Source organism: Helianthus annuus, chromosome 2 (assembly GCF_002127325.2).
Source record: "Helianthus annuus cultivar XRQ/B chromosome 2, HanXRQr2.0-SUNRISE, whole genome shotgun sequence".
Classification (NCBI taxonomy): Eukaryota; Viridiplantae; Streptophyta; class Magnoliopsida; order Asterales; family Asteraceae; genus Helianthus; species Helianthus annuus.
The window spans coordinates 13,190,484-13,307,310 of record NC_035434.2 but is presented as its reverse complement, the minus strand read 5'-3'; the positions used below and the strand labels follow the sequence as shown (position 1 = coordinate 13,307,310).

The window sequence follows — 116,827 nt, the reverse complement described above, 5'->3', positions numbered from 1 at the left end:
AATCTCATGAATTTCTTTAATCAATGAAATTTGTGACTATTTCAACATTCCTTAGAAATCCTTCACTCAAATGAAGGAATGGAATGGAATGTTGAAATAGTCACAAATTTCATTGATTAAAGAAATTCATGGGATTTCAAATTCCTCCCTCCCCCAACCAAGATCAATTTTACAAAGAAAAACTTCCTAATTCCATTCCATTCCATTCCATGAAACGAACGCTACCTAAAACTCATATTTATGCTAACTGTCAAAGAGATAAATATGGAAATAAAAATTCAAATAAATATTAAAATAATATTCGTAGATATCTTTGCTACAAAAGGTGGTGCTACAGTGACCACTAACGGCGATATTGTGGCTAACAGTGGTCAACCACTTTCCTTGGATGACCCAAAGATCTCACAAGTTAGTTTGGGAGGTTTGAATTTTACCGATTACATGGCGGAACTAGCTCAAAAAGTTAGGGGTATCCTAACCTTTTTTTTAGGCTCAGGGGTATCCTTTATATAATGGAAACGGAGTTGAGAGATAATTTTACACTACGAAAATGGAGTTAAGGAGTATTTTTACACTACGGAGACGGGGTTGAGGGGTAGCCCGTGCTACCCCTACTTTCACTCTAAGTCCGCCTCTCACATTACCATATCTCCTTCAAATTTGCAATTTGAAAATATGGAAAAGAATAAAATTTCGATTGTACAAGATATATCTTACGTGAAAAAAGATGAAGATCCACGTGAACAAAAATTAATTTTGAAAAATCAAATGGTGGGGTCCAATAGAAAAATTGATGGTGAGAAATTCATGGCATCTCAAGATAAGTTGAAAATTCAAAGAGAAGAGTCTATGGGTAATACTACTGAAAATAACACAACTCAGTTGCCCATTTCATATTTTATTACTAGTGGGCCATGTGGAAAAGGAGGTGAGTTGATTAGTGGGGATGTTTTAAAAATTAGTGGGCGTAATCCTTGATTGTAGTCCGTTTAGTCGGAATCCAAAGATTAAAAGGTTACCGGAGACAAGTCCATCAAAGCCCGACAATATAGCGATTGCAAAAGCAAATGACGTGTGCTCATTCTGGGTGGCCAAATTAAATGTGAACAAATCACGACAAGATGTTCCGTTCGATCCGGGTGGGTTTGGTTCGGAGACAAAACTCGAGGACGAGTTTTTTTCAAAAAAGGGGAGTATGATGCAAAGATATCTACGAATATTATTTTAATATTTATTTGAATTTGAATTTCCATATTTATCTCTTTGACAGTTAGCATAAATATGAGTTTTAGGGTTTATTGTTAGTTAGTTTTTAGTTTGATTATTGTAAAGAAAACCTTTAGGTTTCTTTGAACCATTCGGTTCCAAGTCTTTGAATGAATCATTGTGTTTGAGCCATTTGATTGCACGCGAAACTGCATCACTTTCAGTTTGTGGATGCGTCAAAGGCGTACCGCCCGACAAAGGATATGAAAGTTAAGACCGTGGGGTATGGTGGGGCAGGGGTTTGGGGCATGGATTGACACGTGGACTTCGAGGGGCATCGCTGGTGAGTGACGTATTGGGTCGGGTATGGCAGGGCGTGGCTAGCCTGCGTGGGTTGGCCAGTGTTACAAAAATTAAAAAAAAAAGTATAAATTAAAAAATACACACAAAATTAAAAAAAAAAAAGCCTAAAATTATTATTAAAATTTCCTAAAAATTACAAAATCCTAAAAAAAGGATTACAAAATAAAAAAAAGCCTAATTAAGCGTTAGGTAGATTTCGAACAGGGCGAGCTTGTCAAAAGGCTTCCGCTCCTTGCTCCGAAACTCGATGTTGTCCACTGCCACCCGGTCTTTGTGACTTATATCACCGCTCGGGACGCTGTCGTAGTAGGCTTTAAAACGGTTGAGCTTCGGTCGTAGTTCGCGCCACTTGTGTTGGCACGCGTTTAGATTGTGCCGGTCGTTCCCAACGTTGACCCGAATCGATAGCTGACTCGACCTGAAACATAACGATAAAAAAAATTGGGTCCCATCACTTTACGCCCCCTCAAAACTTTTGGTCAAGCTCCGGCACTGATGCTCAGCCTTTGTCTGTTGATTTTAATCTAAAGCGCCCCGCTTTGGCCAAAGCGGGGTGTTTGAGTGTGTGAATAGTCGGGGCATTTATTACATTGTTTTCTTTATGCTTTTACTAGGTTATAACACATGGGTCATGCTAATTACCCATGCAGAAAATAATTTTCACATCCCTAAGCGCCGCGCTATGGCCAAAGCGGGGCGCTTAGGTCGACAAAAGGTGATACGAGGCTTGACTGACTGACTGACATTGCAGAGACATAAAGGTGATACGAGGTTTCAGTGGTCTCGTGAACCCTAAGCGTCGCGCTATGGCCAAAGCGCGGCGCTTCGACCCCAAATGTTCAATTTAAAACCCTGCTCAGACTCAACATTCATCATTCGGTGATTTGTTTTTTGTCGATTTTCTTTGCTCTATTAGTTACATGTCTTGAAAAAACGATGTCGTGGTTAAGCAACTATCTTTTCGGTCAATATTCTGACGAGTCAGTTGTTCCTGATTCTTACGAGGGGACCGTTATTTCTGACTCGTATGAGAAACCGATCTCGTCCAACTTGAGGGAGACAGAGGTTGTATCTGGCATTCGTTATCGTGATAACACGGTGAAGCTGGATTTGAATACCCCTGTGGAGGACCCTTACGCACAACAAGGTTATTTGAATTTCGGTTACGGTGGCGAGTATAGCTTTGTACAGCAGGAGTGTTATCCAAACGACAGTTACGGTTGTCAACAGAGCTTACAAGGTTATTCGAATTTCGGTTACAGTGGCGAGCAAAGCTTTGTACAGCAGGAGTGTTATCCAAACTAGAGTTACGGTTGTGAACAGAGCTTTGAACATCAAGTCTATTCGAACCTCGGTGACGATGGTGAGCCGGAGGATGTGTCTATTGACGAGGAAGGTTGTTACCCGGTTACATTTTCGTTTGATACAACACAGACCTTTTCGTCACGTAAAGAGTTGGTGCGTTGGGTACAAGACACGGCAAAAGACAATGGTTACCTCATTGTGACTAAGAGGTCGAATAAAAGAGGAGAGAATTACAAGATTTGGTTTCAATGTACTTTTGGTGGGGAGCATAAGAGTATAGCTACACAGAGGAAAACGGGTAGCAAGAAAATAGGCTGCACGTTCGAGATGATCGGGTTTGCAGAATCATCCGGAAGTGTTTGGAGGATCGAGGTGACGAAGGCGAAGCATAACCACACTCCTATTGAAAACTTCGAGGGTCACGCGTATGCGAGAAGGCTTTCTTCGGAGGATAAAAAACTGGTTAAGGAGTTGGCAGAGCAAGATATTCCCAACCAAAGTATCTGGCGAACGCTGACAAAAAACAATCCGGCTAGAAAGCTTATTCCGAAAGATATACACAACGCTGTTCAGAAGATCAACGCCGAAAAAAATGTCGGTAAGTCTCCGAAGCAAAAACTTGAAAACATTCTTATCGAAAAAAATTACACTTATTACATGCGCACGAATGAGATATCGAATGAAGTTGAAGATGTCTTCTTTGTTCACGAAAAATCATTCACTATGTGGTGTGCCTTCCCGCATGTGCTAATGATTGACGCCACCTACAAAACGAACATGTACAACCTGCCATTTGTTCATGTCGTAGGCATGACGTCGACAAACAAATCGTTTACGGCTGCTTGTGCGGTAATTTCCACTGAGAAGTCAGAGAACTACCTATGGGTGTTGCAGAGGATCAAGTCTATGCTGGTAGGATGTATGGAACCGCGCATGATTTTAACTGACAGGGATTTTGCGCTAATGAACGCGTGTGAATAAGTTTTTCCAAAAGCGCATAGGTATCTTTGTCGGTTCCATATTCAACAAAATATTAATAAGAACAACAAGAAGAAATTCTCTGACAAGGAGTGGAAAGAATTCGTACGTACATGTTGGACATTGTGCGAGTCTACGACCGAGGAAATATACAGGTATAACTTGGAAAACCTTGAAGCACAGCTGAAAGAAGATGACCGTGAACGTGGGTATTTCTTACATAATTATGTTCAAATTTTATATAATAACAAAAATTGACTATTTACGTTTTTTAATTTTAGAGGTTTTTGATTATGTGAAGAAACCCTGGTTGGATCCGTACCGTGAAAAGTTTGTATCTTGCTGGATTAACAAAACTATCAACTTTCACCAAACTACGACCAACAGGGTTGAGGGCATGCATGCAACATTAAAAAGTCACTTTCCAAGTCATCGCAACACACTGGATAAACTTGTACTGTATGTTGATCATGTTGTTGATAGACAATACGCCGAGATTAGAAGTAGCTTTGAAACAAGCCTCCGAAAAGTGATGACGCACCACAAGAATCAGCCCATACTTGCATATATTCTCATAAAGGTTTCAATATATGCGATTGAGCTTTTGAGTATGGAACTAAAACGTAAGGAAGACGGGTTGAGAGCCTACGGTGCAAGCTGTGGTTGCCAACTTTTTACTAGCTGTGGTTTGCCATGTGCCTGTCGTTTGGAAAAGATGGAAAATAACGGTAATTAATATTTTTGACCTTTCTCGGTATGATTTTGCCACCTAATTTGTTTTCATCCACAGGTCAGCAAATCCGGATCACACACATAGACGTGTTCTGGAAGAAGCTTGACTTCAAGCCAGCAAGGAATAACATAGAGGATATCGATGTAGACGCGGAATTTGAAAAATTGAAACAACAGATCGATCTAACACCCCCTCAAGTGAAAAGGAGCTTCTTTGAAAAGTTTCAGCAAATCCTCAATCCAGGGAACAATAACAAAAAACCTCCTGCTGTTCTGAAGAAAACTCGTGGTCGCCCAACATTGAAAACGCAGGAAGAAAGAAAGGTTGAAACCGCTAGAAAAAGCTCTTACATTCCGTCAGAAGAAACTTGGGTCGAGGCCTCAGACGATCTTCCCCGTCACAGCTCGTACATATCACCCGAAGATTCTAGAAGAGAAAAGGATACCAAACCGCTCAACCTACACCCTGATTTCCCGATGATCAAGCTCGGTCCTAAGACGGATATAGCGATCCGCAACTACGCATCTCAGATTCCCAAAGTGATCCATCCATACATCGTTAGAATAAAGGACGTGAAACCAGATGGTCATTGTGGGTTTCGATCGGTGGTTGTTGGGTTAGGAGTGAAACAAAATTCATAATTGATGATCCGGAAACAACTTCTAAAGGAGTTACGTATGAACGAATCGCTTTGGAGGCAGGTTTTCGATCCGGAAAACATAGGACATTATGATGCACTGGTTACACGGATCGATTTCAAGGGGGTGGGACGAGCAGGTATCGAAAATTACATGACGATGCCTGAGACGGGCTTTCTTATTGCCCAACGATACGGTGTGATTGTTCACACCTTCGACATTCGTGGGAGCGATACAATTTTCCCTCTGCTGGGCGGGCCAAACGAAGCTGAGCAACCTCCCCTGGTGGTTGCGGTTGTGTTCGTCGACGATGGGCATTTCATACATGTAGAGCTTGGAGGTTGTTATCCAATGCCTCCCCCAAACCTACTCTGGAGAGCGAACAGAACAGAGCGCGCAACAGCCTGGCATACATTATACAGGGATCAGATCAACGCGTACGAAATGCTTACGTATCGTCCCTCTGACCTTAATGTAACCCCATATGTTCACGATGTATCTTAAATGTGTTTAATAATAATCACGTTTGTGTTTGTTCAATATATGCGTTACATCACGTTAAAAACCGAATGTCACCGACACGACCCAATCAGATTCAATACGCACTTGTACGACCCAAAATAACAATATACATCATAATACTACAATTAATGAAAAAATACTGTAAGTCCCGTATAACCGGATCTTTCAATGATATCAAACGACACCAAGTTTGTGCGGAATCCAAACTTGATGTGATTCAAGAACAAATCGGAAAATATGAAAATACGAACCGAAAAATATGGAAACGAAGAACAAACCGAATCACCTTTAAACCACTTGCACACGATTCTATTACTTGAATAAGCAAAACCGTCTAGTACAAATGATCACCACCAACTCGAATCCTCTAGCTCTCTCTCTAGGAATTGTGTAACTATGAAGTTCCAACCCTAAAACAAGTAGAAATCTTGTTTATATACCTAGGCAAGCCCACTTCCCACATGGGCTCCCCTTAGGCCTGCTTGGCCCACATGGCCTAAAGCTTGGCCCAAGTGACCTGTAAAGGTCCAAAACCTAATACTAACTAACCCGGTACGACCCAGTTCGTAACCATAGCCCGTTGTGCTAATTTGATGCGTCAGTCTCACACTTTAGGGCCTAACAATCTCCCCCTAGACTGATGCCATCAAATTGTCTTCATAACTTGAATTCAGCAACGTCTTCAACGAAATCTATGGTTGTCTCTAAGCTGCAGATGTGTGGAAGTTCTTGACTTCTGAACTCTCAGCACTGAGTCTCTTTCTTCAGATTCTGTGGTTAGCTTCATATCAGGATCTCGATCAGCATTTGCTTGAAAATCTTGTCAAAAGAATGTGAGAGGAGGATTCTCAGCAGCTCTTTTCTTCTTCAGACTTTGTCTTTCAAGCAGGTTCACGGTACTTCTTCAAATGTACTTTCACTGTCAGACGGCGTCTCGTATCCGGGTTCTTCTGACTCAGGTACATCTTGTTGTTGTGATTCTGTAGGCTTCTTCAGCAACTAACAGCATCTCAGTCTTCATCAACCCCTGTTCTTGATTGAAATCAAGTTCTGCACATGCTCACAAACTCATAAGCAAACATTTCTTATGCAACAGGGAGAGTACCACATGAACACTAGGTACATCCAAGTAATTGTACTCGGATTTCACAATTTAAACTCTTTCAACTTTTGATGATCAGTCAAATCTTCAAGAACGGTTACATTTTTAATTTTTTTTTAATTTTGAGAAACAAATAAGCACTCTATTTTTGTATTTTTGAATTTTTTTTAAGAACTAAAAACAAATAAAAAAACTCGAAATATAAACAACTACCATAATATACAATTACAATTGCAATGGGATCAAAATTCGTTCTCAGACAGACTAAGGAACACTTTTCAGTACGAGCCTAATCAAACTGGTCTATGCGATTGCCAATATGTTTGTCCACTTTAAACTTTAACGCTCAACTTTAAATTTTTCAACTTCGTGATATGCTTAAGGTAATATTATACTATTATACCCGTGTGTCCCATTCCAAGACATACCCTCGCGATCAAGGTAAGCACAACTATTCATCGTAGCAGGTGAGTATATTGATGACATCCTTTAAGATATCCTGACTGTGTCTAGGTCTGCATATAATCTGTTTATCATGTTTTGATTTCTTAACAATAAACACCCAAACAAATACTAATCAAATCCCGGAAATATAAGCAGCACACTCTATCATGCAAGTATCTTCCCTACCACATATTTAACAAGTCCAATCCAGATTTCTGAAATCTTAACTGGGAGTAGGTTGAGAAGAGAACAGAATAGATCTTTTGCAGAGATGATATAATATACAGATCAAATGAGTTTTTTCTCAATTTGATATAGGTTTATTGGGGTTTCTTTTGGGCACTAGAGGGCCTCTTTCGGGTGTTTAGATCTACAGCGCGACAACGTACAGCTAGGTCAGCATGTATCTGGATGCAGCAGAAGCTGTCGTTGCCTAGCACCTCCAGGTCAGCATGTATCTGGATGCAGCAGAGGAGGTACACGACTTTTTTCAGAGAAGATTTCAGAATCAGATCAAAATTGTGTGTATCGGGAAAACATACAGACATTCAAATAGAAATGAGCTAATTCCAAGTGACTTTCTGTTACGCCCAAATTACACATTCCAAAATGTAATATTATCATACTATTATTTAACAAAATTCGGGCATGACCCGTTCGTAATAAGAACAATTCCCTGTAAGACTAACGCGTAATAACTTAAAATACGACGCAGCGGAAAACAAGAGCCCAAAAATTTCGTTCTTTAATAGACATATCAAACACATGAAAGTTCAAATGCGAAATGCCATATATTCATTAAAACGGATTTATAACGTTTTATAACATTAATACTTCAAAACCTATATGAGTTACACTATGTGACCATTCTAGCCCGTACAATCCTTGCTCTCAACTCGAACTAAGTCCGCTTCACTTCAATAAAAGTAGAGAAAACCCAAGCGATACCTGTGGACACCACGTACAACCAAACCATTAGTTATCAACATACCATTCAACATTAAACTATATAATAAAATTTCGTAGAGCATTCTATAAAGTAGTCGTGGAATTGTCCAAGCGCTTTCTTAAATACTCTTATCCAAATCCAGCTCCATTTCTTCATGAAGCCAACGACCCCATACCTACATTACATTCCAACTCAACGCACATCATTAGTATCCATAAATACTCGAACCCTTTGATACGTTCATGCATATGTCTTAAGCATTGAACATTCATTCACACATACATTCACACCTACGTACTTATTATCATACATACATACATATATATATATACACTTATATATATATGTGCGTACCTTCATTCATGCCAATGTTCCTTCCTTCGCACAATCAATTAATCACGAATATATACACAAGCTTCTTTTACATGTAGGTTTATGCCGGAATGTCACATTCAAAACTTTACATAGTATAGACAATCTACGATTCAACCCACGTGGCCTTTGGATTCCTATACACATATACTTATAAAATTTCCTACACTAAAACGAAACAATCCGTTCATTCATTGACCGACAACCGAATCATATAAAACTTGTACCTAATGGTCCGGGAAATGTTCCCCTTACATAATGACTAAAATTCTTACCCAAGGTCTTAACCATAACGAATTTCATTTCATTACGCAACATATGCACATAAAATTCGACCCGTTTAAACCCACCAATTTACTTTCGGCTTAAATACAACCTTCTTCAATAATGAGGCATTATTGGCTTTGTACTTCTGATTATTACATGTTCTTTCATGATGTTTCGTAAACATAAGTATTAAATTCTATTAAACCTACTAAAAAGTGAATCGAAATTCACTTACCTCGAGTACTCCAATAAGTGTATTTGTCATCTTGCCTTATCTTGACCCGTTATCCTCCTATGCTTGACCTCTCCTTGACACGTTCCTATTATCTCATTCCATTACATCCATTCAATAGTTAGTATACATAATCATACGCATCACTAATCACACTTCTATTCACGTGTCAATCGCTTAACGAGTTCAACATGTATCATAATACTACAATGCTAATCAATCTAACAATTTATCATTCCATCATCACAACAGTCATACATGAGCTTCTAGCATGCATAATTATGTATTTACATCATGTTCGTTATTCTTTCAAAATTCCATACTTAGAATGATAACCTTTTCTAAGTTAGGCAACTTGCTTCATATGTTAAACATTTCATACCATTCTACTATTTTCTATCAACAACCCGTTTCGACCCGTTGGTGCAATTATATGCATAAACTAGTTGGTAAGTGTTTTAGACACTTAAAACAATCAAATAACTTACTAATAATTTATTAAAATCAGTAGTTCATGATTCATACAAGTGTGCATAACAATACAACTATTTTTACTAAATGTTTATACTAAAATTTGTGCAGCAACTTTCTGCGCAGCAGCTGTTCACGGCACATTTTAACCCATTTATCTTCTGATTCAGTTCTTCATGTTCAAATATGATATGATCTACACTCAGAGATCTTTCTAAGCATATAAAGATCGTAACAATCGGACATTCCTATGATTTTATATGATTTTTACAAAATCAGCACAGAAGCTGAAATGCTTCCAAACAGCTTGCTGTCAAAACGAATTTACTAACTTTTCATGCTGTTTTGACCCACTAAATCTCATAACCAGCCTCTTATGACCAAATATGAAATATAATATGCGAAACAACCTTTTCAACGATATATCATATGCCTTAAACCGAGCTACGGTTGATTTTATACGAATTTTTCAAAACAGGTGCGCAACAATAATTACTTCCAATCAGCTTTGTAAATCTTTGGAATTATGAACTAAATCTCGACTTTAAATCATCAATTCATGTTCACAATTTATGCTAAGCATCATAAACTTGTTAAAGACCATATGATACAATAATTCTCACAAATTCTTACATAGAACATGAACCACATTGAAACTACACATGCGTGAATGTATGTGTGCATTAGCTAATGATTCAAGCATTTCATCAAACGCTTGGTGTGCATACAACATTATAAACACATTGTACAAGCTCTTAATACATGAATTCAACCAATTCACATAATCATCTTCAACCAACATACATTCATACTTCAACTTCACATAAATTTCACTAACATAAAATTATTAGATTCCACCATACAACTAGCACAAATGGGTTTCACTATAATTCTTCATTATTACATTCTATACTTTTTCCCATCCATCATTATACATAATTCATCTAAAATCGTCACTTAGGCATTTCATCATACACTTGGTGGGCGTACCGTTAATTAAGCATAGTGTACAAGTATTTATAGCATAACTCTTCTTATTCACCTTCTAATCTAACAAGAATCAATCAAGTTCATAGCTTTCTTCCATCCTACACCATCTTAACTAATTTTTCTATCTCTATTCAAGATCATAGCATACATGCAAAACATTGGGTTTATGATTTCTTCACAACAATTGGGTAATATACTTAAATCATTCAATCAATCAGAAATCAAGCAAAGATTTCGAACCATTATGAAACCCTAACCCTCTATTACATATAATTTCCACATAATTTCATGATTGGGTGTAAACCCACTTCCTACAATTCATTCAAAACAGAAAATTCGACTTACCGCTTGTTGTACAAGCTTAGATGATTGAGGTTTCGAGTTCATGCATTAGTTTGGGCTCCTAATCTCTTTCAATTCTTGAGAATTTCATGAAGTTAGGGTTTGTCTTCTCCCCCCTTTGCTCTGATCGATCCACGCCATCACACCCGGGTGTGTGTTTTTTATTTTTTTCTTTTATTTATTAAACTTTCAACCTTTTAACAAGTTTAGTCCTCCTATTTACTTAGATATTTTATTTGTCATATAACCTTCCTTCTAATCAAGTTACTAACATATACATACTTAACTAGGTAAAATAATACATGACTAGACATCTTAAGTAACATAATTAATTTGCATAATTTTGGGGCGTTACAAGTCTACCCCCCTTAAAAGAGGTTTCGTCCCCGAAACCTTTCTCATTCAAACTAGACCATTCTACTCTTACCTCTTTCAAGTTGTTCATCCACTATACTTACTACAACCTAAACGCATTTGGGATCTTGGCAAATGTTTAATTCATGTATGTACGTAATCGTACACATCGTTCCTATGCCCTTATAATAAGTAAGTTACTTTCATAACTATACTTATGTTAGATTCTGCTCCAGAGCTCTTATTAGTGTCCTTCATTTCATATTGCTAGTTTCTAGCACATATCATCCCTTGCATTTCATTCATTGAATCTATTCCAATTGTATACAATTATTATTCATACAAACTTAAGTCTACGGCTTGTTTCTAATTTCCTATTTAAGCATATTACATTCATACATTTACTAATCGAAATAAATCGATTTATTTCAATCTACTCATACATCATATATGTACTTACATACTCATATATTTATACATCTACATACGTACACACATTTCCTATATTTTTCGCATACATGCATACGCTCATACATATCATCATGCATACATACGTACACATTTTCATATTCATTCGCATGATGCTTGTGCTCTTATATAAATACTTGCGTACCTACATAAACCGATATCTATACATACACATTTATACATACATAACTAGTACTTGTTCCCACACTATAAACTTACATACTTTCGCGCATACCTACTTGCATAAGTTCTACGTACATATACGGTTACATATAAACATACTTACACGCTTATCTACTTATGTACATCCCTATATGCTCATAAGAAACTTTACGAATCATCGGAATGCGTTACGGATCATTTGGAAATGCGAAATTAAGCAAAACGGAGAAGTGGGCTAGACAGCCCGTCGGCGACGGGGTGGGCACCCGTCGGCGACGGCCTCTTAAAATGCCCGTCGTCCAATTTAACCCGTAACCAGTCGGTTAGGCCGTCGGCCTCTTTCACACTTTTGGGAGCCCGTCGGCGACGGGGTGGGAACCCGTCGGCGACGGCCTCTAGAAAAGTCCCTTTACTGCAGATCCGTTTCGTCGTCCGAACGCACTAAAACGCGCGTGTCTTTTGAACCGTTTACCCGTTTAACCTCCCGTTTCTTCCTACACGCTTGTAAATTCACATTCTATCATATGAACTTAAAATCCCACATCCGCCTTAAGGAAAAATCTTAACTTACACACTATCGGCTTCAAACATATCATTCGTACCTTTTCTTTCTTACATGTGCTCTAGCAAAAACTTAAAGTTTTACCTACCTTCGCCAACAAGATTTTAAAGTTAGTCATCTCAGTTGTCGAATCATAATCACTTCATTTTAGTTCCATCCACATATGAGCTTTCTTCTTTCTTACACATTCGACTACCCAAGTAATTGGGTTTGGCATAAACACTCTCAAAGAGAGTTAAGCATACACATTCGACTACCCAAATAATTGGGTTTCGGCTAAAACACTCTCAAGGAGAGTTAAGCATACACATTCCACTACCCAAATAATTGGGTTTGGCATAAACACTCTCAACGAGAGTTAAGCATACACATTCCACTACCCAAATAATTGGGTTTGGCATAAACACTCTCAACGAGAGTTAAGCATACACATTTTCCACTACCCAAATAATTGGGTTTGGCATAAACACTCTCAACGAGAGTTAAGCATACATATTTTCCACTACCCAAATAATTGGGTTTTTCACATTTAATCATAACTTCTTCTTTCAATCCGTATAACGGATTAAGCTTCTAGCATTCATTAGAGCATTCAAAATCACCCGTTCAAAACGGATGGTAGCTTATTCTTATTCGACTTGTTCGCTAGAACCGGTCGACTCGCATAACTTTTCATAACCTTCGTTAGCATAACCAAATCCGCAATGGATTTGCTATTTCGGATTCGCTACAACATAGCGCCCACCTGCTACCCAGTTCTACCGGACATACCTGCAATAATTGCCACGGTCTCACGAACGTCATATGCTTCTTGCGTACTGGCCAGGTGCGCAATTCACACACTAGTTTCGTGCCTTCGTGTAATCATCGCCTTATGCCCGAGAAATGGGTTTCAGTTTCGTGCACATTTCTAAAACTTCCCCAAGACCACATCATTGTCTTTCGTTTAATAATTTCCCTCCCAAGGAGACCCCTTCCTTTTTCTTTTGACATCGGTACTCATACATATTAGTAATGTGTACCTGGGGTTAATTTGCCTATTTGCACCTTTGCCCGCCTTAGCGTTCATCCCATTCTGTATTCACGGATCATCCTCTTCAAGATCTTAAGCTTACCTTGCACATAACACACTATTAGTTTCTTTCAAATACATAATCTAATACATACTTACACATTTTCGTTCCATTTCTACCTTTAGATCTTGATCGAGTCATGGATTGTACGGGTTCCTTATCACAAGAGCACACAGGTTTGAGTTCAAGTACTTATACTCTCGTACTTAATTCTCTCAAACCAGGGCTCTGATACCAACTTGTTACGCCCAAATTACACATTCCAAAATGTAATATTATCATACTATTATTTAACAAAATTCGGGCATGACCCGTTCGTAATAAGAACAATTCCCTGTAAGACTAACGCGTAATAACTTAAAATACGACGCAGCGGAAAACAAGAGCCCAAAAATTTCGTTCTTTAATAGACATATCAAACACATGAAAGTTCAAATGCGAAATGCCATATATTCATTAAAACGGATTTATAACGTTTTATAACATTAATACTTCAAAACCTATATGAGTTACACTATGTGACCATTCTAGCCCGTACAATCCTTGCTCTCAACTCGAACTAAGTCCGCTTCACTTCAATAAAAGTAGAGAAAACCCAAGCGATACCTGTGGACACCACGTACAACCAAACCATTAGTTATCAACATACCATTCAACATTAAACTATATAATAAAATTTCGTAGAGCATTCTATAAAGTAGTCGTGGAATTGTCCAAGCGCTTTCTTAAATACTCTTATCCAAATCCAGCTCCATTTCTTCATGAAGCCAACGACCCCATACCTACATTACATTCCAACTCAACGCACATCATTAGTATCCATAAATACTCGAACCCTTTGATACGTTCATGCATATGTCTTAAGCATTGAACATTCATTCACACATACATTCACACCTACGTACTTATTATCATACATACATACATATATATATATATATACACTTATATATATATGTGCGTACCTTCATTCATGCCAATGTTCCTTCCTTCGCACAATCAATTAATCACGAATATATACACAAGCTTCTTTTACATGTAGGTTTATGCCGGAATGTCACATTCAAAACTTTACATAGTATAGACAATCTACGATTCAACCCACGTGGCCTTTGGATTCCTATACACATATACTTATAAAATTTCCTACACTAAAACGAAACAATCCGTTCATTCATTGACCGACAACCGAATCATATAAAACTTGTACCTAATGGTCCGGGAAATGTTCCCCTTACATAATGACTAAAATTCTTACCCAAGGTCTTAACCATAACGAATTTCATTTCATTACGCAACATATGCACATAAAATTCGACCCGTTTAAACCCACCAATTTACTTTCGGCTTAAATACAACCTTCTTCAATAATGAGGCATTATTGGCTTTGTACTTCTGATTATTACATGTTCTTTCATGATGTTTCGTAAACATAAGTATTAAATTCTATTAAACCTACTAAAAAGTGAATCGAAATTCACTTACCTCGAGTACTCCAATAAGTGTATTTGTCATCTTGCCTTATCTTGACCCGTTATCCTCCTATGCTTGACCTCTCCTTGACACGTTCCTATTATCTCATTCCATTACATCCATTCAATAGTTAGTATACATAATCATACGCATCACTAATCACACTTCTATTCACGTGTCAATCGCTTAACGAGTTCAACATGTATCATAATACTACAATGCTAATCAATCTAACAATTTATCATTCCATCATCACAACAGTCATACATGAGCTTCTAGCATGCATAATTATGTATTTACATCATGTTCGTTATTCTTTCAAAATTCCATACTTAGAATGATAACCTTTTCTAAGTTAGGCAACTTGCTTCATATGTTAAACATTTCATACCATTCTACTATTTTCTATCAACAACCCGTTTCGACCCGTTGGTGCAATTATATGCATAAACTAGTTGGTAAGTGTTTTAGACACTTAAAACAATCAAATAACTTACTAATAATTTATTAAAATCAGTAGTTCATGATTCATACAAGTGTGCATAACAATACAACTATTTTTACTAAATGTTTATACTAAAATTTGTGCAGCAACTTTCTGCGCAGCAGCTGTTCACGGCACATTTTAACCCATTTATCTTCTGATTCAGTTCTTCATGTTCAAATATGATATGATCTACACTCAGAGATCTTTCTAAGCATATAAAGATCGTAACAATCGGACATTCCTATGATTTTATATGATTTTTACAAAATCAGCACAGAAGCTGAAATGCTTCCAAACAGCTTGCTGTCAAAACGAATTTACTAACTTTTCATGCTGTTTTGACCCACTAAATCTCATAACCAGCCTCTTATGACCAAATATGAAATATAATATGCGAAACAACCTTTTCAACGATATATCATATGCCTTAAACCGAGCTACGGTTGATTTTATACGAATTTTTCAAAACAGGTGCGCAACAATAATTACTTCCAATCAGCTTTGTAAATCTTTGGAATTATGAACTAAATCTCGACTTTAAATCATCAATTCATGTTCACAATTTATGCTAAGCATCATAAACTTGTTAAAGACCATATGATACAATAATTCTCACAAATTCTTACATAGAACATGAACCACATTGAAACTACACATGCGTGAATGTATGTGTGCATTAGCTAATGATTCAAGCATTTCATCAAACGCTTGGTGTGCATACAACATTATAAACACATTGTACAAGCTCTTAATACATGAATTCAACCAATTCACATAATCATCTTCAACCAACATACATTCATACTTCAACTTCACATAAATTTCACTAACATAAAATTATTAGATTCCACCATACAACTAGCACAAATGGGTTTCACTATAATTCTTCATTATTACATTCTATACTTTTTCCCATCCATCATTATACATAATTCATCTAAAATCGTCACTTAGGCATTTCATCATACACTTGGTGGGCGTACCGTTAATTAAGCATAGTGTACAAGTATTTATAGCATAACTCTTCTTATTCACCTTCTAATCTAACAAGAATCAATCAAGTTCATAGCTTTCTTCCATCCTACACCATCTTAACTAATTTTTCTATCTCTATTCAAGATCATAGCATACATGCAAAACATTGGGTTTATGATTTCTTCACAACAATTGGGTAATATACTTAAATCATTCAATCAATCAGAAATCAAGCAAAGATTTCGAACCATTATGAAACCCTAACCCTCTATTACATATAATTTCCACATAATTTCATGATTGGGTGTAAACCCACTTCCTACAATTCATTCAAAACAGAAAATTCGACTTACCGCTTGTTGTACAAGCTTAGATGATTGAGGTTTCGAGTTCATGCATTAGTTTGGGCTCCTAATCTCTTTCAATTCTTGAGAATTTCATGAAGTTAGGGTTTGTCTTCTCCCCCCTTTGCTCTGATCGATCCACGCCATCACACCCGGGTGTGTGTTTTTTATTTTTTTCTTTTATTTATTAAACTTTCAACCTTTTAACAAGTTTAGTCCTCCTATTTACTTAGATATTTTATTTGTCATATAACCTTCCTTCTAATCAAGTTACTAACATATACATACTTAACTAGGTAAAATAATACATGACTAGACATCTTAAGTAACATAATTAATTTGCATAATTTTGGGGCGTTACAAGTCTACCCCCCTTAAAAGAGGTTTCGTCCCCGAAACCTTTCTCATTCAAACTAGACCATTCTACTCTTACCTCTTTCAAGTTGTTCATCCACTATACTTACTACAACCTAAACGCATTTGGGATCTTGGCAAATGTTTAATTCATGTATGTACGTAATCGTACACATCGTTCCTATGCCCTTATAATAAGTAAGTTACTTTCATAACTATACTTATGTTAGATTCTGCTCCAGAGCTCTTATTAGTGTCCTTCATTTCATATTGCTAGTTTCTAGCACATATCATCCCTTGCATTTCATTCATTGAATCTATTCCAATTGTATACAATTATTATTCATACAAACTTAAGTCTACGGCTTGTTTCTAATTTCCTATTTAAGCATATTACATTCATACATTTACTAATCGAAATAAATCGATTTATTTCAATCTACTCATACATCATATATGTACTTACATACTCATATATTTATACATCTACATACGTACACACATTTCCTATATTTTTCGCATACATGCATACGCTCATACATATCATCATGCATACATACGTACACATTTTCATATTCATTCGCATGATGCTTGTGCTCTTATATAAATACTTGCGTACCTACATAAACCGATATCTATACATACACATTTATACATACATAACTAGTACTTGTTCCCACACTATAAACTTACATACTTTCGCGCATACCTACTTGCATAAGTTCTACGTACATATACGGTTACATATAAACATACTTACACGCTTATCTACTTATGTACATCCCTATATGCTCATAAGAAACTTTACGAATCATCGGAATGCGTTACGGATCATTTGGAAATGCGAAATTAAGCAAAACGGAGAAGTGGGCTAGACAGCCCGTCGGCGACGGGGTGGGCACCCGTCGGCGACGGCCTCTTAAAATGCCCGTCGTCCAATTTAACCCGTAACCAGTCGGTTAGGCCGTCGGCCTCTTTCACACTTTTGGGAGCCCGTCGGCGACGGGGTGGGAACCCGTCGGCGACGGCCTCTAGAAAAGTCCCTTTACTGCAGATCCGTTTCGTCGTCCGAACGCACTAAAACGCGCGTGTCTTTTGAACCGTTTACCCGTTTAACCTCCCGTTTCTTCCTACACGCTTGTAAATTCACATTCTATCATATGAACTTAAAATCCCACATCCGCCTTAAGGAAAAATCTTAACTTACACACTATCGGCTTCAAACATATCATTCGTACCTTTTCTTTCTTACATGTGCTCTAGCAAAAACTTAAAGTTTTACCTACCTTCGCCAACAAGATTTTAAAGTTAGTCATCTCAGTTGTCGAATCATAATCACTTCATTTTAGTTCCATCCACATATGAGCTTTCTTCTTTCTTACACATTCGACTACCCAAGTAATTGGGTTTGGCATAAACACTCTCAAAGAGAGTTAAGCATACACATTCGACTACCCAAATAATTGGGTTTCGGCTAAAACACTCTCAAGGAGAGTTAAGCATACACATTCCACTACCCAAATAATTGGGTTTGGCATAAACACTCTCAACGAGAGTTAAGCATACACATTCCACTACCCAAATAATTGGGTTTGGCATAAACACTCTCAACGAGAGTTAAGCATACACATTTTCCACTACCCAAATAATTGGGTTTGGCATAAACACTCTCAACGAGAGTTAAGCATACATATTTTCCACTACCCAAATAATTGGGTTTTTCACATTTAATCATAACTTCTTCTTTCAATCCGTATAACGGATTAAGCTTCTAGCATTCATTAGAGCATTCAAAATCACCCGTTCAAAACGGATGGTAGCTTATTCTTATTCGACTTGTTCGCTAGAACCGGTCGACTCGCATAACTTTTCATAACCTTCGTTAGCATAACCAAATCCGCAATGGATTTGCTATTTCGGATTCGCTACAACATAGCGCCCACCTGCTACCCAGTTCTACCGGACATACCTGCAATAATTGCCACGGTCTCACGAACGTCATATGCTTCTTGCGTACTGGCCAGGTGCGCAATTCACACACTAGTTTCGTGCCTTCGTGTAATCATCGCCTTATGCCCGAGAAATGGGTTTCAGTTTCGTGCACATTTCTAAAACTTCCCCAAGACCACATCATTGTCTTTCGTTTAATAATTTCCCTCCCAAGGAGACCCCTTCCTTTTTCTTTTGACATCGGTACTCATACATATTAGTAATGTGTACCTGGGGTTAATTTGCCTATTTGCACCTTTGCCCGCCTTAGCGTTCATCCCATTCTGTATTCACGGATCATCCTCTTCAAGATCTTAAGCTTACCTTGCACATAACACACTATTAGTTTCTTTCAAATACATAATCTAATACATACTTACACATTTTCGTTCCATTTCTACCTTTAGATCTTGATCGAGTCATGGATTGTACGGGTTCCTTATCACAAGAGCACACAGGTTTGAGTTCAAGTACTTATACTCTCGTACTTAATTCTCTCAAACCAGGGCTCTGATACCAACTTGTTACGCCCAAATTACACATTCCAAAATGTAATATTATCATACTATTATTTAACAAAATTCGGGCATGACCCGTTCGTAATAAGAACAATTCCCTGTAAGACTAACGCGTAATAACTTAAAATACGACGCAGCGGAAAACAAGAGCCCAAAAATTTCGTTCTTTAATAGACATATCAAACACATGAAAGTTCAAATGCGAAATGCCATATATTCATTAAAACGGATTTATAACGTTTTATAACATTAATACTTCAAAACCTATATGAGTTACACTATGTGACCATTCTAGCCCGTACAATCCTTGCTCTCAACTCGAACTAAGTCCGCTTCACTTCAATAAAAGTAGAGAAAACCCAAGCGATACCTGTGGACACCACGTACAACCAAACCATTAGTTATCAACATACCATTCAACATTAAACTATATAATAAAATTTCGTAGAGCATTCTATAAAGTAGTCGTGGAATTGTCCAAGCGCTTTCTTAAATACTCTTATCCAAATCCAGCTCCATTTCTTCATGAAGCCAACGACCCCATACCTACATTACATTCCAACTCAACGCACATCATTAGTATCCATAAATACTCGAACCCTTTGATACGTTCATGCATATGTCTTAAGCATTGAACATTCATTCACACATACATTCACACCTACGTACTTATTATCATACATACATATATATATATATATATACACTTATATATATATGTGCGTACCTTCATTCATGCCAATGTTCCTTCCTTCGCACAATCAATTAATCACGAATATATACACAAGCTTCTTTTACATGTAGGTTTATGCCGGAATGTCACATTCAAAACTTTACATAGTATAGACAATCTACGATTCAACCCACGTGGCCTTTGGATTCCTATACACATATACTTATAAAATTTCCTACACTAAAACGAAACAATCCGTTCATTCATTGACCGACAACCGAATCATATAAAACTTGTACCTAATGGTCCGGGAAATGTTCCCCTTACATAATGACTAAAATTCTTACCCAAGGTCTTAACCATAACGAATTTCATTTCATTACGCAACATATGCACATAAAATTCGACCCGTTTAAACCCACCAATTTACTTTCGGCTTAAATACAACCTTCTTCAATAATGAGGCATTATTGGCTTTGTACTTCTGATTATTACATGTTCTTTCATGATGTTTCGTAAACATAAGTATTAAATTCTATTAAACCTACTAAAAAGTGAATCGAAATTCACTTACCTCGAGTACTCCAATAAGTGTATTTGTCATCTTGCCTTATCTTGACCCGTTATCCTCCTATGCTTGACCTCTCCTTGACACGTTCCTATTATCTCATTCCATTACATCCATTCAATAGTTAGTATACATAATCATACGCATCACTAATCACACTTCTATTCACGTGTCAATCGCTTAACGAGTTCAACATGTATCATAATACTACAATGCTAATCAATCTAACAATTTATCATTCCATCATCACAACAGTCATACATGAGCTTCTAGCATGCATAATTATGTATTTACATCATGTTCGTTATTCTTTCAAAATTCCATACTTAGAATGATAACCTTTTCTAAGTTAGGCAACTTGCTTCATATGTTAAACATTTCATACCATTCTACTATTTTCTATCAACAACCCGTTTCGACCCGTTGGTGCAATTATATGCATAAACTAGTTGGTAAGTGTTTTAGACACTTAAAACAATCAAATAACTTACTAATAATTTATTAAAATCAGTAGTTCATGATTCATACAAGTGTGCATAACAATACAACTATTTTTACTAAATGTTTATACTAAAATTTGTGCAGCAACTTTCTGCGCAGCAGCTGTTCACGGCACATTTTAACCCATTTATCTTCTGATTCAGTTCTTCATGTTCAAATATGATATGATCTACACTCAGAGATCTTTCTAAGCATATAAAGATCGTAACAATCGGACATTCCTATGATTTTATATGATTTTTACAAAATCAGCACAGAAGCTGAAATGCTTCCAAACAGCTTGCTGTCAAAACGAATTTACTAACTTTTCATGCTGTTTTGACCCACTAAATCTCATAACCAGCCTCTTATGACCAAATATGAAATATAATATGCGAAACAACCTTTTCAACGATATATCATATGCCTTAAACCGAGCTACGGTTGATTTTATACGAATTTTTCAAAACAGGTGCGCAACAATAATTACTTCCAATCAGCTTTGTAAATCTTTGGAATTATGAACTAAATCTCGACTTTAAATCATCAATTCATGTTCACAATTTATGCTAAGCATCATAAACTTGTTAAAGACCATATGATACAATAATTCTCACAAATTCTTACATAGAACATGAACCACATTGAAACTACACATGCGTGAATGTATGTGTGCATTAGCTAATGATTCAAGCATTTCATCAAACGCTTGGTGTGCATACAACATTATAAACACATTGTACAAGCTCTTAATACATGAATTCAACCAATTCACATAATCATCTTCAACCAACATACATTCATACTTCAACTTCACATAAATTTCACTAACATAAAATTATTAGATTCCACCATACAACTAGCACAAATGGGTTTCACTATAATTCTTCATTATTACATTCTATACTTTTTCCCATCCATCATTATACATAATTCATCTAAAATCGTCACTTAGGCATTTCATCATACACTTGGTGGGCGTACCGTTAATTAAGCATAGTGTACAAGTATTTATAGCATAACTCTTCTTATTCACCTTCTAATCTAACAAGAATCAATCAAGTTCATAGCTTTCTTCCATCCTACACCATCTTAACTAATTTTTCTATCTCTATTCAAGATCATAGCATACATGCAAAACATTGGGTTTATGATTTCTTCACAACAATTGGGTAATATACTTAAATCATTCAATCAATCAGAAATCAAGCAAAGATTTCGAACCATTATGAAACCCTAACCCTCTATTACATATAATTTCCACATAATTTCATGATTGGGTGTAAACCCACTTCCTACAATTCATTCAAAACAGAAAATTCGACTTACCGCTTGTTGTACAAGCTTAGATGATTGAGGTTTCGAGTTCATGCATTAGTTTGGGCTCCTAATCTCTTTCAATTCTTGAGAATTTCATGAAGTTAGGGTTTGTCTTCTCCCCCTTTGCTCTGATCGATCCACGCCATCACACCCGGGTGTGTGTTTTTTATTTTTTTCTTTTATTTATTAAACTTTCAACCTTTTAACAAGTTTAGTCCTCCTATTTACTTAGATATTTTATTTGTCATATAACCTTCCTTCTAATCAAGTTACTAACATATACATACTTAACTAGGTAAAATAATACATGACTAGACATCTTAAGTAACATAATTAATTTGCATGATTTTGGGGCGTTACACTTTCTTTCCTGGGGTCATGTACAATTTTAGTTCTAAGCAGAAGAACAGCCAAGATATCCCCGGATGATTCAACAGTATAAAGACCCGAAACCTCAGATGTTGGCTATCTATCAACGCAAGATTTAAGACCATGAAATCATACGCCGTTGGTATGTTACCCACATGGTACATAGTTCGTTATGTTTATATCACTCAGTATCTTTTATCATGTTGAGCGTCAAGCCTATCGACATATCGCAGTAGATCCTAGTCTTTTCAGCTATGGCACCTTACATGTGTTAGTCAAACCCTTTAACACGAACATTTATTTCACTTCCCATATCATGCAATTTTTCTTTTTGGCTTTTTCATTTTTTTTAATGTTTTTGTATTTTTCTCATTTTCTCCCCCTAAACACTATATATGTCTCTCTCTCCCCCTAAATTTGTGCATAAATCTTGGATTTTTGCGCAAATTTACCATTTACTAGAGAAAGGACACTTTATATACAAAGTTATAAACTAAGAAAAAGAAAGAAAAATATTTTTGCTTAACCGTTCTGTCATCAGATTGAAGACTAATCAAATGCAAATCAAAGTTCTGAATTTAAACGGTACCTTTTGCTGATCATTTCTTACTTCTTTTATCTCCTCCAAAGGGAACATATCATCTGTAAAAAAATTTGAAATTTTTGCAACAGTGAAATGTTACCCGTTTTTATCTCTGGAACAACCGCTGTCAACATTCCAGAGATTGTCAACAGCTCCTCCTTGGTTGTTCCTGAAAAGTAAGGAGATTAGTAAGACATGGGTACCCAGGCCATCGTGGTCCTGGGTTTACCTGAAGCATCAAAGTAAGACACTTCCTTTAAACATAAGTCCCCTTTTGTCTCAAGGATTGGAGACGTTGCTGCTTTAGATTTGGGTTTCCAAATCTGTTTTGGTTTAACAAACTTTTTTGTTGCCTTCGGTTGAGCAACTTTAACTGGTTCAGGTTTGTGAGTTTTAGAAAAACGTTTTTGTTCCTGAAAAGCTTTGCGTTTGTTTTTGGCAGCGTTCCAATCCCCATCAGAAGGTTTAACCTTGGGATTCACATTCTTCATTGCCTTAGGTGAAGATACCTTCATCGGCTTAGAATGGTAGTTATCCTTTGATGTAACCCTCTGATTTTGCATATAGTAGGGTACATAGGGACGATGTGTGCAATTTCGAGCAATGTGACCAGCAATGCCGCAATTGAAGCATGTTTGTCTCTTTACGTAGAATGCATTCTGATCAGCTGGATTTGCTCTTGAAGACCCTGAAGGACGAACCGGTCCTTTCTGTGCTTGATTTTGTTGCACATTTCTTGCAGACGACGATGAATTTGGATGCCTATACTTGTCGTTTGCAGGGGCCTTCTGTGGTGGAGATTTCTTCTGAGTTTTCTTGTTTTGAGTAGACTGCACGTCATGTTCAGAAATCTCACCAGTCTTTCCGAAAGCTTTGTTAGCACAGTCAAATGCATATTTTTCACATTTGCCATTACTGACTGGCTTAACAAAGGAATTTTTCACATCACGGGCCTTTTGATGACTATTGCTGCCCGTTGAGGACTGTGGAGAGCCTGCTTGTCTTTGATGTTTAGGCTTCTTATTTCCGCGTCCTTTTCCTGCTTGCTTTGGCTCTTGTTGCTTAATCTGAACCTTTTCACCACTAACCGAAGGTTCAGATTGTTCAACTTGCGTATTTGGAGCCTTTTTCACGTCTGTCTTCTCTTCATCCTTCATGTCATCAGCTTTGACAGAATCGGAGAGTTCTGATTTGTCGGAAGAACTACCAGAAACTTTAGTAGAGACTTCAACTGAATCATTAGACGAGTTATCAGCACAAGACGGTTCTGCACATGACACCCTTGAGCTGAATTCACTAGAATCAACTGATTCCGATTTCTCAGAAATAGCTGCTTCAGGTGATTCGCAATTGGAATCAGATGGTTCAGCTGGCTCATTCGCTCTATTTGCCGATTCAGTCTCTCTGACACAAGCATCAACATTTTCGCCCAAACCATCAGGCCTGACATTCTTCAACATAGATTGTAAAAATGAGCCAAAAATGTCACACACATTAGAACTTGACGCTTGTTCATTTTCAACGACACCTTCAACTTTAACTTCATCTGCAAGAGAAGACGAAGCATTAGGATCGAAAATACCCTTGGAAACAAGATTTATTGGAGGAGTCGCTTGTTTATCAACAGGTCTGCTGTTGATTGATGACTTATCAGTTTTAGGACCGTAAGTCATTTTACTTTCATTCATCAGCTCCTCCTCAGTCATGGGTAAATAAGTATAATTATCATTGTAGGGAGGAGGAGTCTGATTATAACCCAAACCACGTCCTTTCTTTTCCTTGTACGCAAGCTGTTGATCACACAAATTTTTGACTAATTTACTGGAAGAATCAAATTTCTTAATGTTGAGCTCATTAATTTGATATCTCTCTCTGATATCCTCCAGTTCCTTAGTCACATTGCATAGTTTTTCTTGAACCATGAAGAGTTGGGCTGTTTTTACACTAACATCATCCTTAAGTTTGATGATGTCTTTTCGCTGAGCTTCAATTTTATCTTTATAAAGCTTTTCATTCTTTGATAAAGTAAAATTTTTATTTTTTATGTCGTTGTAGTCTTGAACCAACTCAGCGTTGTGTAATCGATATGCCTCATTTCTTTTTCTACACTCAGGAGTGCAAAATACAGAAAGTATCTCTTCACGATCACGAGTAACTTCTTGAGCCATGGGTTTGTTAAACATAGATGCTGAATTTTGTGGTGAGTCAGCATTGCCATAGGATTTGATAAGAGAGATCAGCTCATCTGACTTCATTTTGTAACAGTTGCCGTCGGTTGTCACTATTATCTGATTAACATTCATAAACCAACTACAGTTCGCCTGATTTGGAATCCCTTTTATAGCCTCCAGAAGCTTTCTGTTGATTATGCGAGGAGACACCACCATTTCTGCCTTCTCCATTTCAGAAAGCAGTTCAACAAACCGGCCAATCACTGCATCTATAGATTCACCGTATGAGTAACTGAATCCTTCGAATTTCTGCTCAAGCATCTCTCTTTTAGAAGACATTGTAAGATTTGATCTCCCAAAATGTGCGCTTTTTACTATTTCCTCAACACAAGCTCAAAACGAGAACCCGTGTACTCGCTAACTCAAACCCGTTGAACACGAAGGAACGAACCCGCTTTCGAAATCACACCTCAAAAACCTGTCAAAAACCGTTATCACAAACAAACAAACTTTTTTTTATTATTATTTTTATGTTTATTATTATAATAACCACCGAACTGTCTTCTTCGTTCAAATCCGTCCAAAACCCTAATTCACTTGTAAAACAAATCCCGCCAAGATAAGATGAAACGGATTATATCCGACAATGATCGGAGATACGTTGAAGAACGATGATCGGAGGACGATGAAGGTGGTTACCGGAGTGTAGAAAGATTCGAATCAGAGATCGGTGAAGGTGACCGGAGGTTGCGTCGGAGATCGGAACGAGGTTGCGAGTCGAGACCGGCTGACTCGAGACCTCTGATGATTGCGACTCGAAAACAAAACACGATGAGTAGAGATATCGGTTGCGACTCGAACAGAACGACTCGAGACGATGGTTGCGAGTCGGAACGGTGAGTCGAGACCGTGAAACAAGATGAATCGAGACCAAGTGAGGTTGCGACTCGAGAACTCGGTTGCTACTCGGACCGTAGCGAAGTGGTTGCGACTGTGGATGAACTTGATGACACGAGACTGTTAAGAATGCAGGAGATTGCAACTTGAACAGCTTTTGCAGAGGTTGCGACTCAAACGTGATGAACCGAAATCGTGTAGGTGGTTGCGAGTGGGACAAGTCGAAACGGTGGAAGATGAATATTGCAACTGGATTCCAATAATTTTGGAAGATATTTTCAAATTTGAAAAAAAATTTTTGACACGTGAACTTTCCAAAGTCAAATATCAGTTTCGAAAATTTGGGATTTTGATAAAGCTTTGAAAAATAATACAGAATATTTAAAAGATTTAAAACAATAAATTATCTAGTAACAACTTTCAAAACAAATCAAAATCCAAAATATAGGAATTTTCACTAAAATTCGGATGAACACAATGAAGAACACCGAAGAACGCGAAGAACACCAAACCAAAAACAACGAATATCTTGAATATTTTGATATCACACCGAGCCTAGAAATAGGTTCTAAAGGCTCTGATACCACTTGTAAGTCCCGTATAACCGGATCTTTCAATGATATCAAACAACACCAAGTTTGTGCGGAATCCAAACTTGATGTGATTCAAGAACAAATCGGAAAATATGAAAATACGAACTGAAAAATATGGAAACGAAGAACAAACCGAATCACCTTTAAACCACTTGCACACGATTCTATTACTTGAATAAGCAAAACCGTCTAGTACAAATGATCACCACCAACTCGAATCCTCTAGCTCTCTCTCTAGGAATTGTGTAACTATGAAGTTCCAACCCTAAAACAAGTAGAAATCTTGTTTATATACCTAGGCAAGCCCACTTCCCACATGGGCTCCCCTTGGGCCTGCTTGGCCCACATGGCCTAAAGCTTGGCCCAAGTGACCTGTAAAGGTCCAAAACCTAATACTAACTAACCCGGTACGATGTTCGTAACCATAGCCCGTTGTGCTAATTTGATGCGTCAGTCTCACACTTTAGGGCCTAACAAATACGTCATGTTCATGTACGGTAGGCGGCTGATACACATAAAACTACTCATAGGAGTCCTTGTGCTTTCAAACCAAAATGATACGATATAATGGAATATGACATCACACGTAACCGATTTGATCCGAAACTTTCCGTATAGTCCATATATATTAAAAAATGATGTTTAGTGTAAAAACCGTAAATTTTAGACTATTATCGACGCGTTTGTGAATTAAAAACATTTTTTAAAAAATAAAAAAAGGGCCTAAGCGCCGCGCTTTGAGCTAAACGAGGCGCTTTGGATATCAAAGCGCCGCGCTATGGCCATAGCGGGGCGCTTCGGTCCATCGTTTAAGGTAAAGCGGGGCAGCTTCTCCCCCATTTCAACCACAAACACAAAAAACACACACAACGGTGCGATTTCACACACTTGAGCCGATCTTCGTTTTCAAGCTTTCAAACCGCTAAAAGGTAAGATCGACCACCCTTAATCGTTTTGCTTAAATGTACATGTTGAATTTTGTGTTGATTGGGGCGGGTTTTGATCGATCTGTGTTCTGTTCTTCAAAATGAAGAACCAAAGCGCCGCGCTGTGACACCTGTGTCACTTCAACCATCAAACAAATGCCAAACCAAGGAAATATTGTATTTCATACTTGGGATTTGTATAAATATGTGTATGCTTTGCACATATCAATCCTTGTTCAATTTCATACTCTACAACGCTTTCTGGAGAATTATACGCAAACTGGTGCATAAACGTACTCAGTTTAATGCGACAAATACTCCGGGAGACCATCATACACTTAACATACCTTAAATAACCTTTGCATAACTTAGAAATAAGTTTTGAAGGCTTTGGTATGGCAAAAACAAGTTAATTCGCTTACAGGGACTAAACTTGACAAACTGCGAAAGTATGCCAATTTGAACTGTAACGAACATTTCGGAACATGTCCATAAGTTAAACATACCATATATATCCTTTACATAGCTTAGAAATAGGCTTTGATGGGTTTGGTATGCTAAAACAAACTTTTGGATCATTCAGGGACTAAAAGTGTCAAAAAGTGCATAAGTTTGCACTTTCGCGCATAACTCACGTTCTGAATACATCCGGACATCCAAAAATTTATGTAAGCATCCTTATATTATGCCTTAGTGTTTGGCATGAGAAAAAAAATCCATTTGTCGCGTCATTTGGATCGTCTTTCACGCTTATGCGCATTCCGTCGTAATTAAGCGAACATCGCGATCGTACGGCCAAACGAACCGACATCCGACATATTTTTGGGCATGTTTCATGTCCACAATGTTTAGGCATCATTTTAGGGCCTTAAAGATGGCTTTACAGGTCTTGAAAGGGCTGGAAATGGCTTAAAAACGCAACAGGGGTCAAATATGTAAATTCTGCAAGTGGTGCAGATCAGAGGGGCCAGGCGGCCCGCGTAAGGTTTGCCCAAATGTGTAGGCGGGCCGCGTAAGGATGTCTGACAGAAGATTTTGCATTTAATGCAGAATCTGGCCTTTCGTTCGATCAAGGGGCAATGCCTTTTCACCCAAATGAAGGGCCAAGGGCCAAGTTCAGTGTATTTAACCCCTGGACACATGTACGCACGAGATCAAGGCACGATATTCGATAAAACGATCCTAACGGTTCCACTTTTCCTATAAATACCCCCCCCCTTTAGTGTAAAAATCACAAAATCAGATCTTAAGGCTCTAAGTTGGAACCGTTGTTTCATACCTGAGCTATTTGATCTTGATTAGCACTCGGGGACCCTCCGTAAGTCTTCTTTCGTTCTTTTATTCGCTTTTCGAGTCCGAAAGTCAACGTTTTGTTGACTTTCTGCATTGACCAGCTTTTGGTCAATGTGAAGTTCATGGAACTTCATAACCTGAGCGTGATCACGATGGTTATGGTCCATAGTGACCATACCTACTGATTACCACGTTATCTAGGCTCAGTGACGAGTCGTAGTTTCGGCCAAAATGCGCATTCTTGCGTATTTTGTAACCAAACTACTCGTGGGCATCAAAGCCGTTTGTTTTGATGCCAAACCTGTTTCTAAACTTAGTTAAGCATGTTCTAACATGCTTAGCTCGTCACTTTTAGTTTAGTGCTTATATAGGGTCGTAAGGTAAGCGATTTAAACCATCGCTTATACTTTCGAACCCGACCCATTTGGTCGGTCATTAGGACCCGACCAAACACATTAGGTGACCATAGCTATAACCTTCTGAGGTTATACCGTGTGGTCGCAATGTTAGGCGTTCCGAACGCGTTCTACGCGAACGACGCGTTAGGGTAGCATAAGCTACCTAAACGGGTCGTGATGGACCGTAAGCACTTAGATTAGGTTTCATTTTAGTATGTAGGCTTTGCTAAGCCATATTACACGAGTCTCCATACTCGTTTGGTTTACGAACCCGCGTACTGTCCGATCCTTCCGATTTGGTCCGGTATATTAACATAAGCTACCTATTAGGTGCCGTTGATATTCCGTGATCTTTAGCATTATCCGGTTATTATACAAGGAATCCAAAGCAATCTCAGGTGAGTACATAGTTCCCCTCTTTTACTGTTTCAACTGTTTTGGGGTGAAGTATGTGTACCTATCTGTTATTTTCATGATTTCAAAGTATAATTGATTATGCATGTTAGTATTTATCTTTTGACAAACTAAATGACTATCTATGGTTTAAACGCTGATTTCTCAAAGATTACAAAAGAAATTGTTGGAATAGTACTTATTTTGTTCAACAGACCGATTGGTAGTATGATATAGCGCTATAGGACTAGACACCCCATTCCTGTTGTCATGGAATGTCTGAAACCAATTCGTTTCTCCATCCAAATAGGGATTTCCTTTGTGGTATCCCTATAGTCTCAAAGGTGTAGTTTGATGCACCAGGTCTGAATGAATTCTTAAATCGCACCTTTAAAGTATATTCTGATATACTCCCAAAAAGTATAGTTTGATATACTCTCATGTGTGGTGTTGTACAAGAACCAACATATATTTTGTAATCATCCAAAGCATATTTTGAAAACATAGTTTAATGTGGTATTTATAAATCCAAGGTGTACTTGTAATATACTACTGAAAACTATTATTTTGAACAACCAAAGTATATTTAATATACTATCTATCAAACGATTTGGTTTTGGTTAGTGTTTGGATAACGGAACGAGTGTAATGTGATGAAAACATGGTAGATACGCCGCTGGTACTTCTTATATATAAGTGTTTTCATTGCATTACATACCGTGGCGTTATTTAGTACACTTGAGTTAACAATATTGGAACTGAAATATATTTTAATATATTACTTATTCAACTTTCTTAAAACCAAGGTATATTTTATATATACCATAAACGTTTTATCAAAACATTGTTTTTCAAACAACTTAGCTTATACAAACCCATTTTACATGGTTATTCAGTTAACCATACATTACTCTCTTAATTATACATATCATCTGATCCTATCGTTTTTCAAATGATTTACAAGACAAAGCAAGTTACAAGGTTCATGACTAAACATTTTCTTAAACATAAGTCATGAATCCCGTTTTTTTTACAAAACCTATGTATCTCACATGCATTTTTATGCTGACGTACCTATTTTTACACATGTTTCAGGTGCTGTCTTGAGATGATTGTTGATACATGCTACATTTAGGATGGACTCGTGCCTTAGCAACTTTAAAACTTGGAAGTTCATAGTAGTACTTATGTGATTGTAATAGAACAACGAGTTCATTTAATCAATAAAACAATATTTAAATTTCCATGTGTTATCAAACAATGATTCTGTTACAACACTCCCCGACGTATCCGCCACGTTTTGTTGTTACACGTGGTCGGGGTGTGATACGCGCCGAGGCCAAAGCGGGGCGCTTTGGTTCATGTTTATTTTATTTTTTTATTTATTATTTGTTTAATTATTATTATTTGTTTATTATTGTTTATTTAATATTATTATTTGTTTAATATTATTTGTTTAATATTGTTTGTTTATTTAATATTATTTGTTTATTATTATTTGTTTAATATTATTATTTGTTTAATATTATTTGTTTATTTAATATTATTATTTGTTTAATATTATTTGTTTAATATTATTTGTTTATTTAATATTATTATTTGTTTATTTAATATTATTATTTGTTTATTTAATATTATTTTCAACGTGCAGGGATGGATTCCTCCGATGACGAGATTGAGCATATGGAGGCTGAGGGAGAGGTGGGGGACGAGGGAGAGCCGTCATGTCCGTACCTGCAGTTTCCGCAGGGGTCACGGGCGAGGGGGAGATGCGCTAGGTTGCGCACCATAGAGATGGGGGGGCATGTAGGGATAGACTGGGAGCTGCTGACTACCGTGGGAGAGGTAGAGCGGGCGTGTGATATAGTTGGACTAGATACTCCTTGGTCCCGCCTATTTGAGTTAGCAATGGAGGACTTGTACCCTGAGCTTACGGTCGAGTTTCTTTCTACGTTTACATACGCTCCGCATCCGGCGGATTACGTGGAGGACCCGGATTTTCCAGTCCACGAGGTTACATTCCGTCTCGCCGGTCAGGAGTTTCAGATGAGTGTGCGGCAGTTTGCTGTCCTTACAAGTTTGTACACAGAGCCTGAGCTTGATACTGATTTATATACGCAGGCGGTTACGATGATGGACAGGCAGACGCTTATCAGTTTCTGGAGGGCCATTTCCAGGGTTCCTTTTGGGAAATCCTGGCAAAAGGCCACCACCATTAGAGACCCCTTGTACCGATACCTGCACCATGTTATCGCGTCATCTATCGCACCGCGGGGTTCCAGCAGGGAGAAGGTCAACCTCAGTGACCTTTTCTTTCTATACTGCCTCATTCGCCGCCAGCCCTACGATCTAGCAGCCTGCCTGGCAGATTACTTTGCCACAGCATACCACCGGCAGCTCCGCGGGCAGCTGCACACTGGCTCATGCATCACCGCCATTGCACGCTCGCTAGGGATCGTGCCCGAGCATGATCCGCTGCTGTCCGATCCGATCCCGTCATCCAGGTTGGGCCGCGCGTCAGTATCTAGCATGCAGATCACCCGTACCTTTGATGTTGGTCTGAGGTTCAAGGGTCGTGACGGGCTGATTTGGCAGCCGGAGGTGTTGCCGGAGGTCATCCCGGTTGTTATTGAGGTGAGGCCTGGAGTGTTAGCCCCTCCTGATGTTCAGCAGGCCGCTCGGCAGGCTCAGCTACAGGCTCTGGGCCTCGATCAGCCTCAGGACGAGCCTCAGGCTCAGCCTCAGGATCCGGCTCAGGAGGAGCAGGTCGAGGATATCCCGTTACCACCAGTTCAGCCAGCTCCTGAGCCGCCACAGTACCCGCAACACGTTTACGCTGACCTGCCTCCAGCAGCGCGTGAGGTGGCTCGTGACTTCGACCGGCGCCTCAAACGTCAGGGCGCACGCATTGACTGGATCGTCGAGACGCTCGTTGATCTACGAGAGCTCGCTGGGTTGCCTCCACTTCCTCTCCCACCGTCCCCACCGCACGAGGATTAGTACCTTACTTTGTTTGTTTAGTGTTTTGTTATGTATTATGTACTCAGTTGTACCTTTTTGTTTTGTATTGTATGTACAAACTGATATACATATATATATTGCAGTTAATCTTCTATTTACATCTCGTTGGTTTTGGATTGTTTACGTTTAATTCTTATTGCTTTCTGTACATTTTATTTAACGTGTTCGTTTAATTTAACAAAATAAACAACGTTAAGAACTTATATTATACACATTCTATAAAAATAATGACGTAATGACGTAATTATAAAACAACTATGAATTATATGTAATAAAACTAAAATAAAAATTTTTCCTCCAAAAATCTCTACCAAACTAATTCAACCAAAAATCCCTACCAAACTAACCCACATCAACCCACATTCCATCTGTTTAAGAAAAACATCCAAAGCGCCGCGCTATGGAATAGACCAGGCCATAACACATATGTTGCTAAGGAAAGATCTTGGCTTTTAACTTGAGCAGTGTAGGAACTCGTCAAACGGCTCCTGGTAAGAGTTCACATGTCTATTTTTGAAAATTTTCGGCTATTTTGAAGATTTTCCCTAAAAAAAATGTAAAACGTCTGACACATGCTCTCTTTTCAGCCTTTCATGGTGTAACTTTTTTGGGTTTATGTGAGAAGTCACTCATCTGATTGGACAACACCAAGCCAAAATAAATTCCATTGATTCGTTGTCAACTCTCTCTCTCTCTCTCTCTCGTTCAAAATTACAAGTGAAATTTAAATTAGAGAAAATTACGTTTTTGGCCCCTGTGGTTATATCAGTTTTACTATATTGGCCCAAAATAAGATTTTTTAACAGATTTGCCCAAAATTACATTTTACCTCCCTCTATAAATAAAACCCTAAACCCCTCTTCATCTTCTTCAATAAATCATTTTCTTCTCCACCACCACCCCATGAAAATCAAAATATAATATATTCATCTCTCTCACTCATAGTTTCTTCATCATAAATTAAATTAAATTATGCCCATTTCATCCTGAATCATTCTTCAAATGGTTTCTCTTCAACAATCCGACTCTTCTAGTCCGGGTCGGTTTCAAATAACCCGACCCTACTACACTCCTCCTCCATCCTCAGCTGCTTCTTCTTCATCCAGCTTCCAGAAACATCTTGGCCGTTCAACGTACCGTGCGTTCCAGTTTCTCACACTCAGGATACACAAACAACAGCTGTTCCTCCTTCGCCGCCTCTGCAGAACAGGAACAAACCCTCCCACCCTCTGTCGAATTAGACAACGTCACTGATTCCTTCATAGACACGCATTTGCAACAGCTTGCCACTGCTAAGTTATCCAACTCATCCTCTTCTGTGACGTCATCAGATGGATATTACGGACTCTCGCAAGTGTTCAGTGATTTCTCCGCCTGTAGTAGTGACATATCTGGAGAGCTACAGCGTCTGGCTTCAACATCAGAGGAGGTAAAGAAATTGACTGAAACTGATCGAAAGAATTTACAGGAGCCGGAGCCCTGCTTAGGGTTTCTCCAGCGCGAGAATTTCTCTACTGAGATAATTGAAAACATTCCACCTGAAGATTTACAACCCACGGTTAAGATCTGTGTGGTAGTCTAAGTTCGAGTTCGATTGCTGTCAAGAGATCAGCAGCTGCCAAAATTCGGTTGCTACCGAAAAACCGAGTGGATAATCGAGCGTTAATCGGTGAATCGGGTGCTGTACCCGCGTTGATTCCGCTGCTTCGGTGTGTTGATCCTTGCACTCAAGAACACGTTGTCACTGCGTTATTGAATTTATCTTTGTTAGATGATAATAAACCGTTAATTGCTGGTGCTGGTTTAGTGAAATCTTTAATTTATGTGTTGAAAACTGGCACAGAGGTGTCGAAACAGAACGCAGCGTGTGCGTTATTAAGTTTAGCAATGGTGGAGAGAGTATTTATTGAAGAAGATGAAGTGAAAAAACAGGGGTTTAGGGTTTTATTTATAGAGGGAGATAAAATGACCAAATTAGACATCATGTGCTAGACATATGACCAATAAATTAACTTGAGTTGGGGTTTGGTTAGATTTAGGGGCCAAAAAGGTTAGTTATAGGGACCATGAGGGCAAATCTGTTAAAAAAATCTTATTTTGGGCCAATATAGTAAAACTGATATAACCACAGGGGCCAAAAACGTAATTTACTCTTTAAATTAAAACACCAATAAATTTTTGAAAATTGCTACTTACACTGCCGGGAAGTGTACGAACTACCACCGAGATGGCGTCACCGCCAAGCGGAATCGCTGAAGCTATTGATATCATCAGTGAAGACCTCCGGCAGTGCAGAATCGCTGCACCTATTGACGTCATCAGCGAAGACCTTCTTCAGAACATCGTCTCTAGACTTCCGGCAGTCTCCTTCGCCTCCGCCGCTTGCGTCAGCCGCTCTTGGAACGTCGTTTGCGATCGCGTCCTTTCTCGTCCGAAGCTCGCCTCTGCATGCTCCTTCAATCACACTCTCCAGGTTACTTTTATTCAAACCCTAACTTTTACGTTAATCACAAATTATTCCCGAAATCGTGTTATTATACATTTGTATGCCCTAATTATGATTAGGATGCTGTAGAAGAGGTGGTTAATAAAGTATTATCGGAGCCGATTCGTCCTCACTTTGCCATTGCTTCGTTTGGTGGTTATCATGAGGAGAGTTGTTTGGGAGAGGCTCACCAACTCGTATGTTATTTCTACTTCAAAATTGATACATACAGCTTTATAATTATGAATAAGGTCATGTTAGTTGTTAGTAATCGATGGAACAATAAGTTGCTTATATATATATTATATATATATATATATAGGGAGGGGCTCATGCGAGAACCACCTTCATTTCATTGTGAGAGAACCAATGTGAACACAACCTAAAATAGCTAGAAAAACATCACCCCCAAAGCTAAATGCTAAAAACTAAAACCCCAAAAAAACCTAAAAAAAACCTAACCCCACCCCCCAAAAACCTAAACCCCCCCCCCCCCCCCCCCCACACACCCCACAAGCTAAACCCCCAAAAAATCTAAAAAATAAAAAAAAATCTAATTTTTTTTTTAATATTTTTTATGCTCAAATCGCTACTTTTAGTGGCCAAAAATTTTTTTTTTTTTAATTTTTTTTGGCTTCGAAAAGTAGCGATTTTTATATTAAAAAAATAAAAAAAAATTGTGTGATTTTTAGCTATTTTTAGGCATTTTTGGTTGTGTTCACATTGGTTCTCGCGGTTCTCGCAATAAGAGGTGGTTCTCGCATGATCTTCTCCCTATATATATATTGAGCTGTAATCGAGCCGAGCCGGTTTTAGCTTGAGCTCAAACATAAACGAGCCAGCTCAGCTTGGCTCGTTTATTTAATCGAGCTGAAAAGTCGAGCTCGAGCCACTTAGAGCCGGCTGATAGTTTTTATTTTTTACAAATATTGATAACATAAAATATATATATATATATATATATATATAGGGTCGGGTTCGGCTACAAAGTCCATTTTTCCTACAAAGTGTACAAAGTCATAAAACACCACAATTTCAGTCATAAAACACAGTTAAAACCCACAAATAACAGAGTGAAGATCACTAAAACACACTATCCAAACCCTAAAAGTCCATAAAAACTTCAAACACACAGTCGTAGAACTACGGATATAAAACACAACATGATAATCAACATAAAACACACTAATATTAGTCATTCGATAATCAAATCCTTATCATCCAAAACACAACTCAAAACCCACAAATATGGCAATTTAGTAATCTTCACTTTGTTATTTGTGGGTTTTGAGTGTGTTTTATGGTTGACATTATGGTGTTTTATAACTTTTTACACTTTGTAGGAAAAATGGACTTTGTATCCAACTCCCACCCTATATATATATATATATATATATATATATAAATTACACATATATTTATATATACTATTTTTATTTTTCTAATATTGTAAAGACCGAAAGACATATTAAAAAGTATAATATGTATATTTTTTTGTTTCTTTTTTCATATTTCTATATGCTATTGATTAATTAAACTTTAAACTTAAAATGTTAACACTTGACCCATCTTCCACATATTTTTTTCTTTTAATACATTTATAATTAATTTTAATCTATATAAAATAAAATAATTCGAGCTGGCTCGCGAGCTTACGAACCGAACCATGACTAGCTTGAGCTCGGCTCGTTTACAATTCGAGCAGAGCCTTGCCGGCTCGTTTACAACCGAGCTCTTTCCGAGCGAGTTTCGAGCGAACCACGAGCTGCGAGCATTTTGAACACCCCTATATATATTACACTGGCTTCGAATATATTACAAATGTATGAATGACTTGCAGATTACTGCAGCACTAGGCGCTCATGTTCCAGTCATTAGTAATCATCCCGACGGAATAATTGGAAAGGGTGCAATCTCTGATAAAGTCTATGAGGTTAATTCTCTTATTTTGATTGATAATTTTGCCTTCTTTGGCGTTTGTTAAGAAAATAACGTATTAAATAATCTGCTGCAGGTTGAGTGGTATTTTCGTCCAGACGAGGTTGATTCAGTAATGTTGATTGTTGGATTTCTACCAGGGTTGAAAGTCACAATAATCCCGCTTTTAAAGCAAATTCAGGTTATAAATCTCATCTTTTTTTTTTTTTTTTTTCCTATAGTGGTTTAATTGGTCTTTTTAAGTTTATGTACTGATGCATCAGGAACCAGAAACTGTCATGATTGACGAATTTGTAACAGACATCAGGGAGTTCTCAACTTCGGTTTCAGGGTGTGACTCCCCTGCTGCCATAATAATGTTCGCTGTAAGTCTTTCCTCATGTTCTTTGTGCATATATACTACTAACGTTAACCTTTCTCGTATTTTTAACAAGATCAAATTCTTGTTGCAGGACCATTATTATGCAGACATGAGAGAGGTTATAGAGCACTTAGGTTAGTGTTGCTTCAGTAACAACATGTCACTTTGTTTTGCTGACTTATGTAATTCATACCATGTATTGTAGATTATGCCATGTCACCAGAAACCGTCATTGTTGGTGATGCTTTATCTAAGTTCCGATTTACCAATGATGCTCAATTTGGTAGTTCTGCTGCTGTTTCCTTGGTATTTGCAGTGGAAATGAATAAACCTCCTGGTAACATCAAAATCCACACTGGTGGATATGTATAGTTTTATGTTCTTATCGTATCCTTAGGGGGCGTTTGGTTCGCGGAATGATTTGGAATTGGAATTGGAATTTGTATAGGAATTAGAATTTGAAGGAATTGGATTTGGAATCTAAACATTCCAATTGGAATTGGAATCTCAATTCCATTCTTGTTGTGTTTGGTTGTCAAATGAATTGAATTCCATCACCCCAGCACCCACAACCACCAGTTCGGGTCAAAACGGTAAGGGTCGAAACGGTTCGCGTCGAAACGGTTTGGGTCGAAGCGGTTCGATTCGAAACGGTATTGGTCGAAACGGTACGGTCGAAATGGTTCGCGTCGAAACGGTACGCGCCGAAGCGGTTCGATTCGAAACGGTGCAGGTCAAAACGGTTCGCGTCGAAACGGTACGGGTCGAAATTGTTCGCGTCGAAACAGTACGAGTCGAAACGGTCGAAGATTCCAACGAATTTACTTTAATTCCTTCATATATAGGAAGGAATTTGAAGGAATTCATGCCGAATTCCAATTCCAATTCCATTGTAAACCAAACACATGAAGATTGGAATTGAGATTCCAATTCCATCAAATCCTGTGAACCAAACATCTTAAGTGACGGAATTCAAATTCCAATTCCCTTAATTTCCATTGAATTCATGTGAACCAAACGCCCCCTTAGTTTTTTTTTCCGTCTCTGTTGATCTGATACCTTCTTTTTGTTTCTTATTTTATGTTGCTATTTTAATTTTTAAATGTTGCATTTAAAGGTTTGTTCCATCAATTATGAGAAGTTGTTAATATGTTTTTGAGCAGGTATAGGAGAAACTCAATTTCATGCTGTATTATCAAGCGGATTGTCACCAGTAGGCCCCACATACACCACATCTGTTATTGAGAAAACTGGTGTTTTTACTGATATTGCTGCAAGAAGAGAAGGGTCGGTTGATAATATTGATGGCGAAACTCTTTTGAATCAAGTTAAAGATGAAGTATGTTAATCTTTTTCTTTAGTTAACTCAAGCTTTACATCATTATAATTAGAGTGAATTTCAAGGATTGTCCTTTGTCTTTATACCCATTTTCAGACGCTGTCCTTTATGTTTTCATATCATACACGTTTTGTCCTTTAGGCCTAACCCAGTTAGTTTTTTCAGTTAAATTTGGTCATGTGCTTTGTACATGAGGGCATTTTTGTCAATTCAAAGGTAAGTTCAATGGCAGATTTACAGCTCAAAGCTTCTGCAACCTTTGAATTGACAAAAATGCCCTCATGTACAAAGCACATGACCAAATTTAACTGAAAAAACTAACTGGGTTAGGCCTAACGGACAAAACGTGTATGATATGAAAACATAAAGGACAAAACTCGTCAATTTTGAACATAAAGGACAGCGCCTGAAAATAGGTATAAAGATAAAGGACAATCCTTGAAATTCACTCTTATAATTAATATATTAGCCTATTAGGCATATGTTCATATAAATCATTCTAAAAGTTTAAAGTTTCATATTTACTCTTATCAGAGTGCCAAACATATTATATTTACATATTCCACATTAAATTAAACAAAATTAGACTTATAAGTTATAATAATATTAGTTATAAGCCTGTTTCACTATATAAACAAAGAGAACATATTATTCAATGAAACAAATTGTTGTAACTTACAAGTGATTTTTTTATATACTATATGGAATGGGTAAATATGATAGTTATAGAGTTTTGTAAACATGATGTTGTGAATTGTTGAACTTTCTCACTGATTGGCTTTGGCGTGTTTTTTTTTTTTTTTTATATATATATATATAAAGAGAATATTATATTTTTCCCCAGTATTATCGAGTTTTGATTGTTCATAAATAATGACAGTTAGGAGGTGAAGATAAGTTTTGGGATCTCTTCATTGGGGTAACAAAGAAAAGAAAATACTCCATTCGTCAAGAAAAGGTTGGAAGTATGACGTCTCTTGCATTCCATCTCGTTCTTGGGTAAGATACTATATTTTTTTTTCTTGTTTCTTCATATCGTCTTTTTCTTTAAGCGACTACAGGTATCAATCATCATGCATAACATAGAAGTCAACTTGCAGGCGTTCCCCGCGGGGTTTTTATGTTCATGGTGGGGGCCTCAAAACCGACGACACATTCCGTTTTTACTACTCAAATCCTACCACTGCGCTATCTTCTACTGCGGCTGTCTCTAGCCATCTGAGATCTTTCAATCAAGGGAGGAACGACACCACTGTCGTTGATAAGGTGGAGGTGTTCGGTGGTCTTATATTCGCTTGTCCTGATACTTTTGACAAACCAAACATTAAGAGCTCGCCATTTTTGGACAACTTTCCCGGTGTGACTCTTGGCGGGAGTTTTTGTAGCAGCATGATTGGACGTCGTGTTTTAACCAAGTATGTTAAAGAATCTCAAGAACAAAAAGAGGTGCAATGTTGCGTGCACGTTAACGGTAGTGTCTATTTGATCATGTCATACACTCCTAGTTTAAATTAATTAGAGTAGTTAATGTGGTTTTTGTATTGGGATTTAACGGCAGAAAATGTTTATCCTTTTGTGAACTTAGTGATACTGAGTGTATTTTTGCAAGTTCTTTGTAAATGTCAACTTCAAATTTCATACTCAATCTACCCTGGCTTAATGATTAAACTGTATTAACTAGTGAATACACATTCTTAATTATATCACACATTAGTTAACTGTCATAATTAGCAATTACAGTCTTGGATATTTATTTTACAATGGTAAATAGATATTTGATTATTATATAATACGCACCTCCATGGGGACTTAATCGGGTACATGAATTCTAGGAGATGTTAGATTTATGTTAGATTGAGTTATTGGGGTTATTTTAGAGAAGTGTATAGGGTACGTTGAAGGGGGTAAGCGATACTTTTTCTTGTCTCTGAGTAAATTGCCATTTTAGTCCCCGAGTAAATTGCCATTTTAGTCCCTGAGTTTTTGTCTAAATTGCCATTTTAGTCTAAATAGTTTTTTTTCTCCTCTGGGTCTCTGATTTTTTTTTTTTTTTTCTTGTCATTTTGATAACATTGCCTAACTTAGTCTAAAAACCAGATTATAATCAGGGGTATTTTTGACACTAAATTATTATGAGGTTTATAAATTATGTTGTAAACTACCCCTGGTTATCACTACACAACAGTTATGCCAAAAATACCCCTGGTTATAACCTGATTTTTAGACTGAGTTAGGCAATGAATGCGATCAAAATGACAAGAAAATGGAAAAGTCAGGGACTCAGAGGAGAAAAAAAACTATTTAGACTAAAATGGTAATTTGGACCAAACCTCAGGGACTAAAATGGCAATTTACTCTTTATTATAGTTCGCATATAGATTTTTAGTGGAGTGTATAGGTATTTTCAAGGGGGTTAGTGATACTTTCTCTTGTGTCTTTGATCTTGTTTGATGTGTGATCACACAAGGATAAATTTTGGGGTAGACTAAATGTACCTTCTCTTGTTACTTTTTATACCCCCTTCCATAAAATCACATTAAAACTTGTAATATTTACCCCCTATACAAATTATCATTCTAAAAAATATTCTTTTTGTTACAAAACAAATTCAAAAGTGTAAAAAAAGATTACATACTTTTTTTTCAAAAAAAAAAAAATATTGTCTTTTAATTTTTATTTAAAAAACATATTTTTTTTAAAGTTCTTGGATATTATTTTTAAAGACACTTTCTCAGATAGTATTTTGATTATGTTTTTTTATCGAACATCTTTACAATTAAATAATAACATTTTTTATAAAAAAAAAGTTTTGAACTCTCCTTTTAAAAAAAGGTTAAAGGTCTTACACTCTTACTTTTATAATTTTTAATACTTTAAATGTGTTTATAAAATAATTAACAATTTTTATTTATTAAAGAGTAATAAAGTTTTTCTTTTAAAATAATGTTTATAGCCCTAACACATATTAATCATTCAAACCATCTATGTAAGTGAACAAATAAACAATAGGTACTAAAATAATTTTATCAAACTATAAATTAACAATCTATATAAGTTCAAATTTAGTTACTGTAAGGAGTATGTTATAAACAAGTTAAAACCAGTTTATGACTTTCGATCGAAGTGAACACTTTAAAATATGTTTTTTTTTAAATTAATATAAAAACAAACAAAAAATTTGGAAAAAAAACAGCTACAACAATTGTTTACACTTTTGAATTTGTTTTGTAACAAAAAAAATACTTATAAAAAATGATGACATGTATAGTGGGTAAGTATGATAAGTTTAAATGTAATTTTATAAAAAGGGGGTATGAAAAGTAACAAGAGGGGGTACGTTTAGTAGCCCCCTAAATTTTCCATGAAAATTGGGGCATGTAATTGGACAAGATAAAGAAGGGACGATTGAGATGGCTCATGAGAATCATGCGAAGTGACAGATGTTGGCTTTGGTGAGAATCACGGAAACTCTTACAGTGGAGACGAGGAGGAGCTCAAAGCGACCCAAATTAAATTAACATAAGATTAGCGGATTAGGCAAGATTTGCTAGACCAGCACCTCTTTGAGGACATAATCCGGGACATAAATTCTTGGAAACGTCGGATTAAGGATACGGACTTCTAGAGGATATGGACTTTTAGTTAAGTATATAGATTTGTCTCACGGCCTTAGATCTTCCTATACTTTTGTTTGTCCTAGCCTTAGCATTCCCTTAACGTTGTCTTAGTATTGAGGAACTAGTTATGGAATCGACCCTACCTCGGGTTGTAACCCTATACTTTGAAGCCGGTTCCAACCCAGTAATACCCACACCCAACCGGTTAAAACCCGACAAAAAAAACCCGAAACCAAACTAATCACTTACCTCTCCCATAACCCGGTTCCACAAGTATTACCTCGGTTTTACACAAAACATTCTAGCTAAACATCATCATAAACTACTAGATCCTCGTCATTACATTCCTAGGTCAACAATCTTTGCAAGCGGTCAACGCTCTATCTGTGTGCCCCCAACAAACGAGTAATAAGAGGAAACGCGCATAAAAGGCTGTGAATGCATGTATGTCGGCCCACTGTAAGAAGAAGATGGAGTTAAACCATAGAGAGATGTTGGTGCAGTGTAAGGGTTGTGACCATGACTCCTATCAATATGGTTCGTAACGGTTGGTATGGCTAAACCATTATATCCACCATTAAGGCCAACTGTTGGATCACGAGGATACACCGCAGGGATTGTCAAATGCCTGTAAAAGAATTTTAGAAAGATGAGTTAAATTAAATATAGGGTCGACAATTCGTGACAGACAAGAAACAAACAAGAATTCGGCACGGTTTTTATTAGTTTTTTTTTTTTTTGGGGGGGGTAAAGTGACCCGCCCGGTAAATTTTTTTATAAACATGTCATGTTTAGGTTGACCAATCTAAAATAGGTCATGCTTAGGTTGACTCGTCAACCCGTTAAAATTTGGTATAGTAAAGTAAAAGATAATTTATAAAGTTAAATATGCCGACCCAAGGTTTGTTTTTCCGCATCTGGATCCAAAAGGTTTGAAATCTTGTCATTTTCATCCAACTCGTAAACTCCATCCAATTTTTATCCGTTAAATGAGGGGCAATTTAGGCATTTTGATTAAAAAAACACTATAAGAAATAAAGATCCACATCTGTTGACTTTCCCCCCACCCAAACCCTTAATCATCACAAAAAAATGTCTAAAAAGACGAAAATACCCCTGACTTAACGTTAAAAAATGGATGGAGTTAACGAGTTGGATGAAAATGACAAGATTTCAAACCTTTTGGATCCAGACGCGGAAAAACAAACCTTTGGGCGAAAGTCGTAAAATAACCAAACCTCAGGGGCGAAAACGGCATTTTACTCTATTGAATTACAACCAAAGAAGCCAAATTCCGTACCTTGGATACGCTTCTTGCAGATTTTCGGGATGTTCGTTAGAGAAGTATGGTGGTTGATTCTCTACAAACCGATGGAGATTAACATGAGCGCGTGGGGCTTGATGGGTGACAGATAGATGGTGATGATACGGATACGGGTTTAACCCGTCTTTATGAACGAACTGAGGCTCGCTTGTTTGCTGTGAATGATTATGCAATGGTCCGGCCATGTAAGGTTGATAGCGGTTCTGTAACGGTGGGTTTGATGATGATGGATTAAGCCAACCGTTTATCGCTGCAGGTGTTCGGGACATGGGTGGAGCACTAGGTATTGGTGGTTGGACACGTGGTCCATATGCACCATCGGGTACTGGTAGGTGGAGTGGAGCGGGTGATGGTGCGATAATTGGTTTAAACAACAATAGAAGGTCTCTTACCTGCAGATTATTGATCAAATGTCTAAATCGAGGTTTAACGTTGACTTGATTTCCAGTGACGATTATTGAGGGGCAAATTAGTAAATTTGGTTAAAGAAATTGTTTAAAAAGTTAGTTCTCGTTATATTAAGAAATTATTAACGGGAAAGTAAACTTTATTTTTATTAGAGTAAAATACGATTTCCGAGTTCCGACCCTGATGTTTGGCCAGTATCTGTATCCAAAAAGTTTGAAATCTTGCCATTTTCATCCGCCTCGTTAACTCCATCCATTTTTCTTGGTTAAGTCAGGGGAATGTCTTTTTTGTTAACTTAAAGGGCAATTCGGTCTTTTTCACTTTATGTACAAGTATTCAAAATACCCTTACTAAATAAAAAAAGACCAAAATACCCCTGACTTAACGGAGAAAAATGGATGGAGTTAACGAGCCGGATGAAAATGGCAAGATTTCAAACTTTTTGGGTACAGATAAGGAAAAACAAACATTTGGACGAAATTCACAAAACTAGCCAAACCTGAGATCGAAAATGACATTTTACTCTTTTCATTATATGAAAATAACTATATTATTACAAATGCATACTATTATTAACCTTTGAGTTAATTACTGTTTTCGTCCCTGTGGTTTGTCAAAAATCACTATTTCAGTCCATTAGTTTAAAAATTGCGATTTCAGTCCTTGTGGTTTCACTTTCATAACCATTTCAGTCCCTGTGGTTTCACTTTCGTAACCGTTTCAATCCATTATTATGTTAAGTACAGGGACTGAAATGGTTACGAGGTGGACTGAAATGGTTACGAAAGTGAAACCACAGGGACTAAAATCGCAATTTTTAAACTAATGGACTGAAATAGTGATTTTTGACAAACCACAGGGACGAAAACAGTAATTAACTCTTAACATTTTACATTAAAATGAAAAAAAAAAGAGAAGGTCGTCAAAATGGTAGCGTGCGCAAAAAAGGTGCAAAGTTTGTTGCGGTATGCAATTAGCGTGTTTTAAAAAAAAAAGCAAGTCTTATTACATAGAGTAAATTACAAAAATCGTCCTTTATGTATGTCACTTATTGCAAACTGTGTCCTTTGTCTTCAATAATTACAGAAAACGTACTCGATATTTGCAAACCCTTGCAAGTTATGTCCTTTAGCCCTAACTCGGTTAATTTTTGTGGTTAAATATGACCAAATGGATCCCACATGAGGGTATTTTGGTCATTTTACTCTCATGTGGGGTCTATTGTCAGATTTAACCACAAAAATATCCTCATGTGGGGTCCATTTGGTCAGATTTAACCACAAAAATTAACTGAGTTAGGGCTAAAGGACATAACTTGCAAGGGTTTGCAAACATTGAGTACGTTTTCTGTAATTATTGAAGGCAAAGGACACAGTTTGAAATAAGTGACATACATTTAGGACGATTTTTGTAATTTACTCTATTACATATTTACCACTGAAAATGCGTAATGTTTTAGAGAAAAAAAAATGTCTTTACCTGGTGATCATTAAGTTCTTGTGCAAACTTGGAGCCTTGAAAGTTGTCTTTGATAGCACTTCTAAAAGAATTTAACGGCAGTGGAAGGCAATCCTTCCAGATTTTGAACTGGACCTGCATATAATTATTAAAGTAAATGATATGAAGCCGTTTTAAATTACATTTTTTCTCTAAAACTAAAATGATTTAAGTGATGACATAATAACATAAAAACAGCATCAATCAATTAAATTAGGACGACAGCAAAGTGTGGGCTTCACTAATTGTAAGAGTAATTCTATCCATAGTTGTCAATAGCGAATAGCGGACGATAGCGACAAGCTACCTATAGTCCTATACGCTTAGGGGTTAGGGGTGCAAACGAGCCGAGCCGAGCCCAATCTCGACCAGGCTCGAGCTCGAGCTCGATTAACTTATGAGAGCTCGGGCTCAATTCGAGCTTTGTTTTCAAAGCTCGAGCTCGGCTCGTTTGTATTTTCTCAAGCTCGAGCTCGGCTCGAGCTCGGCTCGGGCTCGGCTCGTTTATCATCTATTAATTAGTATATTAAATAAAAATAATATAAATCATAGACTTTTTAAGCTCGCAAGCTCGATAAGTGAAGCTCGGGCTCGGGCTCGTTTACTAAATAAGCTTATTTTTAGGTTCGAGGTCGGCTTGTAAACAAGTTTACATAAGCTCGGCTCGATTCAGCTCGTTTACACTAAAGCTCGATAAGGCTCGACGAGCCTAACGAGCTTCACATGCGAGGCTCGAGCTCGGGCTCGATAAACAAACGAGCTTTGTTTTTAGGCTCAAGCTCGGCCCGGGCTCGATAACGCTCGGCTCGTTTCGAGCTTTTTCTCGAGCCGATCTCGAGTAGCTCGCGAGCCGCTCGGCTCGTTAATACGCTACATAGCGATAGCGATGAAATAGCGGGCGCTATTTCATGTTTAGCGATACACTAGAAGAAAATTTTAGAAATATTTTATACGTATATTTCTAAAATTTTGATGTAAATCTAATTCAATAACGAGGCGTACCTGTGCCGGAAACCTTCCCCCAAAAGCAGTCGGTTGTAGGTTCATGCCGCCAGTGGAGACCGCCTCATACACACCATAAAGAAGCTTCACATCAAAATCAAAAAGAAAAAGCTTTGTACCAGGTTTTATCTTCTCCACAACTTCCCTTCTTCCAGCAGGAAGCCCGAAAACACGGTTTACATAACACTCGGGTTTTGTATTCCCGTTACACATGAATATATAACCCGATAATTCACCTGTTTCCAGGGTCGCAGTTTCATTGGAATTAACAACAGGAAGATGATTAACAACTTCCGTAGATATATTGTTTGTCGGTTTCTTAAAAGAGTTTCGTCTGATCCTTTTGCCTTTTACTTTGCCCATGAGGAAAACTGAAAATCCAAAACAATAGCTTAAAGCATTTTTCAGATGATATCAATTCAATACACTAGGATGATGATCATTACAAAACACTAATTATTGCGAGCAGGGGCGCAGGATAGTGTATCTCCGGGGGGGCGCCTGCCCCCCCCCCCCCCGAACTTTTTGATGCGTAGTGTTATGAATAGTACTTTCGTATAGGTATATACGTTGCCGCCCCCCAGTTTCGGGAAAATTGGGTTTGTGGGGGGGGGGGGGGGGGCGTGGCTTCGCCAATGATTGCGAGGACAAAAGGAACAACTCTAAATCACTAAATTTTGGGATTTAATGTTCATATTTTATAAATTTTATGTTTCTTACATTCATATGTGTATTATATATACAAAAAAAAACCATATATTTTTACCGACACATAGCCTACATACATGTAGGTAATTTAACCTAACCTACACATAACCTGTATGGCTGTATATGTGTAGGTTATATAAAAACTGAAAATTTTCCATATTTTGTTTTGAATTCTAGTGTGAGAAACATAAATCTTACATTTGTAACGTTATCATTTACTTTTTAGGTTTTTCGGATTGAGAAAATGGGAAATTCATTTTGTTCTGCTTGTTCTCGCGATACTTAGTGTTCTGCATAGAACCTACCCCCAATGCACTAAAGGCATTGCACATTTTCTGTTAGAAATAATGCATGTAAAACATATAAAAGAACCTAAAATCACATTATTGAAAAGTTCCTATAACTGAACTATTGTTCCTTCTATGATCCCCTAAGATGATATTTCTTCTATCACCAGATGTGGGTGTGTTAAACACCGAAACACACTAGTGACAGGGGCGCCATTTATGAGGCGTTACTCCTTAACGCCCTTTAGACTATACGGTGTGGAGGGGCTTGAAAAGGGGGCGTTACGTTATGCGACATGTGGACGCCACATCAGCACGCGTCAAAAAAGTGGCATGGTGCAAAAATGGGAGGAGTGGGATGAGGCGTGGAAAGTAGCGTTTTTATAAATTAAAAAAAGTAACCAATCAAAACCAACCCAAAATCCACCCACCAATGAAACACCGCCACTTCACCCACACATTTTTCCCCCACACCGGTGGAGATCCTCAAGCCCCAATCACAACGCCGTGCTCCACGCCGGAGATGGGGTGGTTAGCTTGGCGTGCACGCCGGATTTCCACTCCCACATCACAATTTGTTTTGGGTTTTTTTTTTTTTTTGAGTAAATTGCCAAAATCGTCCAGGTTTGGAAATGTTCGACATTTTTCATCCAAAACAACTTTTTCGTACAATATAGTCCTTCACTTTTGGGATTTTTTGCCATTTTCACCCAAACATCTAGTTTGCTTTATTTTTTCTATCAAACATTTGGATGAAAATGGCAAAAAGTCCCAAATCTCAGGAATAATTTTGGCAAAAAAGTCAGACCGTTTGGATGAAAATGGCAAAAAAATCCCAAAAGTGAAGAACTATACGGTAAAAAAAAAATTGTTTTAGATGAAAATGGCAAACATCCCTAACCCTCATAGACGATTTTGGCAATTTACTCTTTTTTCTTCTAAAATATTTAGTTAACCGAGTTAATTACTGTTTTCGTCCCTGTGGTTTGTCAAAAATCACTATTTCAGTCTTAAAAAGTACGATTTCAGTCCCTGTGGTATCATTTTCGTAACTATTTCCGTCCACCTCGTAACCATTTCAGTCCCTGTACCAACAGAATAAATGGATTGAAATGGTTACGAAAGTGAAACCACAGGGACTGAAATGGTTACGAAAGTGAAACCACAGGGACTGAAATCGCAATTTTTAAAATAGTGATTTTTGAGAAACCACATGGAACAGGGACGAAAACAGTAATTAACTCTTAGTTAACCCATAGTTGAAGGGGGTGTCAGTTAAAGTCCATTGTGATGTGTCAGAGAGATGCACTTTTTAATCAAACGGCAACCGGTGGTACATGATCAAATAGGTTAGCATCTTTCATTTAGGTTAGATTATGAACAACTCTTACTACAATTTCATCATTCAAAGACTATCAAATTGAGTCGCATAAACATAACTAAATCAACAACAAAACGAACAAATTTGTATAAAATCAATGGAAATTTTCGAAATTACAATCAAGAAAACGAAGAGGAAGATGAACAAAAGATGAGAAATTACCAGAAAGATCAAAGGCTCCAAGAATTCGAGAATTGCAGAGGGCGAGAGTGATTCTAGGGTTTAAAATAATTATATAAATTTTGGGGAAACAATACTATTTATAACGCACGTTCCCTGCGTGTGATGTTTTTGTGTTGTTACCCATTATATAAAATTAACCCACTCTTTGACTAAGTTGAGGCTATTTAATTACACACATCCCATTTTATATTATTTGCACATCCCTTAAATTTTGTAGAAAGTGTAGAGGGTAAAACGGTTTCTCTGAGTTCAAACGTATTGAGCAATACACTTCATATTCATATATCTGTACTTAAAGTATAAACTTTTCAGAAGATGGTTAGCTAATGGTTAGGAAACCAGGGAAATCATATAGATTCATACGCTCTCTAAAGGGATTTTTTTTTCAAGAGACGAGGGGAATCATATAGGGCCATACGTTCCTTGGAGAATTTTTTTGTTGTCCTGAACTGCGTGCATGTCAGAAAATATTTGGGTCAGGAATCGTATTGCCTAATATGCTTCCTATTGGTGTCGCATTTAATGTTTTAAATCCAATTGGAAGTGTATTGGGCTATACGTTTTCTATTGGGGGATGTACAAAAATTTTGAGGGATGTATAGATACGATTACCCTTTAACTAAAGCTAACTAGAAAGATATGGCTAACCCTTGTTTAGTACCCCCTTTAATTAGCCTGGGACGGTGTCTAGGATGTTAACAAGGCGATGTGGCTAGGGCCGCTACTTCACACGTAGCGTTTTTTATAAATGTAAGGGTAGAATATAGGACTTAATATATGAACAGTATGAATGAATTTAAAGTAATTATTATTATGCTATTTTAAAATTGTAGCATGATTATAATTATAATTATTCTGGTTAAAGCATAATTAATCCGGTTATTTGTATCATTTGCATGTTAAAAGTTGCTTATATAAGTATTATATAGTTATTTTTTTATCATCATCCATGTAATAGTGTTATTTATGTAATATACATTTATTTGATTATTTTATTTTATTCTATTCAGATAAATAGTATGTTTGTTTAAACTTTCGAACTTTGCAACTAAAAAAGGCGTGCGACGGACAGAAAAAGGCGGGGAAGAATGAAGACCATTTATTTTTATGTTTTTACTTTTCAAACAACTTCGCTACCATACTTAGTTTATGGGGGAGTTAGACATAAATGTAATAGCGTATTAGCGTAGGGTTATGAGTATAACATTGTGGTCTACAAATACCACATGTTGTGTAACCCTAACTACACAATAAAAAACTATCACAATATCATTGTCTAAGTTCATGTCACTTGTAGTTCACTTATTATATAATACCAATCACAATTACAATGTAAGAACGTCATGAACAACTACTACAAAGATCAAGCCCCTATTTCAAAGATTGTATATATCTTTCAAAGTAACTAAATACAAACTGATAATAACTTGATTTACAATCCCAATCTTTAATAATGGCATCCTGTCTAATGTTCTTAAAGAATGATTGAGAATCCGTTTCAATCAACGCATGCATCTTTTGATACAAATCTTCGGGATCAAGAACCCTTGACAACCAAGATCGTGATTTGATGAGCAAAAATCACCAAAATACTTCGATATCTCACCAACAAGTGATTAGTCGAACTGAAGAATAACGGGTCAAATTGATTTGATCGACCTTGTGAGTCAACCAATCACGATTAAAAGTTTCAAGTTTATGAATTTTGAGAAATCCAACTACGGAATATTCTTCTTCCAGATTGTAATAAGAACTGACGAAAGATAAAAATTCTTCCAAAAACCCCATTGGATGTGTAGATTCATTCACAAATCGAGTATGCAACTTATAGGGAAAAAAGAGTGTATATTGATATATTGATACCATCATTGTTCACATATCTCTTACATTCTCTATGTAAGGAATAGTGAAAACTTGCTATTGGAGGGAATGGTTATGAAATTGTTTCCTAAGAAATAATCGGCTTAGCGTCTAGCAACACGGACGGGGCATTACACTAGTTAAATATATTAAACATATGGTTGTTGGTCGTTGTAAATGTAGGTGTGTGTATAAATCAGAATTAATGGTTTTGTATATTTTTCACACACGCTATCATTTAGCTTACATCTTTCTTCTGTGTCTATTATCAAGATAGCACTTCAGTCCCTACACTTGTGCAAATATTCTTTAAGATCCTCCTATAGTAAAATGCTTAATGTATTGTCTCATTTTGAAGGATATTAACTAGGCCTGTCTGGATGCCGTCATTTCGAAACCGAGCTGAACCGGGTTTTACCCAATGGTAAAATGCTTAATGTATTGTCTCATTTTGAAGGATATTAACTAGGCCTGTCTGGATGCCGTCATTTCGAAACCGAGCTGAACCGGGTTTTACCCAATGGGCATTCGGGCGGGCGGGTTTTCCCCAGAACTGATGGCTTGGTGGCTCGGGTATGCATCCAACACTGACCATTATGGAGGAGGGATGCATTGCTCGATTGATGACATCCCAAGATGCTTATCCGGTGATTTAGTTGGTCGCTTAAAAAAAACATGCTCGTAAGCACTCAAGATCAACTCGTTAAAGCTAAGTAAGTTTATATTAGAGCTTGTGAAATAAACAAGGTAGAGATGAGCTTCATATGTCGATCTAACCTAAACAAGTCTCTCTTACATACCATTAAACTTTTACTTAGTATATGAAATATTACACACACTAACTATTACAGTGTAAAAGATTATACGTATACAAACAAAATCATTAATTGATTAATAAGTGATAAAAGAGTCGAGCCTAAGCTGAACCCGAGCTTAAAATTACTCACAACCAGGGATAAAAATACATTCCTTAGACCTCAAAACCTTTGAGGGATTTAATCTTATAGCAGCCTTATTCTTGGTGTTTATAACATATGAAGTAAACTTACTAGTAAACAGAGTTGTAAAAATAATTACTGATTTCCGACTATCGGGCTATCACGACCCTTTTTGAAATCGTCCCATCCTCTGACCCATGGTTGCCCGGGTGTGGCCCGTGTCTGTTCCGAAGCATAGTTGTCGAGGTTGTACATTACCTTACCACGCACCTCGGTGAATACCTGATCATACAAAATAGTATTAACAAGGGTTATAACGAGGAAAACGAGTACATGATTTCACGTTTGGTTAATGTGCAACTCACGGGATTTGTGTTGATTGGTTCAGGCGGTTGTTCCTGCCCGGTTAGCCATTTCCATAAATCAGGATTTTCCTGCAGGTAACAAAGTAATATGAAAAAATTTAGGGGGTGTTTGGTATTGCGTTTTGAAAGTGATTATGTGATATGAAATAATCAGATAATCAGTTGTAACAAAATGGGTTGTAGAAGACGGTTTTGGATGTGCAAATGTTTTGAGTGTAATTATTTCAGATACCGAAAGTGATCGGTTTTGTTGCAAGCCATGGTTGTAAAACAAGGTTTCTAAGGCCGAGTACTCCCTGAGTAGTCGCTACAAGGTAGGTTGCCGAGGCGACTTTCTCTAACTCCGCCTAATTACTCGGAATCGATCAAACGTGATAAAACTCGGCCAAAATCGGATCTAGTAGGTCAATTCGAGCCGAGTTTGACTTAAAAAATAGAGTAAAGTGCCATTTTAGTCCCTGAGGTTTGGTCCAAATTGCTATTTTAGTCCAAATAGTTTATTTTTCTCTTCTGGGTCCCTGACTTTTCCATTTTCTTGTCATTTTGATCACATTGCCTAACTCAGTCTAAAAATCTGGTTATAACCAGGGGTATTTTTGGCATAACTGTTGTGTAGTGATAACCAGGGGTAGTTTACAACATAATTTATAAACCTCATAATAATTTAATGCCAAAAATACCCCTGATTATAACCTGGTTTTTAGACTAAGTTATGCAATGTGATCAAAATGACAAGAAAAAGGAAAAGTCAGGGACCCAGAGGAGGAAAAAAAAACTATTTGAACTAAAATGGCAATTTGGACAAAAACTCAGGGACTAAAATGACAATTTACTCTAAAAAATAATAAAACATAATTTATATGACTATCATATTAAATAATGAATATCATTTTCACGTATTTTGTTATAAATATTAGTAAATTTATGTTATTAGACATATATTTAATTTCCAAAAACTAATTTCGTTATAATTTAACATGTTCGAGTACTCCCAGAGTACTCTCCGCCTATGCCGAGTACTCTCAACTCCCTGGTCGACCGACTAGGGAGCGCCTATGCCGAGTACTCCTAAACTGATTATCTAATTATTCTAACCCATAAAACATCAGATAATCAGAATTAGTTTCACTATACCCAAACACTGAAACACTTGAAATTGATTATCGGTGATTTAAACCCAATAATCAGATAATCACTTTAAAAACCTAAAGAGAAACTACTCCTTAATGACATGTACAATTCGTTTCATTATATGACGAATAGTACATTCAAGTGACTGAGATCAAAACATTCACGCGGTTCACATTGTTCTATACTTCAAATTGTTTATGTATAAAAAGCTCCTATGTATAGAGAACAGAATCAACTTTAGATAGAGAATATGATGCACATGTACATACATAGTGTTTGGCAGACATAACGAGATGAACACATCATATATATATACATAACTCACATAAACACATCAACATGTACCTATGCCTTAAAATTTATTACTCTACAATATCAAGTGCATAAACATGTCTACCATAGTTATTAAAGGCGCTAGGCGCACTCAAGGTGCATATGCCTCGCCTGGGGCCTAAGCGCAAGGCGCAAAAAAAACGAGGGCCTGAGAAAATAAAAGCGCACAATGAAAAAAATAAAAATATATTATGTACTAGAAAAATAATAATATTCTACAAAGAAAATAAACCAAAACCTATTATATAACATTTAACATCATCTGTTTGGTACCAAAAGTTCTAAAATATTATTGTATTGGTGTAGAAAAGTGGTTTTCATTAGATAACAATAGAAATTTGGCTGGAATCGTGCCAGAATTTAAAGAATTTGGCCCGGAAACTCTTAGGATTCTAGGAATAACATCGGAATCTACTCCGGAATCATCACTTGGAGAATTAAAGCGCAATTGTCTTGACTCAAGGCGCAATTGCCTCGCCTCGCCTGAAAAATGGGCCTAGGCGCAAGAGGCGATGGCTTTTAACAACTATGATGTTTACATAACAAAAACATATCAAGTGCATTATGATATTCTCATATTTTTTAATTAAAATTTATTCACCACTCCCTATATATACATAACTCGCATAAACACATCATGCGTACGGATATTGGGTAGTGCAGTATGCAGAAGTATATATTATGTTGTCGTTCTCTGTTTAAACATAGTTATGTATTAAACCCCTATATGTATATATATGTATATTTGTGTATTAACAAAAGCATAATCTTATAATCAAACAACAAAAATAGCAAAACTTACAAGGTTAAGAACATCAACAAGTGCTCTGATCCCATTCTCATCCAAAGATCCAATGTGATTCTCCACCCAACTTCCTAAAACCAGGTCCAGCTCAAGAAACCCCCTTTGTTTACTCCTATACACCAACCTATCCATTTCATTAAAAAATTAGGGTTTCTAAAACCAAAGTCCATCATTAATCACATTAATCACACTTACAAGTTACAACATCATACATAAAGAATTATGGATGAGATCGGTACCGGTTCCAGACCAAACCAGTACCATACCGAATAGTACCGATACCAAAATTTCCTAAAACCAAAACTGAATACCGTACCAATGTACCATATATGATCCGCCGGTACCGGTATGGCACGGTAAAAGTCCCCGTTATCACATATAGGGATTAGACCAGTAATGGTACTGGACTGAAAACCAGTACCGTACTGAATATTACCGACATTGTTTTAAAAAACGGTTGAGGCGTGCGCCTCGCTTGGTTTTAAAAAGCGAGAGACGTACACAAGCGACGAGGTCTAAAACCGAGGCGCGAATTGCAAAGCGCAAAAGCGGTGGGCTTTTCGTACCCGAGGCGCAAGCTAATTATATATATTTTTCTATATATCCCATACGTTTTTAGCTTTCCCTACCCAAAATATAGCTACAAGTGGGGTTTTTGTATGATTTTAGGTGCATGTACAAGCCAAAAAACCCAGGGTACAACTGTTAGATGCATAAAAACACCTTGGGTACAAGAGGCGCGCGCCTCAGGCCAAAAAAGCCCAGAAAAATCCCAAAAAAGCGCGCTTTTTGTAATTACTCTAGGCGCTGAGCGAAAAATCCCCAGAGTGTGCGCCTTGTTGCGCCTCAGGCGCGCTTTTTAAAACCAAGGCGCCTCAAGGCGAAACGCCCAAAAAACGATTCTGAGGCACACCTCATGGGGTTTCTATTGTATGTGCGCCTCAGAGGGGCTGGGCTGAGGCGCTGAAAAGGCTGCGCCTCAGGGGTTTCTATTGTTTGTTTTTGATGTTTTTGACTTTTTGTGTCAATTTAAGGCAATTTATGTCTTTTTTATGAGTGTTCGGGCTTACGCCTCGGTTCGCCTCGAGCCGCCTCATGAGGCGCAGGGAAAACGCCTCGAAACTCGTTTCCGTTTTTTTAAACCTTGATTACCGATACCAAAATTTACCTAAAAGTAAAACCAAAACCGAGTATATGATCGGCAAGTACCATGGTTGTAAAAATTCTGACTAGTCTCCGATTAATCACTAATCGGAGGTTCACCGATTAACGGCCGATGAATCACTAGGCGGTCAATGGCGGTCCTATTCTAGCCAAATTCCAAAACCGTATACGTTAGAAAACCGTACCTGTTCACTAATCGCCGCTTGCTTTCTTCATCAGACAAATCAAAATCCAACAATTCAACACCAGAGTTTGAACAATAGAATCTAGAAAACGAATTAACAAACGGCCTGAAAACGAATTAAACCATACAACAACATCAACTGTCAATCAAAATCATGCTAAACACACAAATACGTACGGAATCCATAACTTTGTTTCACCTGTGAACAGATTGATACCGCACGATTTCGTGCGACGATACGACGCCGTGGATGCGCGGCGGAGCTACGGCGGAATTGATGAGGCGAGAAATGTTGGATAATACGGCTCTTCTTAAAGTCGCCATGATTTGGTTTGTTGTTGTGATCTGTTGAACTGTGAGTTTAGAATTAGGGTTTCGGTGTTTATGTGTTGGATTTTCAGAGATTTGTGAGGTGGCGTGGCGGAGGGGGAACGGCGGTTGTTTTTGTGAACGGCCGCAACGCACCGTGGCAATTTTGTAGCTTCTAACCACAACGTACAAGTGGTTAATGCGTTGAGGAGGGCACGTGGCATATGTTGTTTGCACATTTTGTATTCTCTAATTTAAAAGGGAAAATAACGAAAATAACCGTTGACTGGTCAAATTTAAAAAAAAAGCCGGTTGAAACCTCACCACGAGCCTTCTCACGGAAATCAATGTTCCTGAAGCGTCTTTAAAAATCCTTTCAACAAACACACCCAATATGCAACACGCATAAAAAAAAGCCTGTAGTACAGGTTTTTTTACACATGTCGCATATTGGTTAGTGTTCGCTGAAAGGATTTTTAAACACGTTTTAGCAACATTCATTTCCTTAAGAATGCTCGTGGTGCTTGGTTTTAAATTGCGTGATTCGCTCCGATGCGTTTAGTCCAAAAATCTGATGCGTGATGCGCGATGCGAGCGCATCACGTATGTGATGTGTTCTTTATGAAAAAAATAGTTAAAAATTATTTATACATAAAACTTATAAAAACATACTTAAAGTAAAACAATTGACGTAATTAGAAGGTAAGAGTTATGTTTTTTGGTTCAAATCAAGCATACTAAGATGTTAATTATGGAAAAAACCGAACACAGTTCATAAAAATCTGGAAAAAAAAGCATAAGAAACAATGTTGCGTGCATCAGAGCGCATTATGCGATGAGCGTATTATGCGAAATGCGCGCAATATTCTCGCATCACGTAAACGCCTCGCATCAGCTGTTGCGATGCGGTCTCATTAGCGCATTGGGCGCATCACGCATTATGCGCGCATAATGCGCGCATTTTAAAACCAAGTCGTGGTGGGGTTTCAACCGGCTATTTTTTAAATTTTGACCGGTCAACGGCTATTTTTGTTATTTTCCCATTTTAAAATCGTGTGTGGTGGTTTAGTTAGTTTGTTATTTTCCCATTTTAAAATCGTGTGTAGTGGTTTAGTTAGCAAGTGAAAAAGAGGGCTCGCTAATTAAACTATTAGGGATGTGTAATGGTGTTCGACTCTTTGAAACCCCCTATCCTTAGAACCACTAGCATTCAACATAACCATGTGTGTTATATAACCTTGGTTCACACCCATTAGTGAGTTCACGCCCCTCGCAATGGTGTCCCCGTTTTGGTGTTTCACGCCCCTAGGTGGTGAGTTGGCAAGTGGGTAACGCCTATTACACATGGTCTAAAGTTTCTTTTTTCTTGGATTTTCTCACATTGTGATCTATCTTTAAAACTTTTTCTAAAAAAAATTTGATAGTGTGAGAAATCATTTGTATATATAACATACACGTTTCCTTTTTAAATAAACTACCATGTTATTCGACTCAAAATTAAACGGCTTTATTAACCGAAATGAGTATCAGTGAACTTAGGCCAATACTATGGTTAACTGAAAAAACCAAACCGTTTGGATCTTAGTCAATTATAAAAACCCAACATTGATATAACTAACATTTATAGGATCTCAGACAGTTTTAAGAACCTAACACTAATATAATTTATATGTTTAGTTTTGACTCATATACAAACATAGTGACCCAGCCCATGCTCATTACTGGTATCTATTAACATCTCTTAGCATACGAGAAATTATTTTTATTTTTAACGACAGACACACACACTAAAATTCACCTATTACCCATTTTGTGAACTCAACCCGCACCATTTTGGTGACATAAACACATTTTTTTGGAAGGAGACTTTCTCTGTACAAGACCGAATTGGTCTCCGGGGTCATGTCAAAGACATTCCCCCGTCAGCCCCGCTCTTACGGACGTGATCTTCGATCGGGCCCCGGCCGTTGCGCAAGCTGACTTCCGCCCGGAAATCATACTGCCCCCACACGAAAGACTCGCTGGGGTAACAGCCGGGTAAAACCGGGTTGCCCTCAGGACCGCACCATGCCTCAGTAGGAACGATCCATCATTGGGACTCCCACCCCCCGTATGCCGCAGCCGGGAGTCAAACCGGCAACCTCCAAGGAGGAAGCCGGCCCAACTTAACCCAAGTGAGAATACCCAACTGGACTAGGAGGCGGGATTGGTGACATAAACACATGATGCCACTAATTACAAGATAGAGTAATATGATCCACCAATATCTTGCTAGCTAAAGAGAAGGACCATGTGCAACACAGACAAATCAAGATGATTTTTGTTATTTTGCAAAACTATTAACAACTTTCTTTTAACACAAGTGTCAGAAATGAAACCAAATTTATGTCTAGATGGTTTGTAATATTATTTTGATGTTAGAAACAAATGCTAACTTACATTATATTTCATTTCACATTAAACAAAACACACTTTATTTCCAAACATTTATAATTGTGACAACCCTCAAAATTCCATGTATTCCGTACAATTTATTATTGATAATTAAAGTGCTTGACGACTGTGTGGAATTACTTAACTGCTTTCTGATATCTGTGTTATGCTTACATGTGCTTGTTAACATACTATTAGTATGCAGAAAAGTCACTAAATAGTCCGTTATGATTTTCTAAGTGTTAGAAATTAAAAGTGTTACAAAAATATACATAAAAGACACTTTACGGATTAATTAAGCACTTTAACGGAACAGTGTCAAACCGAACAACCAGACTTTACCCGGAACACTAAAATATTGTCAAAGACATTGTTTTTACCTTTCTGAGCTAGTTAGGGTCCCCGAACATCCTAACACCCGTTATAATACACTACACACTATTACACTTATTTAAATACCTAACTAAACTAACTAATCACTAACTATTTGGTTGAAAACAAACCATAAACCCCCCCTAACCGAACGGTTCCCCATGTGGGGACACCCTCCACCAATCTTGATTATTTTATTTGTTGATGTTTAATATCTTGTAGACACATTACACGATGGTTAATTAAGTTGGATGGTCTATAAGTATGTACAAGAGGTCACACTTTCATTCACTAGCCACAACAAAAAATTGCTCTCATCTTCTTCCTCCCATTTTCCTTGCCTTCGGCAGCCACACCACACCACCATACAACCACCTTCAAGTGCTCCTTCAAGCATTCTATACATACCCAAGGGTGTAAGTGACCATACAACGAAGCTTGGTGCTCTCGGAAGTTGAAGGACCTTCTCCATTCGCTATTAACCACCACATTTCTTCACCCGAACTTCCCTAGCCTTGAGCTAGTGGTAAGAACTTAGATCCGTTCATTTTGCATGTTATTTAAGTAGTTAATAGTTATTGGGTGATGAGAATCCATGAAACTCTAAAGAACCTTAAACAAGTCTTGAACATAAACTAGTCTAGTGATGAAATGATGTTAGAATGATGTTGTTATGATTCTTGCTGATTTATTGCCGAGTTACTTGTTAATATTGATGTTCGATGTTGTTGTAATCGCTAAACATGTTAACGGAATCAATCGAACATGCACTAGAAAGTTAAAAGCTGAAACAGAATGCTGGTTGGTTTTTACAGCCAACTTCAGTTGGCTGTAACCAGACCATAACCTAACAAAAAATGTATTTTCTGGAGCCTAGACTTATGTATTATGAAATACGGTTCTAATGGCACCGGAATCGTAATTTTTGGACTTCGTTTGCTATTTTTAAAGACCCGATTTGTAACAGCAGCTAGGGCTGCATTTTTACTGCAGAAAATGAGCGATATGTTTTTAGTCATAACTTGAGTTCTGTGTCGAATCAGCCCATGAAATCTGTACAATAGATGGACACTGATGTCGTAGTATTTTCCTACTGGAATTTTGTCAATCCGACTTACAATGAATTTTTAATGAATTATTCCGTAGACTGCAGTCAGAAAAAGATAAATCTGAGTGCAGTCCGGAAAATGATTTTTAATAAAATATTGGTAATGAATCGGATCCCGAGATTTTTACACAATAATATTTGGATCGTTTAGCATCTTCTGTAAAAAGTTGGGAATTTTTGAAATAAGATAACTATTTTATTAAAATGCTCGAAAACAGCCCAGTTTTAGATATTTAAGTTGAAATGACATAAGAAGTAATTTGCGTGTCTAAATGTCGAGTATGCTACCTGTGAATGATCCAACATGCTATGTGTCAATAAAAGTGTTATGTGCAATATCGTATGTTTATTTATGAGCGGGAATGGATGGGGAGTTTATATGGGCATAAACCGTTAAAGTAATGCATGTTATGTGATAGATACGTGTAGAAACTTTGTGCTATATTTGAAAACCACTAAATGATTAACTGGTAATTATATTAGGACGTGATTTACCGACCTCGACTGTTAGCTATATTTGAGAATCTAACCGAGCAAACCAAGGTGAGTTCACACACTTTCTAAGGCATGGGGTTCCCAGTGGTTTGGGAATGGGTTAAAGAATTAAAAACGGAATCTACATATCTTACTTAGGTAGGATATGTACGGCCATCCTCCTCGGGTAGGATGCCAGTATTAATCCTGCGTATTCTCTTCGGGAGAACTACGTACGTTCGTCCTCCTTGGGTAGGACAACAACCTTAAAACTTACTAGACAAAACTCTATCATAAGTCCCTCATTTTATATCGACTTAATCGCTGAGGCCAATGGCGAGCGGGTTATTAGTTAATAGCGCTATTAGGTTTAACAAACCTCACACCGTCCCAGTCGGACGGGCGTGTACTAATGGACTATGGCAAACCATCAGTGATGATAGACACTGATGTGGGGCACAACTTACTTGCGTAGTAGTCGATATCATACGGTCTAGTAGTTCACATGGGGAAGCCCCCACTAATCATGGACAGGGTATGGGTAATAAAGAATGAACTGGTTAAATTTTCTTTCAACTACGGGGTAACCCCCACGGCAATTACGCCAACGAAAGACAAACCACGTTTTCAGAAACAACTTAAAACTAAACATCCAACCGTGAACTCACTCAACTTTGTTGTTGACTCGTTGTTACATGCCTTACATGTCGCTAAATGCTTGGAGCTTGCACGAGGAAGGAGTCGCTGTGGTGTACGGACTGTTATGTTCCGTGCTTAATATCTAAACCTTTATGAACTTATTAAACTTGCGTTTTGAACTTAAACTTATAAACTATGGACTATGTTTTGGACTTTACGTTTATGCTTCCGTTGTTTAAATTAAAACTTGGTTAACTAGCTTTTGGTCACCAATCGTATTATGGTTGGCTTTATTTACTTAAATACGTTGTTCAGTATGATTGGTGGCTCGATCCTGGTCATGTCACGCCTCCAAGCGGTGGTACTCCGCATGGTGAATTTTTGGGGGTGTGACAGATTGGTATCAGAGCCATTGGTTATAGTGAACTTGGTTTTAAAAAGGGAAAAGCTTTTTGATAAAACCAGACTATAACCTGTACAGTTCTCAACGATCCACAACGACGCTTCGCTCCACGTGCAAGACTCGACACAATAGGTGGTATGATCTATGTTAAATTGTCGGTTAGATAGTTCACATTGTGTATTAGTTAACGTGATAATTGCTATTTGAACCTTGTGTGCTTACTCTCTCCTGTCGTCCCACACTTACGCACTTTCGTGACACTTTCCTCACTTATATTGCTTCGTTATGAAGATCATGAACGGACGCGGAGGACGTATCAACCTAACTCAAGCCCAGCTGACGGCTTTGATCAACGAACGAGTTGCTGAGGCACTCGCAGTTGTTCCTGCATGAGGTCAACATGCTCAGCCTCCTGTGTGCACATTCAAAACCTTCATGGATTGCCGACCTAGCACTTTCAGCGGCACAGAAGGAGCTGTAGGTCTTCTTCACTGGTTCGAGAAGCTCAAGTCTGTGTTCAAGATGTGTGAATGCCCTGAAAATCGTAGGGTGAAGTATGCTACTGGAACACTCGAAGGTGCTGCGTTAACCTGGTGGAAGGCACAGGTTCAACTGCTTGGGTTGGCGGTTGCTAATGCCACCTAGTGGAACGGTTTCAAAGAGCTGATTAAGGAAGAGTACTGTAGTCGTGACGACATCCACAAGCTGGAGGTGGAATTTTTCAATTTGAAGATGACGGGGTCTGAGATCGAGGCATACACGAAGAGGTCAAATGAGCTAGCCATCCTGTGTCCCACTATGGTGGATCCTCCCATCAAACGTATTGAGCTGTACCTCAAAGGTCTTGTACCAGAGATTCAAAGCCATGTAACCTCGGCTAATCTTGGCACCATTCAGTAAATCGTCAAGTTGGCCCATCGTCTCACCGATCAGGCAGTTGAGCAGAACAGGCTGCCCAAGCGTATTAGCGCTACTACTTCTGATGCTCCCAATGATAATAAGCGCAAGTGGGATGGAAATTTGGGCAAGGGTTCTACTTCAGCTCAATCCCAGCAGCGAAAGACAGACGAGTACAGGAGCCCCAGTCTGCAGTCTTCTGGGAATCAAGGTCAGGGTGGGTACAAGGGAAATCACCCTAAGTGCAATCGGTGTAATCTGCATCACAGCGGGCAGTGCAACAAGGGCCGTTGTCAGAGATGTCACAAGCTGGGCCATGAAGCCAAAGATTGCAGGAGCCCACGTCCTGTGAATCAGAATCGCCAACAACAGCAAGCTCCACAGAACCACCAGCAGCAGCATCAGCAGGGCAATAAAGGATGCTTTCAGTGTGGCGCTGAAGGCCACTTTAAGAGGAACTGCCCCCAGCTGAACCAAAACCAGAACAACAACCAAAGAAACGGGAACCACAATGGAAACAACAACGGAGGCAACAACGGAGGTAACAATAATGGCAATGGCGCCCAAGGTCGTGCCTTCGTGATTGGTCAGGGTGATGCAAGGAACGATCCCAACGTTGTGATGGGTAGGTTTCTTCTGGACGACTTCTTTGTTACTGTGTTATTTGATTCGGGTGCCGATACTAGTTATGTGTCCTTAAAAGTTAGCCAAATGCTTAAGCGCACTCCAACACTTTTGAACACCAAACACACGGTAGAAATAGCAAACGGTAAAAGTCTTGAAGCCACACATATAGTTAAGGGTTGCAAGCTTGTCCTTGCCGATCAGACCTTTTCTATCGACCCCATCCCTATCGTTCTGGGTAGTTTTGACGTTGTCATTGGGATGGATTGGTTATCTCAACACCAAGCAGAGATTATTTGCAAGGAGAAAATCGTCCGTATCCCTCGTTTTGATAAAGAACCCCTCGTGATTCGTGGCGACAAGAGTGGTGCTGTTGTAGGCATCATCTCTTTCCTTAAGGCCTAGAAGTGTTTGCGAAAGGGCCACACTACTATTTTAGCCCTCGTTTCTGATGCATCCTCGGAAGAAAGGAAGATAGAAGACATTCCTATTGTACGCGACTTTCCTGAGGTATTCCCTGAGGAATTACCTGGTCTTCCGCCTCATCGCCAAGTTGAGTTTCAAATCGAGCTAGCTCCCGGAGCAGCGCCCATAGCTCGAGCACCTTATCGTCTAGCTCCATCAGAGCTTGAAGAACTGTCCACGCAACTACAAGAACTCTTGGAAAAGGGTTTCATACGTCCTAGCTCTTCGCCATGGGGAGCTCCAGTATTATTTGTGAAGAAGAAAGACGGTACCTTCAGGATGTGTATTGACTACCGCGAACTCAACAAGGTGACTGTGAAGAATCGTTATCCTCTTCCACGCATTGGTGACTTATTCGACCAGTTGCAAGGGTTGAGTTATTACTCTAAGATTGATTTGAGATCAGGCTACCATCAGTTGAGAGTCCGAGAGGAGGACGTCTCCAAAACAGCATTCAGAACTCGTTACGGCCATTACGAGTTTCTGGTTATGCCTTTCGGATTAACGAATGCACCTGCGATCTTCATGGACCTCATGAACCGAGTGTGTAAGCCTTACCTAGATAAATTTGTCATAGTCTTCATCGACAACATTCTGATCTATTCTAAGAGTCAGGAGGAACACGAGCAACACCTGAGGCTTATTCTGGAACTACTTCGTAAAGAGCAGTTGTATGCCAAGTTTCGAAATGTGACTTCTGGCTTCGCGAAGTCCACTTTCTAGGCCATGTGGTAAACAAAGATGGAATTCATGTAGATCCATCCAAGGTTGACTCGATCAAGAACTGGCCTGCACCCCGCACACCAACAGAAATCCGCCAATTCTTGGATTTGGCAGGATATTACAGAAGGTTTATCAAGGATTTCTCCAAGATTGCACAACCTCTCACTTCACTGACTCAGAAAGGTGTCACCTATCGTTGGGGTGATGCACAGGAGTCCGCATTTCAGCACTTAAAGGAGAGACTTTGTAGCGCACCTATCCTCTCATTGCCTGAAGGCACAGATGATTTTGTGGTTTACTGCGACGCTTCCATCCAAGGATTTGGTTGTGTGTTGATGCAACGTGACAAGGTCATTGCCTACGCATCACGTCAACTTAAGGTTCACGAAAGGAACTACACTACACATGACTTGGAATTGGGAGCAGTTGTTTTCACGCTTAAGATATGGAGACATTACCTGTACGGTACCAAGTGCACCATTTATACCGATCACAGGAGTCTCGAGCATATCTTCAAGCAAAAGGAATTGAATATGTGACAACGCCGATGGGTAGAACTCTTGAATGATTATGAATGCGCTATCAAGTACCATCCGGGCAAGACCAATGTTGTGGCTGACGCCCTCAGCCGAAAGGATACTATACCTAAGCGTGTATGTGCGTTACAGCTTACCATCCAATCTAACCTTCCTGCTCAGATTCGCGATGCTCAGGTTGAAGCATTGAAGGCAAAGAACATCATGGCTGAGTCCTTACGAGGATCGAGGCAACGGCTAGAACAAAAGGAAAACGGCGCCTACTATGTTAACGGACGCACCTGGGTTCCACTTTATGGAGACCTGCGCGAGCTTGTGATGGATAAAGCACATAAGTCTCGTTATTCAGTACATCCTGGTTCGGATAAGATGTACCATGATCTCAAGACTACATACTGGTGGCCTGGTATGAAAGCCAGCATAGCGACCTACGTCAGTAAATGCTTGACTTGTGCTAGGGTCAAGGTCGAATACCAGAAACCATCAGGCCCACTTCAACAACCAGAGATACCTAAATGGAAATGGGAGCAAATTTCCATGGATTTCGTTACTGGCCTGCCCAGATCTCAACGCGAAAACGATACTATTTGGGTGATCGTGGATCGACTGACCAAGTCTGCACATTTTCTGGCCATCAAGGAAACGGATAAGTTTTCTACTCTAGCAGACATCTACCTAAAGGAAGTGGTATCAAGGCACGGAGTGCCAACCTCCATCATTTCTGATCGTGACGCGCGTTTTACCTCTGAACTATGGCAAGCTATGCATAAGTCTTTTGGCTCACGTTTAGATATGAGCACCGCTTACCACCCACAGACGGATGGGCAATCTGAACGCACCATCCAAACCCTTGAAGACATGCTTAGGGCATGTGTAATCGATTTTGGTAACGGCTGGGAAAAGCATCTCCCGTTAGTGGAGTTTTCATACAACAACAGTTACCACACCAGCATCCAGGCCGCTCCGTTCGAGGCATTGTACGGACGGAAGTGTCGATCACCTCTTTGTTGGGCAGAAGTTGGTGACAGTCAAATCACTAGCCCAGAACTCGTAGTAGACACAATCGAGAAGATTGCTCAGATACGACAACGAATGGCGGCAGCTCGTGACCGTCAGAAAAGCTATGCTGATGAGCGAAGAAAGCCACTCGAGTTCCAGGTTGGGGATCGAGTGCTACTCAAAGTCTCACCTTGGAAAGGTGTAGTACGTTTTGGCAAACGAGGCAAACTCAACCCGCGATACGTTGGACCCTTTGAAATCATCGAGAAGATTGGCAAGGTGACCTACAGGTTGAATCTACCTGAAGAACTCAGTGGAGTTCACAACGTGTTCCACGTGTCAAATCTGATGAAGTGTCTGTCAGATGAGACCCTCATAGTTCCCCTCAAGGAACTCACTATCGACGACATGCTGCGATTCGTCGAAGAACCAGTAGAGATTACTGACCGAGACGTTAAGATTCTCAAGCGCACCAGAATACCTCTTGTCCGAGTTCGTTGGGATTCCCGTCGTGGCCCAGAGTACACCTGGGAACGTGAAGACCAAATGAAACTCAAGTATCCCCAACTGTTTAAGAAAAACACAACCACCACTGAGGCTGAAGCTACTGCAGAATTTCGGGACGAAATTCCAAATCAACGGGGGGATGATGTGACACCCCAGGAAAACCAGGAAACCAACGCAACATAACTAGCTTCCTCAGTAACCACGTGCTAAATTTCGTGATGAAATTTTCTTAACAGGGGGAGAATGTGACAACCCTCAAAATTCCATGTATTCCGTACAATTTATTATTGATAATTTAAGTGCTTGACGACTGTGTGGAATTACTTAACTGCTTTCTGATATCTGTGTTATGCTTACATGTGCTTGTTAACATACTAGTAGTATGCAGAAAAGTCACTAAATAGTCCGTTATAATTTCCTAAGTGTTAGAAATTAAAAGTGTTACAAAAATATACATAAAAGACACTTTACGGATTAATTAAGCACTTTAACGGAACAGTGTCAAACCGAACAACCAGACTTTACCCGGAACACTAAAATATTGTCAAAGACATTGTTTTTACCTTTCTAAGCTAGTTAGGGTCCCCGAACATCCTAACACCCGTTATAATACACTACACACTATTACACTTATTTAAATACTTAACTAAACTAACTAATCACTAACTATTTGGTTGAAAACAAACCATAACCCCCCCCCCCCAACCGAACGGTTCCCCATGTGGGGACACCCTCCACCAATCTTGATTATTTTATTTGTTGATGTTTAATATCTTGTAGACACATTACACCATGGTTAATTAAGTTGGATGGTCTATAAGTATGTACAAGAGATCACACTTTCATTCACTAGCCACAACACAAAATTGCTCTCATCTTCTTCCTCCCCTTCTCCTTGCCTTCGGCAGCCACACCACACCACCATACAACCACCTTCAAGTGCTCCTTCAAGCATTCTATACATACCCAAGGGTGTAAGTGACCATACAACGAAGCTTGGTGCTCTCGGAAGTTGAAGGACCTTCTCCATTCGCTATTAACCACCACATTTCTTCACCCGAACTTCCCTAGCCTTGAGCTAGTGGTAAGAACTTAGATCCGTTCATTTTGCATGTTATTTAAGTGGTTAATAGTTATTGGGTGATGAGAATCCATGAAACTCTAAAGAACCTTAAACAAGTCTTGAACATAAACTAGTCTAGTGATGAAATGATGTTAGAATGATGTTGTTATGATTCTTGCTGAGTTTCTTGTTAATATTGATGTTTGATGTTGTTGTAATCGCTAAACATGTTAACGGAATCAATCGAACATGCACTAGAAAGTTAAAAGCTGAAACAGAATGCTGGTTGGTTTTGACAACCAACTTCAGTTGGCTGTAACCAGACCATAACCTAACAAAAAATGTATTTTCTGAAGCCTAGACTTATGTATTATGAAATACGGTTCTAATGGCACCGGAATCGTAATTTTTGGACTTCGTTTGCTATTTTTAAAGACCCGATTTGTAACAGCAGCTAGGGCTGCATTTTTACTACAGAAAATTAGCGATATGTTTTTAGTCATAACTTGAGTTCTGTGTCGAATCAGCCCATGAAATCTGTACAATAGATGGACACTGATGTCGTAGTAATTGTCCCACTGGAATTTTGTCAATCCGACTTACAATGAATTTTTAATGAATTATTCCGTAGACTGCAGTCAGAAAAAGATAAATTTGAGTGCAGTCCGGAAAATGATTTTTAATAAAATATTGGTAATGAATCGGATACCGAGATTTTTACACAATAATATTTGGATCGTTTAGCATCTTCTGTAAAAAGTTGGGAATTTTTGAAATAAGATAACTATTTTATTAAAATGCTCGAAAACAGCCCAGTTTTAGATATTTAAGTTGAAATGACAGAAGAAGTAATTTGCGTGTCTAAATGTCGAGTATGCTACCTGTATTTGATCCAACATGCTATGTGTCAATAAAAGTGTTATGTGCAATATCGTATGTTTATTTGTGAGCGGGAATGGATGGGGAGTTTATATGGGCATAAACCGTTAAAGTAATGCATGTTATGTGATAGATACGTGTAGAAACTTTGTGCTATATTTGAAAACCACTAAATGATTAACTGGTAATTATATTAGGACGTGATTGACCGACATCGACTGTTAGCTATATTTGAGAATCTAACCGAGCAAACCAAGGTGAGTTCACACACTTTCTAAGGCATGGGATTCCCGGTGGTTTGGGAATGGGTTAAAGAATTAAAAACGGAATCTACATATCTTACTTAAGTAGGATATGTACGGCCATCCTCCTCGGGTAGGATGCCAGTATTAATCCTGCGTATTCTCTTCGGGAGAACTACATACGTTCGTCCTCCTTGGGTAGGACAACAACCTTAAAACTTACTAGACAAAACTCTATCATATGTCCCTCATTTTATATCGACTTAATCGCCGAGGCCAATGGCGAGCGGGTCATCAGTTAATAGCGCTATTAGGTTTAACAAACCTCACACCGTGCCAGTCGGACGGGCGTGTACTAATGGACTATGGCAAACCATCAGTGATGATAGACACTGATGTAGGGCACAACTTACTTGCGTAGTAGTCGATATCATACGGTCTAGTAGTTCACATGGGGAAGCCCCCACTAATCATGGACAGGGTATGGGTAATAAAGAATGAACTGGTTAAATTTTCTTTCAACTACGGGGTAACCCCCACGGCAATTACGCCAACGAAAGACAAATCACGTTTTCAGAAACAACTTAAAACTAAACATCCAACCGTGAACTCACTCAACTTTGTTGTTGACTCGTTGTTACATGCCTTACAGGTCGCTAAATGCTTGGAGCTTGCACGAGGAAGGAGTCGCTGTGGTGTACGGACTGTTATGTTCCGTGCTTAATATCTAAACCTTTATGAACTTATTAAACTTGCGTTTTGAACTTAAACTTATAAACTATGGACTATGTTTTGGACTTTACGTTTATGCTTCCGTTGTTTAAATTAAAACTTGGTTAACTAGCTTTTGGTCACCAATCGTATTATGGTTGGCTTTATTTACTTAAATACGTTGTTCAGTATGATTGGGGGCTCGATCCTGGTCATGTCACGCCTCAAGCGGTAGTACTCCGCATGGTGGATTTTTGGGGTTGTGACAATAATGACTTTGGTAATTTCCATTGTTGTACAATATTATAATATAATTTTACCATCATGCAAATTGCAAGGGTTTAGCCTTCACATAAATGGACTTGAATTTGGTCAAAATTCAAATAAAACATATAAATAAATAAAAAATTATACAAATAGTCAATGAGAACAAGTTTAAACAAATTTAACATGTAACTAGTTTAACTAATTAACACAAAGTAAATTACTTTTAAAAGTTTATCTCGCGTCTCTCAGCAAAGAATTTACCACTAACAGATTGGCCCGGTAGCAATGCAAGCCATACGGGTGTATCAGCTCCTTCCTCAGGTGGAGTTATCCCGGCCCAGCCCGTCATAGCCGTTTTGACCCAACCCGGGCAGCAGCAGTTAACATAAATCTTCTGACCTTCAGGCCGTTCTGAAAGTATCCGGGCCATAAGCCTCGTATAGGCGTTGACCGCAAGCTTTGACAACGAATAATCTGTATTATTTTGAGGCCATCCTCCAATGACCCAACTCCCATCTTTCACTTGTTCTAGAAACTTGTTCATAGTGAAGTCAATTATATCTTCTGATTCAACTTCTTCTAACTGTCGTCTTAAATCCACATCGGCAATCCTCTGAAATTTTAGAAAGAGTTAAATGTCATTTTAGTCCCTGTGGTTTGGGTCATTTTGTCAGTTTAGTCCAAATGTTTCATTTTTCACCTGTGGGTCCAAAAAGGTTTCGCAGTTGCCATTTTAGTCCATTGGGTTAACTTCATCCATTTTTTTGTTAACGAGAAGGGCAATTCGGTCATTTTATATGGCCGAATTGCCCTTCTAGTTAACAGAATTACAAATAAAATGATCGAATTGCCCTTGTCGTTAACAGAAAAAATGGATGAAGTTAACCCAGTGGACTAAAGTGGCAACGGTGAAACTTTTTTGGATCCGCAGGTGAAAAATGAAACCTTTGGACTAAACTGGCAAAATGGTCCAAACCACAGGGACTAAAATGGCATTTAACTCTTTTAGAAATAAAAAAAAGAGTTAATTGCCATTTTAGTCCCTGTGGTTTGGGCCATTTTGCCAGTTTAGTCCAAAGATTTCATTTTTAACATCTGGATCCAAAAAGGTTTCATCGTTGCCATTTTGGTCCAACTGACTTAACTCCATCCATATCTGTTAAGTCTGGCAAGGGCATTTTTGTCATTTCATTTAAAAGAAAAAGCAATAAAGAAAAAAGGGTTAATAAAAAGAAAAATGAAATGACAAAAATGCCCTTGGCAGACTTAACAGATATGGATGGAGTTAAGTCAGTTGGACCAAAATGGCAACGATGAAACCTTTTTGGATCCAGATGTTAAAAATAAAACCTTTGGACTAAACTGGCAAAATGGCCCAAACCACAGGGACTAAAATGGCAATTAACTCAATAAAAAAAGAGTTAATTACTGTTTTCGTCCCTGTGGTTTGTCAAAAATCACTATTTCAGTCCATTAGTTTAAAATTTGCGATTTCAGTCCCTGTGATTTCACTTTCGTAACCATTTCAGTCCCTGTGGTTTCACTTTCGTAACCATTTCAATCCATTTATTCTGTTAGTACAGGGACTGAAATGGTTACGAGATGGACTGAAATGGTTACGAGATGGACTGAAATGGTTACGAAAGTGAAACCACAGGGACTGAAATCGCAATTTTTAAACTAATGGACTGAAATAGTGATTTTTGACAAACCACGGGGACAAAAACAGTAATTAACTCAAAAAAAATGAAGATAATCTCTACTGTTGTTTCAAGTTAATGTAAACCTAACGAGACAATGTAGAAGAACGAATATATAAACATAAGAAGATCATACATACGTTTCTCCTGCCATTAAGTCGTCCCAACCGTGAGCTCACCATAACAACCCGTGCACCTTCAGCGGAGGATCGCATCAGTGGGATCACAGCTTTAGTCATATTTTTAGTGGCGTAATAGTTGGTGTTTATCACCTTTTCAGCACATTCAACAGAATTCTCCGATCCGGTATTATGACTTACTCCTGCATTATTTATCTGTACACATTTACATCAATAAATAAATAAGAGTAAATTGTCAGTTTAGTCCCTGAGGTTTGGTCCAAACTGCCATTTTAGTCCAAATAGTTTTTTTTCTCCTCTGGGTCCCTGACTTTTCCATTTTCTTGCCATTTTGATCACATTGGCTAACTCAGTCTAAAAATCTGGTTATAACCAGGAGTATTTTTGGCATAACTGTTGTGTAGTGATAACCAGGGGTAGTTTACAACATAATTTATAAACCTCATAATAATTTAATGCCAAAAATACCCCTGATTATAACCTGGTTTTTAGACTAAGTTAGGCAATGTGATCAAAATGGCAAGAAAAAGGAAAAGTCCGAGAAAAAAAATATTTGGACTAAAATGGCAATTTGGACCAAACCTCGGGGACTAAACTGACAATTTACTCAATAAATAAATAAAATACAAATTATCAAGTAAATACACCGTAAATAACATTTTGAAAACAACATTTAATTAAAATGCACTCGAGTAAATTGCAAAGGGCGGCATTGTCATTTTACCAGGATGTCGATACCACCATACTTCTCCTTCACCCAAGCACAAAATATATCGATAGATTTATGGTCTACGATATCAAGTTGATGAAAGACAACTTTCAAGCCTTGTTCTAGTAGAATTTTAGTTGCTTCTTCTCCTGCAACTGTGTCTCGTGAAGTAAGAATAACCGTCAATCCATGTAATGCAAGTTGGCGTGTAATCTCAAACCCGATTCCTCTATTGCCGCCAGTCACCACGGCTATTGTTTCTGCAGACCACCACCTAAAAGATTCAACCGTAAAACTAATTGGACCCAAAAAGTTTAAATGATGAACAAAAAGTATACAAAATTGCATAATCATGAGAGGAAGGTTGCCTAAAATGATGATTAAACTAACCCTCAAATACAATTGTATATCAAATCAAATATATTAAACTATTCCTCTTAGGGGCTGTTTGGCAACTTCTGAATGGTTAAGTGCTGAACCAGTAAGTGTTGAACCAGTAAGAGGTCTGAACCATTAAGAGTCAGTATAATGCTTAAACATTCAGAGGCAAATGTCTGACCAATTCAAATTAGATGTCTTAACCATTCAGACTCGGTATAATGCTTAACCATTCAGAGGCAAATGTCTGAACCATTCAGACATCTGCTCGCGAAACAAACAGTCTGAACCATTAAGTGCTGAACCAGTAAGAGGTCTGAACCATTAAGAGACTCATTAAGAGGTAAACAAACGGCCCCTTAATCGCTGACAATAATACTCTCTAGTCTCTAATCATGGACTTGATGTGGTTATTATAATTTTCTGATGCTATCCTCATATATGGTGACTGATGTTGTTGTTTTTGGCATGTATGCATCTAGCAACAACATAGCCTATGGTGATGACCCGCCTAAATTGTGATCGCTATGCCCGTATGTATTCTATAAAATAGTGTAGAAACTTAAGTCCTGAGAAACATGTGCATTCGCCTAAATTGTAATCGCTAAGCCTATATTCTTGAATATTCAAGACTAGGGATGAGATTATTTCCTGAATACCGGCACCGATATTGGTATTAGGCTTTCTTGATTTCAGTATTCGGTAAAATCTTGGTTTAAAAAAGCGCGCCATAAGCGCGCTTACGCACAAAGTGACCCTAGGCGCAAAGAGTTGCGCTTTGTGTGACAAAAGGCGAGCTCTGTACAAAAAGAGCACAAAAAGCGAGCTTTTTTGGAAAAAAAATCCCACTGAGGCGCGCGCTTTTCGTACAGAAGGTGTTTTGTGCTTTAAAGTGTTATACATGTAGCTAAAATGGTTGTACATTAAGTGATTTATACATTAAATCATATATAAACCTTATTTATCACTATATTTTGGGTAAGGGATGCTAAAAGTCCTATAGGATATATATAAAAAAAAATATATAAGCACCTTGCGCCTCACGTACGAAAAGCCTGCCGCTTTTGCGATTTGCGCTTTGATTTTAGACCTTGTCGCTTTCGTGCGCTTCACGCTTTTTTAAACCAAGTGTAAAATGCGATATCAGCATTGGTAATTGTTTTTTTTTTTTTTGTATATTTTGAACCGATTTAGAATGTGAAGTTTGTTTTTGGGAAAATTTCATAAATACCGTATTCGGGTTTTACCGGCCTTTATCGTACCGGACTCGTGTCCGATATCCGGTTTAACCGGTATAACCGGCCGGTTCATACCTGTATTTAAAACATTGGTCCCAACAAATTACTCTGGGAACATAATATTTGCTCATTTCATTATAATCTTTTTCCATTTCTTTCACTATTCGCCTAAAGCTTAAAATTCAACATAACCGAGTAAGTAAATGCAAATATACTATCAGACATACCACTCCGATTTGCAAACTCTTTTATGCTAACATTTTCAAAACCAAAAGCCTCTAATATGAAACTAAAACACCAATTCTTTAGAAATCTTATACTATGTCAAATAAAAGTAGCCCACAAATTTGATCACACACTTGTACTCAATTGATATTAGATATATTCAACTATTCAAGTGGTACCAAAGCGGTTAAGTACCAAAAATCCGGAACCAGTACCGAACCGATACATTCGGTACCCACTTCTCTATTTCGGTTCTGGTACCGGTCTCATCCCTATTCTAGACCACACTTGAAGGATCATGACAGAAATCTAGAACATGGGCGAAGCTTTTAAGGGGCGGGAGGGGGCGGCCGACCCCCCGAAAGTTTCGCTCAGTAGTGGAGAGTGTGTAGTCTTCGTATAGAAATTTTGGGTATATACGTTCTCGACCCCCCCGGTTTTATAGAAATTTTTAGGTTCGGTGACTTCTAGGGGTGTAAACAAGCCCAGAGGCTCAAGAGCTACTCGTTATCGGCTCGGTTAAAAACTCGAACGAGCCGAGCTTTAACGAGCTTGAGCCTGAAATAGAGCTCGTTTAGTTATTGAACCCGAGCCCGAGCCTGAAATACAAAGCTCGTTTAGGCTCGCGAGCCTAAATGAGCCCAAACAAAAATTTATTTATTTTATATATAATATAATAAATAATGATGATAACATTGGCGAGCCGAGCTCAAGCCAAGCTTTGGCACGTTTAAGCAATACTGAAGCGAGCTCGAGCCGAGTTTTTAGCTCGTCTGAGTTTGTTCTTAAAATAGAACGAGGGGCTTTACTCGCGAGCCGAGTTCGAGCTCAAATAAGTAGGCTCGAACCGAGCCGAGCTCGAGCTCGAGCTTCAAAAAAACATGACGGGCCGAGCTCGAGCTCGGCCCGGCTCGTTTACACCCCTAGTGACTTCCGCCCCCGGTCGGAAATCTCAAGCTTCGCCACTGGTTAGAAGTCTTCGAAAGCTATGAAAATATTGTGCAATCTTCCTTAAAAATCCCTAAAAACAAACATCTACATAGACATTTATATAAAATGTTGTAGAATATACACATTCTTAATCAATCAAGTAATCACAACCATAAATAGTTAGCCACCATTTTCATAACTCACTTGTAAAGTGTTCTCAAAGCAAAGCAATACAAATCATTCTTTGTTTACATAAACTGAAACCCTAGTAATACCAACAACTTTTGATTTAAAAATTAGGGTTCTCCAATGAACAATACTAAACATATAACAAGTATTAACAACTAACATATTAATACCTCTGGTGATCGGAATAAGGAATGGTGCGGAGACGAGAGATCTCTTCGTGACGTTTCTCTCTGCGCTCCTTGGCTCGCTCCTTCTTGTTCATACGTTTTCCGGTAACATCCATCGCATAATCGGATCAGTGCTGCAACTTTCGATTCTCTCAGCCGGAAATAGACGAACGACGGCGTTATTTTCCGGTGAAGTCAAAGGGGGATTTTTCAGTATTTTGAACTGGTGGTTTGATTTTGATAACCAAATGTTTTGGTTCGGTTTCGGTTATTATCAGTACTAGTATTAGTATTAAAGTCCGCGCTAAGTAATCGGGATTGTAGTAAACGTGTCTAGAGTTAAAAATTAGTTTTAACTATAGTTAAATATTAGTTTTAACTATATGATCGTATATTAAAGAGTTAATATAGATTATGTGTGTCACTAAAAATAAGCAAGCAATACTATTGGATAAATATGTCTAGAGTTGGAAGTTGTCTTTAATTATAATAAGTTAAATAAATAATAAGTAAAACAAAAAAGAATTAAACTTATAAAAAAATTAAAAAAAAATAACTTTATCTAAACTTAAAGAGCTGTATGATAATTCGATTAAAGTTTGGGGATCAAATCGTAAATGTTTAACTTTTAACTTGTTCATCAGAAATTAGTTACTCATATTTCTTGTCTAACTAAGAAACCCCCCTCCTCCTCAATTCACGCCGGAGAAATCCCCAATCGTCACTGGAAATTCAAATTTATCGTCGTCGAAATTCTAATTCTCGTTCGTCGAAAATTCTAATTCTCAAAGTTTAACTTCAAGTGCGATTCGAATAACATTTGGTGTTTTACTCGAACAAATCTTGATTTTCTGGACATTGGCGAGTTTCTTACTCTTTTTAGTTATTTTTTGTTTATTTTCTTTTTGTTTTTTAATAATAACTAGCGAGACCCGATTAAACTTGTGTTAATAACTTTTGCCAAACTCAAACATCAAAATTATGTGTCAGTTTTAACTTACCAAACCATGTAACAATTAAATTTAATTCAAGATTTTTGGTGAATTCTGATGCATAATTTCACCTCGGTAGAATGTATACTCATTTATGAGTTTTTAATAATATCGTGGTTTTTTATTTTTTATTATTTGGTTTCTTTATGTAATGCAATTATGTATACTGCAATACTTTATATGTTTTGTGTTATAGGTTGAAGGTGACTACACTTCATTAGAGTATATTGGGATTGTTACACGCTACCCGCTTTATGATGGAATTTTGATGGCAAGTACATTAGAGGAATTCCACGTGGTTCTTGGCTTGATTGTCTCGGTCTCGGTCTCAGTTTGAAGGTGATATGTGTCAATATTTCATATAATCTTTCGTATTTTTAGCTAGGGTTATTAAGGGTTGTTTGGTTTAATTTTATTTATTCATTCATGTAATTGATTTAGTGGATATATGTTTAATGCGGTCTTTTGGCTACCCACTGAAATCGTGAAGTGGGTTAATAGCTTGGAAAAAACGTAAAGGGACTGAAAATGACGCATGTTTCTGAACTTGCAGTTGGATATTGTTTGGCGAACTCGATGGTTTTGTCCGTGATAATAGGGGCATCAGATCTGATTCAAGCTGAAAAGAGCTTGTATGCATCAATACATTATGAGTTCAAAAGGCACTAGTTCAAAAGAAGTTCAAAAAGAACTCACAAAGCATCAGTTCAAAAGAAGTTCTAAAATAACAACAATTACTTATTGAAACCTGCTTTCATCAGGTAACAAAATCGTCTCGCGATGCCTGCAATTCCATGGTCGTCAGGATGATCGGTGTTCCTCTCCAAGTAAAAACACCCATCGCCATCAAATTCTACACTCCAAAAGTTAAGACACTTCCAATAGTCCAGGGCGTTTATTGTTCCAAATCCAACGATCAAAAAAGTATCATCCAAAAAGCTATCCCCATCAGCTTTGGTATAACGGATTATTTGACCCTCAAAGAAACAGAAAAAAACAAAAAAACAAAAATTAAAACTAACAATTGCTAAACTTTTACCGCTCTATAAGTTCTCTATCTCAATATTGTAGACGCCATAACAGCGGTCAAAGATTGTTGCCTTACCACGTTTGCAATGGCCCTCTAGTCGTGCCCTAACTTATTGAAAGTGTTAATCACTACCATTGGGTTTATCCGCCAACAAACAAAATTAAATTAAAGTGTTTTAGTTTTATTAAACTAAAATGTAAATCAATTTCTACTAACTCCTCCAATTGAACAAGGCCCCTCTCGATACTGTCACCCCTAATTGGATAATCAGCCTCACTGTATAGATTTTCATCATTCCTCTTAATGTACCTAAACGCACGTGTTACTCCGCCCCAAGTCGTAGTTTCATTTTCGTATTTGTCATAACAGTCCATAAGTTGTTGGATGCAAAGTCGAGTAAAAACTTGTGAATGAATAATTATTTGGCTTCTATATAAGCGATGGTGGCATAAGCCCAACAAGAATCTGCACAATGAAAAATAGTTTAGTACAAGATAATCTAACAAGGAATCCGTAACATATAAATATATATATATATATATATAGGGATGGGTTATATGAAAAACCCCATCTTTTTTAAAAAACCTTGGAAACCCAACCTCATCCATTGATTTTGTTTCATCCAAGTAGATCAATGGCTGAGCTTTTTTTGGTGTCCTTTACATTTAAATAAAACCATAAATTAGAAAAAAAGTAAAGGAGAAGGGCATTTAAGGGATTAAAAATCTGACTTTTCTCTCACTCACATCAACTTTATTTCTCTTACACACACATCTTATCTCTCTCCTCTCTCCTCTCTCTTCAATCAAGATCATGATGAACACCAAACACAACTTTCGATCTTCAAGTTCAGATCTACATCGTGTGAAAGAGAAAATGTTTGAAGATTGTTGTTTTAGATAGAGAACGAGGACAGGATGAATGTTTTTAGAGAGATGAATTTTTTGTTTTAGAGAGAGAAACAACAATCTTCATCATGTTCATCTATAACACCAAGAACACACATACAAGTGTGTGAGAGAGAAGAAGTTTGAAGTATGTTGTTTTAGAGAGAGAACGATGACACACGCACAAGTGTGTGTGTGAGAAGAAGGTTTGAAGATCTTCTTCATGTTCATCGGACGGTTATAGATCCGGTAAGTGTTCTTGAAATATCATTTCACACTTGATTTTTTTGTTGAAATGGTTATTAATATGTTTTTGTGTGCTGAAAGTGTTTTAGTAATGGTTGTTAATATGATTTTGTATTTTAAACAAATCAAAAACTTTAGGATGAGATTTTGAACTGGTTTTTTTGTTGGTTTGGTTGCTTGTTAGGGGCTTTTAATCTTAACAGTAGCTGTTTTTTTGTTGGTTTGGGTTGCTTGTTTGGGTTTTTGATCTGAATAGTAAGTGTTTTTTTGTTTGGTTGTTTGATTCACAGACCCAGGCCCATAACATGTGTTAAGCCCCCTGTTAGAATGTTATATAACGTGTGTTGATTTACAGAAACAAACCCATAAATATATTCAATTGACAAAGCTGGATGGATGTAGGCGAAGTTAATACGTGTTCTAGTAATGGTTAATGTTCATGTATTTTAAATAAATCTAAAACTTTAGGATGAGATTTTGAACGGGTTTTCTTGTTGGTTTGGTTGCTTGTTTGGGGCTTTTGATCTTAACAATAATTGTTTTTTTGTTGGGTTGCTTGAATTACAGAGACAGACACATAACATGTGTTAAGCACCTGTTAGAATGATATATAACGTGTGTTGATTTACAGAAACAGATCCATAAAAGATATTCAATTGACAAGCTGGATGGATGAAGGCGACGTTAATGCGAGGACATTGAATAAGTCACATCATTTGGAAAAGAAGTCTTCGTTCATTTATAATATGTGTTGGTGGTTCATGCTGTAATAGAACACCATGATGTAACGTGTAATATGAAACGAGCCATTTATGGTAACACATGTACCGGTAATTTTGGAATATATAATATTGTATTCATGTATAAGCTAGTGGTTTACAAAACACCATGATGTGTATATACTGATCTAATATGTGTTACAATTTGTCTGTTCGGAACATGTAATTGCTTAACATGTGACAAGGGTGAAAACAGTCGACGGGGGCGATGAGTTTAATGGGGAGCTTAGTTAATATCGTAATCTTGTTGTAACCCCACTTGTATACATATGATAACATGTAAGCATCCATTATAACCCGACTTATATTCATGTATATGAAAGTGGTTTGCAAAACACCATGATGTGCATATACTGACCGTAACACGTGAACAAGTTAACATGGAACATACAAGTTAATATCGTAACACCGTATACCTGAATAAAATGTGTTAAGCCTTTGTTATACCTGAATACATGAGTATAAGCTAGTGGTTTCCAAAACACCATATGTATATACATACTGTAACATGTGTTAAAGTGACTGAAAATGTATAACGTGTGTTAAGCATATATTATAACGTGTGTTAAGACTTCCATAATAGATGAATAAACTACAATAGTAACTTAACAACAACAGAGTAAACATGATATAACGTGTGTTAAGCCTCTATTATAACATGTGTTAAGACTTCCAGAATGGATGCATAAACTTCAATAGTAACTGTAACAGTAGAGGTACAAATACGGGCGCCTCCACCATTATAATCTTGTTGTAACCCGACTTGTATTCATGTATATGAAAGTGGTTTGCAAAACACTATGATGTGCATATACTGATAGTAAAAACGTGTACAAGTTAATATGGAACATACAAGTTAATATCGTAACACCGTATACCTGGGATAAAATGTGTTAACCCTCTGTTATAATCTTGGTTTAACCTAACATGGTGTCATGTATAAGCTATTAGTTTCCAAAACACCATGATGTGTATATACATACTGTAACATGTGTTAAGCGACTGAAATGTATAACGTGTGTTAAGCATCTATTATAACGTGTGTAAAGACTTCCACAGTGGATGAATAAACTCCAATAGTAACTTAATAGTAACTGTAACAGTAAAGGTACAAATACGGGCGCCTCCAACAGAAAATGTGTTAAGTCTAGACCGTTTTAACATCGTGTACTAGAGAAAACAAGAAGAGTCTCACATTACATATTACTAGTAAACAAAAATACATAGCACTAATACGTGTTACGTTGTACATGGGTTTCATGTCACATGTAACACATGCATGTCCTGAAGTTCAAACTATAACACGTGTTAGTTGTGTTGTGCTGTAACATAAACATGGTCATGATCCTTAAGCATCTGATCCACGTTTGACAAAACCAACGGTCCCGAGAATTGGATCTTGTTTCCCTTGTATCCATCACCATCCTAATAACAAAAAGATAAGATAACCGTTAAGTCGTTAACCACACATAACTATTAACACATTCATAGCCAGAAAATATTTTTTCTCAAACAACATCACAACTTTTTAGCTAAATTGCAATCTTTTTCTAAAATAAAATCACAACACAACCAAAAATCAGTTCATATGCAAACCAAGCATAACTTTTTAACACAAAAATAAAAACCTGTAAATTACATAAACATTTACCCCTTTTAAGAACCATTTTAACACAAAAAACAGATCTTCATCGTTTTAAGAACCATTTTAACAAAAATAAAAACCTGTAAATTACATAAACATTTACCCCTTTTAAGAACCAAGCATAACTTTTTAACACAAAAATAAAAACCTGTAAATTACATAAACATTTACCCCTTTTAAGAACCATTTTAACACAAAAAACAGAACCATTTTAAAAAAAACAGATCTTCTAGAACAGTTAGCAAACTATATATGGACAAACCTCGAGCATTAAATTCTTCATCGTTTTGGAAGTCGCTGCAAAAGAACCGGTTTGGGAAACTACGGACCGGCGACATTAATTCAGAGGTTGGTGGATTTGTCTCCATTGATATTAATGGAGATGCTTGCTACTGTGGTGTAAATAAGAAGATTGATGATTCTCTGATGAGAGATGTAGAAGAGATAAAAGGGAAATATGAAAAAGAAATATGGGGATGGTGAATGTATACGATTTGATGGCTTGATGGGCAATTAATGAAAAGGTCATCTCATAATTCTTGGGGTTAAAGCAAATTACTAATATAACCTTGATGTAAAATTTAAAATCATGAGATCAGATCAACGTGGCAACATGCTAGCCACATATATAGTTTGCTAAGTTTCTTAAAGAAATGGGGTTTTTTACCAAGCATTATCCTATATATATATATATATATATTAATAAGTTTCTTTGCTTAGTTTTATCATCTTATCACTTGAGGTTACATAAAAAATCCTCCGAATATTAATCTTTATTTCGTCTATATAAGATCATTGATAAAATTTATCTCCAAAATATAAACAACTTTATCTAAAATCATTGGTTCTTTACCAAGGGTTTGAAATATTATATTGGTAAAAGGGGATCAGAAATACAGTTTTGAATTTAAGTTAACTTTTATATCATTATTAATTATATTTTAACTTATAGTTGTAATTCAAGATCAATAATAATTAAGTTATTTTTTATTATTATATAAGACTAGAGGGAAGGCCCGTGCGATGCACGGCATGATCGTCATTTAAGTGTCATTCGTTGTGTTGTGTATTTAGGAAAAGTGTTTATGTAAGGGTAAAACATAATTAGCCAAAAGACAATGTAAGTGAAACCATACAAAATGTGATAAGAGTTTGCACCATAAACTGGCGTCACAAAATTCGAGACGTGCATAGCACAAGAAAATTCGCAAGTCTAAAAAAACACATTAAAGAGGAATACTCAAAGTAGTTCACAAAGCCTCCTTTTTTATTCAATGCTCAACTAAATCTTCTGTTGCTAATGCATGACCATGCAACCGTCGTTCCCATTAGCTACCCACCGAACCATCTGAATCAGAATCTTCATAATTAGGGCTGTGAAAAGAAGGGAAATGTTAGGCCGAACGTTAATGTTGACCATCTATGTATTTCCATTATTTTGCACTAAAAATTGAAAGAATGTAACTATGTTCAAGTAAATCTCCATGTATGAACTACAGTTCAAACTCATTGAAAATCAATTAATTCCATTTAGCTATCCAAACGGAATAAACATATCAAGTCGGAAAGCACATATCAAAAAACGATGGTGTCACTATAGCCATAAAGAAGTAAACATAATGTTTGTAGCATATATTATTGATATTTGAACAGTTTCTAAAACACAATACAAATGGACAGGTAGTTACGTGGTTCATGGAATTTCGTAATTCAAAAGTATGTATACAAACTTACATGTACTTGCTGACTGTTTCTTTGAGCTTAACCGGCGTTGGAATTGTCATCACCCCTTTACCCTTCGTAGTCATAGGAGTAGGAGTGGTAGATCCAACGGATTGATAGTTGGGTTCGTCTAGGAGCACACGTTTGCAGTTGAAACTCTCAAAGGCCCCATGATGGTAGTATGTGGATGTATCAACTTGGATGGTTCGGGTGGTGCCTATAAGTGAATGTAAGCAGTTTGGGAGCGTCGAGATGTTACCGTTACAGGTCCGTATCATGACTGGTGTGAAGCTGTCCTGGTTGATTGCGGAAGAAACGGTGTAGATGTGCGAGAGACCCGATTCCACATTCAGTATAGACTGGGCAGTGGTGTTTGTTAGAAGTTGTGCAGTGTCATCGAAGCACACGATGACCACGTTAGCCGTGGAATCGACCACATCAAGTTGAAGATGGAATCTGTTGGTAATTTTTTTTTATTCAGATGTGGAAATGTGTAAAGAGGTTTGCCAAAGTACATAACTATAGAATACCAAAGACGAACCTTGCTCGAGGAATCATAACTGGGTTTTCACAGCCTTCACACCACAACTCCCCGTGTTCATGCGATATACCTTTCATGCATTTCCCTCCTCCACACATAAGTCTGAACCACTCTTCGCTATTACGTACGCCTTTAATCACAACACGGCAGTTGAACTCAACATTCTGCATGGATTAGAAGAAACACGTTCAATGTATGGATAATAATAATAATGGGGGAAACATTCGAAATTTTAGAAAGTGTTTATACCGCGTGTTTCTTATTTTCTCGCCCGTGGGTTAATATTTCTTCAACAGTTGCCAGACTTGCTGGACAGTTAGCAAGAGTAGTAGTTTTCTTCATGATTGCAGGGGTCTTTTGGATATTCAGCCACACGTTGTATAATGAAAGGTAGGATGCTTGAATATGGTTGTGAATTTATAGAAACATCATAAGCAGCCTCTTGGGATGACCTATGGCAACTTTCATTTGAATGGAAGTTAAAAAGGAAAGATGTTACAATATCTGAAATGATAACCATTAATAATAATTTGATGTTATGGAAGTTGAATATGAGGAGTCTATACATATATAAAACTATATTATTAAATCTATATATAAATCTATAAATCTATATTAGTTTATATAAATATACCCTATATGCAGAAAATATATATAGATATATACATATATATACACGTATGTAATTAGATATGCATACCATACTAACACCAAGCTCGTATGATATATAACCGGCTGGAGCGACCCAACAAACAGTAGATAATGGTCTGATGAATCCGAAATCATAAGGACCGAAACATTTCCAACCAATTAAATTCTGAACGGGAAAAGACAGGATGTATAAGATGATTCAAAACTGACCGTGTGAAAATACGCCAAAGCCTACTAAGACGAAGCACAATTCGAAGAGTTGAAGTAACAATAGCAGCAGCTCCTTGAGTCCCTGTCATATTCGTGTCAATTCTCTATATAATCTTCAGCATGTCGGAGTCAATTGGTGGTAATATTGAACTAAGCACTATAAGCTTTATAAAACGCTGATGTGGAAGTGTGTAACGACCTTTTGAGGTTCCACAGTGGCACTATGTTGACCAGCCAATCTGATTGAAACAATAGTAGGCATGAAAGCGTATGACCCCCCCTCCCCCCTACAAAACGACAGATTGCAAACGTGTCAAAATACGTGTTTGTGTCAATACTGATAAGTTGAGGTTATGGAAGTTGAGTATCAGGAGCGCATACATTTATAAATGAACATTATTAAATATATATAAAGTTATAAATTTATATCAATGTATATACATATCCCCTGTATGAAGAGAATATATATACATACATACACATATTTAGATATGCATACGAAGGTAAAACCAAGCTCTCATGATGTATAACCGTTTAGAGCTGCCAATGAAACTGTAGGATGTGGTCGCATAAATCTGAATCTATAAAACAGAAACATTTCCAGCCAATTAAGTTCTTAATTGTAAAAGATAGAATATGTAAGATGATTCAAAACTAACCGTGTGTCATTACGCCAAAACCAAGTAAAACGAAGCACAATTTGTAGAGTTGAAGTAACAATATCAGTAGTTTCGTAAGCCCCTCTCATAGTCCTCTAAATTTTCTATATAAGCATCAACATGTGGGAGTCAGTTGGATGTAATATTGAGCGAAACACCATAAGTTTTATAAAAGGTTGATGTGCAAGGTTGTAACCACTTTTTGAGGTTCCACGGTGTCGCTATATTGACCTGTCATAATGATTTAAACAGTAGCAGGCACGAAAGACTATGACACCCCCCATCCACAAAACGACAGATGGGAACCGTCTCGAAATACGTGTTTGTGTCAATGTGTTCAAACCAGCTACAATCAACAGTTTTTGGAGCAGCGTTGTTTTTCCAGCCTAAAATAGACAAATAAACCAACCATCCCATGTCCCTGAATAAAATTAAGATAAGCTAAGAAATATCAAAGAGTATGAGATTTCAAAATGTAGTGGAAGGTGTAAACACTTACATTCCCACCACTTGTGCCACAAAAGTAGCTGGTGCGCTATCGTTATTGGCAGGCTATGTAGAATGTAGTTGTCAGGTGGCGTGTTTGGAGCGTAGCAAAAAAAAAGTGTTTAGGACATGCATTGCTTACTATGTTGGTTTAACGGCAATATAGATGATAAAAGCTGCTTGCCATAATCTGAGGCAAGCCAATGTCAACACACATAGTACCCTGCAAAATCTTAAGGAAGCATGTAAAACAAATTTTTTTACGCATAATTAGCAGCAATCTATATACATATCCCCTATATGCAGAAAATATATATATATAGACGCATATATTTGTATATGCATACCTAGGGCATGCCTACCTAGGGCAAATCAAGTTCATACAATCCAACCTCAACACATTTAGCAACCTTCAGGGTCAACGAAGTCGCTATATTGACCACCCAAAATGATTGAAATAGTTGCGGCCACGAAAGCGTATGCCACCCCCCCCCCCCAATGACAGTTGGCAACCGTGGCTCAATATGCGTTTGCGTAAATGTGTCCAAACCAGCAACAAACAACAGTTTTTGAATCATCGGTGCCTTTTCCACCTAAAATATAAAAAAAACCCAATCAGCACATGTATCGGAATAAGATCAACAAACCAAAAACAAAGAAATTAAAAAGACTATTAGTTTTCAAAATTTGCAAGGAAGCTATAAAGAATTACATTCCTACGACCTGTGGCGCATGAATAGTTGTTGCGGTGGCGTTACTGGAAGAATACGGGGATAGTTTGTCGTTGGAGGGCAGATGCGTAATACTCAACGTGGTATGTACATAGTTGTTGTGGCTGGGGCAGAACAAACAGAAAATATGGGTTTAGGGTGTGTATAAATTATTATGTTGGAGTAACAGCAATAAAGGCGATAAAAGTTTCTTGGTGGTCTAAAAGATTACGGTATGCCAAGTATTGTTTATTGTGTCTCATCTGATGGCGCCAAATTGTTAAACGTCTCTTTATAAACGATGTTTCTGGTATGGTTTTTCATGCTACCGTTGTCGTCTCCGACGATGACAATCTTTAAACCTTCAGGTGTCGTAACCCTTGAAAGCGCGACATATAGCTGGCCATGGCTGAACACAGGGCGAGGCAAATACAGACCAACGACTTTTAATGATTGGCCTTGACTTTTATTAATGGTCATTGCATAGCATGGTTTTACTGGGAACTGGCGTCTTTTCATAATAAATGGCCATTTTGATTTCGTCGATGAAAGGGTTATTCTCGGTATTAATGCAGTATCTCCACGATTAGACCCAGTAAGTATTCTAGCCTTGATAACAAATTTACCAAGGTCTGTTATAATAAGGCGGGTGCCATTACATAATCCTTGTGAGGGGTTCACATTTCTTAAAAGCATGATAGGGAGGCCTTCTTTTAAATGCAAAGCGTGTGGCGGCATACCTGACAATGTCAAATAATTAAAGAATTTAACTGGGCACATTTTTTTTGTCTGCAAATAATTTTTTGTGCCAGGTGAGGGAGAGGGGGGGGGGGTTACCTGGGAATGTCAAAGAGTTTAGAAATTCAGACGGATAGAGTTGTTCCTGTTCTAATACATCTGTGGACGCGCGACATATCTCATCAGAACTCTTGTAGATCTTTGTGTTTCGTCTCAGTTGTGCAAACATGTAATCATTGATTTCGTCCGCATCTATATTGTGCAGGGTTAGTATTGCTCTTTCACACAAATAAGCGTCATCAACCTGCCTTTCTGTAAACGACGGGAAGACAGCGTTAACAATCGATTCCACAGGAAGACCAGAACCAGGTACGATGAACCTGGTGGGTATCTCGATCCAGGTAGGCTCATCCTCCCCTTCTTTGGTCTTTGAGGGAACAATTCCATCGCCGATTTCTAATAACCATTTGTTGAAAAGTTGCCTATCCATGTCTAGCACACCTGCTGAGGTGTATTCGTTGACACGCATACTGCGGTGGAGTCTGAAGAGTTTACAACTTTTCCACAGGTACGATTTATTTATGCATGCCTGAACAACATCTTCTCTTTTTCCTTTTGGGATGACGGGCAGGATTTGTCTGAAATCACCACCAAGTAAAACAGGCATGCCACCAAAAATGCGTTCCCTGTTTGCGTGGGCAGGAAACCCCAAGATATCTCTAAGTGTTTTATCAAGCGCTTCAAAAGCATATTTTTGCATCATTGGTGCCTCGTCCCAGATGATTAACCTTACCTCTTGTAATAGGTGTGCCAAATGGGTATTTTGTTTGATGGCACACGTGCTATTTTGAAGCAATTCTAAAGGGATAGCGAAGCGGCTATGAGCTGTCCGACCACCGGGTAACAGAAGGGACGCGATACCTGATGTGTAGAGACAGATAAAGTGAGTAAAAAATAGAGTTGCGTACGTGACCACAAACATCATGTTGCATAAGAATAATAATACAACATTCCAGAATTATTTTTTTACCTGAAGATGCAACCGCAAGGGCAATCATGCCCATAGATCTTAAGCGTGACAGAATGGCTTTGTACAGGAACGTCTTGCCTGTCCCACCCGGACCATACACGAAATAGAACCCGCCTTTTCGAGTGGTAACAGATTCAATGACTGTGTCGTATATGGCCGTCTGTTCCGTGTTCAGTGATGCATATAATCGATCGTGTTCGTCTGTTATCTTTTTTTATTGTAACTCAACTCTTCCCTAATTAGACGATTATCCATCTTATCGAGGAGCGACGTATCTGGCTGAGGCATATCTGTGAAATCCGATAACGATTTTCCATTTTTCTCTAATATTTCATTTAGTTCGATCAGGCAGTAGTTCTTAAGTTGGTCGTCAGATAAATGTAACCCTGGGAACATGAAAAGCCTACGTTTTTGGTACAAAATATCATCAGATAGTATCTCCCAATTTTCTTCCCAGAGTTGCGCCGGACGATTCACTTCGCAAAACAACAACATGGTAACAAACAATTCCCGTAGTTGGGAACCGGACGCCCATAATTTAGCCTCTGACAGGGCGTCATTCCACTCCTTGTCATCATTAAGCAAGCCATACGCATAGCAGGCTTCTTTGAACGTTGCATATACGACTCCGTCGACCGTTTTTATTTCTTCAAAACTTCGAGGCCCTCTCACAATCCCCAACAACATTCTTAGATAATACTTTGGCCCAGCTGCTGGATTGCAATACACAATCCGCCCAATGGCTGTCCGTTCCAACCGCGATTTCCAAACCTTGTTATCCTCTTGCCACACATACCTTGTTGGTATCTCGGCGTACGTTAACTTTCTTGCCGCTTCATCTCTGTTGTTTAGCGCGAACCATTGGGTGAACATCGTGTCTCGTATCCCGTCCCGGTTTAACAATGCCGGTAAGCTGTCTGAATCACGTAACGTGAGCAGATGTTGATCAGGTGTATGGAACGTTAGTTTCATGACGGATGGGAATGAGTAATGTATAGGAAATGCAAGCATCCTCCACACAGCTTCACATGGTGATAAGTACCGGCAATCCAGATAGTTTTTAATCTCATCAACCTTAACAATCTGTTGTGTACGCTTTTCACCGTTATTGCCAATGTTTTCCTGAACAACCATTGTAGCCCTGTCTGGCCCCTTGTTCAAGTATTTAAACAGGTATTTTATCGCTCGGGATTGGTTGCACCATTCGACATTGATGTGAGATTCGTACTTTAAGAGGAGGTAGCGGTTGTATGGGACGACAAACCGGTCATCAAGCTTCGTTTTGCCCTTCTTAAAGAAGATCTTGGTATCTCGTCGGCGATAAACCGGGTAACCGTCTTCGTCAATTGTTGTTTCTTGGTAAAATGGTTTCGGAAAGTGTTTCATGCATTTTCCATCTGTTGTACATGGAGCACTGCGCGCATCGTTTCCACATGGGCCATGCAACATGTAATCTGTTACGGCCTTATAGCCGGATGGATCGTCCATTTCCGATGGGATCTCTGCAGAAATCAAATCATCTATGCCAGCCGGTGTGCGTGACTCGACAGAATGTTCAAGCCACAACAAAAGGTGCGCGTGTGGTAGGCCTCGTTTCTGAAACTCAATTGTATAAACAGCTGTATAGAACCAAGGGAACAAATATTGAAGTCAGCAAGGGGAAAAGGGGAAAATTAGAAAGTTTTTAAAGGTTAGTATTTGTGGGAGAATTGATACCAAAAGAAAGAGGCGAGGTATTACAAACTGTACCTGCTTCGCAGCTACCAAAGATTTGTTTCTTCATAATATCTTCAATCAAGGAGGTAAGCTTTAGTTTAAAAACGCGTGATACAACATCTGCACGATCATGAGACTTTTGGCCGGGTATGAGAGATACCATGTCATCGATTTCAGGCCATTTTGGGTTAGCTGTAAATGTTACAAACAGGTCGGGGTTCCCAAAAGTGCGGCATAGAGCCATGGCGTCTTGGTAATTTTGGATCATATATCTTGGACTGCCCGTAAAGGTTGCCGGTAAAACTATACGTTGGCCGATAGCCTTGGCATTTGTATCCCCACGCGTCACAGCGTCACAAACATTATGATAGAGTTCAACACGCAGTTCGTTTTGGTTATTCCTCATCCAGCGCAATCTTTGTTCTTCGATAGCTGCGTATGAGTCAACTAAGTATTGTTGGAATAAACGACCGCCTCTTAACAGGGTGGTGCCTTCGGTATTGCGATAATGGATTCTGTAGCAGTAGTATTCCCGCATTGTGACACATTGTCGTTTAGTGGCTCGGCGTCCTGTGTTGTCATGGTAGTGTATTCGTTCGTGGAACCCGGTCTCTCCGTACGGGAACAACAGCGGATATTGCAAAGGCATGTAAAGCTGATGTAATTCCGATATGCGTTGAAGCGCGCCGTGCTTTGGGCTAACGATAACATCACGTGGTTCAGGGTTGTCCCCAAAGTCGTTTGTGATAAGAACAGCAACTTCAGACACATTAGGGCGGTTGTATTGTGGATTGTTTATTATCTGGCCAAGTAAGCGTAGATGACAATTGTTTCTTTCATTTTGAGTGCACCAGTCACGTGCCATGCGGAAGGCGTTTGCCAAAGGACTGTGGGTGTCTAACATTCTGATTAGGGACGCAACAATTGCTTCGTCACATGTGTCGTGACAATGGGTCTGGCCAAACAAAGCAGTTATACGGTTTTTAACTTCGTTTTGCGTGTCGTAGAAATACAGCTGAGCATATCTTGGTTGCTCACCTTCAACTGGCAACATGGAGCCTATTCGATGGTAGTTCTGCCCACTTATTCGGAAGGTGTATAGGCTTCGACCACTGTTTATAGCATGATCAATCTTTCCCCCAAACGATGTGAAACAGAACATGCTATTGTAAACTCTAATCTGTTCTCTGAATCTAAGTGTCGACGGGTCGTTATAATCAAGTAATGATCTTAATGGTTCAGGCGGATCAAGAAGGCGAGCAAGCAAAACCTTGCCATCCTGGCAGCACGAAGAGAAAGTCGTCCCATCAGACGACTTTGCATTTTTATTCCTCTCTTCATACCACATGATCGCCGCACAATTATGGCACGTGAAGGTTGGACGGCCAAGGTTCTGGTACCTAACATGCGCACCTATGATATTTGTAACAGGAATGCTTAGCACAACGCACGATTTAGAGAAGCGTTTCAAACAGTATAGCGAAGGCAGATGCAAAAGGGAGCAAAACATGCATGGCAAGAAACAGGGTCGGGAAATACCTGTTGATGCAAACGCTGCCCTTCGTGGGGTACGAACACGAATACCTGGTAACATATTAAAATATGGCAATGTTATTCCTATGTTGCATGATAAGCGGGGCGAAGGTTAGTCAGGTACAGGGCAGTTATGGTCGTTTACCTTCTGTTTTTTTAGGCCGAGAAGAGCGCAGGCCTGATGGGCCCGCTATGTTTTGATGAGAATGCCGTGTAGTGCAGGAAATATTGTCTGTAAAAACGTAATATTTACGGGATTGATAAAAGGATAATACTAAACACTGTAGATAACGTTGCAGACCTTGGGCAGATACGGAGGGAGAATATGTTGTTGGTGGACATGAAGCAGGCTGCATCTGTGCTGCATCGCTCTGCATGGCGTTTTTACCTGTAACATATGCTTTAAAACAACTATTATGTAGTGCTCGTAGTGGGCTGAGCGATGATGTAAGCGTACAATCCAGAAAGTATAAATAGGCGTACTGCGCCCCAGAGGGACGTTCATGAGGGAATATGGGGCCGACCTTTAATTGATTCTCTTGAACACACTTTAGCGCCAGGCCCAGTGGTCACTGTAACAATTGGCGGTTGTATTTGAGTACAACCTGAAAGAGGTACAAAGAATGCAGATAGCATAAACGCAACATAGTAGGTAGGAAACTTATAAATAACTGGCTAAGAAAGTAAATTCCACTCCATTGCGTGTGGCTGTACAGCGGCGAGGTCAACATTGGAGTGGTTAAACTGTTTGCAACCTAGTTAGAGTTGTAATTTGAGCGGCCACGCATGTCGGTAAGTGGACATTTGGCTAAAAGGTTCCATTTTTATGAAGAGTGTAACTAACCTGCGTTGGGGTCAGAAGAGGAAGTAGTTGCATCTATGGTAGTTAGGGTAGGCCCACAGTATGTCACGACCTTCCCACTAAGACCCACATAATTACAATTTTGTATATGGATAGAATGTTTGGTACCCACGATGCTAGAATCGCTGCAGCTGTTAATCAATGCTAGGCCAAAATATGTTTGAATCTTTCCATTTGGCAGCGTATGGGAACAACGGCGGGCCTGGATCGAATTACTAACCGCATCAGGAGCAGTAGGCCATAACCTACAAACCTCGTCTTTTATGAGGGAACAGGAAGGGTTAGAATTTAGTATTTAAAACCCCATATGCGGGGTCGGGGATAACACTGCAATTAAAATCGACATACCTCTGTTTGTTCCAGCCTGTTCAATCAGTTTTAACCCACAAACGTATTGGACCAACCCGTTAAGCAAACGACGTGAATATGCATGAAAGGCGAAAGAGGCTTCGAGCATCACAAAGGGGGTCACAACCAGCTGTATTTTGCATATAATGTTACATGACACATCAGTCAAAAATGAATCATTCATATACGTCCCCGCCCCTCCCGGGGGGCCGGGGGGGGGGGGGTTAAACAAATTAAATTGCACGTAAGGAAAAGGCATAGTATCTACAACAAAATAAGTATCAAAGAATGCATGCTAAAGTTGGTGTAAAGATCAGATTTATTGTTGGCCGCGTGCCTGTTTTTTTTCCAAAATAACGTATGCAGCCACAGTCGGACAGAAAAGGGCATATGTGGTTAAGTCTTCGTGTAGCTCAAGTCATGACTTGGTTATTTCGTTCTTGTTTATAATGCAGTCTTCTACGTAAGTGGTCACGAAGGTTGTATAGTGACACAGGCATCGCTTGTATATTTCCATTTATCTATATCGGTTATTCAACATCTTAGCAAAAAATTCATGTAACTCTAATACGTTTCCAAATCTGATTTTACGTTGTTCATTGGTATTATTCTGTTGGAATATGCATGATTCTGAGCAAACATTTATAGAACCCTTTTACAGTGTTTGGAAGTTATTTGTGACTTTAACGATGTAACAAAAGGGCTGGGTAAACGTATTTGGGAGCGTGTGTTCCGAGGTGGCATATTATGATCCTATTTGGACTATACCATCCCTTTTTAAGCGGAGTATCTTGATGCGATGTAAATGCGTGGTATTATTGTTTTAAGAATTTCAGAGAGGCTGGTCAGGCGTGAAAATAACATATATTGCACAATAGTAAAGCAACACAGTTTTCGCGTGGGCACAAGTTATATATTTTGCAACATTATTTGGATCCATAAAAGGGAAAGTCATAAGAGCGCAAACAATTGAAGAAAAAGAGAAATGACCACCGCCATGTCAGTGAGAGTCCTTCTTAGCATCCCCACTATTGTCAGCCACACCTGTAACACGTGTAGGATCAACGGACACCCCCTCATCATCGTCATCTGATTCTTCAAGGTAGCTGCAAAGAAAGATGGGAGCGTATGGATTGGTGCAAAGTTCCAACACGTAAACATTTGAAACAGGGGACAATTGGCAGGTGGAACTTACAGTTTTCTAAGCTTGCGTCCAGATCCGGGTGTCGGAGGCGGGAGGCTCGAACCACGCTTTGGGGAGTCAGATGGCAGGGAACCCAAATCCGACGTCACACACTTAGAGTTTCCATCTGTATCATCCAAACCAGGGCCGACAATCTTCGCACAATTGAAGCTTTCATATTCTCCATAACGGTAGTATGTGTGGCTCTTTATCTCGAAAGTGTGTTTTGTTCCAATAAGGGATTCGAGGGCGGAGGGTAATAGGGGAGCATCTAGAGAAGTATCCTGCATACCAAGTACAAACCAGAAAAGTTATCGCAACAATTTCCCACACGCTTCAAAATCATCTTGTAATGAGGAGTGCGCATACATTTAGCTGCTCTTCTACTAAGGATTTTGCGGTCCTCTTGACCAACTGCTCAGCAACCTCATCAAAGAGGGTGACAACGGTGCTCATCGTTCCATCAGTTACATCCGCTTGAATCCGAAACCTAGCACGGTAAAGTAGATCAATAATAATGGCAGAACGGGGACAAAATTGTTTGGTGGCGAAGGTAGAAGGGTATCAAATCACCCTGGACAACAAAGAATCATCACATCATATTGGTAGGGGAACAAAGCCATGAAGTTAGGCATGAGATGTTGAAGCGTATACCTCGTCCTTGGATAGTCAACCTTCGATTTGCACGCTTTGCAAATGAAGTAACCGCCCTCTCTTGTTAGTCCCCTACGACATTGGCTACCGGAACACGCGAAAAGATACCAGCTGTTCTTGGTTCTAATAGACGTAATCTCGACGACGTTCCGGAAAAGAATGGCCTACAACGAACAAAAACACAAGTAGGCATATGGGCAGGTTGTGTTGGCGAGGGTAATCCCTATTTCCATACAATTGATAGATTAGGCAGTTCTGTTTAATAGGAGGTCAGTTTAAAAAATAAGGACCCCAGGTGTTTTTTTTTTATTTTTTTTTGTGACAAAAAGCTGGAGAAATGAGATCGGTATGGTCCCAACGGTGATGGGTCACAATGGTGGTGGGGTGGCGTTAGCGGTAGCGGTGGTGGTAATTATCGGACTCTAAAGCATACGTTAAGTATGTTTTTTTAATTTTAAACAGAATAATGGTTGCCTGAACATACTCTGGGCACTGGTCATTTTCTTATGTTTTAATCTAAGAATGGCGAACGTAGAATGATTTATTCATTATCTTATACTAACTTTTAAAACAGTAAAAGATTTTAAAAAATAAAGCAGGATATGGGTGTTTATTATATTACATTTAACAAAAGCTGGTATGAACGAATGGTTTTAATGCAGAGTGTGTGTAGTAGTTTAGTAATCATTCCCCCGAACAAACAAAGCGAGAACCACCAGTTTGTCGTTACCATAACATCAACATACCCTTCCTCAAACATATATTTCTGAACCTATGGAAGATGTCTTGTTTAATTTAATTTGTCACTTTCAAACAAACATTATGGTGGGTTGAAGCTCATAAAGTGGGTTAATCTTTTATTTTAGTTTCTTGGTAGCTGTCGAAGTTTTTTTTTTTAGAAAAGAGTTTGAGGAGTCTGCTGGGTAAAGTTCTGGGTTGCTGGTTGAAGTGGTCTAACGGGAGAGACGTATGTAAACAGTTAGTTGGAGTGAATACCTTTTTCTTGGATTTGTCAGCACGAACTCTGTCCACAAGCTCTTGTAGAGTTCCAACACTTACAACTTCCTCGGTGACTGGATCGCTAGTATCTCCCATAGGAACACAGCTGGGAAGCATAGCTTCATATTCAACAAGAGCAACAAACGGGGCAAAAATAGATAATTAAAGTGCGTGCGACAAAGGGTGTAACAGTACCTCACAGACGACTTAAACGTCTGCAGTGCGGGAACCTCGGATGAATCAATAAGAATAGTTGACGATGAACTGGACAAACCAAGGACACCTGCAATATCTTAAGGTAGGTGAAGTTTTTTTAAGTAATGCGCATCATAATTTACGTGCCGGAAAACAAACGTACCCAGGTAAAACTTTGCGCTCATGGAAGTCAGGATTAGACAATAGACAGCCGGGTTTTCGGCCTTCTTCTTAAGCATAACATCACCGAGATCACCCCACAGTGTTACTCTAACTCGGCGATTGCTGGGTGAATTTTGAAAAGGTCAAAAAGATAGAGGGTTAGGTTACTGAAAAAGAAAGAACAAACAGGGGATAAGGATTAGGTACATACCATTCGTTGTTTAGATTGAACTCAACCGCGCGTGCACCCGATGATTTCACAGACTGCGGGCCCACCTCAGTAACATATCCGATAACATCTGTAGTGTAATGAATATTCGTCTGAATTATAAATATGTCTAATAGCCTAACTGAGCCAATGTGGAGCCAAATTCGTCGGAGTAAACTAATTTATTCGGTGTAGGTAGCTGATTGAACCATTCGGGGTTAAAGGATTCTGAATTTATATGCTATCTTACATGTATATTTAACAAAAACCTAGAATCCAGCGTTTATTCGGTGTAGCTACCCAATTAGTTTACCCAGTTGGTTAAATATACATGTAAAATAGCATATATAACAGGGTACTTTTGATATTATATACATATAAATTCGGATGAGTTAACTAATTGATTCGGTTTAGTATGTATATTTGACATGTATATTTAACCAAACCCGGATAAATTAGTTTACGGCTTTTTAGGTATTCGAACCAACAGGAGACATATTTATCGCTATATTGGTCATGTTTGCGGAACCCGGATTCTGAATTTATACTGAAACACGGCTAGGGGCTGAACTGAAAACCGGATTCACCATTCGTTCAGTCATTTCTCTTAGCCCGTTATAGTAGACTGCAAACTAAATAAAAGCTCAGTTTCATACTATGTGGGGTTAGTACTGTTTTTTGAGCCTGATTTCCCCCGCAAAACCGTTACACCAGCATCAGGAGAGTAAACATACCTACAAAGTACTTGCCCTCTGTTGGTTCGAGCTCCTCAAACGGCGTAAGTAAAAACGGGTAGCGCGTAAATGAACTACCGCCATCGTCAACCTTTTTAACTACCGTGGAGCCATTTAACCCGATAACAAAGGGGTTGTCTTTCAGAATCCGGTATTGATCGGTACGTTGGACTACAAAACCCTTGAGTAAATATACCCCACCCTCTTTTAGCTTGTCAAAGAAGTAATGTGCAATGTTATTCCAGGCGGTACAATGCATGACACCTCCCTGCGTAAACCAAACAGTAGACTTTCAATAACGATGAAGCTCGTAAAAGGGAAAGGGTATGGGGGGTAAAAGGGTGATAGTTACCTTTACATCACTGAAAACATAATCAGTGCTCATGAAGCGGCCATTGACACTTGTGACGTCCCACTTTCTACAAACCATCACCGTGATGGGGCCGGTAGTCCCCTCACGGAGGTCAGCAAGGACCAATTGTTTGGCAACACCAATTTCTGATGTATTAACATTGAGAGAGCTAGACATGACAGCAGTTTAACAACTCTGAATATGGGTGAACAACAATAGGGAGAGTGGAGGTCATATAATAGAAAGTAAGACCATTCACCTTCCTAGGAAGAAGTTGGGTAATTATTATCAATGCAATTAAATCCTACCGTAAATCGACCCATTGAATGTTCATGCAAATGTGGTATATAAAAGGCCTCATTAATCAATATCCCTAGCTAAAACCCTAACCAATATTTTTTTTACCAATTTTGACACATTTAGCAACCTTGAGGGTTCCTTAGTGTCCCTTGACTAAGGCAGTAGATAAAAGGGTTGTATGCCTCAACTTTAAAACACCGAAGCACCCAACCTGGTGAATATCACGGCAGGTTTAAATGATAAGCCAAAAAAAAAAAAACTTTGAGAAGGGTAAAAATGGAAATCATCACCCGAAGATTGTCGAACAATCAAATATCCAACAATGTCGTACGCTTGCAAGACCAAGGAAAAAGGTTGAATGCTTCAATTTTGAAAGGCCGACATCCCCAACCTGATCAACATCATACTATATTAGGCTGATTCTTTATTAAAACTAACACCAATTAACAAATATCAGATCATTTAAACAGTGTATGCAGTAAAAGTGTATATTATCTTGGAACTCATATTCTGAATTGACTAATTTCAATCTGCTAACTAAATGTTACTGTTCGTTTGAAGGTTCGTTACGAAGCACTTCATGTGCTATCCATTGAGGCTGCAAAAGACATAACTAAAATCATTTTTTTTTGCCCAGTCTTCACACTTCATGAAAATACCCAAAGAGAATAAAACCAAATATAAAACCCTCAAATTAACCCAACTAATTTCTTCACTACATATCCAAAAGACCAAAACTAAAATTTGAAGTGAACATGTAAGATCAAACGAATTCTAAAAGTACCATTTTTAAACGAAACGCACCATCTTCAGTGGTTTAGGGTTGAGTGTCGTCACATTCAAGCGCCCATCACTACCGTCGAGTACCGCCTTCGCACACATCAGCGACTTCATTGCCGTCGGAGATTAAGACAGTGAAACACTACCTTCAACCTAAACCAAACCAAATATAAAACCCTCAAATTAACCCAACTAATTTGTTCACCACACATTCAAAAGACCAAAACTAAAATTTGAAGTGAACATGTAAGATCAAACGAATTCAGAAAGTACCATTTTTAAACGAAACGCACCATCATCAGTGGTTTAGGGTTCAGTGTCGCTACATTCAAGCGCCCTTCACTACCGTCGAGTAACTAAACAACATACAAAAGAGTTAGACTTTGAAATGACATACAAAGTTTATTGAAAGAACCAACCTTGCACATCGTACTGAAGTGATCATTGCGAAATAACACACAAAGCTCGCGATCTTTTATACCGTCTATCAAGCAATATAAGCTGCAAACGATGCAATAATCGAAGATATCAGAACTTTGTTTTAACAGAAATATATAACGCGCTGAATGAGAAATACATAGTTACATACCCATGCACAGTTAACTGACTCGCATTGTTGTCGAGAAAGTTTTTTATCAGTTCCCCTTCTCTTGCAGTAATTCCAACCTCATCTTCATTCTCGTTAGATGATGAAGTTTAAGAACCGGATATCATTTCCGTCATCTCTATCGCTGATCCACGAACGATATTAACTGCAGATGAGCTTGCTTCATTTGACGTTGATTCACCGAAAGTTACCCAAACACCATCGCGCCTGATCCTTGATCCGCTACACTCACCACCCGACGTATCTGTTTCTTTCACTACTTCATCACTTTCATGATTCTCAGGATCTCTAGTATTCATAGAAAGAGTTCTCATATTTCGAATTTGTAGATCCGTAAGATCCTCCATCAGCGTATCATACGACTTTGAGCAATGGCATTTGAAGTTTCGATATCCTGCCACCAATGTAAAGACAAAATTTATTTACATTCATGTTGATTGTTAAACATGTTCTTATTGCATATACAGATTTACATGCTTAAACGGATATACCTGTGGATCTATAATCCAACCGTGATATACGGGAATGTCTACCTTCAACCTAAATGAAACCAAATATAAAAACCCTCAAACTAACCCAACTAATTTACCAAATATAAAAACCGCAAATTAACCCAACTAATTTCTTCACTACATATTCAAAAGACCAAAACTAAAATTTGAAGTGAACATGTAAGATCAAACGAATTCTGAAAGTACCATTTTTTAAACGAAACGCACCATCGACAGTGGTTTAGGGTTCAGTTTCGCCACATTCAAGCGCCCATCACTACCGTCGAGTACCGCCTTCGCACACATCAGCGACTTCATTGCCGTCGGAGATTAAGGCAGTGAAACACTACCTTCAACCTAAATCAAACCCAATTTAAAACCCTCAAATTAACCCAACTAATTTCTTCCCTACACATTCAAAAGACCAAAACTAAAATTTGAAGCGAACATGTAAGATCAAACGAATTCAGAAAATACCATTTTAAAACGAAACGCACCATCGTCAGTGGTTTAGGGTTCAGTGTCGCCACATTCAAGCGCCCATCACTACCGTCGAGTACCGCCTCCGCACACATCAGCAACGTCATTGCCGACGGAGATTAAGGAATATCGCGGTAGTGACTGAGGCAAACGGAGAGTAGGGTTTCAAAAACTCGAACCGTGAGAAAGACAGATGATGCAAGATTGAGGATTTCCCTTAGAATTCGTCGAGCAGGGGTTTGGTTGCGGAAGATGGATTCTCCATCTTCAAAAGTCGAAGTGTGTGATGCCAGTTTGGGGATTTCCCTGAAAATTCGTCGAGGAGGGATTTGGTTGTGGAAGATGGATTCTCCATCGTCAGAGATTGAGATAACCCTAATTAAAGGGGATAACGGGGATGGAGGGTGATATTGTTTTTGTATTATATTATTGTAATGAATTGTATTTTAAAAATTGCATTTAAAACATTCATAAATTAGGTTTTAAAATAGAAGATGTAACTAAATTTTAGATTATATATAGATACTTATATAACTTCATTAGTTTACATTTGACCGGTGGAATAAACTAATGGGATATGTTCGATTTATTTTAGTTATTAACGATACCAAATATATCATCTAATCTAATTTAATTTATAACAAAATCTTTGAATTAATACTACATGGCAATCTCTTATTTAATTTATTAATAATATTAGTAAATAATATTATATTGATATTTAATAATAATATCTAGTTTTACTATATTCTCTCAATATGTTATTCATAATATTAGACATTGTGTATTAAATCTAATCTAACTTTTATTAAATCGGTGTATTAAAAACACCCATCACCATCAAATTCTACACTCCAAAAGTTAAGACACTTCCAATAGTCCAGGGCGTTTATTGTTCCAAATCCAACGATCAAAACAGTATCATCCAAAAAGCTATCCCCATCAGCTTTGGTATAACGGATTATTTGACCCTCAAAGAAACAGAAAAAAACAAAAAAAAAACAAAAATTAAAACTAACAATTGCTAAACTTTTACCGCTCTATAAGTTCTCTCTCTCAATATTGTAGACACCATAACAGCGGTCAAAGATTGTTGCATTACCACGTTTGCAATGACCCTCTAGTCGTACCCTAACTTATTGAAAGTGTTAATCACTACCATTGGGTTTATCCGCCAACAAACAAAATTAAATTAAAGTGTTTTAGTTTTATTAAACTAAAATGTAAATCAAATTCTACTAACTCCTCCAATTGAACAAGGCCCCCTCTCGATACTGTCACCCCTAATTGGATAATCAGCCTCACTGTATAGATTTTCATCATTCCTCTTAATGTACCTAAACGCACGTGTTACTCCGCCCCAAGTCGTAGTTTCATTTTCGTATTTGTCATAACAGTCCATAAGTTGTTGGATGCAAAGTCGAGTAAAAACTTGTGAATGAATAATTATTTGGCTTCTATATAGGCGATGGTGGCATAAGCCCAACAAGAATCTGCACAGTGAAAAATAGCTTAGTACAAGATAATCTAACAAGGAATCCGTAACATATAAATATATATATATATATATATATATATTAATAAGTTTCGTTGCTTAGTTTTATCATCTTATCACTTGAGGTTACATAAAAAATCCTCCGAATATTAATCTTTATTTCGTCTATATAAGATCATTGATAAAATTTATCTCCAAAATATAAACAACTTTATCTAAAATCATTGGTTCTTTACCAAGGGTTTGAAATATTATATTGGTAAAACGGGATCAGAAATATAGTTTTGAATTTAAGTTAACTTTTATATCATTATTAATTATATTTTAACTTATAGTTGTAATTCAAGATCAATAATAATTAAGTTATTTCTTATTATTATATAAGATACTTATATAACTTCATTAGTTTACATTTGACCGGTGGAATAAACTAATGGGATATGTTCGATTTATTTTAGTTATTAACGATACCAAATATATCATCTAATCTAATCTAATTTATAACAAAATCTTTGAATTAATACTACATGGCAATCTCTTATTTAATTTATTAATAATATTAGTAAATAATATTATATTGATATTTAATAATAATATCTAGTTTTACTATATTCTCTCAATATGTTATTCATAATATTAGACATTGTGTATTAAATATCCTATAAATACAACATATCACAAAAAAAAAAAAAAAAATCATAAGTGTTAATTTACGGTCCGGGTCTCAGTTTTCTTAAGGTCGACCCGATATATGCTTGGTCGACCTGAACCCTACAACGATTTATATATAGTGAACTTACTAGTGTATCGCGTTCTTAAAGGGACCAAGTATTGGTGGTGCTAGGTTGCACCAATCAGCTACAACAAGTTGTGCTATCCAAAAATTATACATATTTTGACGTGATTCAAATATATTCTCCCACCCAGCTGCATCATTTTCTCTCATTAATATCCGTAAGTTGTTCGTGCTGACTATTTATCATCATTCACGTGTGCAATTGTAATTTTTTTATGGGAACTAGTGAGGGCCTCCCCAAAGCAAAAAATAAGTCGAACTGTTTCTATTTTCTTTAGATAAAAGATGAACGATTACATTAAACTTGTTCGCAATCAATAATCTTGTCTTCGGCATAATCACCTAGTGTTTTTCTGGTGCAACCCCCGACCCTGACCAAACAAGGGCGTAAAAACATCTTCGAATGAGCCTAAGAAAGCCTTAGTGTACTTATTTCTAAACTCAAGTAGCTCTTCCATCAGTGACCACCGATAAATAACCATTCATCTTCACCATACCCGAGAGCAGAAGCTGTCGCCTGAAACCCAAAATTTCCATCACCTAACACGTTATGTATACGTGCAACATACGCATGGATGATTTTTGGAATTAGATCAATATATTTGTGTATCACTTGGTATGTCTACATTGGAATACAATGCCAGTGATGCATCAACACATAGAGGTGCCTATATACATCTTTATTTCTCAAACCTCTCTACCATGGTTATGATCCCTACCATTATATATAGGGTGTACACTATTCTTATTCCTGAGACTGTAAGTGATAAACATGCAAAATGCATGTATTTTTAGGGAAAAATGTGATACTGTACCAGAACCGAATTGAAAGTCCTGATCCAAAAAAATACAAAAGTGGGTACCGATCCTGAAAAACAGAAAAAGTGAGTACCGAAAATAACTAGGTACGATTCCGTGCCGGTACCAATACAGTTCCAATACTCAATGCCAAATGTTCATCCCTGTTTATTTTCACATTATTCTAAATTATTTATTTAATAGAAAATATTTATCATCATTTTGTCAAAGTGATTTGTAGTTAGTCTTTTTTATTTCAAAATGGCCCATTTATTTTAATTATTTCAAGTAAAAATATATGATATAACTTTGTTTTATTCTCTTTATATTATAAGATTAATGTGGGCCATTCATTTTTTTTTTAGCTAAAGGGTGTCATTTACTTGCAACATCTTGAAAGATTTTTGGAATTAGATCAATATATTTTCGAATGAGTTACGAAAAGCATTGGTGTACTTATTTCTAAACTCCAGTAGTTCTTCCGTCAGTGATCTTCAGTGATCTCCTGATAAATAACCATTCATCTTCACCGTATCTGAGAGAAGAAGCTATCGCCTGAAACCCATAATTTTCATCACCTAACACATTATGTATGTGTGTAACATACGCATGGAAGATGTTTGGAATTAGATATATCTGTATATGACTTTTGATGTTTGATCTTGGTTCAACCCCATGAAATCATATCCCAGTGCGTTTAAAAGGTTAGAAAAAAACCTTGTTAGTATCTTGGATCATGAACGAACTTGGTTCACTAGCAACTTGGTAGTTCAAAAATGGACTGACGTAACCCACATTATCATCATAGTCCTTGAATGGTGGTTTCCCGTCAATATCTTGATTTATGAATGGACTTGGTTCACCAGGAACTTGATAGTTCATATATGGACTCATGTAACCAACATAATCATTATGAGCTCTTAATAAACTTTGTGTAGCAGCCTCTGAATACCCGAATGAACTATACCTCCACTTTGATTTTCTTTAATAACTTATTAATATTTAATCTATTAAGAAATCTAAAACACGGCCTTGTTTAACTTTTTTTTAAACATTTTGATATTAATTTTATCAAAAATCTAGTTCGTTAAAAAACATTTTTTAAATAAATATTTTTTTTTCAAAAAAATGCATTACCCTTGTTTTTCCACATGTAGTGATCCTATTGGTTTGTTAGGAATTATTTTTTCAAATAAGAAATATGTTTTTTTTTTTCACACCACCTTGTATTATCTTTGTTTTTTCTCGATATAAGAAAAATTTTTTGAAATAAACTTTTCTAAAAACCGAGTTGTAACTGGTTTCTCTTTTTTATTAAGCATATTTGATGAATGTGTGTGTTTTTTTCTTTTAATATTTCCTATATTGTTTTATTTATTTTACATTTAAAATAAATTGGTTTAAATTAAAAATATATTTTAATTATTCTAATACATTTTATAGACAACTAAAAAGCATATATATATATATATATATATATATATATATATATATATAGAATAAGTATAATGTACAAAAAGCCTAAACGTACGTTAACGTACGCGACAAGATTACAACGTGCGTGATTAACATACAACGTGCGTGATTTGTATAATAAAGGCCCCCATGCGTGATTAATTAGGGTTCCATGCGTGATTTGTGCCTCCCATGCGTGATTATCAAAAAAAAAACTGTTCCATGCGTGATTACTTACCTGATCGAACGGTTACACCCTTCGCGTATGTTAATGTACGATAAGGTGTTTTGTATGATAACCTTTCCCTATATATATATATATATATATATATATATATATATATATAATAAAAAATGTTTTAAGGTTGAGTTGTTAATGTGAGTAAAAGGCTGAGTTGGGTTGAGTTATGTAGGTGGAAGAGAGAGAATTAATTTTTTTTATTAAAAGGCTGGGTTAATGAGTGTAGCTTGAAGCGAAAAAAAAAAACACTATTACGTTTACCTATATATTCAAGGCCGCAATGATCAAATATTATTATATTTAAATAAGTCACATTATCAAATCTTATTATATTTAAATAATCGGTTTTGTAAAATAGTAGTAACTAGTCCTTAAGCCCCCCGCATTGCGGGGCAGAGGCGTAAAACCGTACCACTAAAGGGAGGGGGTTTAAGACGGTGCTAACCGAACGGTGATCAAAACCGGAGAAAATGTAAAACAAAAACATGAATTTCTAACAACAAGTGCTCACGTGAACTAATACGTAGACGGCGTTGAATTTATACCAACAACTTTATTAAAGTTTAGAGTAGGAAATTAAAGTGTTTAAAGAAAATAATAAAAAACATGAAATGAATAAACTATAGTGGGTGAAAATTAATAACGAAATAGTTAATATTCATTAAAATGTTATGAATTAATATATACTAGTCTTAATCATCATGCTACGCAGCGAGAGTTTGATCGTTATCTACGCGGAGTGACCTTAGTCGTTATCGACTCTATCATAAAAAACCATAAAAGCGAAGATCAATACGGTTCCAGTGATAACAATTAAAGTTAAAAACCATTAAAGACAAAAGACAAAAAATATTACCGACACGTATTAAAATATTGAGGGAGTAAAAAACCTGAGGAACCAAATGTGGCACCAAACACCGTGTTAAGTAGCAACCAAACAACGACCAAACCCGAGAAAAACGTAAAACAAAAACTAAACGCATTTAACTTTTGTCACAAAAATATAACAAACCCAAATTTTTGAAAAAAATAAAATAGAGTTAAATGCCATTTTAGTCCCTGTGGTTTGAACCATTTTGCTAGTTTAGTCCAAATGTTTCATTTTTCACATGTGGGTCTAAAAATGTTTCATCGTTGCCATTTTAGTCCATTGGGTTAAATTCATCAATTATTTCTATTAACGAGAATGACAACTCGGTCATTTTATATGTAATTCTGTTAACTGGAGGGGCAATTCGACCATATAAAATGACCGAATTGTCATTCTCGTTAACAGAAATAATGGATGAAGTTAACCCAATGGACTAAAATGACAACGGTGAAACATTTTTGGACCCACAAACGAGAAATGAAACATTTAGATTAAACTGATAAAATGACGCAAACCAAAAAGAATAAAATGACATTTAACTTTTTAAAATATACTATATATGCAATAAAAAAAATCCATAAGAGACAAACCACTAGAAAACAAAAAAGAGTTACTTCATTAGTAATTGTAAAAGAATCCATAAAAGACAAACCATTAGAAAACAAAAAAAGGGTTACTCCTTACTAATAGTAAATAACCAGTAGATGCCCTGCCCGTGTTGAGGAACGATGGCTGAATAATTCTCAACCAATTAAAAAAACAGTAATATATTTTATTTTGAACTGGGGGCAAAATCATAATTTTGAACCGATGGTAAAATCGTAATTTTGAACCAGGGGGAAACCATATTTATATTTTGAACTGGGGCGAAAACGTATTTTTGAAATGAGGGTAAAATCGTAATTTTGAGGGGAGGACAAGAGCATATGTTTATTTTTAGGCGGGCAAAAACATAATTTTAAACCGGAGGCAAAAAACGTCATTTTAAAGTGGGCGTAAGATAATAAACTGGTGTAAAATCGTAATTTTTAACAAAGGGAAAACATATTTTTATTTTGAACAGGGGCAAAACCGTAATTTTGGCTGAGGGTCAAGTCGTATTTTTTCTACCAAGGGCAAATTCGTAATTTTGAGCGGGGGGCAAAAGGGTAAATATATTTTTAACTGGGACAAAAACGTAATTTTGAACGGACGGCAAAATCATAATATTAAAGCGTGGATTATTGGGCCAATAGGAAAGTGCCAGACATTCTCAATCAATTAAAAAAACACTACTATAATTTTGCTACAAAAAAAAACAAAAATGATGATAAGACCGTAATTTTTGGATCAGGGCAAAACTGTAATTTTTCAGGACTAATGAGCCAGTGTTAGGCAGCTCCTTGACACGAAAAAAAATTAAATCGAGTAAACAAATTAAAACAAAAAACCTTTATAGTTTTGCTAAAAAAACTAAAATGATGGGAAAAACGTAATTTTTAACTGATGGCGAAATCATAATTTTAATTCAGGGATAAAAGCGTAAATTAAAAGGACCAATGGGGGAGTGCAAGGAGGCTGGCGGCATGACTGTAATTTTACACTGGGGGCAAAATTGTAATCTCACCAGGAAAACAAAATCGTAATTTTGAACGGGGCAAAATTGAAATATTTAGCTGGGAGCATAAGCGTAAATTTATTTTTAACTGGGGGCAAATACGTAATTTTGAACTGATAGCAAAATCGTAAATTTAAAGCAGGATAAAATCGTAAATTAATTGGGCCAATAGGGGAGTGCCAGGCAGGTGCCTGGCACTATTCCCTTTGCCGCCCCTCTCCTCCAATCAATGGAGGGCCCTATTCCCGCCGACTCCTAAGTTTGTTGTAGTTAGAATTACAAGAGAAAAATGCTTGTAGGTTTGCCCATTTTTCATCTTTGGTCTCTAAATTCCTAAAATTACACCTATAATCTTTAAGTTTTTGAATTTTATTCTCGGATAGTTCCTGACGTGAATGGGGGTTAGTCTTGGTGTTAGGTGCATGTGAAATGACAAAAATATCCTTATTGTCAAATTACTAACTAAAAAGTTAAAAGAAATATAATTAATATTTTACAATTTATATGGGATCCATCACCCACCCTACCCACTTCATCTTCCCCACTCCACACCACCACCACCATCTACCCCCTTCACCGTAACCCCCAATGAAAAAGATTTAAATTGATAAACCCCCAATGAAAAAGAAATTCCAAATTGATAGAACCATCATACATTATACAACAGATTATTGAGAAGTTCTTTTGGACTAAAATCAAAGGAGACTAGTATCAGTGTCATTCATATAGAGTGTTGTTAGAAAAGAATAAACCTACAACAAATATAATCTTTAATTTATATCTATAAATTATAATAAATCAAAAACATCTTAGGCTACTTGGCGTTCACTTAAACTATTACGTGTCACGTTTCAACCTCTTAATTCATTGTTATTGTGCTTATGAGGGAAAACACAAGAGTTTGAACACAACATATGGTTTAAAATTTGCTAATTGAATATTGGATATATATTTAAATCTTTCTAAAATTATGAACTAAAATTTGATGTTAAAAACGTAATAGTCTCATTAACATTAAAAACAAATATAATAACTAATTTTTTTTCTCAATTATCAATTGGATTAAAAGCAAATATAATAACTATTTTTTCCTTAATTATCAATTTGATTGAATTAAAAATTTTTGAAGTAATTCAAATTCAAATTAAAATTCAATTTCTGTAGTTAGTCATTTTCTTATTAAAAAGTTTGATTTAAATACGTAAGTGTGTTATTAAGATTAAAAATAAATATAATAATTATATCTTTCCTAACTTATCAAATACTTATAATTTTTTTATCAGATTGTATATAGTAGGAAATCATTTTTGAATTTAAATTTTATTTAAATTCAGTAACTAATAATAAATTTAAACTAAATTTGATTTAACTAAACGAGTTTAAACCAATTTTGATTTAATAAGAATAATCATCTCATAACATTAAAATCAAAATTAGTAATGAAACATTTCTTTCATTTAAAAAATTATGTAAACTTTTCTTTAAACACTATTAAATAATATAATTTATTGTGATAATATTCGTGTAATATACGGGACTTAAACTAGTATCGTAAGTAAAAGATAAAAGATTTAAATGGTGTCGAAGTTCTTACCGTAGCAAATGAGACACACACAAAACTAAATCCATTATTTTATTGTTTTAGGAACACACATCAATACTTTAAATTGAAAAATTGAACTACTTCCACACTTCATGAAATTTGTAATGACTACATACAAATATATTTATTGTATTTACAAGACTAATATTTGTAGTGACTACATACATAAAAATATATTTATTGTATTTACAAGACTAATATATTCTTTCCGAGTCTACTAGACGGTTAATATATTCTCATGTGAGGATTATGCCTCCAATCTAGTCTACAAGACGGGTCCACATGGGCATATTGTTATATTTTCAACCTCAAATGTGGTTTATTTTTTTTATTTTTTTTACATTTTGTTAAATTATCTGGGATAAAAATCTCACATCTACACTTTACATGTTTTCAGGTAAAGGGCGTAACTTTCAAGGGGCTGGGAGGGACGTCTGACCCTTCGAACTTTTCGCTCAGACCATGTGTAGTGGTTAAGAAATATAATGCCCCCACCATGGGGCATTATCCGACACGTGGCAACCCAGTCAGCATGGGGCGTTATTGCAAAATTTGCGTAGTGGGAATAATGCCCAAATAATGCCCCTTTCAATCCTTAAACAAAAAAAAAAAAAAAAAAACAAAGTGATTTCTCATTGGTGGGTCAACATAAGTCAAAGCTCCAACAATGCAAAATGGCGTTTTAATAATCACGCCTGATTCATTTTTTTTGAAAAATAACGCCCGGTAACGCCGGGTGTAGTGGTTACCGGGGCGTTATAGGGCGTTTTTTTTTTGAAAAAAAATTTATAAATCACGCCCCACTACACACGGTCTCAGTAGTGTTATGTATGTACGTTTTTTTTTGAAAAAAAATTTATAAATCACGCCCCACATTCTGATTTTTGTTCTACACATACATTGCTTATTGCTTATTTATTTATGAATTTTCAACAAATACATACATGAGTGTCGGCGGGAATAGTCGATAAATGTGGTTGGCCATTTTAGGCGGTCACTTTTTTTTTATAATAGTTATTTACAGGTGTTGTCAAATTACAATTTTATTTCAATTTTAAAATTACAAATTTGCCCCCACATATAATAGTTATTTATAGGTGCTGCCAAGTAACAATTTTATCTCAAGTTTAAAATTACGAATTTGCCCTCCGTTTCTAAATAAAATTTTGGTTTTGCTCCTTGCTTAAATTTTTGATTTTGCCCTCAGTTAAAAAATACGATTTTGCCTCCGGTTCAAAATAAAATTATGGTTTTGCACCCAGCTAGAGTCCTGCCAAATTACGATTTGGTTCCCAGTTTAAAATTACGATTTCGCACCCAGTTCAAAATAAATATTTGGTTTTGCCCTTAGCTAGAAATTACGACTTTGCCCGCAGTTAAAAAAATACGATTTGCCCTCAGTTCAAAATATTATTTTACCTCCATTTCAAAATTACGATTTTACCCCAGCTAAAAATTGCAATCTTGCTATCGTTTTTTTTTGGCGCAAGACAAGTAAAATTACAATTATTATTATTATTACTACTACTGAAAAGCATAGTTGTTGATGTTTACACCTCCCGACTTTGGTAGTGTTTTATTTTACTTGGTTGAGTAATTTTGTTTTTGTTTGTGCCAAACAGCTGTCTAGCACTCGCTAATCCGTCCTGACAAATTATTGTTTTGCCCCAAACTTTAAATTACACGCTTGCCATCGTTTTAATTATTTTTTTATCATAAATGTGGTATTGTTTTTCTTTAATTGGTTAATCCGATGATCTTTTTTGAGATCGTGTTATAAGTAGCATGTATAACTAACCGAAATAAAGGCGTACATATTATTAAACTATGAAATATTCGGTTTGGCGCCCCACAATACAGGCGGCGCATAACTCTAGTTTCCTATATCTACAAGAGTAAATTACACAGATTGTCCTTTAATTACACCCTAAATTGCACTCCCTGCCCTTTCCCTTTAATTTGTGCATTCCATGTCCTTTAAATAATAAATTTGCACACCCCTTGTCCTTTTCTCCAAACCCCATCCAACAACCCAGTTAAATGCACCCATGTGCCTCTCACATGATGGGTAAAATTGTAAATAACCTTCTACCTACCCTTAAAAACCCCAGGAGTCTTCTTCCTCCCCACATAAATTAGGGTTTCGATTTCTTCATCAGACTATAAACACTTCCTCACATAAGGATTGCATGTTTTGTTCAAAGTACTCAACACACACAAAACTTCATCCTCTATCTTTATCTTCCTAATGAAACCCTAAATAACAACTACTGAACTCACATCTTTACACTCTCACTATCTCGATCTCACTTGCAAACAACATAAACACTTATAATCACCTGCAACACCCCTTGGCTCCACCCTCAACCCGCGTTCCTCCGATCGGCGGCCGGTGAACCGGTGCGGTTCCCCTCTCTCTCTCCCTCTGTAATATCTCCGGCAGACACATCAACCATCGGCGACTCTGGCTCACGGCGGTGGTGGCTTACCGATGACGACATGATGGTGATTATCTCCGGTAAGGTTTTATTCTGTACGGGGTCGGGTGTTATGAACCAGATTCAGTCACAAGTTCGAGGCTTGGGTCACGGTTTGTTCGGTGCAGGTTCAAGTTCAGGTTTGGCGGGTCAATGTTTGGTTCAACTCGATTTGACTCGGTCAAACCGAGTCAACTTAGTCAACAGATCGGTTCGGGTCGGGTCCGGGACAAATAGTCAGAGTTCTTCGGGGCATCTTTGGTATTAAGGGGTAGCTGGAAGGTTATTTACAATTTTACCCATCATGTGAGAGGCACATGGGTGCATTTAACTGGGTTATTGGATGGGGTTTGGAGAAAAGGACAAGGAGTGTGCAAATTTGTTATTTAAAGGACATGGAATGCATAAATTAAAGGGAAAGGGCAGGGAGTGCAATTTAGGGTGTAATTAAAGGACAATCTGTGTAATTTACTCTATCTACAATTTACATGGGGAATAGTTCTTCACAACTACTGGCCAAATCTGGCGGTTGGCACTCACTGAGTTTTTCTATTTGTTCTTTTTTTTTAATTTCCAGTTGCAATATTAATATACAAATTTATACGAACAAATTAAAAAACTACAAATAAGAAATATTTTTGTGCATAACGTGTTATACCTTATGCTTTGGGGGTTTTTCAAAAAAAAAAAAATATGATTTTTTAACTTTAACACAAAAGCTTTTTATATTTTGAAATTTTAACCCAAATAATTTTTTTTTTTACTTCTAACTCAAAACTTTTTATTATTTTCAATTTAACCTCATAACATTTTTACCTTCAACTTTGGTCCCCTATACTTTTCATCTTTCGCAAATTTTCATTTTACATTTCGTTCTAAATTTTGCAAGTTAACACGGTGCAACGTGTGCGTGTGGTTCAACGTTTTTTTTGTTTCGTTCAAATTCTGCGAGTTAACACAACGCAATGTGCATATGTGGTTCGATGTTTTTACGTTTATTTTTTCGTTTGATAAGTTTGTCGCAACGCGCGGGTCTTGGATTGACTCACTGTTGGTAGTCGCTGGCGGTGGTGTGACATTATTGCTATTTGGCATAGTTTTACGCCCCCGCCGCAACGCATGGGGCTTAAATCTAGTTCTAACTAAGAGATAACATGTGGTTTCATCAATTGGGTGGTGGTCCATTGGTAAAGGCAAAGTCTTTAAAAACACCTTGGTTGGGAAGGAGAAGGTCTTGGGTTCAAGTCATATAGACGACAGAAAATTAAAGAAATTAGCCGTTAAAAAAAAAAGATAACATGTGGTTTCGTGGAAAGTAAGCTTAGTTGTTAAGCAATCCGGGTTCGAATCCTTGTAAGGTCATTTTTTATAATAACTGAATTTTGTTTTAAAACTAGTTTTTGCCCCGTCCGTGTTGTGGGGGCACCAAGTCGAATATTTCACTCTCATAGCATGTACGTCTGTGTTTCGGTTACTTGTACATGCTACTTATAACACGATCACAAAAAAATTATATCGAGTCAACCAATTAAAACAAAACACTACCATACTTTTGCTTAGGGCTGTAAACGAACCAAACGAACACGAACGAGGCCTTGTTCGTGTTCGTTCATTAAGGAAATAAATGTGTTCACGAACGGTTCATGAACACTTACCGAACGAGATTTTATGTTCGTGTTCGTTCATTAAGGAAATGAGCGTGTTCATGAATGGTTCACGAACACAAGCGAACACAGATAAATTTGGCGAACGCGATGAAGGATAAAGGTGGATGGCCTAGAGAGTAGCACTAGAACTTGATCCTTTATTTTGGAACGGAGGTAGATCATATTCATCGATGTAAATAATAAGAAAAGAAGGGGAAATGGTGCATAAACAAGGTGAAAAAGGGTTTCCTAGTTTAATTGTTAGGGTAATTATATAAATAAAAGTTTAATAGGATAAAAAGTATAGATAAAATATATGAAAGTATAAAAATCTTTAATTAAAACATGAACATACGAACATAAACGAACGGAAATGAACGAATGTTCACGAACACCTTACCGAACGTTCACGAACACCTTACCGAACGTTCACGAACACAATTGAACGAACGAGACCTTTGTTCATGTTCGTTCATTTAACTAATCGAACGAAATTTCTTGTTCATGTTCGTTCGTTTATTAAACGAACGAACATAAACGAACTTCCCGCCGAACGGTTCATGAACTGTTCGCTGAACGTTCGGTTCATTTACAGCCCTACTTTTGCTAGAAAAAAAAACTAGAACGATGGAAAAACTACCGCTTGACACAAATAAAAATTACATCGAGTCAACCAATTAAAACAAAACACTACCATAGTTTTGTAAAAAAAATATAAAAATACTAAAATGAATTTTACAATGGGGCAAAATCGTAATTTGACCGGGAAAAAATAAAAACAATGGCAAAACTATAAATTTGAGCAGAGGTCAAATTTGTAATTTGGCTAGGAGAAGAAAAAAACAAAACCAGTAGCAAAACTGTAAATTTAAATGGGTTAAACTCGTAATTTTTCTGGACCAACAGGGAAGGCAGTTGAGCTGAGTGCAAAATCGTAATTTGGCTAGGAGAAGAAAAAAACAAAAATAATAGCAAAACTGTAAATTTAATGGGGTAAAATCGTAATTTGACTAGACCAATAAGAAAGGCAGCTGAGCTGAGTGTAAAATCGTAATTTGGCTAGAAAAAGAAAAATACAAAACAATAACAAAACTCTGTAAATTTAAACGGGACAAAATTATAATTTAACTAGACTAATTGAGCATCATTGCTAGCCGTCATCTAAGCCAGTAACAAAAGATAACTAATTCCGTCACTCTAAATGTAAATATAAGAAATTCTGATGTGCTAAAGGAGACAGCTTTATTGAAATAATAATATAGTAATATTTCTCATGGGTACCTTTTGTCACAAGCCAGCACAAATGGTTAAATGAATGCACACTTGTGGCCTTAAAGTGAATTTTAAGTATAATCTAATTAAGTTTCAACTAAATTTTTATTATTAAGTAGTTTGCTTGATTTTATAACTGATATACTTACACACATTTATATACTATTTATTTGCAACAAGTGAGTGCATTAGTAAGTTGTAACTTGTGCATTAAGGGTTTGTTTTGCAAGGTGTTATTGTACATTGAGTTAAATGCCATTTTAGTCCCTGTGGTTTGGGTCATTTTGCCAGTTTAGTCCAAAGGTTTCATTTTTAACCTGTGGGTCGAAAAAGGTTTCACAGTTGCCATTTTAGTCCACTGGGTTAACTTCATCCATTTTTTCTGTTAACGAGAAGGCCAATTCGGTCATTTTGTATGTAATTTTGTTAACTAAAAGGGCAATTCAGCCATATAAAATAACCGAATTGGTCTTCTCGTTAACAGAAAAAATGGATGAAGTTAACCCAGTGGACTAAAATGGTAACTGTGAAACATTTTTGGACCCACAAGTTAAAAATGAAACCTTTGGACTAAACTCGCAAAATGACCCAAACCACAGGGACTAAAATGGCAATTAACTCTTGTACATTTATATTATTTATATTGTTTGGTTGTAAATTGTGCTTAATTGGTTGTACCTTAATCAAATAATGGTTTCATTACCTTGCCAAATTCAATTTGTTTTGTATGCATGTATGGTTGTAAATTGTGTTTAAGTGGTTGTACCCTAATCAAATAATGGTTTCATTATCTTACTGATGAAACACAGGTTAACACTGAGGTTAATCTGTGGGGTTATTTCTTCTGTGGGTTCAACCTCTTTCCTTACTCGTGATAATAGCCTGAATCCTGCAAAACAGTAACACTGTTAGTCTCGTTAAGAGGGGGAGATGGGGGTTTTCCCTCTTAATCAGGCTCCGGCGTGAGAATAAGTACTGTTCTGAGAGAATAAAACAGTGTGTGTATAGAGTGAGCCAAGAGAGTAAAGATCCTGAACCTGAATGATGAAGGGTCCTATTTATAGCCGGAGGGTGAAGAAGGGAGGAGCAGCTGTGCCAGCTGTCCGACCAAGGGTAATATCCTCTTGGTCTGCTCTGTCACGGCAGGTGTAGTGTTACACGTGGCGTTCTTACGTTTGCCCATGCTGGAAACCTTGTACCGGTGTTGTCAGCTCTGCCCCCTGATTTGCCGCAGGCCTATGTGGCGTTCTGCGAGTGGTGACACGTGTTGTCCTTTTTGTTTGGTAGAGCATCTTTGGTGCCACCTGCATATCTTCCAGAAGCTTCTAGAAGCTTCTGGATTGCTTTGCTGATGTGGTCGCCATGTATGCTCAAAAGTGGTGTGGTCCCTGCCGTGTAGGCAGGTAATTGGGACCATACCTCTTCAAGTCCCCCAGTCCAGTGTGCCTTCTAGTTGAGTTGATCGTCTAGGAGGGATTCTGGACTTATGAGAGTGGTGGTTTTTATGGCGCGTGGAGTTTGGTGATTTTTATAAAAGGTGAGCCAAATGGACGCATGGCACATGGGTTTTGGCCCTTTGTGAAAAATGAGCCAAATGGACGCATGGCGCATGGGTTTTGGCCCTTTGTGAAAAATGAGCCAAATGGACGCATGGCGCATGGGTTTTTGCCCTTTGTGAAAAAGTGAGCCAAATGGACGCATGGCGCATGGGTTTTGGCCTTTTGTAAACAAGTGAGCCAAATGGACGCATGGCGCATGGTTTTTGGCCCTTTGTGAAAAAGTGAGCCAAATGGACGCATGGCGCATGGGTTCTGGCCCTTATTGTTTCCTTCTGGTGGAAGTTTTGTGGACTTGGGGAAGGTTTTGATGTGACTGTCTGATGTCCCTGTCTTATCAGAGGTGAACAGGCGCCTTTTCAGTTACTTTCTGTCACGTCGTCAGGCCCTGTTACCCATGCTTCCCGAAAAAAGAGGTGACGTCTTCTCTCTCTTCTGACGTGTCACTCCCTTATTGCTTGCTTTTCCTGTATTCTGACGGTCCACTACCCATCGCATTAAATGCGATGGGTATAAATAGGAGGCGGTTACTTCTTTCTCTTCACTTTTTCAAATTTGAAGTGTGCATTTCTTCTATCTTCTCCATTCATTTTCCTTTGTTTGAATATTTTGCTTGAGTTCTTACTTCCGACTTCTCTTTATCTATATCATGTCTGGTACAAATCCATCCCAAAAGAAGAGAAAATATAGGGGGAGGGCTCCTCCTGGCCCTGACCAGGCTGTCATTGGGTGGAAGGATGAAGAATTTAATAATCTTGTTCAGGGGATGGCTTTCCGCCCTGAGTGGGGAGCCCAATATCCCCTTGTTGGTTCCACCGCCCTGGATGCTCCTCCAGGTTATATCACTCTGTATGCTGCATTTTTTCGAGAGGGTAGCTTTAGGCTTCCGATTACGAAGTTTACTGCCTCTGTGCTGAGGAATTATGGGTTACATATTTCGCAGATCAACGCGATTGGACTTCCCCGTATTACTCATTTCGAGTACGTTTGCAGGGCCTACCGTATTGAGCCGACGTTTGAGATGTTCAATGTCTTTTATAGCGTTACTTATACCCGTGGGTTTTATTCGTTTCAAGCGCGGACCGGTGTTGCTCC

General features: G+C 37.6%; 7 protein-coding genes, 1 long non-coding RNA gene and 1 pseudogene across 10 annotated transcripts; 2 read left to right on the top strand and 7 right to left on the bottom strand.

The window, feature by feature from the left end:
• Positions 1 to 8,063: 8,063 nt before the first annotated feature.
• Positions 8,064 to 23,048, bottom strand: LOC110911099. 3 transcript variants are annotated; one of them, XR_004871454.1, is made up of 6 exons: positions 22,724 to 23,048; positions 19,557 to 21,005; positions 19,387 to 19,474; positions 15,019 to 15,103; positions 13,483 to 14,315; positions 8,064 to 9,199 (listed from the first exon to the last, which is right to left on the bottom strand). It is a non-coding gene; the product is annotated as an uncharacterized LOC110911099 (long non-coding RNA). The 3 variants fall into 3 exon arrangements; XR_004871451.1 differs by having other exon boundaries at positions 13,483 to 15,103; XR_002576762.2 differs by having other exon boundaries at positions 13,483 to 15,103; positions 19,387 to 21,005.
• Positions 23,049 to 34,244: 11,196 nt separating this feature from the next.
• LOC110886284 lies at positions 34,245 to 35,350 on the top strand (annotated as a pseudogene).
• Positions 35,351 to 35,559: 209 nt separating this feature from the next.
• Positions 35,560 to 41,126, top strand: LOC110911102 (F-box/LRR-repeat protein At5g63520). Its single transcript, XM_022155681.2, has 10 exons — positions 35,560 to 35,831; positions 35,924 to 36,040; positions 37,684 to 37,776; positions 37,858 to 37,962; positions 38,045 to 38,146; positions 38,234 to 38,276; positions 38,348 to 38,479; positions 39,306 to 39,481; positions 40,362 to 40,480; positions 40,582 to 41,126. The coding sequence occupies exons 1-10, from the start codon at positions 35,586 to 35,588 to the stop codon at positions 40,994 to 40,996; spliced, it is 1,548 nt and encodes a 515-aa protein (XP_022011373.1). The 5' UTR covers positions 35,560 to 35,585; the 3' UTR covers positions 40,997 to 41,126.
• A 2,193-nt stretch (positions 41,127 to 43,319) lies between these two features.
• LOC110911108 lies at positions 43,320 to 50,023 on the bottom strand. The gene is made up of 5 exons (XM_022155686.2): positions 49,868 to 50,023; positions 47,330 to 47,700; positions 46,310 to 46,423; positions 44,399 to 44,814; positions 43,320 to 43,726 (listed from the first exon to the last, which is right to left on the bottom strand). The coding sequence occupies exons 2-5, from the start codon at positions 47,690 to 47,692 to the stop codon at positions 43,471 to 43,473; spliced, it is 1,149 nt and encodes a 382-aa protein (XP_022011378.1). The 5' UTR covers positions 47,693 to 47,700; positions 49,868 to 50,023; the 3' UTR covers positions 43,320 to 43,470.
• Positions 50,024 to 52,617: 2,594 nt separating this feature from the next.
• LOC110911113 (succinate dehydrogenase assembly factor 2, mitochondrial) lies at positions 52,618 to 57,142 on the bottom strand. The gene is made up of 5 exons (XM_022155694.2): positions 56,868 to 57,142; positions 56,670 to 56,774; positions 55,318 to 55,444; positions 53,052 to 53,120; positions 52,618 to 52,968 (listed from the first exon to the last, which is right to left on the bottom strand). The coding sequence occupies exons 1-5, from the start codon at positions 56,990 to 56,992 to the stop codon at positions 52,822 to 52,824; spliced, it is 573 nt and encodes a 190-aa protein (XP_022011386.1). The 5' UTR covers positions 56,993 to 57,142; the 3' UTR covers positions 52,618 to 52,821.
• Positions 57,143 to 70,419: 13,277 nt separating this feature from the next.
• On the bottom strand, positions 70,420 to 76,260 carry LOC110911119 (carbonyl reductase [NADPH] 1). Its single transcript, XM_022155703.2, has 4 exons — positions 75,999 to 76,260; positions 72,884 to 73,142; positions 72,160 to 72,354; positions 70,420 to 70,932 (listed from the first exon to the last, which is right to left on the bottom strand). The coding sequence occupies exons 1-4, from the start codon at positions 76,109 to 76,111 to the stop codon at positions 70,543 to 70,545; spliced, it is 957 nt and encodes a 318-aa protein (XP_022011395.1). The 5' UTR covers positions 76,112 to 76,260; the 3' UTR covers positions 70,420 to 70,542.
• A 10,542-nt stretch (positions 76,261 to 86,802) lies between these two features.
• On the bottom strand, positions 86,803 to 88,355 carry LOC118484247 (ATP-dependent DNA helicase RRM3-like). The gene is made up of 3 exons (XM_035980250.1): positions 88,322 to 88,355; positions 87,391 to 88,212; positions 86,803 to 87,293 (listed from the first exon to the last, which is right to left on the bottom strand). The coding sequence occupies exons 1-3, from the start codon at positions 88,353 to 88,355 to the stop codon at positions 86,803 to 86,805; spliced, it is 1,347 nt and encodes a 448-aa protein (XP_035836143.1).
• Positions 88,356 to 88,525: 170 nt separating this feature from the next.
• On the bottom strand, positions 88,526 to 92,964 carry LOC110886290. Its single transcript, XM_022134075.2, has 7 exons — positions 92,781 to 92,964; positions 92,095 to 92,175; positions 91,872 to 91,958; positions 91,716 to 91,802; positions 91,577 to 91,621; positions 90,071 to 91,450; positions 88,526 to 89,940 (listed from the first exon to the last, which is right to left on the bottom strand). Exons 1-7 carry the CDS (start codon positions 92,962 to 92,964, stop codon positions 88,526 to 88,528), a joined length of 3,279 nt encoding a protein of 1,092 aa, XP_021989767.2.
• An 816-nt stretch (positions 92,965 to 93,780) lies between these two features.
• Positions 93,781 to 97,444, bottom strand: LOC110886298 (replication protein A 70 kDa DNA-binding subunit C-like). Its single transcript, XM_022134087.1, has 10 exons — positions 97,268 to 97,444; positions 96,916 to 97,183; positions 96,185 to 96,272; positions 95,975 to 96,096; positions 95,812 to 95,899; positions 95,614 to 95,722; positions 94,618 to 94,781; positions 94,333 to 94,453; positions 93,976 to 94,247; positions 93,781 to 93,886 (listed from the first exon to the last, which is right to left on the bottom strand). Exons 1-10 carry the CDS (start codon positions 97,442 to 97,444, stop codon positions 93,781 to 93,783), a joined length of 1,515 nt encoding a protein of 504 aa, XP_021989779.1.
• Positions 97,445 to 116,827: the final 19,383 nt, after the last annotated feature.

Excerpts from the sequence above, each read along its gene's own strand:
- LOC110911102 (XM_022155681.2), top strand. The coding sequence starts at position 35,586 with ATGGCGTCACCGCCAAGCGGAATCGCTGAAGCTATTGATATCATCAGT. Across the intron at positions 37,777-37,857 it reads TCTCTGATAAAGTCTATGAG|GTTGAGTGGTATTTTCGTCC; the intron begins GTTAATTCTCTT and ends AATCTGCTGCAG. Across the intron at positions 38,147-38,233 it reads CTGCCATAATAATGTTCGCT|GACCATTATTATGCAGACAT; the intron begins GTAAGTCTTTCC and ends TTCTTGTTGCAG.
- LOC110911108 (XM_022155686.2), bottom strand. The coding sequence starts at position 47,692 with ATGGGCAAAGTAAAAGGCAAAAGGATCAGACGAAACTCTTTTAAGAAA. Across the intron at positions 46,424-47,329 it reads GGGGAAGGTTTCCGGCACAG|GTCCAGTTCAAAATCTGGAA; the intron begins GTACGCCTCGTT and ends AATTATATGCAG. Across the intron at positions 44,815-46,309 it reads AAGAACTTAATGATCACCAG|GTAAGAGACCTTCTATTGTT; the intron begins GTAAAGACATTT and ends AATAATCTGCAG.
- LOC110911113 (XM_022155694.2), bottom strand. The coding sequence starts at position 56,992 with ATGGCGACTTTAAGAAGAGCCGTATTATCCAACATTTCTCGCCTCATC. Across the intron at positions 55,445-56,669 it reads AAGCGGCGATTAGTGAACAG|GTTGGTGTATAGGAGTAAAC; the intron begins GTACGGTTTTCT and ends TGAAATGGATAG. Across the intron at positions 52,969-53,051 it reads AACCAATCAACACAAATCCC|GTATTCACCGAGGTGCGTGG; the intron begins GTGAGTTGCACA and ends TTGTATGATCAG.
- LOC110911119 (XM_022155703.2), bottom strand. The coding sequence starts at position 76,111 with ATGGATGTTACCGGAAAACGTATGAACAAGAAGGAGCGAGCCAAGGAG. Across the intron at positions 72,355-72,883 it reads ATGGTGGTATCGACATCCTG|ATAAATAATGCAGGAGTAAG; the intron begins GTAAAATGACAA and ends AAATGTGTACAG. Across the intron at positions 70,933-72,159 it reads GACTTAATGGCAGGAGAAAC|AGGATTGCCGATGTGGATTT; the intron begins GTATGTATGATC and ends CTAAAATTTCAG.
- LOC118484247 (XM_035980250.1), bottom strand. The coding sequence starts at position 88,355 with ATGGGCATGATTGCCCTTGCGGTTGCATCTTCAG. Across the intron at positions 88,213-88,321 it reads CCTTGCGGTTGCATCTTCAG|GTATCGCGTCCCTTCTGTTA; the intron begins GTAAAAAAATAA and ends TCTACACATCAG. Across the intron at positions 87,294-87,390 it reads AAACTCTTTGACATTCCCAG|GTATGCCGCCACACGCTTTG; the intron begins GTAACCCCCCCC and ends TGACATTGTCAG.
- LOC110886290 (XM_022134075.2), bottom strand. The coding sequence starts at position 92,964 with ATGAATGATTCATTTTTGACTGATGTGTCATGTAACATTATATGCAAA. Across the intron at positions 91,803-91,871 it reads TCCCTCCGTATCTGCCCAAG|ACAATATTTCCTGCACTACA; the intron begins GTCTGCAACGTT and ends ACGTTTTTACAG. Across the intron at positions 89,941-90,070 it reads CTTTGGTAGCTGCGAAGCAG|CTGTTTATACAATTGAGTTT; the intron begins GTACAGTTTGTA and ends GGTTCTATACAG.
- LOC110886298 (XM_022134087.1), bottom strand. The coding sequence starts at position 97,444 with ATGTCTAGCTCTCTCAATGTTAATACATCAGAAATTGGTGTTGCCAAA. Across the intron at positions 94,782-95,613 it reads CTGACAAATCCAAGAAAAAG|GCCATTCTTTTCCGGAACGT; the intron begins GTATTCACTCCA and ends TGTTCGTTGTAG. Across the intron at positions 94,248-94,332 it reads TAGTAGAAGAGCAGCTAAAT|GATACTTCTCTAGATGCTCC; the intron begins GTATGCGCACTC and ends CTTGGTATGCAG.